This window comes from Syngnathus scovelli, unplaced genomic scaffold (genome assembly GCF_024217435.2).
Source record: "Syngnathus scovelli strain Florida unplaced genomic scaffold, RoL_Ssco_1.2 HiC_scaffold_30, whole genome shotgun sequence".
Classification (NCBI taxonomy): domain Eukaryota; kingdom Metazoa; phylum Chordata; class Actinopteri; order Syngnathiformes; family Syngnathidae; genus Syngnathus; species Syngnathus scovelli.
In genome coordinates, this window is record NW_026061392.1 from 610846 (window position 1) to 755024 (window position 144179).

General features: G+C 47.8%; 1 long non-coding RNA gene and 4 pseudogenes across 1 annotated transcript; all 5 read left to right on the forward strand.

Annotated features, from left to right (window-relative positions):
* Nucleotides 1-11070: 11070 nt before the first annotated feature.
* Nucleotides 11071-15580, forward strand: LOC125966011 (janus kinase and microtubule-interacting protein 3-like; annotated as a pseudogene).
* Nucleotides 15581-15622: 42 nt separating this feature from the next.
* Nucleotides 15623-34090, forward strand: LOC137839987 (janus kinase and microtubule-interacting protein 3-like; annotated as a pseudogene).
* Nucleotides 34091-46841: 12751 nt separating this feature from the next.
* Nucleotides 46842-50504, forward strand: LOC137839988 (janus kinase and microtubule-interacting protein 3-like; annotated as a pseudogene).
* A 23107-nt stretch (nucleotides 50505-73611) lies between these two features.
* LOC137839999 (uncharacterized) lies at nucleotides 73612-84798 on the forward strand. The gene is made up of 4 exons (XR_011086386.1): nucleotides 73612-73714; nucleotides 73892-73938; nucleotides 74062-74139; nucleotides 84482-84798. It is a non-coding gene; the product is annotated as an uncharacterized lncRNA (long non-coding RNA).
* Nucleotides 84799-104834: 20036 nt separating this feature from the next.
* On the forward strand, nucleotides 104835-112554 carry LOC125966012 (janus kinase and microtubule-interacting protein 3-like; annotated as a pseudogene).
* Nucleotides 112555-144179: the final 31625 nt, after the last annotated feature.

A 144179-nucleotide genomic window follows, 5' to 3' on the forward strand; every position in this document is an offset into this window, starting at 1 on the left:
GCCACACACTTGAAGACAGAAGCAGAAAAGCAGAGCTAAATGCAAAATGTACTCACCGGTGACTCCAATTTTTTTCCCCCCTGAAGAAACAGCTGGACGGGTGGCCCCGGCTGGCCAGTGGGACTCTTGTTATTCTGACCCTTTTTAGTGCGCGTTTGGGGCAACAACCGTTTTTTGTGGCGCTCTCTTCTGGTTCAAAAGTGCCCTGCATGTGAATTTGCTTTTCCTGCCTTCTGATTGGATGAGCGCCGGTGTGACGCGGTGCCTCTGTCACCGTGGCGGGGGGTATACGTTGGCATCGGAGCGTCTGCCAACGTCTGAGACCGGCTGGCAGTGTATCGGAGGTGTCGTGTGCGGTGCCGCTGGAGCTTAATTTATTTAAATCTATTTTGAGTGCACACCATTATGCCAATGCATAACAACTGTAAATCTACTAAACAAAACAGCGGTTGCTATATGACATCTGCCACGTCGTGGTCACGTGACATACGTGACGTCGATGGGCGTAACTTTCGCCGGAATTCAAATCCGCGGGGAGAGTTAACTTGTTTAAAAGAGAGTGGGCAGAAGAATTATTTAATTTATTTAAATCTATTTGGTGTGTGCGCCATTATGTCAATGCATAACAACTGTAAGTCTACTAAACAAAACAGCGGTTGCTATATGACGTCTGCCACGTCGTGGTCACGTGACGCGGACGTGACGTCGACGCCTACTTTACATCCCACCGATCACAGGACCCCTCGGCTGCATAACCGTGCCCCCTTCCCAACCAATCGGATTTGCTATACGCGAAAACGACGCCAATGGAAAGAGCTTCCGCCCAAATTTAAATCCGTGGGCGTGGCTCGCAGCAGGAAGTAGGAAAATGGCGGCGATGTTGACAAAGACACAGCGGATGGTAACATACGACTAACAAGAGAAATATTTTTATTTTCTGCTTGCAACTGGACCGTCCAGAGCGTACACGGTAAGTACAACTCATCGTTTTTAAAAAGAAGTACTTTTGTTGCCCTGAAAAGCGAGTGAGCGTGGCGTTTGTGGGGGACGTCGAATTTCGACGATTCTTTCTGGTCAACGGTTGTAAATGATTGTGTTGATTAAAAAAGAAAACTTGATGTAACTCTACTTTTAACTGCCGTTTCAGATAGATTTGGAATTGCATCACATCCAATTTTGCCTAGAGCGTACACGGTAAGTAACACTCGTTGTGTTTAAGGAGATTTACGTTTGTAATAGCAGAAGTGTAGCCGCGTTGCGTTGTACGTGTGAATGTTGGTCCAGGCGAAATGTTAATGTTTAATTTCATTCCTTTAGGTTCCACGGTGTTTGTTGGCTGCAAGTTTTCCACTGCAAGAAGAGGCTCATATCATTGACCAGGAGCGAGCTACAATGGTGAGTAGCCATAACATTTATGTTAAACACTTCCTATTTCATGTCTAACAGTACTTGATTTAACAAATAACCATAAATAAATACAGTGTGGGCACTGAAGTTAACATATGTGATTATACTGCCTAATCTGTCACCGAGTAGATTGTTGCAAAGTAATATAAGATCCAAAGTTGTAATTCAGAATAGTTTTCAAAAGAAGGCCATTAGAATTATATACAAGTCTGATTACCCTGAACAAGCTATTAATTAAATCACAAATTCTTCAATTCAAAGATTTGGTAGATTATCAGACAAATAATGTCTAACAGTAATTGATTTAACACATCACGATAAGTAGATTGAGTGTGGGCACTCTCAAGTTAACATATATGATTATACTGCCTAATCTGTTACAGAGTATGTTGTTGCCAAGTAATGTAGAATAGATCCAAAGTAGTAATCCAGAATAGTTTTGAAGAGGCCATTAGAATAATAAACAAATCTGATTACCTTGAACATAATAACAAGCTAAGTGTTTAATATGTCCTATGAAGTCGAAATTGGGCACCGTCATGTGGTGAAATTTGGAATTGCATCACATCCAATTTTGCCTGGGAACAAACAGATTAAATAAATCTTAGTTTTGAATAAGCCACTCCTTCTCAAACAAGTAAACTCTGCCCATTTCGCGCAGTAGATGTTCTGTTAATATCTAGTATTTATACAAAGTCATAATTTAAATTGCTTTCAACCTTCATTCATCGGTTCAACCAACATTACTCGCTCTTACTACCAACTTGTATTGATTTAACTAAGCGTTTAATACTTCCTATCAGGTCTCAAGGCAAGATTTGGCAAAATACAGTTTCAGCAAATCCAATTTTGCCAGGGAACAAAAATAGATTAAATAAACTAAATAAGTCTTCTTCCCAATAAATAAATCAGAAAAGTCTGTCTTGTAACCAGTCCTCTTCAAACAAGTAAAGTCTGCCCATTTTGTGCCGTAGATTTTGTGTCCATGCCTAGTATTTAAACAAAATCATAATTTAAACGACTTCTTGCCTTCATTCACTTTGGAAATTTGGAATTGCAGCAAATCGAATTTTGCCAGGGAACAAAAATAGATCAATTAAACTAAGTCTTCTTCCCATTAAATAAATTAAAAAAGTCTGTCTTGTAACCAGTCCTTTTCAAACAAGTAAAGTCTGCCCATTTTGTGCCGTCGATTTTGTGTTAATGCCTAGTATTTATACAAAATCATAATTTAAAGGACTTCATTCCTTCATTCACTTTGGAAATTTGGAATTGCAGCTCATCAAATTTTGCCTGGGAAGAAAAGTAGATTAAATAAATTTAATAAGTCTTACTACTTCCCATTAGATAAATTAAATACGTCTTACTTGTTCCCACTCCTTTTCAAAACAGTAGTTTAAAACGAGGGCCCTTCACTCAACCTTTAACCCTATTTATTCACCTTCTAGGCTAAGTGTTAAAGGCTAAGTGTTAAAGGCTAAGTGTTAAAGGCTAAGTGTTAAAGGCTAAGTGTTAAAGGCTAAGTGTTAAAGGCTAAGTGTTAAAGGCTAAGTGTTAGAGGCTAAGTGCCAGAGGCTAGGCGCCAGAGGCGAGTTTTTGTGGGCTGAAGTTTTAGTGGGGTTAGTGTGAATACAATCCAAAAGAATACAACAGAATACAATACAATAGAATATAATACATAGATTAAATTCAATAGCTCTCACTACTTCCCATTAAATAAATTAAATACGTCTTACTTGTTCCCAATCCTTTTCAAAAAAGTAGTTTAAAACGAGGGCCCTTCACTCAACCTTTAACCTCAACCCCGCACGTCACATTGTGTTGTATCTGTGAATGTTGGTTGTGGCCAAATGATAGTTTTCTTTCATTCGTTTAGGTTCCACGGTGTTTGTTGGCTATGTTTTCCACTGTCAGAAGGATGAAAATACAAAGTACAACGCTTGGACGTGGGCGAAGACGTCACCGGTGAGTCCTTCCTTCCTATTTATTTACCTTCTAGATGCTAGAGGCTAAGTGTTAGAGGCTAAGTGTTAGAGGCTAAGTGTTAAAGGCAACACAATACGAACAACACAACACAATACGAACAACTCAACACAATATGAACAACACAATATGAACAACACAACACAATACGAACAACACAACACAATACGAACAACACAACACAATACGAACAACACAACACATTACGAACAACACAACACAATACGAACAACACAACGATACTGCACTGAACAACACGATACCGCACTGAGAAACACGATACCGCACTGAACAACACGATACCGCACTGAACAACACCATGCCGCACTGAACACCATCCCGCACTAAACAACACCATGCCGCACTAAACAACACCATGCCGCACTGAACAACACCATGCCTCACTGAACGACACCATGCCGCACTGAAAGACACCATGCCGCACTGAACGACACCATGCCGCACTGAAAGACACCATCCCGCTCTGAACACCATGCCGCACTGAACAACACCATCCTGCACTGAACAACACCATCCCGCACTGAACAACACCATGCCGCACTGAACAACATTATGCCGCACTGAACAACATTATGCCTCACTGAACATTATGCCGCACTGAACAACACCATGCCGCACTGAACAACACCATGCCGCACTGAACAACACCATGCCGCACTGAACAACACCATGCCGCACTGAACAACACCATGCCGCACTGAACAACACCATGCCGCACTGAACAACATTATGCCGCACTGAACAACACCATGCCGCACTGAACAACACCATCCTGCACTGAACAACATCATTCCGCATTGAACACCATCCCGCACTGAACAACACCATCCCGCACTGAACAACACCATCCCGCACTGAACAACATTATGCCGCACTGAACAACATTATGCCGCACTGAACAACACCATGCCGCACTGAACAACACCATGCCGCACTGAACAACATTATAACGCACTGAACAACACCATCCCGCACTGAACAACACCATGCCGCACTAAACAACATTATGCCGCACTGAACAACATTATGCCGAAATGAACAACACCATGCCGCACTAAACAACACCATGCCGCACTGAACAACACCATGCCGCACTGAACAACACCATGCCGCACTGAACAACACGATCCCGCATTGAACACCATCCCGCACTGAACAACACCATGCCGCACTGAACAACACCATGCCGCACTGAACAACACCATGCCGCACTGAACAACACCATGCCGCACTGAACAACACCATTCCGCACTGAACAACACCATGCCGCACTGAACAACATTATGCTGCACTGAACAACACCATGCCGCACTGAACAACAACATGCCGCACTGAAAAACATTATGCCGCACTGAACAACACCATGCCGCACTGAACAACACCATCCCGAACTGAACAACACCATGCCACATTGAACAACACCATGCCGCACTGAACAACACCATCCTGCACTGAACAACACCATCCCGCACTGAACAACACCATGCCGCACTGAACAACACCATGCCGCACTGAACAACACCATGCCGCAATGAACAACACCATCCCGCACTGAACAACATTATGCCGCACTGAACAACATTATGCCGCACTGAACAACATTATGCCGCACTGAACAACATTATGCCGCACTGAACAACATTATGCCGCACTGAACAACATTATGCCGCACTGAACAACACCATGCCGCACTGAACAACACCATGCCGCACTGAACAACACCATGCCGCACTGAACAACACCATGCCGCACTGAACAACACGATCCCGCATTGAACAACACCATGCCGCACTGAACAACACCATCCTGCACTGAACAACACCATCCCGCACTGAACAACACCATGCCGCACTGAACAACATTATGGCGCACTGAACAACATTATGCCGCACTGAACAACACCATGCCACACTGAACAACACCATGCCGCACTGAACAACACCATGCCGCACTGAACAACACCATGCCGCACTGAACAACACCATCCCGCACTGAACAACACCATGCCGCACTGAGCAACACCATGCCGCACTGAACAACACCATCCCGCACTGAACAACACCATGCCGCACTGAACAACACCATTCCGCACTGAACAACACCATGCCGCACTGAACAACATTACGCTGCACTGAACAACACCATGCCGCACTGAACAACACCATGCCGCACTGAACAACACCATGCCGCATTGAACAACACCATGCCGCATTGAACAACACCATGCCGCACTGAACAACACCATCCTGCACTGAACAACACCATGCCGCATTGAACAACACCATGCCGCACTGAACAACACCATCCTGCACTGAACAACACCATCCCGCACTGAACAACACCATCCCGCATTGAACAACACCATCCTGCACTGAACAACACCATGCCGCACTGAACAACACCATGCCGCACTGAACAACACCATTCCGCACTGAACAACACCATGCCGCACTGAACAACACCATCCTGCACTGAACAACACCATCCCGCACTGAACAACACCATGCCGCATTGAACAACACCATCCTGCACTGAACAACACCATCCTGCACTGAACAACACCATGCCGCACTGAACAACACCATGCCGCACTGAACAACACCATGCCGCACTGAACAACATTATGCCGCACTGAACAACATTATGTCGCACTGAACAACACCATGCCGCACTGAACAACACCATGCTGCACTGAACAACATTATGCCGCACTGAAAAACACCATGCCGCACTGAACAACACCATCCCGCACTGAACAACACCATGCCGCATTGAACAACACCATGCCGCACTGAACAACACCATGCTGCACTGAACAACACCATGCTGCACTGAACAACACGATCCTGCATTGAACAACACCATGCCGCACTGAACAACACCATCCTGCACTGAACAACACCATCCTGCACTGAACAACACCACCCCGTACTGAACAACACGATCCCGCATTGAACAACACCATCCCACACTGAACAACACCATGCCGCACTGAACAACACCATTCCGCACTGAACAACACCATGCCGCACTGAACAACACCATGCCGCACTGAACAACACCATGCCGCACTGAACAACACCATGCCGCATTGAACAACACCATGCCGCACTGAACAACACCATCCTGCACTGAACAACACCATCCCGCACTGAACAACACCATGCCGCATTGAACAACACCATGCCGCACTGAACAACACCATCCTGCACTGAACAACACCATCCCGCACTGAACAACACCATGCCGCACTGAACAACATTATGGCTTACTGAACAACATTATGCCGCACTGAACAACACCATGCCGCACTGAACAACATTATGCCGCACTGAACAACACCATGCCGCACTGAACAACACCATGCCGCACTGAACAACACCATGCCGCACTGAACAACACCATGCCGCACTGAACAACACCATGCCGCACTGAACAACACAACGTCGCACTGAACAACACGACGCCGCACAGAACAACACGACGCCGCACAGAATAACACAATACCGCACAGAACAACACAATACCGCACAAACAGTTTTAGATAATATTACGTCGCAGTCATGTCACGCGGACATGACGTCAATAGGCGGAACTCACGGCAAAATTATAATCCGTGGGCGTGGCTTGCAACAGGAAGTAGGAAAGCGGCAATTCTGGCAAACAAGACACAGCGGTTAGTAACACGATGACTTACAAGGCAAATATTTTTGTTTTCAGCTTGCAACTTGACCGTCTAGAGCGTACAAGGTAATTACAACTGTTTTTTTTTAGCCCTGAAAAGCGAGGGAGTGTGGCGTTTGGGAGGAATGTCGAACTCGGCGTCTGCTTCCAGCCACAGACGCCAAATTTCGACGATTATTTCGACTGGTCAACGGTTGTAAATTATTGCGTTGACTAAAAACTTTATTTAACTCTACTCTTAACTTTGCCGTTTCAGATATGCGGGTATTACACCGCGAAAATGACGTCAATAGGCTGAACTCTCGCCAAAATTCAAATCTGTGGGCGCAATGGCCTTGAGCGAGACACCGGATACAAACACGACGATTATCAACAGAAATATCTTTATTTTCTGCTTGCAAGTGGACCGTCTAGAGCGTACACGGTAAGTACAACTCATTGTGTTTAAAAAGATTTACGTTTGTGTAGTTTGCGTTGCGTTGTATCTGTGAATGTTGGTTGAGGCTAAATGTTAATGTTTAATTTCATTCCTTTAGGTTCCACGGTGTTTGTTGGCTGTATGTTTTCCACTGCAAGAAGAGGCTCGTATCATTGACCAGCAGGAGCTACAATGGTGAGTACCCCTTTCGTCTTCCATTTATGTTAAACACTTCCTATTTCATGTCTAACAGTACTCGATTTAACAAATAACCATAAATAAATACAGTGTGGGCAGTCACGTTAACATATGTGATTATCCTGCCTAATATGTCTATCACAAATATGTCACTAATCACTAATATGTTTATTTGTTTATCACAACACCTTTGGACCTTCAGCAATCGATTATTTCCCTTCATCTACATAGAGACAGAACGATGGTGTCTTAAACATCTCATTCATTTCACCAAATAACTTCACGCAGGTGGATAACGGCCGTCTCGGTCACGCTATGTTGCGTGATGCAGTTTTGAAGAACCAAATGCATTTATTCAATGAATAAGTCAAGCTAGTTCTATGTTTATGATGTTGTAAGTTACGGTACCGATTGAAGTTGAGTTCGAAGCCAGTGGAAAACAGCGCTGCGTTTGTGCTCTCCAGGTACAAATGTTGTGATCTCTGACTGACGACCGGGCGAGACTCGAGTAAGAGATGTCCAAACGAGCTCCGGCAGGGCGGGCCAAGGCGGAGCGAACGGACGCCCTTCAGGCCGCCAATGACGAGCTGAGAACCAAACTGATGGACGTCCAGTTAGAACTTCAGCAGGAGAAGAACAAGGTGAAAACCTCAACAGACAGACACTGCCTGCCTCCCTGCCTGCCTCCCTCCCTCCCAGTTTTCCCGATGTAGATTAGACATGCGTGTGCCATGACTGTGTCAGCCTACATCAACAAATGCACCGAGGACGTCAGCACCACTAAGAATATCATCACCCGGGGCAACCAACGACCCTGGATGACTGAGGAGGTACGTCAAACGCTACGAGTGCGGAACTCTGCCTTCAAGTCTGGCGACAAGGAGACACTGAGGACAGCGAGAGTCAACTTGAACCGTGCCATCAGGATAGCGAAGCGAGACCGCAGTCGAAAATTTCAGGATCGTTTCCACGACGTCAAAAATATCAGGAGTATGTGGCAAGGCATACGGGCGATTACAGACGACAACTCACCCTCCCCCCCCCCGGTGGGTGTAGTTGATGCTGACTTTCTAAATGGTCTAAATAACTTCTTTGGGAGGTTCGAGGCACTAAACGGCACTCCAGCAGTTAAAACTGTCCCCCATCAGGAAGAGGAGGTACTCTGCCTTGACTCCGCCGATGTGTTGAAGACCCTGAGGAGAGTCAACCCCTGTAAGGCCCCTGGCCCGGACAACATTCCTGGGCGTGTGTTCAGGGAATGTGCAAGTCATCTGGCTGGGGTCATCACAGACATTTTTAACACCTCGCTGGGCCAAGCCACAGTGCCGGCGTGCTTTAAGACTGCCTCCATCATTCCGGTGCCGAAGAAACCTCAAATCACCTCATTTAATGATTACCGGCCTGTTGCACTGACTCCGGTTATGATGAAGTGCTTCGAAAGGCTGCTTAAAGGTCACATCGTTTCCAGACTCCCCCTATTATTTGACCCGTTCCAGTTTGCCGACCGGCAAAACCGCTCCACTCAGGAAGCCATCTCCTCCGTTCTTCACCTGAGCCTGGCTCACCTGGAGGAGAAGAACACCCATGTGCGGAGGCTGTTCCTGGACTTCAGCTCAGCGTTTAACACCATCATCCCACAGCATCTGGTAGGAAAATTGGAACACCTGGGCTTCAACACCCCCCTTCGCAACTGGCTGCTAGACTTCCTCACCAACAGACCTCAGTCAGTCCGGGTCGGACAGAACACCTCTGATGTCATCACCCTCAGCACAGGCTCCCTTCAGGGCTGCGTCCTGAGCCCCCTGCTGTGCACCCTGATGACACACGACTGCGTCCTCAGGTTCACCACCAATCACATCGTGAAGTCAGCAGACGACACAACAGTGGTGGGGCTCATCAGAGACAACAACGACCTGGACTACAGAGAGGAGGTGGAGCAGCTGGTGGGCTGGTGCAGAGAAAACAGCCTGATCCTGAATGAGGAGAAGATGAAGGAGATCATCGTCGACTTCAGGAAAAAACAGCCTCACCACGCTCCACTGATCATCAACAGCTCAGCTGTGGAGGTGGTCAGCAGCACCAAATTCCTGGGGGTCCACATCACAGAAGACCTCACCTGGACTATGAACACTACGGCACTGGTCAAGAGGGCACAGAAGCGCTTGTACTTCCTGCGGAGGATGAGGAGAGCCCACCTGCCCCCACCCATCATGAGGACGTTCTACAGGAGCACCATAGAGAGCATTCTGACAAGCTGTCTCTCTGTGTGGTGTGGAGGCTGCACCGCCTCCGATTGGAAGAACGTGAGGAGAGTGGTGAGGACAGCAGAGAGGATCATAGGGGCTCCTCTTCCCTCCATTCAGGACATTTCATCTCAGCGCTGCATGTCCCGTGCCCGTAACATCATCAATGACCCATCACACCCCCACCATGGACTGTTCTCCCTGCTGCCCTCTGGGAAGAGGTTTGCAGCATCCGCTGCAGGTCCACCAGGTTCTGCAACAGCTTTTTCCCTGCTGTCATCAGACTGTTGAACACTAGAACTGTTGAGCTCTAAACTGAACTCTGCATCACACATTCACAGAACTGTACTTTATGACACTACGGACCTCTATCTTGCACTATCTAGCACTACCAACTTTACTAAACTTGTATAAACCCTTTAAATAGAAGTTTAATACATGGTTTAGCATTCCTCTGCACACTCTTGAATACTGTTTTGCCTACTTGCACTATTGCATAATTATCACTGCTGCACTTTATACTTATTTTTAATATATATATATATATATATATATATATAGTATATGTATATATATATTTTTTCATAGGATATGTTACTTCTATTCAACTGCAATATCACTACTTTGTTGTAAGACGTATGCAACGGAATTTCGTTTTGTATGCACCATGTGCAGACAAGATGACAAAGTTTGTCTAAGTCTAAGTCATGTCAGGTCAGCTGTCTGGAGAGAGAGAGAAGTCAGGACCTGCGGGCGGAGCACCACCGTGCCACCGCCGCCATGACGGAACTCAAAAGCAAACTCCATGAGGAGAAGCAGAAAGAGTTATCCATTACCAGGGAGACATTACTGCGGCAGCATGAAATGGAGCTGATGAGAGTGATCAAAATCAAAGATGGAGAGATCCAGCGACTGAATGCCTTGGTCCTCAGCCTGAGGGACGGCTCCATGGACAAGGTGATCCGCTCTATCCGTGTCTGACTATCCGCACGCCACGTCGGGCTTCGATGCGGCCGCTACCGTATTGTGTAGCTTGTCCCCAGTAAGCGTCGCGGCGCTCCGTTGCGGTCTCAACGGCCCGGTGTGGCGCAATGTCTGCTCAGGTGAGGAGGGGGGGCGCTTTGCTGGCGGAGGTGGAGGAGACGCGGCGGTGTCGGGAGACCGAGCGGTGTCGCCTCCACCAGGAGCGCGGAAGAAGCCCTGGCAGCGGCCCAGCAGGCCTGGCAGTCCCGAGCGGCCGAGCTCCGATCGGCTCATCACCAGCATCGGGAGGAGCTGAGCCGAACCAAGAGAGACTGCGAGAGGGAGATCCGCCGACTGGTAGGACTGATCAGATGCGCGGTGCGTGGCTATGTTCCCAATTTCGTTGTATACCTGCAGTGCAATGACACCTAAGGCATTCTATTCTATTCTATTTCACAAGAAGAAAATGTCCGGTTGCTCGCTTCGCTTTTGTCACAGCAAAGGTGTTCTAGTCGATTCAAGAAAAAAATTGGCCGGTTGCTCTCTTTGTTTTTGTCACAATTCTGGCAAATGAGTTTGCCCGCCTGCCTGAGCGCTCCCCGTTTGTACATCCAGACGGATGAGATCAAGCTGAAAGACAGAGCGGTTAGTGTTTTGGATGAAGCCCTGGGGCCGGCCACGTCCACCGCCTTCAGCTGCAGACTCAGGCTGCCGAGCAGCAGATCGCTGCCCTGAGGGATTCCCAAAGGGCGGGCCTAAACTACCCTGGAAGTGGGGTCAACGCCGCTACTAGCAATCCTCTTCATTGCGTAAGCCACCTCATCACACACTTGCAGTACGCATGACTTAGTTCGTTGCTGGAGGAAGGTAGCACAAAAACAGTTTTGAACTTTGAACGAGTGCTTGTGTGTGTGTGTTGCGGGGCGTTTTCAGTCTCAGGAGGATCGGGACACGCGACGGTTTCATCTGAAAATCGCTGAGCTCAGCGCAGTCATCAGGAAACTGGAGGATCGAAACGCCCTGCTTTCTGAAGAGCGCAATGAACTGGTAATTTATTGACGGCACGCTTGAAGGTTTGCGCTACGTTTGATGCGCGCCATCCAGCGAGGCACCCATTGCGCTTGCTTATTAGTTGAGCGGCGCGGCGAGTCGGTTGCCTGGTAGATGTCTTTTATTGGGAGCCAAAGCCACGATTCCGTTCAAACCGATGCAAAAGAAATGGATACGTTCTGGCCCGCGTGTTGTGCGTCTTTCACATCCCGCACTTCATGCTTGCAGCTAAAGCGACTGAGAGAAACAGAAAGCCAGTTTCTGCCACTCCTGTACAAAAACAAACGCCTGAGCAGGAAGAATGAAGAACTCTCGCTGGTGCTGTGTCGCCTTGAAAACAAAGTGCGCTTTGTCACCCAGGAGAACGAGGAGATGGCAAGCTTGGTAAGTCGACGCGGACAATGGCGGCGTGCCAACAGAGTCCACTGCATTTGTGTTCCACAGAGAAGGCCTAGTTCGCTCAATGACCTGGACCGCGGTTGCGGCCAGCAGGACGGTGAAATGGAGTTCCTTCAAGTTGTGGAGCAGCGGCACATCATCGACGACTTGTCCAAGGTCTTCAGGCAGGCGACTCGGTGCACGTACGGCAGCGCCGCGCTCGCTCGCTGTCGCCAGGAAACCTTTTCCGTCCAAAGCTTGGCCGGCGGCCGCCATCCAAAAAATTGGCCCCTTAAATTCCGACCTTTCAAGCAGGAGCATTGTGCGCACGCGTTTGAACACGCTTTAGACTTGTTTTGCCGTTTTCAGCAGCTCAAAGCTCCCGTTTTGTCCGCGCCTTTGCCACTCGCTGTGCGCTGAAAACGACGGACTTGCCCGGCTGCTCAGCCCGTCAACCATGAGCCGCGAGCGCGACGTCATTGTCCGTAGGCAGCTAGTGGCAAAATGCACCCTGTTAGAGTTGCGCTCGCTCCAACTTATTTTGCAAGAACCACACGGGAGACAAGTAAGTTCTTTTGGACACCTGCAGGTGGAGAGTCCATCCGTTGTACGAATGAAGTCTGACTCTCGGCTCCTGCACGAGCATTTTAATTAAGAGAAACAGGGTGGGTGTAAGAGTGGATTGAATAGAGGAAGCCCTTGACCTCTAGTCAAAACATAGCAAGGGGTGTTTTACGACTTTGTGTAGGAAGGGATAAGCGATAGGGATAAATAAGGGATAAATAATATTATTTATTACAGGTCGCAGTCAAAGTCAAAGCAACACAATGATACGATAAAGATAATCTGGAAAACCCTGACACACCCTGTAGTTGTCACTTTTGGAAAAGACGAGCGTCCCTCCAATCATCGCCGGTGACGTGTTTTTCAGGCTCTGGAGACAGGAGCTCATGTCAGAAATGTCATTGTGAGTCGCGTTTGTTTCTGCGCCGGAGCCGTTCGTTCCCTTTGCATCCAAAGAATCTCAAAGGCGGATTATTTGTGTCGACAGGAGAGAGATTTGCTGCTACGATACCGACGTCGAGAATCTCTGAGGAGGAACAAAGCGTGAGGTCCTGCAAGGTGAGTCTGTTTGTTTGCGGCTGCTTGGTGTTGCGCAAGATGAAATGGCCTTTTTCTCGCTATCGTTCCTCTCGTCGATTCATCGTGAGGTGTCGCTTCAGTTTGTTCAGAGAGATGTTTGCTTCCGCGCCCGCAGGTCATCGAAACATTTTACGGCTACGACGAAGACGTGTTGGTGGACCCGGACGGATCGTCCTTGTCTTTTCACACCGACAGAACCCCCGACACGGAACCCGAAGAGGTAGCCCGCCATTTCTGCCAGCGTATTGGCACCAAACATTCCTCTTCAGCCTGGAATCGGACTCGTCTTTGCGTCGCGGGTGCTTTGTCGCCGGTCTGACTGATTCTGGTACTAGTGCTGTGTTGCATTGGTGTGTGCATGAAGAGGCGGAGCTTCGCTACCGCCAGCTGACGCAAGAATATCAAGCGCTGCAACGAGCCTACGCTCTGCTAGCCCAGACCAGCGAAGGGGACTACGACGCCGAGAAGGAGATCAAGGTGGCGCCCCTTCCCGCAACCCCCGGCCGGGTCGCAGCCTCCCCGTTCTCACCCAGCCTCGGGTGTTCTCTGGTCTGAAAGGAGGAGGAGGAGCCTCCCTCCTCCTCCTTTCAGACCAGAGAAAAGCTGATGGTAGAAATGGGTCACTATCAAAGCAGAGTAGCAGATCTGGAGTCAGCGCTGAAGCAACAAGGACAGGTAAGCTCATCAATGAGCACACCTTTTTCTCAGACAAAATAGCTACATTCTTCAGTCACTCATCCGTCTGGCATTACTGGACCAACCCCCCCCCCCCCCCCGAACGTGGCTGGGAAAATGCGGAGAAAAGCAAATGTCATTTTCCAGTCAACCAAAGAATTTGTGGATGAAAATGACACAACATTCCAAAGCTGTCCACGCGTTTGTCTCTTCTAGAATGTCAAGTGGGTGGAGGAGAAGCAGCTGCTGCGTCAGAGCAATCAGCAGTTGGCCGAAAAGGTGACGGAAAGAAAGGCGCTGGGCGGAGTCGCTTGGCGTCACACCTGTCGGGAAGCCCCGCAGATGAGGTCTGACTGTCTTTTCAGGTCAGGCGGATGGAGGCGGAAGAAGCGCGTCTGAAAGAGCACATCCAGGATATCCGAGACCAAAACGAACTGCTTGAGTTCCGCATCCTGGAGCTGGAGGTGGGAAGACTCGCACAAGCGTGTTGAGGCCAGAGATGTGACGGACGGACGGACGGACGGACGGACGGATGCATGCCTCTGCCTTTCAGGAGAGGGAGTGGCGCTCCCCCGTCTTGAAGTTTCTGCAAGTCCGTTTCCCAGACGGCCTCAGCCCTTTGCAGATCTACTGCGAGGCCGAGGGCGTGAGCGTACGTAAGGCGTCCCTTGCAACCCTAACCTTAACCCGAGGTCCCAGAACACCTTACATTGCTCCTTGCGCCTTTCCCCCGGACATCGTCATCAGTGATCTGATGAAGAAGCTGGACATCCTGGGCTATAACGCCGTAAGTGTATGTCGAACTCCTTATGTTCGCACTCCACGAGACTCGGCGGCTCAAATGTGACTTTTGGAAGGCTTTGCGCTGAAAGAAGCTTGTTGACGCTGTGCCTTTGGGCTCTTGCAGAATCTCACCAACGAGGAGCAGGTGGTCGTGATTCACGCCAGGACCCTTCTCACCCTAGCCGAGAAGGTAACGCGCACGTCCACGCACGCTCTCGCATTCTGCTTATGTGACAGCAGCCTTTCCTCAGTGGTTAGAATACATCAAAGTGACCAAGTCAGCACTTCAACAGAAGATGTTGGACATTGAAAGTGAGAAGGTAGACAGACACGCGACATCAGCTAAGGGGAACTCCGGCAATGTGCCCCAACAATTCTGACCTTGAGCTGTGCTAGGATATGTTCTGCAAGCAGAAGGGCTACCTGGATGAAGAGTTGGACTTCAGGAAGTGTTCCATGGACCAGGCTCATAAGGTAAGCCGCCCTCAAATCTCCCGCCGGACCACTGATGGACGAGGATTGCGGCCCAGAGGATCCTGGAGCTGGAGGCCATGTTGTACGAGGCGCTACCGCAGCGGGACTGCCCCGCCACGGACGGCGAAAAAGCCAGCCACGCTGGCGTGAATGACGTGCTGACGGCGGATCAGAGAGAAGAGCTTAGGAGCGCCGTGGACCAATGGAAGCGAGCCCTGATGTGCGAGTTGAGGGAGCGCGACGCTTGCAATCTCCAAGAGAGAATGGATCTGCTGCACAGCGCGCAACAGGTAAGGGCCCAAAGCCAGCCCGGCACTTACTTGCACGCTTACTGGCTTTTGAATGCCACTTTCCATTTGTCCGTCCTAGAGGAACAAAGAGCTGAAAGAATTCATCGAAGCTCAGAAGAGACAAATCAAACAATTGGAGGAGAAGTTTCTGTTTCTCTTTCTATTCTTCTCCTTGGCCTTCATTCTGTGGCCCTAACACCAGCTGGTGAGTGAGCTCCAGCGGCACCGCACTCGACACCTCCGATACACTGCCAGCCGGTCTCAGACGTTGGCAGACGCTCCGATGCCAACGTATACCCCCCGCCACGGTGACAGAGGCACCGCGTCACACCGGCGCTCATCCAATCAGAAGGCAGGAAAAGCAAATTCACATGCAGGGCACTTTTGAACCAGAAGAGAGCGCCACAAAAAACGGTTGTTGCCCCAAACGCGCACTAAAAAGGGTCAGAATAACAAGAGTCCCACTGGCCAGCCGGGGCCACCCGTCCAGCTGTTTCTTCAGGGGGGAAAAAAATTGGAGTCACCGGTGAGTACATTTTGCATTTAGCTCTGCTTTTCTGCTTCTGTCTTCAAGTGTGTGGCATCCTGCGATCAAAGATTCAGCCAACCCCAAAGCGGTTGACCTCAACGTCCCACCACCATGCCTACCAGAGCAGGTGACGTGATGCTTTGGACATCCTTCCGTCTCAGATGCCCAAAAGTACTCTTTGCCACATCTGCGGCAATACGGTGTCTTTTCAAAGGTGCAAATAAATCCAGCGTGGGCGGAACACGCACGTCTTCGTTTTTTCCCGCTTTGTTTGTGTGACAGCTGTTGTGAAAATTTTATACAAATAAAGTTGTATAGTACAGGTTTGGCCAAGCCGCAACTCCCGAACCGCATGCGGCTCTTTTATGTTCATATCAACATTTGTGTGTGTGTGTGTGGGGGGGGGGGGGGGGGTTGTGCGTGTTGGCTTCACTTGAGTTCAATTTGGTATTTTGGTCAAAAGCGCATGTGGTGAAATTCCACAAAGTAGGATGGGCAAACACATTTCTTTAAACTATGAGTGTCAATTGGGCTCTCGAAATGGCAGGGAAAAGATGCACAGCAAAACGAAAATACGTAGATGAACACAGGACGTTTTAATCAGAGTGGGAAAGTTTCTATTTTTTGTTGAACGTGATGGCAAACCATTCTGCCTGATATGTCAGACCTCAGCGCATTTCAAAGATTCAAATCTTCAGCGCCATGCACTTCAGCTCACTCCATGCTAACATTGATCAGGCGTCGAACCCGCAACATCATGCTTAAGAGGTGGCCATGCTAACCAGTGCGCCATTATGTCAACGCATAATAACTGTAAGTCTACTGATCAAAACAGCGGTTACTATATGACGTCGCTACGTCGTCGTCACGTGACGCAGACAAGACGTCAATGGACGTGGGCAGAGTTAACTTGTTTAAAAGGGAGTGGGCAGAAGAAATATTTAATTTATTTAAATCTATTTTGAGTGCACACCATTATGCCAATGCATAACAACTGTAAATCTACTAAACAAAACAGCGGTTGCTATATGACATCTGCCACGTCGTGGTCACGTGACATACGTGACGTCGATGGGCGTAACTTTCGCCGGAATTCAAATCCGCGGGGAGAGTTAACTTGTTTAAAAGAGAGTGGGCAGAAGAATTATTTAATTTATTTAAATCTATTTGGTGTGTGCGCCATTATGTCAATGCATAACAACTGTAAGTCTACTAAACAAAACAGCGGTTGCTATATGACGTCTGCCACGTCGTGGTCACGTGACGCGGACGTGACGTCGACGCCTACTTTACATCCCACCGATCACAGGACCCCTCGGCTGCATAACCGTGCCCCCTTCCCAACCAATCGGATTTGCTATACGCGAAAACGACGCCAATGGAAAGAGCTTCCGCCCAAATTTAAATCCGTGGGCGTGGCTCGCAGCAGGAAGTAGGAAAACGGCGGCGATGTTGACAAAGACACAGCGGATGGTAACATACGACTAACAAGAGAAATATTTTTATTTTCTGCTTGCAACTGGACCGTCCAGAGCGTACACGGTAAGTACAACTCATCGTTTTTAAAAAGAAGTACTTTTGTTGCCCTGAAAAGCGAGTGAGCGTGGCGTTTGTGGGGGACGTCGAATTTCGACGATTCTTTCTGGTCAACGGTTGTAAATGATTGTGTTGATTAAAAAAGAAAACTTGATGTAACTCTACTTTTAACTGCCGTTTCAGATAGATTTGGAATTGCATCACATCCAATTTTGCCTAGAGCGTACACGGTAAGTAACACTCATTGTGTTTAAGGAGATTTACGTTTGTAATAGCAGAAGTGTAGGCGCGTTGCGTTGTACGTGTGAAAATTGGTCGAGGCGAAATGTTAATGTTTAATTTCATTCCTTTAGGTTCCACGGTGTTTGTTGGCTGCAAGTTTTCCACTGCAAGAAGAGGCTCGTATCATTGACCAGGAGCGAGCTACAATGGTGAGTAGCCATAACATTTATGTTAAACACTTCCTATTTCATGTCTAACAGTACTTGATTTAACAAATAACCATAAATAAATACAGTGTGGGCACTGAAGTTAACATATGTGATTATACTGCCTAATCTGTCACCGAGTAGATTGTTGCAAAGTAATATAAGATCCAAAGTTGTAATTCAGAATAGTTTTCAAAAGAAGGCCATTAGAGTTATATACAAGTCTGATTACCCTGAACAAGCTATTAATTAAATCACAAATTCTTCAATTCAAAGATTTGGTAGATTATCAGACAAATAATGTCTAACAGTAATTGATTTAACACATCACGATAAGTAGATTGAGTGTGGGCACTCTCAAGTTAACATATGTGATTATACTGCCTAATCTGTTACAGAGTATGTTGTTGCCAAGTAATGTAGAATAGATCCAAAGTAGTAATCCAGAATAGTTTTGAAGAGGCCATTAGAATGATAAACAAATCTGATTACCTTGAACATAATAACAAGCTAAGTGTTTAATATGTCCTATGAAGTCAAAATTGGGCACCATCATGTGGTGAAATTTGGAATTGCATCACATCCAATTTTGCCTGGGAACAAACAGATTACATAAATCTTAGTTTTGAATAAACCACTCCTTCTCAAACAAGTAAACTCTGCCCATTTTGCGCAGTAGATGTTCTGTTAATATCTAGTATTTATACAAAGTCATAATTTAAATTGCTTTCAACCTTCATTCATCGGTTCAACCAACATTACTCGCTCTTATTACCAACTTGTATTGATTTAACTAAGCGTTTAATACTTCCTATCAGGTCTCAAATCGAGATTTGGCAAAATACAATTTCAGCAAATCCAATTTTGCCAGGGAACAAAAATAGATTAAATAAACTAAATAAGTCCTCTTCCCATTAAATAAATCAGAAAAGTCTGTCTTGTAACCAGTCCTCTTCAAACAAGTAAAGTCTGCCCATTTTGTGCCGTAGATTTTGTGTCTATGCCTAGTATTTAAACAAAATCATAATTTAAACGACTTCTTTCCTTCATTCACTTTGGAAATTTGGAATTGCAGCAAATCGAATTTTGCCAGGGAACAAAAATAGATCAATTAAACTAAATAAGTCTTCTTCCCATTAAATAAATTAAAAAAGTCTGTCTTGTAACCAGTCCTTTTCAAACAAGTAAAGTCTGCCCATTTTGTGCCGTCGATTTTGTGTTTATGCCTAGTATTTATACAAAATCATAATTTAAAGGACTTCATTCCTTCATTCACTTTGGAAATTTGGAATTGCAGCACATCAAATTTTGCCTGGGAAGAAAAGTAGATTAAATAAATTTAATAAGTCTTACTACTTCCCATTAAATAAATTAAATACGTCTTACTTGTTTCCACTCCTTTTCAAAACAGTAGTTTAAAACGAGGGCCCTTCACTCAATCTTTAACCTCAACCCCGCACGTTGTGTTGTATCTGTGAATGTTGGTTGTGGCCAAATGATAGTTTTCTTTCATTCGTTTAGGTTCCAAGAAAACTTGATGTAACTCTACTTTTAACTGCCGTTTCAGATAAGCGGGTATTACGTCGCAGTCATGTGCCGCGGATATGACGTAATTGCCGGAACCTCCGCCAAAATTCAAATCTGTTGGCGCGATGGCCGTGAGCCACTGAGCAGCGACGATTATCAACAGAAATATCTTTATTTTCTGCTTGCAACTGGACCGTCTAGAGCGTACACGGTAAGTAACACTCATTGTGTTTAAGGAGATTTACGTTTGTAATAGCAGAAGTGTAGCCGCGTTGCGTTGTACGTGTGAAAATTGGTCGAGGCGAAATGTTAATGTTTAATTTCATTCCTTTAGGTTCCACGGTGTTTGTTGGCTGCAAGTTTTCCACTGCAAGAAGAGGCTCGTATCATTGACCAGGAGCGAGCTACAATGGTGAGTAGCCATAACATTTATGTTAAACACTTCCTATTTCATGTCTAACAGTACTTGATTTAACAAATAACCATAAATAAATACAGTGTGGGCACTGAAGTTAACATATGTGATTATACTGCCTAATCTGTCACCGAGTAGATTGTTGCAAAGTAATATAAGATCCAAAGTTGTAATTCAGAATAGTTTTCAAAAGAAGGCCATTAGAATTATATACAAGTCTGATTACCCTGAACATAACAACAAGCTATTAATTAAATCACAAATTCTTCAATTCAAAGATTTGGTAGATTATCAGACAAATAATGTCTAACAGTAATTGATTTAACACATCACAATAAGTAGATTGAGTGTGGGCACTCTCAAGTTAACATATATGATTATACTGCCTAATCTGTTACAGAGTATGTTGTTGCCAAGTAATGTAGAATAGATCCAAAGTAGTAATCCAGAATAGTTTTGAAGAGGCCATTAGAATAATAAACAAATCTGATTACCTTGAACATAATAACAAGCTAAGTGTTTAATATGTCCTATGAAGTCGAAATTGGGCACCGTCATGTGGTGAAATTTGGAATTGCATCACATCCAATTTTGCCTGGGAACAAACAGATTAAATAAATCTTAGTTTTGAATAAGCCACTCCTTCTCAAACAAGTAAACTCTGCCCATTTCGCGCAGTAGATGTTCTGTTAATATCTAGTATTTATACAAAGTCATAATTTAAATTGCTTTCAACCTTCATTCATCGGTTCAACCAACATTACTCGCTCTTACTACCAACTTGTATTGATTTAACTAAGCGTTTAATACTTCCTATCAGGTCTCAAGGCAAGATTTGGCAAAATACAGTTTCAGCAAATCCAATTTTGCCAGGGAACAAAAATAGATTAAATAAACTAAATAAGTCTTCTTCCCAATAAATAAATCAGAAAAGTCTGTCTTGTAACCAGTCCTCTTCAAACAAGTAAAGTCTGCCCATTTTGTGCCGTAGATTTTGTGTCCATGCCTAGTATTTAAACAAAATCATAATTTAAACGACTTCTTGCCTTCATTCACTTTGGAAATTTGGAATTGCAGCAAATCGAATTTTGCCAGGGAACAAAAATAGATCAATTAAACTAAGTCTTCTTCCCATTAAATAAATTAAAAAAGTCTGTCTTGTAACCAGTCCTTTTCAAACAAGTAAAGTCTGCCCATTTTGTGCCGTCGATTTTGTGTTAATGCCTAGTATTTATACAAAATCATAATTTAAAGGACTTCATTCCTTCATTCACTTTGGAAATTTGGAATTGCAGCACATCAAATTTTGCCTGGGAAGAAAAGTAGATTAAATAAATTTAATAAGTCTTACTACTTCCCATTAAATAAATTAAATACGTCTTACTTGTTCCCACTCCTTTTCAAAACAGTAGTTTAAAACGAGGGCCCTTCACTCAACCTTTAACCCTATTTATTCACCTTCTAGGCTAAGTGTTAAAGGCTAAGTGTTAAAGGCTAAGTGTTAAAGGCTAAGTGTTAGAGGCTAAGTGCCAGAGGCTAGGCGCCAGAGGCGAGTTTTTGTGGGCTGAAGTTTTAGTGGGGTTAGTGTGAATACAATCCAAAAGAATACAACAGAATACAATACAATAGAATATAATACATAGATTAAATTCAATAGCTCTTACTACTTCCCATTAAATAAATTAAATACGTCTTACTTGTTCCCAATCCTTTTCAAAAAAGTAGTTTAAAACGAGGGCCCTTCACTCAACCTTTAACCTCAACCCCGCACGTCACATTGTGTTGTATCTGTGAATGTTGGTTGTGGCCAAATGATAGTTTTCTTTCATTCGTTTAGGTTCCACGGTGTTTGTTGGCTATGTTTTCCACTGTCAGAAGGATGAAAATACAAAGTACAACGCTTGGACGTGGGCGAAGACGTCACCGGTGAGTCCTTCCTTCCTATTTATTTACCTTCTAGATGCTAGAGGCTAAGTGTTAGAGGCTAAGTGTTAGAGGCTAAGTGTTAAAGGCAACACAATACGAACAACACAACACAATACGAACAACTCAACACAATATGAACAACACAATATGAACAACACAACACAATACGAACAACACAACACAATACGAACAACACAACACATTACGAACAACACAACACAATACGAACAACACAACGATACTGCACTGAACAACACGATACCGCACTGAGAAACACGATACCGCACTGAACAACACGATACCGCACTGAACAACACCATGCCGCACTGAACACCATGCCACACTGAACAACACCATCCCGCACTGAACAACACCATGCCGCACTAAACAACACCATGCCGCACTGAACAACACCATGCCTCACTGAACGACACCATGCCGCACTGAAAGACACCATGCCGCACTGAACGACACCATGCCGCACTGAAAGACACCATGCCGCACTGAACAACACCATCCTGCACTGAACAACACCATCCCGCACTGAACAACACCATGCCGCACTGAACAACATTATGCCGCACTGAACAACATTATGCCGCACTGAACAACATTATGCCGCACTGAACATTATGCCGCACTGAACAACACCATGCCGCACTGAACAACACCATGCCGCACTGAACAACACCATGCCGCACTGAACAACACCATGCCGCACTGAACAACACCATGCCGCACTGAACAACACCATGCCGCACTGAACAACACCATGCCGCACTGAACAACATTATGCCGCACTGAACAACACCATGCCGCACTGAACAACACCATCCTGCACTGAACAACACCATTCCGCATTGAACACCATGCCGCACTGAACAACACCATCCCGCACTGAACAACACCATCCCGCACTGAACAACATTATGCCGCACTGAACAACATTATGCCGCACTGAACAACACCATGCCGCACTGAACAACACCATGCCGCACTGAACAACACCATGCCGCACTGAACAACACCATGCCGCACTGAACAACATTATAACGCACTGAACAACACCATCCCGCACTGAACAACACCATGCCGCACTAAACAACATTATGCCGCACTGAACAACATTATGCCGAAATGAACAACACCATGCCGCACTAAACAACACCATGCCGCACTGAACAACACCATGCCGCACTGAACAACACCATGCCGCACTGAACAACACGATCCCGCATTGAACACCATCCCGCACTGAACAACACCATGCCGCACTGAACAACACCATGCCGCACTGAACAACACCATGCCGCACTGAACAACACCATGCCGCACTGAACAACACCATTCCGCACTGAACAACACCATGCCGCACTGAACATTATGCTGCACTGAACAACACCATGCCGCACTGAACAACAACATGCCGCACTGAAAAACATTATGCCGCACTGAACAACACCATGCCGCACTGAACAACACCATCCCGAACTGAACAACACCATGCCGCATTGAACAACACCATGCCGCACTGAACAACACCATCCTGCACTGAACAACACCATCCCGCACTGAACAACACCATGCCGCACTGAACAACACCATGCCGCACTGAACAACACCATGCCGCAATGAACAACACCATCCCGCACTGAACAACATTATGCCGCACTGAACAACATTATGCCGCACTGAACAACATTATGCCGCACTGAACAACATTATGCCGCACTGAACAACACCATGCCGCACTGAACAACACCATGCCGCACTGAACAACACCATGCCGCACTGAACAACACCATGCCGCACTGAACAACACGATCCCGCATTGAACAACACCATGCCGCACTGAACAACACCATCCTGCACTGAACAACACCATCCCGCACTGAACAACACCATGCCGCACTGAACAACATTATGGCGCACTGAACAACATTATGCCGCACTGAACAACACCATGCCGCACTGAACAACACCATGCCGCACTGAACAACACCATCCCGCACTGAACAACACCATGCCGCACTGAGCAACACCATGCCGCACTGAACAACACCATCCCGCACTGAACAACACCATGCCGCACTGAACAACACCATTCCGCACTGAACAACACCATGCCGCACTGAACAACATTACGCTGCACTGAACAACACCATGCCGCACTGAACAACACCATGCCGCACTGAACAACACCATGCCGCATTGAACAACACCATGCCGCATTGAACAACACCATGCCGCACTGAACAACACCATCCTGCACTGAACAACACCATGCCGCATTGAACAACACCATGCCGCACTGAACAACACCATCCTGCACTGAACAACACCATCCCGCACTGAACAACACCATCCCGCATTGAACAACACCATCCTGCACTGAACAACACCATGCCGCACTGAACAACACCATGCCGCACTGAACAACACCATGCCGCACTGAACAACACCATTCCGCACTGAACAACACCATGCCGCACTGAACAACACCATCCTGCACTGAACAACACCATCCCGCACTGAACAACACCATGCCGCATTGAACAACACCATCCTGCACTGAACAACACCATCCTGCACTGAACAACACCATGCCGCACTGAACAACACCATGCCGCACTGAACAACACCATGCCGCACTGAACAACACCATGCCGCACTGAACAACACCATGCCGCACTGAACAACATTATGCCGCACTGAACAACATTATGTCGCACTGAACAACACCATGCCGCACTGAACAACACCATGCTGCACTGAACAACATTATGCCGCACTGAAAAACACCATGCCGCACTGAACAACACCATCCCGCACCGAACAACACCATGCCGCATTGAACAACACCATGCCGCACTGAACAACACCATGCTGCACTGAACAACACCATGCTGCACTGAACAACACGATCCTGCATTGAACAACACCATGCCGCACTGAACAACACCATCCTGCACTGAACAACACCATCCTGCACTGAACAACACCACCCCGTACTGAACAACACGATCCCGCATTGAACAACACCATCCCACACTGAACAACACCATGCCGCACTGAACAACACCATTCCGCACTGAACAACACCATGCCGCACTGAACAACACCATGCCGCACTGAACAACACCATGCCGCACTGAACAACACCATGCCGCATTGAACAACACCATGCCGCACTGAACAACACCATCCTGCACTGAACAACACCATCCCGCACTGAACAACACCATGCCGCATTGAACAACACCATGCCGCACTGAACAACACCATCCTGCACTGAACAACACCATCCCGCACTGAACAACACCATGCCGCACTGAACAACATTATGGCCTACTGAACAACATTATGCCGCACTGAACAACACCATGCCGCACTGAACAACACCATGCCGCACTGAACAACACCATGCCGCACTGAACAACATTATGCCGCACTGAACAACATTATGCCGCACTGAACAACACCATGCCGCACTGAACAACACCATGCCGCACTGAACAACACCATGCCGCACTGAACAACACGACGTCGCACTGAACAACACGACGCCGCACAGAACAACACGACGCCGCACAGAATAACACAATACCGCACAGAACAACACAATACCGCACAAACAGTTTTAGATAATATTACGTCGCAGTCATGTGACGCGGACATGACGTCAATAGGCGGAACTCACGGCAAAATTATAATCCGTGGGCGTGGCTTGCAACAGGAAGTAGGAAAGCGGCAATTCTGGCAAACAAGACACAGCGGTTAGTAACACGATGACTTACAAGGCAAATATTTTTGTTTTCAGCTTGCAACTTGACCGTCTAGAGCGTACAAGGTAATTACAACTGTTTTTTTTTAGCCCTGAAAAGCAAGGGAGTGTGGCGTTTGGGAGGAATGTCGAACTCGGCGTCTGCTTCCAGCCACAGACGCCAAATTTCGACGATTATTTCGACTGGTCAACGGTTGTAAATTATTGCGTTGACTAAAAACTTTATTTAACTCTACTCTTAACTTTGCCGTTTCAGATATGCGGGTATTACACCGCGGAAATGACGTCAATAGGCTGAACCCTCGCCAAAATTCAAATCTGTGGGCGCAATGGCCTTGAGCGAGACACCGGATACAAACACGACGATTATCAACAGAAATATCTTTATTTTCTGCTTGCAAGTGGACCGTCTAGAGCGTACACGGTAAGTACAACTCATTGTGTTTAAAAAGATTTACGTTTGTGTAGTTTGCGTTGCGTTGTATCTGTGAATGTTGGTTTAGGCTAAATGTTAATGTTTAATTTCATTCCTTTAGGTTCCACGGTGTTTGTTGGCTGTATGTTTTCCACTGCAAGAAGAGGCTCGTATCATTGACCAGCAGGAGCTACAATGGTGAGTACCCCTTTCGTCTTCCATTTATGTTAAACACTTCCTATTTCATGTCTAACAGTACTCGATTTAACAAATAACCATAAATAAATACAGTGTGGGCAGTCACGTTAACATATGTGATTATCCTGCCTAATATGTTTATCACAAATATGTCACTAATCACTAATATGTTTATTTGTTTATCACAACACCTTTGGACCTTCAGCAATCGATTATTTCCCTTCATCTACATAGAGACAGAACGATGGTGTCTTAAACATCTCATTCATTTCACCAAATAACTTCACGCAGGTGGATAACGGCCGTCTCGGTCACGCTATGTTGCGTGATGCAGTTTTGAAGAACCAAATGCATTTATTCAATGAATAAGTCAAGCTAGTTCTATGTTTATGATGTTGTAAGTTACGGTACCGATTGAAGTTGAGTTCGAAGCCAGTGGAAAACAGCGCTGCGTTTGTGCTCTCCAGGTACAAATGTTGTGATCTCTGACTGACGACCGGGCGAGACTCGAGTAAGAGATGTCCAAACGAGCTCCGGCAGGGCGGGCCAAGGCGGAGCGAACGGACGCCCTTCAGGCCGCCAATGACGAGCTGAGAACCAAACTGATGGACGTCCAGTTAGAACTTCAGCAGGAGAAGAACAAGGTGAAAACCTCAACAGACAGACACTGCCTGCCTCCCTGCCTGCCTCCCTGCCTGCCTCCCTGCCTGCCTCCCTCCCTCCCAGTTTTCCCGATGTAGATTAGACATGCGTGTGCCATGACTGTGTCAGCCTACATCAACAAATGCACCGAGGACGTCAGCACCACTAAGAATATCATCACCCGGGGCAACCAACGACCCTGGATGACTGAGGAGGTACGTCAAACGCTACGAGCGCGGAACTCTGCCTTCAAGTCTGGCGACAAGGAGACACTGAGGACAGCGAGAGCCAACTTGAACCGTGCCATCAGGATAGCGAAGCGAGACCGCAGTCGAAAATTTCAGGATCGTTTCCACGACGTCAAAAACATCAGGAGTATGTGGCAAGGCATACGGGCGATTACAGACGACAACTCACCCTCCCCCCCCCCGGTGGGTGTAGTTGATGCTGACTTTCTAAATGGTCTAAATAACTTCTTTGGGAGGTTCGAGGCACTAAACGGCACTCCAGCAGTTAAAACTGTCCCCCATCAGGAAGAGGAGGTACTCTGCCTTGACTCCGCCGATGTGTCGAAGACCCTGAGGAGAGTCAACCCCTGTAAGGCACCTGGCCCGGACAACATTCCTGGGCGTGTGTTCAGGGAATGTGCAAGTCATCTGGCTGGGGTCATCACAGACATTTTTAACACCTCGCTGGGCCAAGCCACAGTGCCGGCGTGCTTTAAGACTGCCTCCATCATTCCGGTGCCGAAGAAACCTCAAATCACCTCATTTAATGATTACCGGCCTGTTGCACTGACTCCGGTTATGATGAAGTGCTTCGAAAGGCTGCTTAAAGGTCACATCGTTTCCAGACTCCCCCTATTATTTGACCCGTTCCAGTTTGCCGACCGGCAAAACCGCTCCACTCAGGAAGCCATCTCCTCCGTTCTTCACCTGAGCCTGGCTCACCTGGAGGAGAAGAACACCCATGTGCGGAGGCTGTTCCTGGACTTCAGCTCAGCGTTTAACACCATCATCCCACAGCATCTGGTAGGAAAATTGGAACACCTGGGCTTCAACACCCCCCTTCGCAACTGGCTGCTAGACTTCCTCACCAACAGACCTCAGTCAGTCCGGGTCGGACAGAACACCTCTGATGTCATCACCCTCAGCACAGGCTCCCTTCAGGGCTGCGTCCTGAGCCCCCTGCTGTGCACCCTGATGACACACGACTGCGTCCTCAGGTTCACCACCAATCACATCGTGAAGTCAGCAGACGACACAACGGTGGTGGGGCTCATCAGAGACAACAACGACCTGGACTACAGAGAGGAGGTGGAGCAGCTGGTGGGCTGGTGCAGAGAAAACAGCCTGATCCTGAATGAGGAGAAGATGAAGGAGATCATCGTCGACTTCAGGAAAAAACAGCCTCACCACGCTCCACTGATCATCAACAGCTCAGCTGTGGAGGTGGTCAGCAGCACCAAATTCCTGGGGGTCCACATCACAGAAGACCTCACCTGGACTATGAACACTACGGCACTGGTCAAGAGGGCACAGAAGCGCTTGTACTTCCTGCGGAGGATGAGGAGAGCCCACCTGCCCCCACCCATCATGAGGACGTTCTACAGGAGCACCATAGAGAGCATTCTGACAAGCTGTCTCTCTGTGTGGTGTGGAGGCTGCACCGCCTCCGATTGGAAGAACGTGAGGAGAGTGGTGAGGACAGCAGAGAGGATCATAGGGGCTCCTCTTCCCTCCATTCAGGACATTTCATCTCAGCGCTGCATGTCCCGTGCCCGTAACATCATCAATGACCCATCACACCCCCACCATGGACTGTTCTCCCTGCTGCCCTCTGGGAAGAGGTTTGCAGCATCCGCTGCAGGTCCACCAGGTTCTGCAACAGCTTTTTCCCTGCTGTCATCAGACTGTTGAACACTAGAACTGTTGAGCTCTAAACTGAACTCTGCATCACACATTCACAGAACTGTACTTTATGACACTACGGACCTCTATCTTGCACTATCTCGCACTACCAACTTTACTGAACTTGTATAAACCCTTTAAATAGAAGTTTAATACATGGTTTAGCATTCCTCTGCACACTCTTGAATACTGTTTTGCCTACTTGCACTATTGCATAATTATCACTGCTGCACTTTATACTTATTTTTAATATATATATATATATATATATATATATATAGTATATGTATATATATATATATATATATATATTTTCATAGGATATGTTACTTCTATTCAACTGCAATATCACTACTTTGTTGTAAGACGTATGCAACGGAATTTCGTTTTGTATGCACCATGTGCAGACAAGATGACAATAAAGTTTGTCTAAGTCTAAGTCTAAGTCATGTCAGGTCAGCTGTCTGGAGAGAGAGAGAAGTCAGGACCTGCGGGCGGAGCACCACCGTGCCACCGCCGCCATGACGGAACTCAAAAGCAAACTCCATGAGGAGAAGCAGAAAGAGTTAGCCATTACCAGGGAGACATTACTGCGGCAGCATGAAATGGAGCTGATGAGAGTGATCAAAATCAAAGATGGAGAGATCCAGCGACTGAATGCCTTGGTCCTCAGCCTGAGGGACGGCTCCATGGACAAGGTGATCCGCTCTATCCGTGTCTGACTATCCGCACGCCACGTCGGGCTTCGATGCGGCCGCTACCGTATTGTGTAGCTTGTCCCCAGTAAGCGTCGCGGCGCTCCGTTGCGGTCTCAACGGCCCGGTGTGGCGCAATGTCTGCTCAGGTGAGGAGGGGGGGCGCTTTGCTGGCGGAGGTGGAGGAGACGCGGCGGTGTCGGGAGACCGAGCGGTGTCGCCTCCACCAGGAGCGCGGAAGAAGCCCTGGCAGCGGCCCAGCAGGCCTGGCAGTCCCGAGCGGCCGAGCTCCGATCGGCTCATCACCAGCATCGGGAGGAGATGAGCCGAACCAAGAGAGACTGCGAGAGGGAGATCCGCCGACTGGTAGGACTGATCAGATGCGCGGTGCGTGGCTATGTTCCCAATTTCGTTGTATACCTGCAGTGCAATGACACCTAAGGCATTCTATTCTATTCTATTTCACAAGAAGAAAATGTCCGGTTGCTCGCTTCGCTTTTGTCACAGCAAAGGTGTTCTAGTCGATTCAAGAAAAAAATTGGCCGGTTGCTCTCTTTGTTTTTGTCACAATTCTGGCAAATGAGTTTGCCCGCCTGCCTGAGCGCTCCCCGTTTGTATATCCAGACGGATGAGATCAAGCTGAAAGACAGAGCGGTTAGTGTTTTGGATGAAGCCCTGGGGCCGGCCACGTCCACCGCCTTCAGCTGCAGACTCAGGCTGCCGAGCAGCAGATCGCTGCCCTGAGGGATTCCCAAAGGGCGGGCCTAAACTACCCTGGAAGTGGGGTCAACGCCGCTACTAGCAATCCTCTTCATTGCATAAGCCACCTCATCACACACTTGCAGTACGCATGACTTAGTTCGTTGCTGGAGGAAGGTAGCACAAAAACAGTTTTGAACTTTGAACGAGTGCTTGTGTGTGTGTGTTGCGGGGCGTTTTCAGTCTCAGGAGGATCGGGACACGCGACGGTTTCATCTGAAAATCGCTGAGCTCAGCGCAGTCATCAGGAAACTGGAGGATCGAAACGCCCTGCTTTCTGAAGAGCGCAATGAACTGGTAATTTATTGACGGCACGCTTGAAGGTTTGCGCTACGTTTGATGCGCGCCATCCAGCGAGGCACCCATTGCGCTTGCTTATTAGTTGAGCGGCGCGGCGAGTCGGTTGCCTGGTAGATGTCTTTTATTGGGAGCCAAAGCCACGATTCCGTTCAAACCGATGCAAAAGGAATGGATACGTTCTGGCCCGCGTGTTGTGCGTCTTTCACATCCCGCACTTCATGCTTGCAGCTAAAGCGACTGAGAGAAACAGAAAGCCAGTTTCTGCCACTCCTGTACAAAAACAAACGCCTGAGCAGGAAGAATGAAGAACTCTCGCTGGTGCTGTGTCGCCTTGAAAACAAAGTGCGCTTTGTCACCCAGGAGAACGAGGAGATGGCAAGCTTGGTAAGTCGACGCGGACAACGGCGGCGTGCCAACAGAGTCCACTGCATTTGTGTTCCACAGAGAAGGCCTAGTTCGCTCAATGACCTGGACCGCGGTTGCGGCCAGCAGGACGGTGAAATGGAGTTCCTTCAAGTTGTGGAGCAGCGGCACATCATCGACGACTTGTCCAAGGTCTTCAGGCAGGCGACTCGGTGCACGTACGGCAGCGCCGCGCTCGCTCGCTGTCGCCAGGAAACCTTTTCCGTCCAAAGCTTGGCCGGCGGCCGCCATCCAAAAAATTGGCCCCTTAAATTCCGACCTTTCAAGCAGGAGCATTGTGCGCACGCGTTTGAACACGCTTTAGACTTGTTTTGCCGTTTTCAGCAGCTCAAAGCTCCCGTTTTGTCAGCGCCTTTGCCACTCGCTGTGCGCTGAAAACGACGGACTTGCCCGGCTGCTCAGCCCGTCAACCATGAGCCGCGAGCGCGACGTCATTGTCCGTAGGCAGCTAGTGGCAAAATGCACCCTGTTAGAGTTGCGCTCGCTCCAACTTATTTTGCAAGAACCACACGGGAGACAAGTAAGTTCTTTTGGACACCTGCAGGTGGAGAGTCCATCCGTTGTACGAATGAAGTCTGACTCTCGGCTCCTGCACGAGCATTTTAATTAAGAGAAACAGGGTGGGTGTAAGAGTGGATTGAATAGAGGAAGCCCTTGACCTCTAGTCAAAACATAGCAAGGGGTGTTTTACGACTTTGTGTAGGAAGGGATAAGCGATAGGGATAAATAAGGGATAAATAATATTATTTATTACAGGTCGCAGTCAAAGTCAAAGCAACACAATGATACGATAAAGATAATCTGGAAAACCCTGACACACCCTGTAGTTGTCACTTTTGGAAAAGACGAGCGTCCCTCCAATCATCGCCGGTGACGTGTTTTTCAGGCTCTGGAGACAGGAGCTCATGTCAGAAATGTCATTGTGAGTCGCGTTTGTTTCTGCGCCGGAGCCGTTCGTTCCCTTTGCATCCAAAGAATCTCAAAGGCGGATTATTTGTGTCGACAGGAGAGAGATTTGCTGCTACGATACCGACGTCGAGAATCTCTGAGGAGGAACAAAGCGTGAGGTCCTGCAAGGTGAGTCTGTTTGTTTGCGGCTGCTTGGTGTTGCGCAAGATGAAATGGCCTTTTTCTCGCTATCGTTCCTCTCGTCGATTCATCGTGAGGTGTCGCTTCAGTTTGTTCAGAGAGATGTTTGCTTCCGCGCCCGCAGGTCATCGAAACATTTTACGGCTACGACGAAGACGTGTTGGTGGACTCGGACGGATCGTCCTTGTCTTTTCACACCGACAGAACCCCCGACACGGAACCCGAAGAGGTAGCCCGCCATTTCTGCCAGCGTATTGGCACCAAACATTCCTCTTCAGCCTGGAATCGGACTCGTCTTTGCGTCGCGGGTGCTTTGTCGCCGGTCTGACTGATTCTGGTACTAGTGCTGTGTTGCATTGGTGTGTGCATGAAGAGGCGGAGCTTCGCTACCGCCAGCTGACGCAAGAATATCAAGCGCTGCAACGAGCCTACGCTCTGCTAGCCCAGACCAGCGAAGGGGACTACGACGCCGAGAAGGAGATCAAGGTGGCGCCCCTTCCCGCAACCCCCGGCCGGGTCGCAGCCTCCCCGTTCTCACCCAGCCTCGGGTGTTCTCTGGTCTGAAAGGAGGAGGAGGAGCCTCCCTCCTCCTCCTTTCAGACCAGAGAAAAGCTGATGGTAGAAATGGGTCACTATCAAAGCAGAGTAGCAGATCTGGAGTCAGCGCTGAAGCAACAAGGACAGGTAAGCTCATCAATGAGCACACCTTTTTCTCAGACAAAATAGCTACATTCTTCAGTCACTCATCCGTCTGGCATTACTGGACCAAACCCCCCCCCCCCCCCGAACGTGGCTGGGAAAATGCGGAGAAAAGCAAATGTCATTTTCCAGTCAACCAAAGAATTTGTGGATGAAAATGACACAACATTCCAAAGCTGTCCACGCGTTTGTCTCTTCTAGAATGTCAAGTGGGTGGAGGAGAAGCAGCTGCTGCGTCAGAGCAATCAGCAGTTGGCCGAAAAGGTGACGGAAAGAAAGGCGCTGGGCGGAGTCGCTTGGCGTCACACCTGTCGGGAAGCCCCGCAGATGAGGTCTGACTGTCTTTTCAGGTCAGGCGGATGGAGGCGGAAGAAGCGCGTCTGAAAGAGCACATCCAGGATATCCGAGACCAAAACGAACTGCTTGAGTTCCGCATCCTGGAGCTGGAGGTGGGAAGACTCGCACAAGCGTGTTGAGGCCAGAGATGTGACGGACGGACGGACGGACGGACGGACGGACGGACGGACGGACGGATGCATGCCTCTGCCTTTCAGGAGAGGGAGCGGCGCTCCCCCGTCTTGAAGTTTCTGCAAGTCCGTTTCCCAGACGGCCTCAGCCCTTTGCAGATCTACTGCGAGGCCGAGGGCGTGAGCGTACGTAAGGCGTCCCTCGCAACCCTAACCTTAACCCGAGGTCCCAGAACACCTTACATTGCTCCTTGCGCCTTTCCCCCGGACATCGTCATCAGTGATCTGATGAAGAAGCTGGACATCCTGGGCTATAACGCCGTAAGTGTATGTCGAACTCCTTATGTTCGCACTCCACGAGACTCGGCGGCTCAAATGTGACTTTTGGAAGGCTTTGCGCTGAAAGAAGCTTGTTGACGCTGTGCCTTTGGGCTCTTGCAGAATCTCACCAACGAGGAGCAGGTGGTCGTGATTCACGCCAGGACCCTTCTCACCCTAGCCGAGAAGGTAACGCGCACGTCCACGCACGCTCTCGCATTCTGCTTATGTGACAGCAGCCTTTCCTCAGTGGTTAGAATACATCAAAGTGACCAAGTCAGCACTTCAACAGAAGATGTTGGACATTGAAAGTGAGAAGGTAGACAGACACGCGACATCAGCCAAGGGGAACTCCGGCAATGTGCCCCAACAATTCTGACCTTGAGCTGTGCTAGGATATGTTCTGCAAGCAGAAGGGCTACCTGGATGAAGAGTTGGACTTCAGGAAGTGTTCCATGGACCAGGCTCATAAGGTAAGCCGCCCTCAAATCTCCCGCCGGACCACTGATGGACGAGGATTGCGGCCCAGAGGATCCTGGAGCTGGAGGCCATGTTGTACGAGGCGCTACCGCAGCGGGACTGCCCCGCCACGGACGGCGAAAAAGCCAGCCACGCTGGCGTGAATCACGTGCTGACGGCGGATCAGAGAGAAGAGCTTAGGAGCGCCGTGGACCAATGGAAGCGAGCCCTGATGTGCGAGTTGAGGGAGCGCGACGCTTGCATCCTCCAAGAGAGAATGGATCTGCTGCACAGCGCGCAACAGGTAAGGGCCCAAAGCCAGCCCGGCACTTACTTGCACGCTTACTGGCTTTTGAATGCCACTTTCCATTTGTCCGTCCTAGAGGAACAAAGAGCTGAAAGAATTCATCGAAGCTCAGAAGAGACAAATCAAACAATTGGAGGAGAAGTTTCTGTTTCTCTTTCTATTCTTCTCCTTGGCCTTCATTCTGTGGCCCTAACACCAGCTGGTGAGTGAGCTCCAGCGGCACCGCACTCGACACCTCCGATACACTGCCAGCCGGTCTCAGACGTTGGCAGACGCTCCGATGCCAACGTATACCCCCCGCCACGGTGACAGAGGCACCGCGTCACACCGGCGCTCATCCAATCAGAAGGCAGGAAAAGCAAATTCACATGCAGGGCACTTTTGAACCAGAAGAGAGCGCCACAAAAAACGGTTGTTGCCCCAAACGCGCACTAAAAAGGGTCAGAATAACAAGAGTCCCACTGGCCAGCCGGGGCCACCCGTCCAGCTGTTTCTTCAGGAGGGAAAAAAATTGGAGTCACCGGTGAGTACATTTTGCATTTAGCTCTGCTTTTCTGCTTCTGTCTTCAAGTGTGTGGCATCCTGCGATCAAAGATTCAGCCAACCCCAAAGCGGTTGACCTCAACGTCCCACCACCATGCCTACCAGAGCAGGTGACGTGATGCTTTGGACATCCTTCCGTCTCAGATGCCCAAAAGTACTCTTTGCCACATCTGCGGCAATACGGTGTCTTTTCAAAGGTGCAAATAAATCCAGCGTGGGCGGAACACGCACGTCTTCGTTTTTTCCCGCTTTGTTTGTGTGACAGCTGTTGTGAAAATTTTATACAAATAAAGTTGTATAGTACAGGTTTGGCCAAGCCGCAACTCCCGAACCGCATGCGGCTCTTTTATGTTCATATCAACATTTGTGTGTGTGTGTGTGTGGGGGGGGGGGTTGTGCGTGTTGGCTTCACTTGAGTTCAATTTGGTATTTTGGTCAAAAGCGCATGTGGTGAAATTCCACAAAGTAGGATGGGCAAACACATTTCTTTAAACTATGAGTGTCAATTGGGCTCTCGAAATGGCAGGGAAAAGATGCACAGCAAAACGAAAATACGTAGATGAACACAGGACGTTTTGATCAGAGTGGGAAAGTTTCTATTTTTTGTTGAACGTGATGGCAAACCATTCTGCCTGATATGTCAGACCTCAGCGCATTTCAAAGATTCAAATCTTCAGCGCCATGCACTTCAGCTCACTCCATGCTAACATTGATCAGGCGTCGAACCCGCAACATCATGCTTAAGAGGTGGCCATGCTAACCAGTGCGCCATTATGTCAACGCATAATAACTGTAAGTCTACTGATCAAAACAGCGGTTACTATATGACGTCGCTACGTCGTGGTCACGTGACGCAGACAAGACGTCAATGGACGTGGGCAGAGTTAACTTGTTTAAAAGGGAGTGGGCAGAAGAAATATTTAATTTATTTAAATCTATTTTGAGTGCACACCATTATGCCAATGCATAACAACTGTAAATCTACTAAACAAAACAGCGGTTGCTATATGACATCTGCCACGTCGTGGTCACGTGACATACGTGACGTCGATGGGCGTAACTTTCGCCGGAATTCAAATCCGCGGGGAGAGTTAACTTGTTTAAAAGAGAGTGGGCAGAAGAATTATTTAATTTATTTAAATCTATTTGGTGTGTGCGCCATTATGTCAATGCATAACAACTGTAAGTCTACTAAACAAAACAGCGGTTGCTATATGACGTCTGCCACGTCGTGGTCACGTGACGCGGACGTGACGTCGACGCCTACTTTACATCCCACCGATCACAGGACCCCTCGGCTGCATAACCGTGCCCCCTTCCCAACCAATCGGATTTGCTATACGCGAAAACGACGCCAATGGAAAGAGCTTCCGCCCAAATTTAAATCCGTGGGCGTGGCTCGCAGCAGGAAGTAGGAAAACGGCGGCGATGTTGACAAAGACACAGCGGATGGTAACATACGACTAACAAGAGAAATATTTTTATTTTCTGCTTGCAACTGGACCGTCCAGAGCGTACACGGTAAGTACAACTCATCGTTTTTAAAAAGAAGTACTTTTGTTGCCCTGAAAAGCGAGTGAGCGTGGCGTTTGTGGGGGACGTCGAATTTCGACGATTCTTTCTGGTCAACGGTTGTAAATGATTGTGTTGATTAAAAAAGAAAACTTGATGTAACTCTACTTTTAACTGCCGTTTCAGATAGATTTGGAATTGCATCACATCCAATTTTGCCTAGAGCGTACACGGTAAGTAACACTCATTGTGTTTAAGGAGATTTACGTTTGTAATAGCAGAAGTGTAGGCGCGTTGCGTTGTACGTGTGAAAATTGGTCGAGGCGAAATGTTAATGTTTAATTTCATTCCTTTAGGTTCCACGGTGTTTGTTGGGTGCAAGTTTTCCACTGCAAGAAGAGGCTCGTATCATTGACCAGGAGCGAGCTACAATGGTGAGTAGCCATAACATTTATGTTAAACACTTCCTATTTCATGTCTAACAGTACTTGATTTAACAAATAACCATAAATAAATACAGTGTGGGCACTGAAGTTAACATATGTGATTATACTGCCTAATCTGTCACCGAGTAGATTGTTGCAAAGTAATATAAGATCCAAAGTTGTAATTCAGAATAGTTTTCAAAAGAAGGCCATTAGAATTATATACAAGTCTGATTACCCTGAACAAGCTATTAATTAAATCACAAATTCTTCAATTCAAAGATTTGGTAGATTATCAGACAAATAATGTCTAACAGTAATTGATTTAACACATCACGATAAGTAGATTGAGTGTGGGCACTCTCAAGTTAACATATGTGATTATACTGCCTAATCTGTTACAGAGTATGTTGTTGCCAAGTAATGTAGAATAGATCCAAAGTAGTAATCCAGAATAGTTTTGAAGAGGCCATTAGAATGATAAACAAATCTGATTACCTTGAACATAATAACAAGCTAAGTGTTTAATATGTCCTATGAAGTCAAAATTGGGCACCATCATGTGGTGAAATTTGGAATTGCATCACATCCAATTTTGCCTGGGAACAAACAGATTACATAAATCTTAGTTTTGAATAAACCACTCCTTCTCAAACAAGTAAACTCTGCCCATTTTGCGCAGTAGATGTTCTGTTAATATCTAGTATTTATACAAAGTCATAATTTAAATTGCTTTCAACCTTCATTCATCGATTCAACCAACATTACTCGCTCTTATTACCAACTTGTATTGATTTAACTAAGCGTTTAATACTTCCTATCAGGTCTCAAATCGAGATTTGGCAAAATACAATTTCAGCAAATCCAATTTTGCCAGGGAACAAAAATAGATTAAATAAACTAAATAAGTCCTCTTCCCATTAAATAAATCAGAAAAGTCTGTCTTGTAACCAGTCCTCTTCAAACAAGTAAAGTCTGCCCATTTTGTGCCGTAGATTTTGTGTCTATGCCTAGTATTTAAACAAAATCATAATTTAAACGACTTCTTTCCTTCATTCACTTTGGAAATTTGGAATTGCAGCAAATCGAATTTTGCCAGGGAACAAAAATAGATCAATTAAACTAAATAAGTCTTCTTCCCATTAAATAAATTAAAAAAGTCTGTCTTGTAACCAGTCCTTTTCAAACAAGTAAAGTCTGCCCATTTTGTGCCGTCGATTTTGTGTTTATGCCTAGTATTTATACAAAATCATAATTTAAAGGACTTCATTCCTTCATTCACTTTGGAAATTTGGAATTGCAGCACATCAAATTTTGCCTGGGAAGAAAAGTAGATTAAATAAATTTAATAAGTCTTACTACTTCCCATTAAATAAATTAAATACGTCTTACTTGTTCCCACTCCTTTTCAAAACAGTAGTTTAAAACGAGGGCCCTTCACTCAACCTTTAACCCTATTTATTCACCTTCTAGGCTAAGTGTTAAAGGCTAAGTGTTAAAGGCTAAGTGTTAAAGGCTAAGTGTTAGAGGCTAAGTGCCAGAGGCTAGGCGCCAGAGGCGAGTTTTTGTGGGCTGAAGTTTTAGTGGGGTTAGTGTGAATACAATCCAAAAGAATACAACAGAATACAATACAATAGAATATAATACATAGATTAAATTCAATAGCTCTTACTACTTCCCATTAAATAAATTAAATACGTCTTACTTGTTCCCAATCCTTTTCAAAAAAGTAGTTTAAAACGAGGGCCCTTCACTCAACCTTTAACCTCAACCCCGCACGTCACATTGTGTTGTATCTGTGAATGTTGGTTGTGGCCAAATGATAGTTTTCTTTCATTCGTTTAGGTTCCACGGTGTTTGTTGGCTATGTTTTCCACTGTCAGAAGGATGAAAATACAAAGTACAACGCTTGGACGTGGGCGAAGACGTCACCGGTGAGTCCTTCCTTCCTATTTATTTACCTTCTAGATGCTAGAGGCTAAGTGTTAGAGGCTAAGTGTTAGAGGCTAAGTGTTAAAGGCAACACAATACGAACAACACAACACAATACGAACAACTCAACACAATATGAACAACACAATATGAACAACACAACACAATACGAACAACACAACACAATACGAACAACACAACACAATACGAACAACACAACACATTACGAACAACACAACACAATACGAACAACACAACGATACTGCACTGAACAACACGATACCGCACTGAGAAACACGATACCGCACTGAACAACACGATACCGCACTGAACAACACCATGCCGCACTGAACACCATCCCGCACTGAACAACACCATGCCGCACTAAACAACACCATGCCGCACTGAACAACACCATGCCTCACTGAACGACACCATGCCGCACTGAAAGACACCATGCCGCACTGAACGACACCATGCCGCACTGAAGAGACACCATCCCGCACTGAACACCATGCCGCACTGAACAACACCATCCTGCACTGAACAACACCATCCTGCACTGAACAACACCATGCCGCACTGAACAACATTATGCCGCACTGAACAACATTATGCCTCACTGAACATTATGCCGCACTGAACAACACCATGCCGCACTGAACAACACCATGCCGCACTGAACAACACCATGCCGCACTGAACAACACCATGCCGCACTGAACAACACCATGCCGCACTGAACAACACCATGCCGCACTGAACAACATTATGCCGCACTGAACAACACCATGCCGCACTGAACAACACCATCCTGCACTGAACAACACCATTCCGCATTGAACACCATGCCGCACTGAACAACACCATCCCGCACTGAACAACACCATCCCGCACTGAACAACATTATGCCGCACTGAACAACATTATGCCGCACTGAACAACACCATGCCGCACTGAACAACACCATGCCGCACTGAACAACATTATAACGCACTGAACAACACCATCCCGCACTGAACAACACCATGCCGCACTAAACAACATTATGCCGCACTGAACAACATTATGCCGAAATGAACAACACCATGCCGCACTAAACAACACCATGCCGCACTGAACAACACCATGCCGCACTGAACAACACCATGCCGCACTGAACAACACGATCCCGCATTGAACACCATCCCGCACTGAACAACACCATCCCGCACTGAACAACACCATGCCGCACTGAACAACACCATGCCGCACTGAACAACACCATGCCGCACTGAACAACACCATGCCGCACTGAACAACACCATGCCGCACTGAACAACACCATGCCGCACTGAACAACACCATTCCGCACTGAACAACACCATGCCGCACTGAACAACATTATGCTGCACTGAACAACACCATGCCGCACTGAACAACAACATGCCGCACTGAAAAACATTATGCCGCACTGAACAACACCATGCCGCACTGAACAACACCATCCCGAACTGAACAACACCATGCCGCATTGAACAACACCATGCCGCACTGAACAACACCATCCTGCACTGAACAACACCATCCCGCACTGAACAACACCATGCCGCACTGAACAACACCATGCCGCACTGAACAACACCATGCCGCAATGAACAACACCATCCCGCACTGAACAACATTATGCCGCACTGAACAACATTATGCCGCACTGAACAACATTATGCCGCACTGAACAACATTATGCCGCACTGAACAACATTATGCCGCACTGAACAACATTATGCCGCACTGAACAACACCATGCCGCACTGAACAACACCATGCCGCACTGAACAACACCATGCCGCACTGAACAACACGATCCCGCATTGAACAACACCATGCCGCACTGAACAACACCATCCTGCACTGAACAACACCATCCCGCACTGAACAACACCATGCCGCACTGAACAACATTATGGCGCACTGAACAACATTATGCCGCACTGAACAACACCATGCCACACTGAACAACACCATGCCGCACTGAACAACACCATGCCGCACTGAACAACACCATGCCGCACTGAACAACACCATCCCGCACTGAACAACACCATGCCGCACTGAGCAACACCATGCCGCACTGAACAACACCATCCCGCACTGAACAACACCATGCCGCACTGAACAACACCATTCCGCACTGAACAACACCATGCCGCACTGAACAACATTACGCTGCACTGAACAACACCATGCCGCACTGAACAACACCATGCCGCACTGAACAACACCATGCCGCATTGAACAACACCATGCCGCATTGAACAACACCATGCCGCACTGAACAACACCATCCTGCACTGAACAACACCATGCCGCATTGAACAACACCATGCCGCACTGAACAACACCATCCTGCACTGAACAACACCATCCCGCACTGAACAACACCATCCCGCATTGAACAACACCATCCTGCACTGAACAACACCATGCCGCACTGAACAACACCATGCCGCACTGAACAACACCATTCCGCACTGAACAACACCATGCCGCACTGAACAACACCATCCTGCACTGAACAACACCATCCCGCACTGAACAACACCATGCCGCATTGAACAACACCATCCTGCACTGAACAACACCATCCTGCACTGAACAACACCATGCCGCACTGAACAACACCATGCCGCACTGAACAACACCATGCCGCACTGAACAACACCATGCCGCACTGAACAACATTATGCCGCACTGAACAACATTATGTCGCACTGAACAACACCATGCCGCACTGAACAACACCATGCTGCACTGAACAACATTATGCCGCACTGAAAAACACCATGCCGCACTGAACAACACCATCCCGCACTGAACAACACCATGCCGCATTGAACAACACCATGCCGCACTGAACAACACCATGCTGCACTGAACAACACCATGCTGCACTGAACAACACGATCCTGCATTGAACAACACCATGCCGCACTGAACAACACCATCCTGCACTGAACAACACCATCCTGCACTGAACAACACCACCCCGTACTGAACAACACGATCCCGCATTGAACAACACCATCCCACACTGAACAACACCATGCCGCACTGAACAACACCATTCCGCACTGAACAACACCATGCCGCACTGAACAACACCATGCCGCACTGAACAACACCATGCCGCACTGAACAACACCATGCCGCATTGAACAACACCATCCTGCACTGAACAACACCATCCCGCACTGAACAACACCATGCCGCATTGAACAACACCATGCCGCACTGAACAACACCATGCCGCACTGAACAACACCATGCCGCACTGAACAACACCATCCTGCACTGAACAACACCATCCCGCACTGAACAACACCATGCCGCATTGAACAACACCATGCCGCACTGAACAACACCATCCTGCACTGAACAACACCATCCCGCACTGAACAACACCATGCCGCACTGAACAACATTATGGCTTACTGAACAACATTATGCCGCACTGAACAACACCATGCCGCACTGAACAACACCATGCCGCACTGAACAACACCATGCCGCACTGAACAACATTATGCCGCACTGAACAACACCATGCCGCACTGAACAACACCATGCCGCACTGAACAACACCATGCCGCACTGAACAACACCATGCCGCACTGAACAACACAACGTCGCACTGAACAACACGACGCCGCACAGAACAACACGACGCCGCACAGAATAACACAATACCGCACAGAACAACACAATACCGCACAAACAGTTTTAGATAATATTACGTCGCAGTCGTGTCACGCGGACATGACGTCAATAGGCGGAACTCACGGCAAAATTATAATCCGTGGGCGTGGCTTGCAACAGGAAGTAGGAAAGCGGCAATTCTGGCAAACAAGACACAGCGGTTAGTAACACGATGACTTACAAGGCAAATATTTTTGTTTTCAGCTTGCAACTTGACCGTCTAGAGCGTACAAGGTAATTACAACTGTTTTTTTTTAGCCCTGAAAAGCGAGGGAGTGTGGCGTTTGGGAGGAATGTCGAACTCGGCGTCTGCTTCCAGCCACAGACGCCAAATTTCGACGATTATTTCGACTGGTCAACGGTTGTAAATTATTGCGTTGACTAAAAACTTTATTTAACTCTACTCTTAACTTTGCCGTTTCAGATATGCGGGTATTACACCGCGGAAATGACGTCAATAGGCTGAACTCTCGCCAAAATTCAAATCTGTGGGCGCAATGGCCTTGAGCGAGACACCGGATACAAACACGACGATTATCAACAGAAATATCTTTATTTTCTGCTTGCAAGTGGACCGTCTAGAGCGTACACGGTAAGTACAACTCATTGTGTTTAAAAAGATTTACGTTTGTGTAGTTTGCGTTGCGTTGTATCTGTGAATGTTGGTTGAGGCTAAATGTTAATGTTTAATTTCATTCCTTTAGGTTCCACGGTGTTTGTTGGCTGTATGTTTTCCACTGCAAGAAGAGGCTCGTATCATTGACCAGCAGGAGCTACAATGGTGAGTACCCCTTTCGTCTTCCATTTATGTTAAACACTTCCTATTTCATGTCTAACAGTACTCGATTTAACAAATAACCATAAATAAATACAGTGTGGGCAGTCACGTTAACATATGTGATTATCCTGCCTAATATGTCTATCACAAATATGTCACTAATCACTAATATGTTTATTTGTTTATCACAACACCTTTGGACCTTCAGCAATCGATTATTTCCCTTCATCTACATAGAGACAGAACGATGGTGTCTTAAACATCTCATTCATTTCACCAAATAACTTCACGCAGGTGGATAACGGCCGTCTCGGTCACGCTATGTTGCGTGATGCAGTTTTGAAGAACCAAATGCATTTATTCAATGAATAAGTCAAGCTAGTTCTATGTTTATGATGTTGTAAGTTACGGTACCGATTGAAGTTGAGTTCGAAGCCAGTGGAAAACAGCGCTGCGTTTGTGCTCTCCAGGTACAAATGTTGTGATCTCTGACTGACGACCGGGCGAGACTCGAGTAAGAGATGTCCAAACGAGCTCCGGCAGGGCGGGCCAAGGCGGAGCGAACGGACGCCCTTCAGGCCGCCAATGACGAGCTGAGAACCAAACTGATGGACGTCCAGTTAGAACTTCAGCAGGAGAAGAACAAGGTGAAAACCTCAACAGACAGACACTGCCTGCCTCCCTGCCTGCCTCCCTCCCTCCCAGTTTTCCCGATGTAGATTAGACATGCGTGTGCCATGACTGTGTCAGCCTACATCAACAAATGCACCGAGGACGTCAGCACCACTAAGAATATCATCACCCGGGGCAACCAACGACCCTGGATGACTGAGGAGGTACGTCAAACGCTACGAGCGCGGAACTCTGCCTTCAAGTCTGGCGACAAGGAGACACTGAGGACAGCGAGAGCCAACTTGAACCGTGCCATCAGAATAGCGAAGCGAGACCGCAGTCGAAAATTTCAGGATCGTTTCCACGACGTCAAAAACATCAGGAGTATGTGGCAAGGCATACGGGCGATTACAGACGACAACTCACCCTCCCCCCCCCCCCCCCGGTGGGTGTAGTTGATGCTGACTTTCTAAATGGTCTAAATAACTTCTTTGGGAGGTTCGAGGCACTAAACGGCACTCCAGCAGTTAAAACTGTCCCCCATCAGGAAGAGGAGGTACTCTGCCTTGACTCCGCCGATGTGTTGAAGACCCTGAGGAGAGTCAACCCCTGTAAGGCCCCTGGCCCGGACAACATTCCTGGGCGTGTGTTCAGGGAATGTGCAAGTCATCTGGCTGGGGTCATCACAGACATTTTTAACACCTCGCTGGGCCAAGCCACAGTGCCGGCGTGCTTTAAGACTGCCTCCATCATTCCGGTGCCGAAGAAACCTCAAATCACCTCATTTAATGATTACCGGCCTGTTGCACTGACTCCGGTTATGATGAAGTGCTTCGAAAGGCTGCTTAAAGGTCACATCGTTTCCAGACTCCCCCTATTATTTGACCCGTTCCAGTTTGCCGACCGGCAAAACCGCTCCACTCAGGAAGCCATCTCCTCCGTTCTTCACCTGAGCCTGGCTCACCTGGAGGAGAAGAACACGCATGTGCGGAGGCTGTTCCTGGACTTCAGCTCAGCGTTTAACACCATCATCCCACAGCATCTGGTAGGAAAATTGGAACACCTGGGCTTCAACACCCCCCTTCGCAACTGGCTGCTAGACTTCCTCACCAACAGACCTCAGTCAGTCCGGGTCGGACAGAACACCTCTGATGTCATCACCCTCAGCACAGGCTCCCTTCAGGGCTGCGTCCTGAGCCCCCTGCTGTGCACCCTGATGACACACGACTGCGTCCTCAGGTTCACCACCAATCACATCGTGAAGTCAGCAGACGACACAACGGTGGTGGGGCTCATCAGAGACAACAACGACCTGGACTACAGAGAGGAGGTGGAGCAGCTGGTGGGCTGGTGCAGAGAAAACAGCCTGATCCTGAATGAGGAGAAGATGAAGGAGATCATCGTCGACTTCAGGAAAAAACAGCCTCACCACGCTCCACTGATCATCAACAGCTCAGCTGCGGAGGTGGTCAGCAGCACCAAATTCCTGGGGGTCCACATCACAGAAGACCTCACCTGGACTATGAACACTACGGCACTGGTCAAGAGGGCACAGAAGCGCTTGTACTTCCTGCGGAGGATGAGGAGAGCCCACCTGCCCCCACCCATCATGAGGACGTTCTACAGGAGCACCATAGAGAGCATTCTGACAAGCTGTCTCTCTGTGTGGTGTGGAGGCTGCACCGCCTCCGATTGGAAGAACGTGAGGAGAGTGGTGAGGACAGCAGAGAGGATCATAGGGGCTCCTCTTCCCTCCATTCAGGACATTTCATCTCAGCGCTGCATGTCCCGTGCCCGTAACATCATCAATGACCCATCACACCCCCACCATGGACTGTTCTCCCTGCTGCCCTCTGGGAAGAGGTTTGCAGCATCCGCTGCAGGTCCACCAGGTTCTGCAACAGCTTTTTCCCTGCTGTCATCAGACTGTTGAACACTAGAACTGTTGAGCTCTAAACTGAACTCTGCATCACACATTCACAGAACTGTACTTTATGACACTACGGACCTCTATCTTGCACTATCTCGCACTACCAACTTTACTGAACTTGTATAAACCCTTTAAATAGAAGTTTAATACATGGTTTAGCATTCCTCTGCACACTCTTGAATACTGTTTTGCCTACTTGCACTATTGCATAATTATCACTGCTGCACTTTATACTTATTTTTAATATATATATATATATATATATATATATAGTATATGTATATATATATATATATTTTCATAGGATATGTTACTTCTATTCAACTGCAATATCACTACTTTGTTGTAAGACGTATGCAACGGAATTTCGTTTTGTATGCACCATGTGCAGACAAGATGACAATAAAGTTTGTCTAAGTCTAAGTCTAAGTCATGTCAGGTCAGCTGTCTGGAGAGAGAGAGAAGTCAGGACCTGCGGGCGGAGCACCACCGTGCCACCGCCGCCATGACGGAACTCAAAAGCAAACTCCATGAGGAGAAGCAGAAAGAGTTAGCCATTACCAGGGAGACATTACTGCGGCAGCATGAAATGGAGCTGATGAGAGTGATCAAAATCAAAGATGGAGAGATCCAGCGACTGAATGCCTTGGTCCTCAGCCTGAGGGACGGCTCCATGGACAAGGTGATCCGCTCTATCCGTGTCTGACTATCCGCACGCCACGTCGGGCTTCGATGCGGCCGCTACCGTATTGTGTAGCTTGTCCCCAGTAAGCGTCGCGGCGCTCCGTTGCGGTCTCAACGGCCCGGTGTGGCGCAATGTCTGCTCAGGTGAGGAGGGGGGGCGCTTTGCTGGCGGAGGTGGAGGAGATGCGGCGGTGTCGGGAGACCGAGCGGTGTCGCCTCCACCAGGAGCGCGGAAGAAGCCCTGGCAGCGGCCCAGCAGGCCTGGCAGTCCCGAGCGGCCGAGCTCCGATCGGCTCATCACCAGCATCGGGAGGAGATGAGCCGAACCAAGAGAGACTGCGAGAGGGAGATCCGCCGACTGGTAGGACTGATCAGATGCGCGGTGCGTGGCTATGTTCCCAATTTCGTTGTATACCTGCAGTGCAATGACACCTAAGGCATTCTATTCTATTCTATTTCACAAGAAGAAAATGTCCGGTTGCTCGCTTCGCTTTTGTCACAGCAAAGGTGTTCTAGTCGATTCAAGAAAAAAATTGGCCGGTTGCTCTCTTTGTTTTTGTCACAATTCTGGCAAATGAGTTTGCCCGCCTGCCTGAGCGCTCCCCGTTTGTACATCCAGACGGATGAGATCAAGCTGAAAGACAGAGCGGTTAGTGTTTTGGATGAAGCCCTGGGGCCGGCCACGTCCACCGCCTTCAGCTGCAGACTCAGGCTGCCGAGCAGCAGATCGCTGCCCTGAGGGATTCCCAAAGGGCGGGCCTAAACTACCCTGGAAGTGGGGTCAACGCCGCTACTAGCAATCCTCTTCATTGCATAAGCCACCTCATCACACACTTGCAGTACGCATGACTTAGTTCGTTGCTGGAGGAAGGTAGCACAAAAACAGTTTTGAACTTTGAACGAGTGCTTGTGTGTGTGTGTTGCGGGGCGTTTTCAGTCTCAGGAGGATCGGGACACGCGACGGTTTCATCTGAAAATCGCTGAGCTCAGCGCAGTCATCAGGAAACTGGAGGATCGAAACGCCCTGCTTTCTGAAGAGCGCAATGAACTGGTAATTTATTGACGGCACGCTTGAAGGTTTGCGCTACGTTTGATGCGCGCCATCCAGCGAGGCACCCATTGCGCTTGCTTATTAGTTAAGCGGCGCGGCGAGTCGGTTGCCTGGTAGATGTCTTTTATTGGGAGCCAAAGCCACGATTCCGTTCAAACCGATGCAAAAGGAATGGATACGTTCTGGCCCGCGTGTTGTGCGTCTTTCACATCCCGCACTTCATGCTTGCAGCTAAAGCGACTGAGAGAAACAGAAAGCCAGTTTCTGCCACTCCTGTACAAAAACAAACGCCTGAGCAGGAAGAATGAAGAACTCTTGCTGGTGCTGTGTCGCCTTGAAAACAAAGTGCGCTTTGTCACCCAGGAGAACGAGGAGATGGCAAGCTTGGTAAGTCGACGCGGACAACGGCGGCGTGCCAACAGAGTCCACTGCATTTGTGTTCCACAGAGAAGGCCTAGTTCGCTCAATGACCTGGACCGCGGTTGCGGCCAGCAGGACGGTGAAATGGAGTTCCTTCAAGTTGTGGAGCAGCGGCACATCATCGACGACTTGTCCAAGGTCTTCAGGCAGGCGACTCGGTGCACGTACGGCAGCGCCGCGCTCGCTCGCTGTCGCCAGGAAACCTTTTCCGTCCAAAGCTTGGCCGGCGGCCGCCATCCAAAAAATTGGCCCCTTAAATTCCGACCTTTCAAGCAGGAGCATTGTGCGCACGCGTTTGAACACGCTTTAGACTTGTTTTGCCGTTTTCAGCAGCTCAAAGCTCCCGTTTTGTCCGCGCCTTTGCCACTCGCTGTGCGCTGAAAACGACGGACTTGCCCGGCTGCTCAGCCCGTCAACCATGAGCCGCGAGCGCGACGTCATTGTCCGTAGGCAGCTAGTGGCAAAATGCACCCTGTTAGAGTTGCGCTCGCTCCAACTTATTTTGCAAGAACCACACGGGAGACAAGTAAGTTCTTTTGGACACCTGCAGGTGGAGAGTCCATCCGTTGTACGAATGAAGTCTGACTCTCGGCTCCTGCACGAGCATTTTAATTAAGAGAAACAGGGTGGGTGTAAGAGTGGATTGAATAGAGGAAGCCCTTGACCTCTAGTCAAAACATAGCAAGGGGTGTTTTACGACTTTGTGTAGGAAGGGATAAGCGATAGGGATAAATAAGGGATAAATAATATTATTTATTACAGGTCGCAGTCAAAGTCAAAGCAACACAATGATACGATAAAGATAATCTGGAAAACCCTGACACACCCTGTAGTTGTCACTTTTGGAAAAGACGAGCGTCCCTCCAATCATCGCCGGTGACGTGTTTTTCAGGCTCTGGAGACAGGAGCTCATGTCAGAAATGTCATTGTGAGTCGCGTTTGTTTCTGCGCCGGAGCCGTTCGTTCCCTTTGCATCCAAAGAATCTCAAAGGCGGATTATTTGTGTCGACAGGAGAGAGATTTGCTGCTACGATACCGACGTCGAGAATCTCTGAGGAGGAACAAAGCGTGAGGTCCTGCAAGGTGAGTCTGTTTGTTTGCGGCTGCTTGGTGTTGCGCAAGATGAAATGGCCTTTTTCTCGCTATCGTTCCTCTCGTCGATTCATCGTGAGGTGTCGCTTCAGTTTGTTCAGAGAGATGTTTGCTTCCGCGCCCGCAGATCATCGAAACATTTTACGGCTACGACGAAGACGTGTTGGTGGACCCGGACGGATCGTCCTTGTCTTTTCACACCGACAGAACCCCCGACACGGAACCCGAAGAGGTAGCCCGCCATTTCTGCCAGCGTATTGGCACCAAACATTCCTCTTCAGCCTGGAATCGGACTCGTCTTTGCGTCGCGGGTGCTTTGTCGCCGGTCTGACTGATTCTGGTACTAGTGCTGTGTTGCATTGGTGTGTGCATGAAGAGGCGGAGCTTCGCTACCGCCAGCTGACGCAAGAATATCAAGCGCTGCAACGAGCCTACGCTCTGCTAGCCCAGACCAGCGAAGGGGACTACGACGCCGAGAAGGAGATCAAGGTGGCGCCCCTTCCCGCAACCCCCGGCCGGGTCGCAGCCTCCCCGTTCTCACCCAGCCTCGGGTGTTCTCTGGTCTGAAAGGAGGAGGAGGAGCCTCCCTCCTCCTCCTTTCAGACCAGAGAAAAGCTGATGGTAGAAATGGGTCACTATCAAAGCAGAGTAGCAGATCTGGAGTCAGCGCTGAAGCAACAAGGACAGGTAAGCTCATCAATGAGCACACCTTTTTCTCAGACAAAATAGCTACATTCTTCAGTCACTCATCCGTCTGGCATTACTGGACCAACCCCCCCCCCCCCCGAACGTGGCTGGGAAAATGCGGAGAAAAGCAAATGTCATTTTCCAGTCAACCAAAGAATTTGTGGATGAAAATGACACAACATTCCAAAGCTGTCCACGCGTTTGTCTCTTCTAGAATGTCAAGTGGGTGGAGGAGAAGCAGCTGCTGCGTCAGAGCAATCAGCAGTTGGCCGAAAAGGTGACGGAAAGAAAGGCGCTGGGCGGAGTCGCTTGGCGTCACACCTGTCGGGAAGCCCCGCAGATGAGGTCTGACTGTCTTTTCAGGTCAGGCGGATGGAGGCGGAAGAAGCGCGTCTGAAAGAGCACATCCAGGATATCCGAGACCAAAACGAACTGCTTGAGTTCCGCATCCTGGAGCTGGAGGTGGGAAGACTCGCACAAGCGTGTTGAGGCCAGAGATGTGACGGACGGACGGACGGACGGACGGACGGATGCATGCCTCTGCCTTTCAGGAGAGGGAGTGGCGCTCCCCCGTCTTGAAGTTTCTGCAAGTCCGTTTCCCAGACGGCCTCAGCCCTTTGCAGATCTACTGCGAGGCCGAGGGCGTGAGCGTACGTAAGGCGTCCCTTGCAACCCTAACCTTAACCCGAGGTCCCAGAACACCTTACATTGCTCCTTGCGCCTTTCCCCCGGACATCGTCATCAGTGATCTGATGAAGAAGCTGGACATCCTGGGCTATAACGCCGTAAGTGTATGTCGAACTCCTTATGTTCGCACTCCACGAGACTCGGCGGCTCAAATGTGACTTTTGGAAGGCTTTGCGCTGAAAGAAGCTTGTTGACGCTGTGCCTTTGGGCTCTTGCAGAATCTCACCAACGAGGAGCAGGTGGTCGTGATTCACGCCAGGACCCTTCTCACCCTAGCCGAGAAGGTAACGCGCACGTCCACGCACGCTCTCGCATTCTGCTTATGTGACAGCAGCCTTTCCTCAGTGGTTAGAATACATCAAAGTGACCAAGTCAGCACTTCAACAGAAGATGTTGGACATTGAAAGTGAGAAGGTAGACAGACACGCGACATCAGCCAAGGGGAACTCCGGCAATGTGCCCCAACAATTCTGACCTTGAGCTGTGCTAGGATATGTTCTGCAAGCAGAAGGGCTACCTGGATGAAGAGTTGGACTTCAGGAAGTGTTCCATGGACCAGGCTCATAAGGTAAGCCGCCCTCAAATCTCCCGCCGGACCACTGATGGACGAGGATTGCGGCCCAGAGGATCCTGGAGCTGGAGGCCATGTTGTACGAGGCGCTACCGCAGCGGGACTGCCCCGCCACGGACGGCGAAAAAGCCAGCCACGCTGGCGTGAATGACGTGCTGACGGCGGATCAGAGAGAAGAGCTTAGGAGCGCCGTGGACCAATGGAAGCGAGCCCTGATGTGCGAGTTGAGGGAGCGCGACGCTTGCAATCTCCAAGAGAGAATGGATCTGCTGCACAGCGCGCAACAGGTAAGGGCCCAAAGCCAGCCCGGCACTTACTTGCACGCTTACTGGCTTTTGAATGCCACTTTCCATTTGTCCGTCCTAGAGGAACAAAGAGCTGAAAGAATTCATCGAAGCTCAGAAGAGACAAATCAAACAATTGGAGGAGAAGTTTCTGTTTCTCTTTCTATTCTTCTCCTTGGCCTTCATTCTGTGGCCCTAACACCAGCTGGTGAGTGAGCTCCAGCGGCACCGCACTCGACACCTCCGATACACTGCCAGCCGGTCTCAGACGTTGGCAGACGCTCCGATGCCAACGTATACCCCCCGCCACGGTGACAGAGGCACCGCGTCACACCGGCGCTCATCCAATCAGAAGGCAGGAAAAGCAAATTCACATGCAGGGCACTTTTGAACCAGAAGAGAGCGCCACAAAAAACGGTTGTTGCCCCAAACGCGCACTAAAAAGGGTCAGAATAACAAGAGTCCCACTGGCCAGCCGGGGCCACCCGTCCAGCTGTTTCTTCAGGGGGGAAAAAAATTGGAGTCACCGGTGAGTACATTTTGCATTTAGCTCTGCTTTTCTGCTTCTGTCTTCAAGTGTGTGGCATCCTGCGATCAAAGATTCAGCCAACCCCAAAGCGGTTGACCTCAACGTCCCACCACCATGCCTACCAGAGCAGGTGACGTGATGCTTTGGACATCCTTCCGTCTCAGATGCCCAAAAGTACTCTTTGCCACATCTGCGGCAATACGGTGTCTTTTCAAAGGTGCAAATAAATCCAGCGTGGGCGGAACACGCACGTCTTCGGTTTTTCCCGCTTTGTTTGTGTGACAGCTGTTGTGAAAATTTTATACAAATAAAGTTGTATAGTACAGGTTTGGCCAAGCCGCAACTCCCGAACCGCATGCGGCTCTTTTATGTTCATATCAACATTTGTGTGTGTGTGTGTGGGGGGGGGGGTTGTGCGTGTTGGCTTCACTTCAGTTCAATTTGGTATTTTGGTCAAAAGCGCATGTGGTGAAATTCCACAAAGTAGGATGGGCAAACACATTTCTTTAAACTATGAGTGTCAATTGGGCTCTCGAAATGGCAGGGAAAAGATGCACAGCAAAACGAAAATACGTAGATGAACACAGGACGTTTTAATCAGAGTGGGAAAGTTTCTATTTTTTGTTGAACGTGATGGCAAACCATTCTGCCTGATATGTCAGACCTCAGCGCATTTCAAAGATTCAAATCTTCAGCGCCATGCACTTCAGCTCACTCCATGCTAACATTGATCAGGCGTCGAACCCGCAACATCATGCTTAAGAGGTGGCCATGCTAACCAGTGCGCCATTATGTCAACGCATAATAACTGTAAGTCTACTGATCAAAACAGCGGTTACTATATGACGTCGCTACGTCGTGGTCACGTGACGCAGACAAGACGTCAATGGACGTGGGCAGAGTTAACTTGTTTAAAAGGGAATGGGCAGAAGAAATATTTAATTTATTTAAATCTATTTTGAGTGCACACCATTATGCCAATGCATAACAACTGTAAATCTACTAAACAAAACAGCGGTTGCTATATGACATCTGCCACGTCGTGGTCACGTGACATACGTGACGTCGATGGGCGTAACTTTCGCCGGAATTCAAATCCGCGGGGAGAGTTAACTTGTTTAAAAGAGAGTGGGCAGAAGAATTATTTAATTTATTTAAATCTATTTGGTGTGTGCGCCATTATGTCAATGCATAACAACTGTAAGTCTACTAAACAAAACAGCGGTTGCTATATGACGTCTGCCACGTCGTGGTCACGTGACGCGGACGTGACGTCGACGCCTACTTTACATCCCACCGATCACAGGACCCCTCGGCTGCATAACCGTGCCCCCTTCCCAACCAATCGGATTTGCTATACGCGAAAACGACGCCAATGGAAAGAGCTTCCGCCCAAATTTAAATCCGTGGGCGTGGCTCGCAGCAGGAAGTAGGAAAACGGCGGCGATGTTGACAAAGACACAGCGGATGGTAACATACGACTAACAAGAGAAATATTTTTATTTTCTGCTTGCAACTGGACCGTCCAGAGCGTACACGGTAAGTACAACTCATCGTTTTTAAAAAGAAGTACTTTTGTTGCCCTGAAAAGCGAGTGAGCGTGGCGTTTGTGGGGGACGTCGAATTTCGACGATTCTTTCTGGTCAACGGTTGTAAATGATTGTGTTGATTAAAAAAGAAAACTTGATGTAACTCTACTTTTAACTGCCGTTTCAGATAGATTTGGAATTGCATCACATCCAATTTTGCCTAGAGCGTACACGGTAAGTAACACTCATTGTGTTTAAGGAGATTTACGTTTGTAATAGCAGAAGTGTAGCCGCGTTGCGTTGTACGTGTGAAAATTGGTCGAGGCGAAATGTTAATGTTTAATTTCATTCCTTTAGGTTCCACGGTGTTTGTTGGCTGCAAGTTTTCCACTGCAAGAAGAGGCTCGTATCATTGACCAGGAGCGAGCTACAATGGTGAGTAGCCATAACATTTATGTTAAACACTTCCTATTTCATGTCTAACAGTACTTGATTTAACAAATAACCATAAATAAATACAGTGTGGGCACTGAAGTTAACATATGTGATTATACTGCCTAATCTGTCACCGAGTAGATTGTTGCAAAGTAATATAAGATCCAAAGTTGTAATTCAGAATAGTTTTCAAAAGAAGGCCATTAGAATTATATACAAGTCTGATTACCCTGAACAAGCTATTAATTAAATCACAAATTCTTCAATTCAAAGATTTGGTAGATTATCAGACAAATAATGTCTAACAGTAATTGATTTAACACATCACGATAAGTAGATTGAGTGTGGGCACTCTCAAGTTAACATATGTGATTATACTGCCTAATCTGTTACAGAGTATGTTGTTGCCAAGTAATGTAGAATAGATCCAAAGTAGTAATCCAGAATAGTTTTGAAGAGGCCATTAGAATGATAAACAAATCTGATTACCTTGAACATAATAACAAGCTAAGTGTTTAATATGTCCTATGAAGTCAAAATTGGGCACCATCATGTGGTGAAATTTGGAATTGCATCACATCCAATTTTGCCTGGGAACAAACAGATTACATAAATCTTAGTTTTGAATAAACCACTCCTTCTCAAACAAGTAAACTCTGCCCATTTTGCGCAGTAGATGTTCTGTTAATATCTAGTATTTATACAAAGTCATAATTTAAATTGCTTTCAACCTTCATTCATCGGTTCAACCAACATTACTCGCTCTTATTACCAACTTGTATTGATTTAACTAAGCGTTTAATACTTCCTATCAGGTCTCAAATCGAGATTTGGCAAAATACAATTTCAGCAAATCCAATTTTGCCAGGGAACAAAAATAGATTAAATAAACTAAATAAGTCCTCTTCCCATTAAATAAATCAGAAAAGTCTGTCTTGTAACCAGTCCTCTTCAAACAAGTAAAGTCTGCCCATTTTGTGCCGTAGATTTTGTGTCTATGCCTAGTATTTAAACAAAATCATAATTTAAACGACTTCTTTCCTTCATTCACTTTGGAAATTTGGAATTGCAGCAAATCGAATTTTGCCAGGGAACAAAAATAGATCAATTAAACTAAATAAGTCTTCTTCCCATTAAATAAATTAAAAAAGTCTGTCTTGTAACCAGTCCTTTTCAAACAAGTAAAGTCTGCCCATTTTGTGCCGTCGATTTTGTGTTTATGCCTAGTATTTATACAAAATCATAATTTAAAGGACTTCATTCCTTCATTCACTTTGGAAATTTGGAATTGCAGCACATCAAATTTTGCCTGGGAAGAAAAGTAGATTAAATAAATTTAATAAGTCTTACTACTTCCCATTAAATAAATTAAATACGTCTTACTTGTTCCCACTCCTTTTCAAAACAGTAGTTTAAAACGAGGGCCCTTCACTCAACCTTTAACCCTATTTATTCACCTTCTAGGCTAAGTGTTAAAGGCTAAGTGTTAAAGGCTAAGTGTTAAAGGCTAAGTGTTAAAGGCTAAGTGTTAAAGGCTAAGTGTTAAAGGCTAAGTGTTAGAGGCTAAGTGCCAGAGGCTAGGCGCCAGAGGCGAGTTTTTGTGGGCTGAAGTTTTAGTGGGGTTAGTGTGAATACAATCCAAAAGAATACAACAGAATACAATACAATAGAATATAATACATAGATTAAATTCAATAGCTCTTACTACTTCCCATTAAATAAATTAAATACGTCTTACTTGTTCCCAATCCTTTTCAAAAAAGTAGTTTAAAACGAGGGCCCTTCACTCAACCTTTAACCTCAACCCCGCACGTCACATTGTGTTGTATCTGTGAATGTTGGTTGTGGCCAAATGATAGTTTTCTTTCATTCGTTTAGGTTCCACGGTGTTTGTTGGCTATGTTTTCCACTGTCAGAAGGATGAAAATACAAAGTACAACGCTTGGACGTGGGCGAAGACGTCACCGGTGAGTCCTTCCTTCCTATTTATTTACCTTCTAGATGCTAGAGGCTAAGTGTTAGAGGCTAAGTGTTAGAGGCTAAGTGTTAAAGGCAACACAATACGAACAACACAACAGCGGGAAGCCCCGCAGATGAGGTCTGACTGTCTTTTCAGGTCAGGCGGATGGAGGCGGAAGAAGCGCGTCTGAAAGAGCACATCCAGGATATCCGAGACCAAAACGAACTGCTTGAGTTCCGCATCCTGGAGCTGGAGGTGGGAAGACTCGCACAAGCGTGTTGAGGCCAGAGATGTGACGGACGGACGGACGGACGGATGCATGCCTCTGCCTTTCAGGAGAGGGAGTGGCGCTCCCCCGTCTTGAAGTTTCTGCAAGTCCGTTTCCCAGACGGCCTCAGCCCTTTGCAGATCTACTGCGAGGCCGAGGGCGTGAGCGTACGTAAGGCGTCCCTCGCAACCCTAACCTTAACCCGAGGTCCCAGAACACCTTACATTGCTCCTTGCGCCTTTCCCCCGGACATCGTCATCAGTGATCTGATGAAGAAGCTGGACATCCTGGGCTATAACGCCGTAAGTGTATGTCGAACTCCTTATGTTCGCACTCCACGAGACTCGGCGGCTCAAATGTGACTTTTGGAAGGCTTTGCGCTGAAAGAAGCTTGTTGACGCTGTGCCTTTGGGCTCTTGCAGAATCTCACCAACGAGGAGCAGGTGGTCGTGATTCACGCCAGGACCCTTCTCACCCTAGCCGAGAAGGTAACGCGCACGTCCACGCACGCTCTCGCATTCTGCTTATGTGACAGCAGCCTTTCCTCAGTGGTTAGAATACATCAAAGTGACCAAGTCAGCACTTCAACAGAAGATGTTGGACATTGAAAGTGAGAAGATAGACAGACACGCGACATCAGCCAAGGGGAACTCCGGCAATGTGCCCCAACAATTCTGACCTTGAGCTGTGCTAGGATATGTTCTGCAAGCAGAAGGGCTACCTGGATGAAGAGTTGGACTTCAGGAAGTGTTCCATGGACCAGGCTCATAAGGTAAGCCGCCCTCAAATCTCCCGCCGGACCACTGATGGACGAGGATTGCGGCCCAGAGGATCCTGGAGCTGGAGGCCATGTTGTACGAGGCGCTACCGCAGCGGGACTGCCCCGCCACGGACGGCGAAAAAGCCAGCCACGCTGGCGTGAATGACGTGCTGACGGCGGATCAGAGAGAAGAGCTTAGGAGCGCCGTGGACCAATGGAAGCGAGCCCTGATGTGCGAGTTGAGGGAGCGCGACGCTTGCATCCTCCAAGAGAGAATGGATCTGCTGCACAGCGCGCAACAGGTAAGGGCCCAAAGCCAGCCCGGCACTTACTTGCACGCTTACTGGCTTTTGAATGCCACTTTCCATTTGTCCGTCCTAGAGGAACAAAGAGCTGAAAGAATTCATCGAAGCTCAGAAGAGACAAATCAAACAATTGGAGGAGAAGTTTCTGTTTCTCTTTCTATTCTTCTCCTTGGCCTTCATTCTGTGGCCCTAACACCAGCTGGTGAGTGAGCTCCAGCGGCACCGCACTCGACACCTCCGATACACTGCCAGCCGGTCTCAGACGTTGGCAGACGCTCCGATGCCAACGTATACCCCCCGCCACGGTGACAGAGGCACCGCGTCACACCGGCGCTCATCCAATCAGAAGGCAGGAAAAGCAAATTCACATGCAGGGCACTTTTGAACCAGAAGAGAGCGCCACAAAAAACGGTTGTTGCCCCAAACGCGCACTAAAAAGGGTCAGAATAACAAGAGTCCCACTGGCCAGCCGGGGCCACCCGTCCAGCTGTTTCTTCAGGGGGGAAAAAAATTGGAGTCACCGGTGAGTACATTTTGCATTTAGCTCTGCTTTTCTGCTTCTGTCTTCAAGTGTGTGGCATCCTGCGATCAAAGATTCAGCCAACCCCAAAGCGGTTGACCTCAACGTCCCACCACCATGCCTACCAGAGCAGGTGACGTGATGCTTTGGACATCCTTCCGTCTCAGATGCCCAAAAGTACTCTTTGCCACATCTGCGGCAATACGGTGTCTTTTCAAAGGTGCAAATAAATCCAGCGTGGGCGGAACACGCACGTCTTCGGTTTTTCCCGCTTTGTTTGTGTGACAGCTGTTGTGAAAATTTTATACAAATAAAGTTGTATAGTACAGGTTTGGCCAAGCCGCAACTCCCGAACCGCATGCGGCTCTTTTATGTTCATATCAACATTTGTGTGTGTGTGTGTGTGGGGGGGGGGGTTGTGCGTGTTGGCTTCACTTGAGTTCAATTTGGTATTTTGGTCAAAAGCGCATGTGGTGAAATTCCACAAAGTAGGATGGGCAAACACATTTCTTTAAACTATGAGTGTCAATTGGGCTCTCGAAATGGCAGGGAAAAGATGCACAGCAAAACGAAAATACGTAGATGAACACAGGACGTTTTAATCAGAGTGGGAAAGTTTCTATTTTTTGTTGAACGTGATGGCAAACCATTCTGCCTGATATGTCAGACCTCAGCGCATTTCAAAGATTCAAATCTTCAGCGCCATGCACTTCAGCTCACTCCATGCTAACATTGATCAGGCGTCGAACCCGCAACATCATGCTAACCATGTGCGCCATTATGTCAACGCATAATAACTGTAAGTCTACTGATCAAAACAGCGGTTACTATATGACGTCGCTACGTCGTGGTCACGTGACGCAGACAAGACGTCAATGGACGTGGGCAGAGTTAACTTGTTTAAAAGGGAGTGGGCAGAAGAAATATTTAATTTATTTAAATCTATTTTGAGTGCACACCATTATGCCAATGCATAACAACTGTAAATCTACTAAACAAAACAGCGGTTGCTATATGACATCTGCCACGTCGTGGTCACGTGACATACGTGACGTCGATGGGCGTAACTTTCGCCGGAATTCAAATCCGCGGGGAGAGTTAACTTGTTTAAAAGAGAGTGGGCAGAAGAATTATTTAATTTATTTAAATCTATTTGGTGTGTGCGCCATTATGTCAATGCATAACAACTGTAAGTCTACTAAACAAAACAGCGGTTGCTATATGACGTCTGCCACGTCGTGGTCACGTGACGCGGACGTGACGTCGACGCCTACTTTACATCCCACCGATCACAGGACCCCTCGGCTGCATAACCGTGCCCCCTTCCCAACCAATCGGATTTGCTATACGCGAAAACGACGCCAATGGAAAGAGCTTCCGCCCAAATTTAAATCCGTGGGCGTGGCTCGCAGCAGGAAGTAGGAAAACGGCGGCGATGTTGACAAAGACACAGCGGATGGTAACATACGACTAACAAGAGAAATATTTTTATTTTCTGCTTGCAACTGGACCGTCCAGAGCGTACACGGTAAGTACAACTCATCGTTTTTAAAAAGAAGTACTTTTGTTGCCCTGAAAAGCGAGTGAGCGTGGCGTTTGTGGGGGACGTCGAATTTCGACGATTCTTTCTGGTCAACGGTTGTAAATGATTGTGTTGATTAAAAAAGAAAACTTGATGTAACTCTACTTTTAACTGCCGTTTCAGATAGATTTGGAATTGCATCACATCCAATTTTGCCTAGAGCGTACACGGTAAGTAACACTCATTGTGTTTAAGGAGATTTACGTTTGTAATAGCAGAAGTGTAGGCGCGTTGCGTTGTACGTGTGAAAATTGGTCGAGGCGAAATGTTAATGTTTAATTTCATTCCTTTAGGTTCCACGGTGTTTGTTGGCTGCAAGTTTTCCACTGCAAGAAGAGGCTCGTATCATTGACCAGGAGCGAGCTACAATGGTGAGTAGCCATAACATTTATGTTAAACACTTCCTATTTCATGTCTAACAGTACTTGATTTAACAAATAACCATAAATAAATACAGTGTGGGCACTGAAGTTAACATATGTGATTATACTGCCTAATCTGTCACCGAGTAGATTGTTGCAAAGTAATATAAGATCCAAAGTTGTAATTCAGAATAGTTTTCAAAAGAAGGCCATTAGAATTATATACAAGTCTGATTACCCTGAACATAACAACAAGCTATTAATTAAATCACAAATTCTTCAATTCAAAGATTTGGTAGATTATCAGACAAATAATGTCTAACAGTAATTGATTTAACACATCACAATAAGTAGATTGAGTGTGGGCACTCTCAAGTTAACATATATGATTATACTGCCTAATCTGTTACAGAGTATGTTGTTGCCAAGTAATGTAGAATAGATCCAAAGTAGTAATCCAGAATAGTTTTGAAGAGGCCATTAGAATAATAAACAAATCTGATTACCTTGAACATAATAACAAGCTAAGTGTTTAATATGTCCTATGAAGTCGAAATTGGGCACCGTCATGTGGTGAAATTTGGAATTGCATCACATCCAATTTTGCCTGGGAACAAACAGATTAAATAAATCTTAGTTTTGAATAAGCCACTCCTTCTCAAACAAGTAAACTCTGCCCATTTCGCGCAGTAGATGTTCTGTTAATATCTAGTATTTATACAAAGTCATAATTTAAATTGCTTTCGACCTTCATTCATCGGTTCAACCAACATTACTCGCTCTTACGACCAACTTGTATTGATTTAACTAAGCGTTTAATACTTCCTATCAGGTCTCAAGGCAAGATTTGGCAAAATACAGTTTCAGCAAATCCAATTTTGCCAGGGAACAAAAATAGATTAAATAAACTAAATAAGTCTTCTTCCCAATAAATAAATCAGAAAAGTCTGTCTTGTAACCAGTCCTCTTCAAACAAGTAAAGTCTGCCCATTTTGTGCCGTAGATTTTGTGTCCATGCCTAGTATTTAAACAAAATCATAATTTAAACGACTTCTTGCCTTCATTCACTTTGGAAATTTGGAATTGCAGCAAATCGAATTTTGCCAGGGAACAAAAATAGATCAATTAAACTAAGTCTTCTTCCCATTAAATAAATTAAAAAAGTCTGTCTTGTAACCAGTCCTTTTCAAACAAGTAAAGTCTGCCCATTTTGTGCCGTTGATTTTGTGTTAATGCCTAGTATTTATACAAAATCATAATTTAAAGGACTTCATTCCTTCATTCACTTTGGAAATTTGGAATTGCAGCACATCAAATTTTGCCTGGGAAGAAAAGTAGATTAAATAAATTTAATAAGTCTTACTACTTCCCATTAAATAAATTAAATACGTCTTACTTGTTCCCACTCCTTTTCAAAACAGTAGTTTAAAACGAGGGCCCTTCACTCAACCTTTAACCCTATTTATTCACCTTCTAGGCTAAGTGTTAAAGGCTAAGTGTTAAAGGCTAAGTGTTAAAGGCTAAGTGTTAAAGGCTAAGTGTTAAAGGCTAAGTGTTAAAGGCTAAGTGTTAAAGGCTAAGTGTTAAAGGCTAAGTGTTAGAGGCTAAGTGCCAGAGGCTAGGCGCCAGAGGCGAGTTTTTGTGGGCTGAAGTTTTAGTGGGGTTAGTGTGAATACAATCCAAAAGAATACAACAGAATACAATACAATAGAATATAATACATAGATTAAATTCAATAGCTCTTACTACTTCCCATTAAATAAATTAAATACGTCTTACTTGTTCCCAATCCTTTTCAAAAAAGTAGTTTAAAACGAGGGCCCTTCACTCAACCTTTAACCTCAACCCCGCACGTCACATTGTGTTGTATCTGTGAATGTTGGTTGTGGCCAAATGATAGTTTTCTTTCATTCGTTTAGGTTCCACGGTGTTTGTTGGCTATGTTTTCCACTGTCAGAAGGATGAAAATACAAAGTACAACGCTTGGACGTGGGCGAAGACGTCACCGGTGAGTCCTTCCTTCCTATTTATTTACCTTCTAGATGCTAGAGGCTAAGTGTTAGAGGCTAAGTGTTAGAGGCTAAGTGTTAAAGGCAACACAATACGAACAACACAACACAATACGAACAACTCAACACAATATGAACAACACAATATGAACAACACAACACAATACGAACAACACAACACAATACGAACAACACAACACAATACGAACAACACAACACATTACGAACAACACAACACAATACGAACAACACAACGATACTGCACTGAACAACACGATACCGCACTGAGAAACACGATACCGCACTGAACAACACGATACCGCACTGAACAACACCATGCCGCACTGAACACCATGCCACACTGAACAACACCATCCCGCACTGAACAACACCATGCCGCACTAAACAACACCATGCCGCACTGAACAACACCATGCCTCACTGAACGACACCATGCCGCACTGAAAGACACCATGCCGCACTGAACGACACCATGCCGCACTGAAAGACACCATGCCGCACTGAACAACACCATCCTGCACTGAACAACACCATCCCGCACTGAACAACACCATGCCGCACTGAACAACATTATGCCGCACTGAACAACATTATGCCGCACTGAACATTATGCCGCACTGAACAACACCATGCCGCACTGAACAACACCATGCCGCACTGAACAACACCATGCCGCACTGAACAACACCATGCCGCACTGAACAACACCATGCCGCACTGAACAACACCATGCCGCACTGAACAACACCATGCCGCACTGAACATTATGCCGCACTGAACAACACCATGCCGCACTGAACAACACCATCCTGCACTGAACAACACCATTCCGCATTGAACACCATGCCGCACTGAACAACACCATCCCGCACTGAACAACACCATCCCGCACTGAACAACATTATGCCGCACTGAACAACATTATGCCGCACTGAACAACACCATGCCGCACTGAACAACACCATGCCGCACTGAACAACACCATGCCGCACTGAACAACATTATAACGCACTGAACAACACCATCCCGCACTGAACAACACCATGCCGCACTAAACAACATTATGCCGCACTGAACAACATTATGCCGAAATGAACAACACCATGCCGCACTAAACAACACCATGCCGCACTGAACAACACCATGCCGCACTGAACAACACCATGCCGCACTGAACAACACGATCCCGCATTGAACACCATCCCGCACTGAACAACACCATGCCGCACTGAACAACACCATGCCGCACTGAACAACACCATGCCGCACTGAACAACACCATGCCGCACTGAACAACACCATTCCGCACCGAACAACACCATGCCGCACTGAACATTATGCTGCACTGAACAACACCATGCCGCACTGAACAACACCATGCCGCACTGAACAACAACATGCCGCACTGAAAAACATTATGCCGCACTGAACAACACCATGCCGCACTGAACAACACCATCCCGAACTGAACAACACCATGCCGCATTGAACAACACCATGCCGCACTGAACAACACCATCCTGCACTGAACAACACCATCCCGCACTGAACAACACCATGCCGCACTGAACAACACCATGCCGCACTGAACAACACCATGCCGCAATGAACAACACCATCCCGCACTGAACAACATTATGCCGCACTGAACAACATTATGCCGCACTGAACAACATTATGCCGCACTGAACAACATTATGCCGCACTGAACAACATTATGCCGCACTGAACAACATTATGCCGCACTGAACAACACCATGCCGCACTGAACAACACCATGCCGCACTGAACAACACCATGCCGCACTGAACAACACCATGCCGCACTGAACAACACGATCCCGCATTGAACAACACCATGCCGCACTGAACAACACCATCCTGCACTGAACAACACCATCCCGCACTGAACAACACCATGCCGCACTGAACAACATTATGGCGCACTGAACAACATTATGCCGCACTGAACAACACCATGCCGCACTGAACAACACCATGCCGCACTGAACAACACCATGCCGCACTGAACAACACCATCCCGCACTGAACAACACCATGCCGCACTGAGCAACACCATGCCGCACTGAACAACACCATCCCGCACTGAACAACACCATGCCGCACTGAACAACACCATTCCGCACTGAACAACACCATGCCGCACTGAACAACATTACGCTGCACTGAACAACACCATGCCGCACTGAACAACACCATGCCGCACTGAACAACACCATGCCGCATTGAACAACACCATGCCGCATTGAACAACACCATGCCGCACTGAACAACACCATCCTGCACTGAACAACACCATGCCGCATTGAACAACACCATGCCGCACTGAACAACACCATCCTGCACTGAACAACACCATCCCGCACTGAACAACACCATCCCGCATTGAACAACACCATCCTGCACTGAACAACACCATGCCGCACTGAACAACACCATGCCGCACTGAACAACACCATGCCGCACTGAACAACACCATTCCGCACTGAACAACACCATGCCGCACTGAACAACACCATCCTGCACTGAACAACACCATCCCGCACTGAACAACACCATGCCGCATTGAACAACACCATCCTGCACTGAACAACACCATCCTGCACTGAACAACACCATGCCGCACTGAACAACACCATGCCGCACTGAACAACACCATGCCGCACTGAACAACACCATGCCGCACTGAACAACATTATGCCGCACTGAACAACATTATGTCGCACTGAACAACACCATGCCGCACTGAACAACACCATGCTGCACTGAACAACATTATGCCGCACTGAAAAACACCATGCCGCACTGAACAACACCATCCCGCACCGAACAACACCATGCCGCATTGAACAACACCATGCCGCACTGAACAACACCATGCTGCACTGAACAACACCATGCTGCACTGAACAACACGATCCTGCATTGAACAACACCATGCCGCACTGAACAACACCATCCTGCACTGAACAACACCATCCTGCACTGAACAACACCACCCCGTACTGAACAACACGATCCCGCATTGAACAACACCATCCCACACTGAACAACACCATGCCGCACTGAACAACACCATTCCGCACTGAACAACACCATGCCGCACTGAACAACACCATGCCGCACTGAACAACACCATGCCGCACTGAACAACACCATGCCGCATTGAACAACACCATGCCGCACTGAACAACACCATCCTGCACTGAACAACACCATCCCGCACTGAACAACACCATGCCGCATTGAACAACACCATGCCGCACTGAACAACACCATCCTGCACTGAACAACACCATCCCGCACTGAACAACACCATGCCGCACTGAACAACATTATGGCCTACTGAACAACATTATGCCGCACTGAACAACACCATGCCGCACTGAACAACACCATGCCGCACTGAACAACACCATGCCGCACTGAACAACATTATGCCGCACTGAACAACATTATGCCGCACTGAACAACACCATGCCGCACTGAACAACACCATGCCGCACTGAACAACACCATGCCGCACTGAACAACACGACGTCGCACTGAACAACACGACGCCGCACAGAACAACACGACGCCGCACAGAATAACACAATACCGCACAGAACAACACAATACCGCACAAACAGTTTTAGATAATATTACGTCGCAGTCATGTGACGCGGACATGACGTCAATAGGCGGAACTCACGGCAAAATTATAATCCGTGGGCGTGGCTTGCAACAGGAAGTAGGAAAGCGGCAATTCTGGCAAACAAGACACAGCGGTTAGTAACACGATGACTTACAAGGCAAATATTTTTGTTTTCAGCTTGCAACTTGACCGTCTAGAGCGTACAAGGTAATTACAACTGTTTTTTTTAGCCCTGAAAAGCAAGGGAGTGTGGCGTTTGGGAGGAATGTCGAACTCGGCGTCTGCTTCCAGCCACAGACGCCAAATTTCGACGATTATTTCGACTGGTCAACGGTTGTAAATTATTGCGTTGACTAAAAACTTTATTTAACTCTACTCTTAACTTTGCCGTTTCAGATATGCGGGTATTACACCGCGGAAATGACGTCAATAGGCTGAACTCTCGCCAAAATTCAAATCTGTGGGCGCAATGGCCTTGAGCGAGACACCGGATACAAACACGACGATTATCAACAGAAATATCTTTATTTTCTGCTTGCAAGTGGACCGTCTAGAGCGTACACGGTAAGTACAACTCATTGTGTTTAAAAAGATTTACGTTTGTGTAGTTTGCGTTGCGTTGTATCTGTGAATGTTGGTTGAGGCTAAATGTTAATGTTTAATTTCATTCCTTTAGGTTCCACGGTGTTTGTTGGCTGTATGTTTTCCACTGCAAGAAGAGGCTCGTATCATTGACCAGCAGGAGCTACAATGGTGAGTACCCCTTTCGTCTTCCATTTATGTTAAACACTTCCTATTTTATGTCTAACAGTACTCGATTTAACAAATAACCATAAATAAATACAGTGTGGGCAGTCACGTTAACATATGTGATTATCCTGCCTAATATGTTTATCACAAATATGTCACTAATCACTAATATGTTTATTTGTTTATCACAACACCTTTGGACCTTCAGCAATCGATTATTTCCCTTCATCTACATAGAGACAGAACGATGGTGTCTTAAATATCTCATTCATTTCACCAAATAACTTCACGCAGGTGGATAACGGCCGTCTCGGTCACGCTATGTTGCGTGATGCAGTTTTGAAGAACCAAATGCATTTATTCAATGAATAAGTCAAGCTAGTTCTATGTTTATGATGTTGTAAGTTACGGTACCGATTGAAGTTGAGTTCGAAGCCAGTGGAAAACAGCGCTGCGTTTGTGCTCTCCAGGTACAAATGTTGTGATCTCTGACTGACGACCGGGCGAGACTCGAGTAAGAGATGTCCAAACGAGCTCCGGCAGGGCGGGCCAAGGCGGAGCGAACGGACGCCCTTCAGGCCGCCAATGACGAGCTGAGAACCAAACTGATGGACGTCCAGTTAGAACTTCAGCAGGAGAAGAACAAGGTGAAAACCTCAACAGACAGACACTGCCTGCCTCCCTGCCTGCCTCCCTGCCTGCCTCCCTGCCTGCCTCCCTCCCTCCCAGTTTTCCCGATGTAGATTAGACATGCGTGTGCCATGACTGTGTCAGCCTACATCAACAAATGCACCGAGGACGTCAGCACCACTAAGAATATCATCACCCGGGGCAACCAACGACCCTGGATGACTGAGGAGGTACGTCAAACGCTACGAGCGCGGAACTCTGCCTTCAAGTCTGGCGACAAGGAGACACTGAGGACAGCGAGAGCCAACTTGAACCGTGCCATCAGGATAGCGAAGCGAGACCGCAGTCGAAAATTTCAGGATCGTTTCCACGACGTCAAAAACATCAGGAGTATGTGGCAAGGCATACGGGCGATTACAGACGACAACTCACCCTCCCCCCCCCCGGTGGGTGTAGTTGATGCTGACTTTCTAAATGGTCTAAATAACTTCTTTGGGAGGTTCGAGGCACTAAACGGCACTCCAGCAGTTAAAACTGTCCCCCATCAGGAAGAGGAGGTACTCTGCCTTGACTCCGCCGATGTGTTGAAGAACCTGAGGAGAGTCAACCCCTGTAAGGCCCCTGGCCCGGACAACATTCCTGGGCGTGTGTTCAGGGAATGTGCAAGTCATCTGGCTGGGGTCATCACAGACATTTTTAACACCTCGCTGGGCCAAGCCACAGTGCCGGCGTGCTTTAAGACTGCCTCCATCATTCCGGTGCCGAAGAAACCTCAAATCACCTCATTTAATGATTACCGGCCTGTTGCACTGACTCCGGTTATGATGAAGTGCTTCGAAAGGCTGCTTAAAGGTCACATCGTTTCCAGACTCCCCCTATTATTTGACCCGTTCCAGTTTGCCGACCGGCAAAACCGCTCCACTCAGGAAGCCATCTCCTCCGTTCTTCACCTGAGCCTGGCTCACCTGGAGGAGAAGAACACCCATGTGCGGAGGCTGTTCCTGGACTTCAGCTCAGCGTTTAACACCATCATCCCACAGCATCTGGTAGGAAAATTGGAACACCTGGGCTTCAACACCCCCCTTCGCAACTGGCTGCTAGACTTCCTCACCAACAGACCTCAGTCAGTCCGGGTCGGACAGAACACCTCTGATGTCATCACCCTCAGCACAGGCTCCCTTCAGGGCTGCGTCCTGAGCCCCCTGCTGTGCACCCTGATGACACACGACTGCGTCCTCAGGTTCACCACCAATCACATCGTGAAGTCAGCAGACGACACAACGGTGGTGGGGCTCATCAGAGACAACAACGACCTGGACTACAGAGAGGAGGTGGAGCAGCTGGTGGGCTGGTGCAGAGAAAACAGCCTGATCCTGAATGAGGAGAAGATGAAGGAGATCATCGTCGACTTCAGGAAAAAACAGCCTCACCACGCTCCACTGATCATCAACAGCTCAGCTGTGGAGGTGGTCAGCAGCACCAAATTCCTGGGGGTCCACATCACAGAAGACCTCACCTGGACTATGAACACTACGGCACTGTTCAAGAGGGCACAGAAGCGCTTGTACTTCCTGCGGAGGATGAGGAGAGCCCACCTGCCCCCACCCATCATGAGGACGTTCTACAGGAGCACCATAGAGAGCATTCTGACAAGCTGTCTCTCTGTGTGGTGTGGAGGCTGCACCGCCTCCGATTGGAAGAACGTGAGGAGAGTGGTGAGGACAGCAGAGAGGATCATAGGGGCTCCTCTTCCCTCCATTCAGGACATTTCATCTCAGCGCTGCATGTCCCGTGCCCGTAACATCATCAATGACCCATCACACCCCCACCATGGACTGTTCTCCCTGCTGCCCTCTGGGAAGAGGTTTGCAGCATCCGCTGCAGGTCCACCAGGTTCTGCAACAGCTTTTTCCCTGCTGTCATCAGACTGTTGAACACTAGAACTGTTGAGCTCTAAACTGAACTCTGCATCACACATTCACAGAACTGTACTTTATGACACTACGGACCTCTATCTTGCACTATCTCGCACTACCAACTTTACTGAACTTGTATAAACCCTTTAAATAGAAGTTTAATACATGGTTTAGCATTCCTCTGCACACTCTTGAATACTGTTTTGCCTACTTGCACTATTGCATAATTATCACTGCTGCACTTTATACTTATTTTTAATATATATATATATATATATATATATATATATATATATATAGTATATGTATATATATATATATATTTTCATAGGATATGTTACTTCTATTCAACTGCAATATCACTACTTTGTTGTAAGACGTATGCAACGGAATTTCGTTTTGTATGCACCATGTGCAGACAAGATGACAATAAAGTTTGTCTAAGTCTAAGTCTAAGTCATGTCAGGTCAGCTGTCTGGAGAGAGAGAGAAGTCAGGACCTGCGGGCGGAGCACCACCGTGCCACCGCCGCCATGACGGAACTCAAAAGCAAACTCCATGAGGAGAAGCAGAAAGAGTTAGCCATTACCAGGGAGACATTACTGCGGCAGCATGAAATGGAGCTGATGAGAGTGATCAAAATCAAAGATGGAGAGATCCAGCGACTGAATGCCTTGGTCCTCAGCCTGAGGGACGGCTCCATGGACAAGGTGATCCGCTCTATCCGTGTCTGACTATCCGCACGCCACGTCGGGCTTCGATGCGGCCGCTACCGTATTGTGTAGCTTGTCCCCAGTAAGCGTCGCGGCGCTCCGTTGCGGTCTCAACGGCCCGGTGTGGCGCAATGTCTGCTCAGGTGAGGAGGGGGGGCGCTTTGCTGGCGGAGGTGGAGGAGACGCGGCGGTGTCGGGAGACCGAGCGGTGTCGCCTCCACCAGGAGCGCGGAAGAAGCCCTGGCAGCGGCCCAGCAGGCCTGGCAGTCCCGAGCGGCCGAGCTCCGATCGGCTCATCACCAGCATCGGGAGGAGATGAGCCGAACCAAGAGCGACTGCGAGAGGGAGATCCGCCGACTGGTAGGACTGATCAGATGCGCGGTGCGTGGCTATGTTCCCAATTTCGTTGTATACCTGCAGTGCAATGACACCTAAGGCATTCTATTCTATTCTATTTCACAAGAAGAAAATGTCCGGTTGCTCGCTTCGCTTTTGTCACAGCAAAGGTGTTCTAGTCGATTCAAGAAAAAAATTGGCCGGTTGCTCTCTTTGTTTTTGTCACAATTCTGGCAAATGAGTTTGCCCGCCTGCCTGAGCGCTCCCCGTTTGTATATCCAGACGGATGAGATCAAGCTGAAAGACAGAGCGGTTAGTGTTTTGGATGAAGCCCTGGGGCCGGCCACGTCCACCGCCTTCAGCTGCAGACTCAGGCTGCCGAGCAGCAGATCGCTGCCCTGAGGGATTCCCAAAGGGCGGGCCTAAACTACCCTGGAAGTGGGGTCAACGCCGCTACTAGCAATCCTCTTCATTGCATAAGCCACCTCATCACACACTTGCAGTACGCATGACTTAGTTCGTTGCTGGAGGAAGGTAGCACAAAAACAGTTTTGAACTTTGAACGAGTGCTTGTGTGTGTGTGTTGCGGGGCGTTTTCAGTCTCAGGAGGATCGGGACACGCGACGGTTTCATCTGAAAATCGCTGAGCTCAGCGCAGTCATCAGGAAACTGGAGGATCGAAACGCCCTGCTTTCTGAAGAGCGCAATGAACTGGTAATTTATTGACGGCACGCTTGAAGGTTTGCGCTACGTTTGATGCGCGCCATCCAGCGAGGCACCCATTGCGCTTGCTTATTAGTTGAGCGGCGCGGCGAGTCGGTTGCCTGGTAGATGTCTTTTATTGGGAGCCAAAGCCACGATTCCGTTCAAACCGATGCAAAAGGAATGGATACGTTCTGGCCCGCGTGTTGTGCGTCTTTCACATCCCGCACTTCATGCTTGCAGCTAAAGCGACTGAGAGAAACAGAAAGCCAGTTTCTGCCACTCCTGTACAAAAACAAACGCCTGAGCAGGAAGAATGAAGAACTCTCGCTGGTGCTGTGTCGCCTTGAAAACAAAGTGCGCTTTGTCACCCAGGAGAACGAGGAGATGGCAAGCTTGGTAAGTCGACGCGGACAACGGCGGCGTGCCAACAGAGTCCACTGCATTTGTGTTCCACAGAGAAGGCCTAGTTCGCTCAATGACCTGGACCGCGGTTGCGGCCAGCAGGACGGTGAAATGGAGTTCCTTCAAGTTGTGGAGCAGCGGCACATCATCGACGACTTGTCCAAGGTCTTCAGGCAGGCGACTCGGTGCACGTACGGCAGCGCCGCGCTCGCTCGCTGTCGCCAGGAAACCTTTTCCGTCCAAAGCTTGGCCGGCGGCCGCCATCCAAAAAATTGGCCCCTTAAATTCCGACCTTTCAAGCAGGAGCATTGTGCGCACGCGTTTGAACACGCTTTAGACTTGTTTTGCCGTTTTCAGCAGCTCAAAGCTCCCGTTTTGTCAGCGCCTTTGCCACTCGCTGTGCGCTGAAAACGACGGACTTGCCCGGCTGCTCAGCCCGTCAACCATGAGCCACGAGCGCGACGTCATTGTCCGTAGGCAGCTAGTGGGAAAATGCACCCTGTTAGAGTTGCGCTCGCTCCAACTTATTTTGCAAGAACCACACGGGAGACAAGTAAGTTCTTTTGGACACTTGCAGGTGGAGAGTCCATCCGTTGTACGAATGAAGTCTGACTCTCGGCTCCTGCACGAGCATTTTAATTAAGAGAAACAGGGTGGGTGTAAGAGTGGATTGAATAGAGGAAGCCCTTGACCTCTAGTCAAAACATAGCAAGGGGTGTTTTACGACTTTGTGTAGGAAGGGATAAGCGATAGGGATAAATAAGGGATAAATAATATTATTTATTACAGGTCGCAGTCAAAGTCAAAGCAACACAATGATACGATAAAGATAATCTGGAAAACCCTGACACACCCTGTAGTTGTCACTTTTGGAAAAGACGAGCGTCCCTCCAATCATCGCCGGTGACGTGTTTTTCAGGCTCTGGAGACAGGAGCTCATGTCAGAAATGTCATTGTGAGTCGCGTTTGTTTCTGCGCCGGAGCCGTTCGTTCCCTTTGCATCCAAAGAATCTCAAAGGCGGATTATTTGTGTCGACAGGAGAGAGATTTGCTGCTACGATACCGACGTCGAGAATCTCTGAGGAGGAACAAAGCGTGAGGTCCTGCAAGGTGAGTCTGTTTGTTTGCGGCTGCTTGGTGTTGCGCAAGATGAAATGGCCTTTTTCTCGCTATCGTTCCTCTCGTCGATTCATCGTGAGGTGTCGCTTCAGTTTGTTCAGAGAGATGTTTGCTTCCGCGCCCGCAGGTCATCGAAACATTTTACGGCTACGACGAAGACGTGTTGGTGGACTCGGACGGATCGTCCTTGTCTTTTCACACCGACAGAACCCCCGACACGGAACCCGAAGAGGTAGCCCGCCATTTCTGCCAGCGTATTGGCACCAAACATTCCTCTTCAGCCTGGAATCGGACTCGTCTTTGCGTCGCGGGTGCTTTGTCGCCGGTCTGACTGATTCTGGTACTAGTGCTGTGTTGCATTGGTGTGTGCATGAAGAGGCGGAGCTTCGCTACCGCCAGCTGACGCAAGAATATCAAGCGCTGCAACGAGCCTACGCTCTGCTAGCCCAGACCAGCGAAGGGGACTACGACGCCGAGAAGGAGATCAAGGTGGCGCCCCTTCCCGCAACCCCCGGCCGGGTCGCAGCCTCCCCGTTCTCACCCAGCCTCGGGTGTTCTCTGGTCTGAAAGGAGGAGGAGGAGCCTCCCTCCTCCTCCTTTCAGACCAGAGAAAAGCTGATGGTAGAAATGGGTCACTATCAAAGCAGAGTAGCAGATCTGGAGTCAGCGCTGAAGCAACAAGGACAGGTAAGCTCATCAATGAGCACACCTTTTTCTCAGACAAAATGGCAGGGAAAAGATGCACAGCAAAACGAAAATACGTAGATGAACACAGGACGTTTTAATCAGAGTGGGAAAGTTTCTATTTTTTGTTGAACGTGATGGCAAACCATTCTGCCTGATATGTCAGACCTCGGCGCATTTCAAAGATTCAAATCTTCAGCGCCATGCACTTCAGCTCACTCCATGCTAACATTGATCAGGCGTCGAACCCGCAACATCATGCTTAAGAGGTGGCCATGCTAACCAGTGCGCCATTATGTCAACGCATAATAACTAAGTCTACTGATCAAAACAGCGGTTACTATATGACGTCACTACGTCGTGGTCACGTGACGCAGACAAGACGTCAATGGACGTGGGCAGAGTTAACTTGTTTAAAAGGGAGTGGGCAGAAGAAATATTTAATTTATTTAAATCTATTTTGAGTGCACACCATTATGCCAATGCATAACAACTGTAAATCTACTAAACAAAACAGCGGTTGCTATATGACATCTGCCACGTCGTGGTCACGTGACATACGTGACGTCGATGGGCGTAACTTTCGCCGGAATTCAAATCCGCGGGGAGAGTTAACTTGTTTAAAAGAGAGTGGGCAGAAGAATTATTTAATTTATTTAAATCTATTTGGTGTGTGCGCCATTATGTCAATGCATAACAACTGTAAGTCTACTAAACAAAACAGCGGTTGCTATATGACGTCTGCCACGTCGTGGTCACGTGACGCGGACGTGACGTCGACGCCTACTTTACATCCCACCGATCACAGGACCCCTCGGCTGCATAACCGTGCCCCCTTCCCAACCAATCGGATTTGCTATACGCGAAAACGACGCCAATGGAAAGAGCTTCCGCCCAAATTTAAATCCGTGGGCGTGGCTCGCAGCAGGAAGTAGGAAAATGGCGGCGATGTTGACAAAGACACAGCGGATGGTAACATACGACTAACAAGAGAAATATTTTTATTTTCTGCTTGCAACTGGACCGTCCAGAGCGTACACGGTAAGTACAACTCATCGTTTTTAAAAAGAAGTACTTTTGTTGCCCTGAAAAGCGAGTGAGCGTGGCGTTTGTGGGGGACGTCGAATTTCGACGATTCTTTCTGGTCAACGGTTGTAAATGATTGTGTTGATTAAAAAAGAAAACTTGATGTAACTCTACTTTTAACTGCCGTTTCAGATAGATTTGGAATTGCATCACATCCAATTTTGCCTAGAGCGTACACGGTAAGTAACACTCGTTGTGTTTAAGGAGATTTACGTTTGTAATAGCAGAAGTGTAGCCGCGTTGCGTTGTACGTGTGAATGTTGGTCCAGGCGAAATGTTAATGTTTAATTTCATTCCTTTAGGTTCCACGGTGTTTGTTGGCTGCAAGTTTTCCACTGCAAGAAGAGGCTCATATCATTGACCAGGAGCGAGCTACAATGGTGAGTAGCCATAACATTTATGTTAAACACTTCCTATTTCATGTCTAACAGTACTTGATTTAACAAATAACCATAAATAAATACAGTGTGGGCACTGAAGTTAACATATGTGATTATACTGCCTAATCTGTCACCGAGTAGATTGTTGCAAAGTAATATAAGATCCAAAGTTGTAATTCAGAATAGTTTTCAAAAGAAGGCCATTAGAATTATATACAAGTCTGATTACCCTGAACATAACAACAAGCTATTAATTAAATCACAAATTCTTCAATTCAAAGATTTGGTAGATTATCAGACAAATAATGTCTAACAGTAATTGATTTAACACATCACAATAAGTAGATTGAGTGTGGGCACTCTCAAGTTAACATATATGATTATACTGCCTAATCTGTTACAGAGTATGTTGTTGCCAAGTAATGTAGAATAGATCCAAAGTAGTAATCCAGAATAGTTTTGAAGAGGCCATTAGAATAATAAACAAATCTGATTACCTTGAACATAATAACAAGCTAAGTGTTTAATATGTCCTATGAAGTCGAAATTGGGCACCGTCATGTGGTGAAATTTGGAATTGCATCACATCCAATTTTGCCTGGGAACAAACAGATTAAATAAATCTTAGTTTTGAATAAGCCACTCCTTCTCAAACAAGTAAACTCTGCCCATTTCGCGCAGTAGATGTTCTGTTAATATCTAGTATTTATACAAAGTCATAATTTAAATTGCTTTCAACCTTCATTCATCGGTTCAACCAACATTACTCGCTCTTACTACCAACTTGTATTGATTTAACTAAGCGTTTAATACTTCCTATCAGGTCTCAAGGCAAGATTTGGCAAAATACAGTTTCAGCAAATCCAATTTTGCCAGGGAACAAAAATAGATTAAATAAACTAAATAAGTCTTCTTCCCAATAAATAAATCAGAAAAGTCTGTCTTGTAACCAGTCCTCTTCAAACAAGTAAAGTCTGCCCATTTTGTGCCGTAGATTTTGTGTCCATGCCTAGTATTTAAACAAAATCATAATTTAAACGACTTCTTGCCTTCATTCACTTTGGAAATTTGGAATTGCAGCAAATCGAATTTTGCCAGGGAACAAAAATAGATCAATTAAACTAAGTCTTCTTCCCATTAAATAAATTAAAAAAGTCTGTCTTGTAACCAGTCCTTTTCAAACAAGTAAAGTCTGCCCATTTTGTGCCGTCGATTTTGTGTTAATGCCTAGTATTTATACAAAATCATAATTTAAAGGACTTCATTCCTTCATTCACTTTGGAAATTTGGAATTGCAGCACATCAAATTTTGCCTGGGAAGAAAAGTAGATTAAATAAATTTAATAAGTCTTACTACTTCCCATTAAATAAATTAAATACGTCTTACTTGTTCCCACTCCTTTTCAAAACAGTAGTTTAAAACGAGGGCCCTTCACTCAACCTTTAACCCTATTTATTCACCTTCTAGGCTAAGTGTTAAAGGCTAAGTGTTAAAGGCTAAGTGTTAAAGGCTAAGTGTTAAAGGCTAAGTGTTAGAGGCTAAGTGCCAGAGGCTAGGCGCCAGAGGCGAGTTTTTGTGGGCTGAAGTTTTAGTGGGGTTAGTGTGAATACAATCCAAAAGAATACAACAGAATACAATACAATAGAATATAATACATAGATTAAATTCAATAGCTCTTACTACTTCCCATTAAATAAATTAAATACGTCTTACTTGTTCCCAATCCTTTTCAAAAAAGTAGTTTAAAACGAGGGCCCTTCACTCAACCTTTAACCTCAACCCCGCACATCACATTGTGTTGTATCTGTGAATGTTGGTTGTGGCCAAATGATAGTTTTCTTTCATTCGTTTAGGTTCCACGGTGTTTGTTGGCTATGTTTTCCACTGTCAGAAGGATGAAAATACAAAGTACAACGCTTGGACGTGGGCGAAGACGTCACCGGTGAGTCCTTCCTTCCTATTTATTTACCTTCTAGATGCTAGAGGCTAAGTGTTAGAGGCTAAGTGTTAGAGGCTAAGTGTTAAAGGCAACACAATACGAACAACACAACACAATACGAACAACTCAACACAATATGAACAACACAATATGAACAACACAACACAATACGAACAACACAACACAATACGAACAACACAACACAATACGAACAACACAACACATTACGAACAACACAACACAATACGAACAACACAACGATACTGCACTGAACAACACGATACCGCACTGAGAAACACGATACCGCACTGAACAACACGATACCGCACTGAACAACACCATGCCGCACTGAACACCATGCCACACTGAACAACACCATGCCTCACTGAACGACACCATGCCGCACTGAAAGACACCATGCCGCACTGAACGACACCATGCCGCACTGAAAGACACCATGCCGCACTGAACAACACCATCCTGCACTGAACAACACCATCCCGCACTGAACAACACCATGCCGCACTGAACAACATTATGCCGCACTGAACAACATTATGCCGCACTGAACATTATGCCGCACTGAACAACACCATGCCGCACTGAACAACACCATGCCGCACTGAACAACACCATGCCGCACTGAACAACACCATGCCGCACTGAACAACACCATGCCGCACTGAACAACACCATGCCGCACTGAACAACACCATGCCGCACTGAACAACATTATGCCGCACTGAACAACACCATGCCGCACTGAACAACACCATCCTGCACTGAACAACACCATTCCGCATTGAACACCATGCCGCACTGAACAACACCATCCCGCACTGAACAACACCATCCCGCACTGAACAACATTATGCCGCACTGAACAACATTATGCCGCACTGAACAACACCATGCCGCACTGAACAACACCATGCCGCACTGAACAACACCATGCCGCACTGAACAACATTATAACGCACTGAACAACACCATCCCGCACTGAACAACACCATGCCGCACTAAACAACATTATGCCGCACTGAACAACATTATGCCGAAATGAACAACACCATGCCGCACTAAACAACACCATGCCGCACTGAACAACACCATGCCGCACTGAACAACACCATGCCGCACTGAACAACACGATCCCGCATTGAACACCATCCCGCACTGAACAACACCATGCCGCACTGAACAACACCATGCCGCACTGAACAACACCATGCCGCACTGAACAACACCATGCCGCACTGAACAACACCATTCCGCACTGAACAACACCATGCCGCACTGAACAACATTATGCTGCACTGAACAACACCATGCCGCACTGAACAACAACATGCCGCACTGAAAAACATTATGCCGCACTGAACAACACCATGCCGCACTGAACAACACCATCCCGAACTGAACAACACCATGCCGCATTGAACAACACCATGCCGCACTGAACAACACCATCCTGCACTGAACAACACCATCCCGCACTGAACAACACCATGCCGCACTGAACAACACCATGCCGCACTGAACAACACCATGCCGCAATGAACAACACCATCCCGCACTGAACAACATTATGCCGCACTGAACAACATTATGCCGCACTGAACAACATTATGCCGCACTGAACAACATTATGCCGCACTGAACAACATTATGCCGCACTGAACAACATTATGCCGCACTGAACAACACCATGCCGCACTGAACAACACCATGCCGCACTGAACAACACCATGCCGCACTGAACAACACCATGCCGCACTGAACAACACGATCCCGCATTGAACAACACCATGCCGCACTGAACAACACCATCCTGCACTGAACAACACCATCCCGCACTGAACAACACCATGCCGCACTGAACAACATTATGGCGCACTGAACAACATTATGCCGCACTGAACAACACCATGCCGCACTGAACAACACCATGCCGCACTGAACAACACCATGCCGCACTGAACAACACCATCCCGCACTGAACAACACCATGCCGCACTGAGCAACACCATGCCGCACTGAACAACACCATCCCGCACTGAACAACACCATGCCGCACTGAACAACACCATTCCGCACTGAACAACACCATGCCGCACTGAACAACATTACGCTGCACTGAACAACACCATGCCGCACTGAACAACACCATGCCGCACTGAACAACACCATGCCGCATTGAACAACACCATGCCGCATTGAACAACACCATGCCGCACTGAACAACACCATCCTGCACTGAACAACACCATGCCGCATTGAACAACACCATGCCGCACTGAACAACACCATGCCGCACTGAACAACACCATCCTGCACTGAACAACACCATCCCGCACTGAACAACACCATCCCGCATTGAACAACACCATCCTGCACTGAACAACACCATGCCGCACTGAACAACACCATGCCGCACTGAACAACACCATGCCGCACTGAACAACACCATTCCGCACTGAACAACACCATGCCGCACTGAACAACACCATCCTGCACTGAACAACACCATCCCGCACTGAACAACACCATGCCGCATTGAACAACACCATCCTGCACTGAACAACACCATCCTGCACTGAACAACACCATGCCGCACTGAACAACACCATGCCGCACTGAACAACACCATGCCGCACTGAACAACACCATGCCGCACTGAACAACATTATGCCGCACTGAACAACATTATGTCGCACTGAACAACACCATGCCGCACTGAACAACACCATGCTGCACTGAACAACATTATGCCGCACTGAAAAACACCATGCCGCACTGAACAACACCATCCCGCACTGAACAACACCATGCCGCATTGAACAACACCATGCCGCACTGAACAACACCATGCCGCACTGAACAACACCATGCTGCACTGAACAACACGATCCTGCATTGAACAACACCATGCCGCACTGAACAACACCATCCTGCACTGAACAACACCATCCTGCACTGAACAACACCACCCCGTACTGAACAACACGATCCCGCATTGAACAACACCATCCCACACTGAACAACACCATGCCGCACTGAACAACACCATTCCGCACTGAACAACACCATGCCGCACTGAACAACACCATGCCGCACTGAACAACACCATGCCGCACTGAACAACACCATGCCGCATTGAACAACACCATGCCGCACTGAACAACACCATCCTGCACTGAACAACACCATCCCGCACTGAACAACACCATGCCGCATTGAACAACACCATGCCGCACTAAACAACACCATCCTGCACTGAACAACACCATCCCGCACTGAACAACACCATGCCGCACTGAACAACATTATGGCTTACTGAACAACATTATGCCGCACTGAACAACACCATGCCGCACTGAACAACACCATGCCGCACTGAACAACACCATGCCGCACTGAACAACACTATGCCGCACTGAACAACATTATGCCGCACTGAACAACACCATGCCGCACTGAACAACACCATGCCGCACTGAACAACACCATGCCGCACTGAACAACACGACGTCGCACTGAACAACACGACGCCGCACAGAACAACACGACGCCGCACAGAATAACACAATACCGCACAGAACAACACAATACCGCACAAACAGTTTTAGATAATATTACGTCGCAGTCATGTGACGCGGACATGACGTCAATAGGCGGAACTCACGGCAAAATTATAATCCGTGGGCGTGGCTTGCAACAGGAAGTAGGAAAGCGGCAATTCTGGCAAACAAGACACAGCGGTTAGTAACACGATGACTTACAAGGCAAATATTTTTGTTTTCAGCTTGCAACTTGACCGTCTAGAGCGTACAAGGTAATTACAACTGTTTTTTTTTAGCCCTGAAAAGCGAGGGAGTGTGGCGTTTGGGAGGAATGTCGAACTCGGCGTCTGCTTCCAGCCACAGACGCCAAATTTCGACGATTATTTCGACTGGTCAACGGTTGTAAATTATTGCGTTGACTAAAAACTTTATTTAACTCTACTCTTAACTTTGCCGTTTCAGATATGCGGGTATTACACCGCGGAAATGACGTCAATAGGCTGAACTCTCGCCAAAATTCAAATCTGTGGGCGCAATGGCCTTGAGCGAGACACCGGATACAAACACGACGATTATCAACAGAAATATCTTTATTTTCTACTTGCAAGTGGACCGTCTAGAGCGTACACGGTAAGTACAACTCATTGTGTTTAAAAAGATTTACGTTTGTGTAGTTTGCGTTGCGTTGTATCTGTGAATGTTGGTTTAGGCTAAATGTTAATGTTTAATTTCATTCCTTTAGGTTCCACGGTGTTTGTTGGCTGTATGTTTTCCACTGCAAGAAGAGGCTCGTATCATTGACCAGCAGGAGCTACAATGGTGAGTACCCCTTTCGTCTTCCATTTATGTTAAACACTTCCTATTTCATGTCTAACAGTACTCGATTTAACAAATAACCATAAATAAATACAGTGTGGGCAGTCACGTTAACATATGTGATTATCCTGCCTAATATGTTTATCACAAATATGTCACTAATCACTAATATGTTTATTTGTTTATCACAACACCTTTGGACCTTCAGCAATCGATTATTTCCCTTCATCTACATAGAGACAGAACGATGGTGTCTTAAACATCTCATTCATTTCACCAAATAACTTCACGCAGGTGGATAACGGCCGTCTCGGTCACGCTATGTTGCGTGATGCAGTTTTGAAGAACCAAATGCATTTATTCAATGAATAAGTCAAGCTAGTTCTATGTTTATGATGTTGTAAGTTACGGTACCGATTGAAGTTGAGTTCGAAGCCAGTGGAAAACAGCGCTGCGTTTGTGCTCTCCAGGTACAAATGTTGTGATCTCTGACTGACGACCGGGCGAGACTCGAGTAAGAGATGTCCAAACGAGCTCCGGCAGGGCGGGCCAAGGCGGAGCGAACGGACGCCCTTCAGGCCGCCAATGACGAGCTGAGAACCAAACTGATGGACGTCCAGTTAGAACTTCAGCAGGAGAAGAACAAGGTGAAAACCTCAACAGACAGACACTGCCTGCCTCCCTGCCTGCCTCCCTGCCTGCCTCCCTGCCTGCCTCCCTGCCTGCCTCCCTCCCTCCCAGTTTTCCCGATGTAGATTAGACATGCGTGTGCCATGACTGTGTCAGCCTACATCAACAAATGCACCGAGGACGTCAGCACCACTAAGAATATCATCACCCGGGGCAACCAACGACCCTGGATGACTGAGGAGGTACGTCAAACGCTACGAGCGCGGAACTCTGCCTTCAAGTCTGGCGACAAGGAGACACTGAGGACAGCGAGAGCCAACTTGAACCGTGCCATCAGAATAGCGAAGCGAGACCGCAGTCGAAAATTTCAGGATCGTTTCCACGACGTCAAAAACATCAGGAGTATGTGGCAAGGCATACGGGCGATTACAGACGACAACTCACCCTCCCCCCCCACCCGGTGGGTGTAGTTGATGCTGACTTTCTAAATGGTCTAAATAACTTCTTTGGGAGGTTCGAGGCACTAAACGGCACTCCAGCAGTTAAAACTGTCCCCCATCAGGAAGAGGAGGTACTCTGCCTTGACTCCGCCGATGTGTTAAAGACCCTGAGGAGAGTCAACCCCTGTAAGGCCCCTGGCCCGGACAACATTCCTGGGCGTGTGTTCAGGGAATGTGCAAGTCATCTGGCTGGGGTCATCACAGACATTTTTAACACCTCGCTGGGCCAAGCCACAGTGCCGGCGTGCTTTAAGACTGCCTCCATCATTCCGGTGCCGAAGAAACCTCAAATCACCTCATTTAATGATTACCGGCCTGTTGCACTGACTCCGGTTATGATGAAGTGCTTCGAAAGGCTGCTTAAAGGTCACATCGTTTCCAGACTCCCCCTATTATTTGACCCGTTCCAGTTTGCCAACCGGCAAAACCGCTCCACTCAGGAAGCCATCTCCTCCGTTCTTCACCTGAGCCTGGCTCACCTGGAGGAGAAGAACACGCATGTGCGGAGGCTGTTCCTGGACTTCAGCTCAGCGTTTAACACCATCATCCCACAGCATCTGGTAGGAAAATTGGAACACCTGGGCTTCAACACCCCCCTTCGCAACTGGCTGCTAGACTTCCTCACCAACAGACCTCAGTCAGTCCGGGTCGGACAGAACACCTCTGATGTCATCACCCTCAGCACAGGCTCCCTTCAGGGCTGCGTCCTGAGCCCCCTGCTGTGCACCCTGATGACACACGACTGCGTCCTCAGGTTCACCACCAATCACATCGTGAAGTCAGCAGACGACACAACGGTGGTGGGGCTCATCAGAGACAACAACGACCTGGACTACAGAGAGGAGGTGGAGCAGCTGGTGGGCTGGTGCAGAGAAAACAGCCTGATCCTGAATGAGGAGAAGATGAAGGAGATCATCGTCGACTTCAGGAAAAAACAGCCTCACCACGCTCCACTGATCATCAACAGCTCAGCTGCGGAGGTGGTCAGCAGCACCAAATTCCTGGGGGTCCACATCACAGAAGACCTCACCTGGACTATGAACACTACGGCACTGGTCAAGAGGGCACAGAAGCGCTTGTACTTCCTGCGGAGGATGAGGAGAGCCCACCTGCCCCCACCCATCATGAGGACGTTCTACAGGAGCACCATAGAGAGCATTCTGACAAGCTGTCTCTCTGTGTGGTGTGGAGGCTGCACCGCCTCCGATTGGAAGAACGTGAGGAGAGTGGTGAGGACAGCAGAGAGGATCATAGGGGCTCCTCTTCCCTCCATTCAGGACATTTCATCTCAGCGCTGCAGGTCCACCAGGTTCTGCAACAGCTTTTTCCCTGCTGTCATCAGACTGTTGAACACTAGAACTGTTGAGCTCTAAACTGAACTCTGCATCACACATTCACAGAACTGTACTTTATGACACTACGGACCTCTATCTTGCACTATCTCGCACTACCAACTTTACTGAACTTGTATAAACCCTTTAAATAGAAGTTTAATACATGGTTTAGCATTCCTCTGCACACTCTTGAATACTGTTTTGCCTACTTGCACTATTGCATAATTATCACTGCTGCACTTTATACTTATTTTTAATATATATATATATATATATATATATATATATATAGTATATGTATATATATATATATATATTTTCATAGGATATGTTACTTCTATTCAACTGCAATATCACTACTTTGTTGTAAGACGTATGCAACGGAATTTCGTTTTGTATGCACCATGTGCAGACAAGATGACAATAAAGTTTGTCTAAGTCTAAGTCATGTCAGGTCAGCTGTCTGGAGAGAGAGAGAAGTCAGGACCTGCGGGCGGAGCACCACCGTGCCACCGCCGCCATGACGGAACTCAAAAGCAAACTCCATGAGGAGAAGCAGAAAGAGTTAGCCATTACCAGGGAGACATTACTGCGGCAGCATGAAATGGAGCTGATGAGAGTGATCAAAATCAAAGATGGAGAGATCCAGCGACTGAATGCCTTGGTCCTCAGCCTGAGGGACGGCTCCATGGACAAGGTGATCCGCTCTATCCGTGTCTGACTATCCGCACGCCACGTCGGGCTTCGATGCGGCCGCTACCGTATTGTGTAGCTTGTCCCCAGTAAGCGTCGCGGCGCTCCGTTGCGGTCTCAACGGCCCGGTGTGGCGCAATGTCTGCTCAGGTGAGGAGGGGGGGCGCTTTGCTGGCGGAGGTGGAGGAGACGCGGCGGTGTCGGGAGACGCGGCGGTGTCGGGAGACCGAGCGGTGTCGCCTCCACCAGGAGCGTGGAAGAAGCCCTGGCAGCGGCCCAGCAGGCCTGGCAGTCCCGAGCGGCCGAGCTCCGATCGGCTCATCACCAGCATCGGGAGGAGCTGAGCCGAACTGTTGGAATAATTTTAAGTGAAGCTTTGGCCTGCCAGACCTGGAGGCCTCGCCTTTACGAGTTTATCTTTTCCTTTTATCTCTTTGTTCCTTTTATGTGATAGGGATGTCTTTTGATCCCTGTCAGCCATTTGTACCTTTCCTGTCCTTATGTTGTCTGTGTGTTTTGGTTCCCGTAAGAGTCCTTCACTAACAATGAGCAGGGCTTATTTGCATAGGTAAAATGTTCTTTGTTTGATTCACAGGAACTTCATTCCTTCTATTTAGATATAGGTTTGGTTCATAGATTGTAGTTTATCAGACCTGTTTTTCTTTGTTAAGGGATACATACAGTTAGAAGTAGTTGCATTAAAGTTATCCCATATTTACTCAATGTTTGTTTAAGGAACTGCATACCGGTTACCTCACGTTTGCTTAATGTGTGTTGAAATGTTTAGGACAAGTTACTTATTACTATTGTGTGTTAATTACCAAGTAGATAAAGTTAGCAAAGGTCTAGTTGCATTTGTTCCACAGCAAAGCGGCAATCAACGTGCGTCAGGACATTTGTTGACCTCAAGGACAGGTCAGCCAACTGTGAAGGAAGACAGCTGCGGACGGCCTCTGCGGGGGGTCAAGAGCCAACAGCGAAGTGCTAATTCACACCACACTACATTCTTTTGCTAATCAGCGTTGCTACAGACACAATCCCCCCTCCCTTTAGTGTAGCAACGCCTCTGTAACCAGGGCAACCATAACATTAAAAAGAGGGGCACGTGGAGTAAAGACTCAGAACTGATGGAGGTTGTAACTGAGATTGCTTGCTCTATCGTTCTCCTCGCGAGTAAACCTGTTCTGGTTGTCTTCTCCTCTTCATTCCAGCGAGTGATTTAATGTCTAATCGTTATTTAGACCCAACATTTAATTGGTCCTTCGAGCCGGATGCCAACACACCTGAGGATTCCAGCGGACGGCAGCAGAGATCCAGAAAGACTGCGCGCGGCAGGACCTTCCTAGGTGGGGTCCTAGAATCCTTTTCAAAGGCTGGCTGTCTGCTCGTCAGCTGGGATCCAAGGGTTGAAGGCAGTCCGAGGTGCAGAGGTGAAGAGAACCAGAGGGTGAGTTTGTTTTTTTTTATAAAAGGAATGAGCGGCCGAGGGCTCGGTGCCCTATAAAAGTCCTAGGACAGAACGGAAAGGTTCGTTCTAAAGGTACCAAAACGGAAAGGTCCGTTTAAATAAAAGTTACACAACGCCAGTGTAACAAACCGGTTAAAGGACAGAGGTGTCCGACGGAGAGGCCCGTCAAAAGTAAAAGGTCAGCGGAAGTCCACGTGATGCCGAAAATTCCGTAATACTGAGTGATTGGGAGTGTGAATGGGAAGACGTATCACTAGATACAGTATTCCATATTAAAGCAGTGGGGAACACATAACGTGGTTCTGTGGACGCAATAGGCAAGGATTCACCACCAGAACGCTGGTAGAAGTGAGAATCACCACAGGATCTTTTCGTTATCCCACTGGAAACACCCGACTTTAGAAACCCCTATGGTTTTACAGTTGGGACCAAATTGATTAAAATGGGGAACGGGAAGAGTAAAAATAATATCCGAGATAATCTTAAATGTAAAGATTGGAAAATAATTGAAAGGCAGGATCCCGACCAACTTAAAAAACTCGATAAATGGGTTAAGAAATATAAATTTGAGGGACAACTAAAAATAACCAAATTGATAGAACTTAGAGGCGCCATGAAAGAGAAAACAAAGAGAGACCCTAGAAAGATGAAAAAAGAAGGAGATGAGGATGTGGTGTTTTGGCTCAAAGTAGCAGGAGAGAGAGAGAGGGGAGAAAAAGAGAAAGTGGAAAAGGAAGGAAGATGATGAGACTGGGCCTAATGGTAGGCAGGCAAGAGATAATCAAAATTTACAGAGAGCTAGAGAAGAAGGGGGAGGTGTAGAGGAAGTAGAGAAGCGCGTAGGGAAAGCACATGCTACGACTTCAAAACATAAGGTCATAGAGAAGTTGTATCCACAAATACCCGACACTGGTGCACAAGAGGGGTCAAACCCCCCTTATGGGTTAACAGACAGAGCCACCAGACAGAAAAACCCAATAGAAATGGATTGGTCAAAGGAAATGAGAGCAAATTATACAGAAATAGGGAGAACAAAGCAAAATGATAATGAAACCTTTGATGAATATCGAGTGCGCATGACAGAAGTATTTAAATTACACAGTGGACTGGTGGAAGATAATGCGCCCCAAGGGGCTTATCAACAGCAATTAAAAAATGCCATCCACGTAGGGTCCAGGCCAGCAATACAAATTAGGGTGATCAATAATTATATAGGCATGACCACCGGAACTTTGGAGGAATACATAAATCACGCCCTCCATGCAGAAAGAGTAGTAATAGACAAACAAAAACGAAAACAAATGAAAGCTCCGAAATACACTTTTCTGGTAGACCAGGATAGTGACACTTTTTACCAAAATGCAGGCAGAGGACAGAAAGGCCAGAGAGGGCGAGGAGCAATGTCTAACAGAGAAGGCTTTAGGGGCCGAGGAAGAGGAGTTGTGCACCCTCCAATAGAATGCTGGAGTTGCGGAGAAAAAGGTCACATGGCACGTGACTGCACATATAAACAAAAACAATAATGACTAGTACAAGATCAAAATACATCAGATTCTCATGTAATAAAGTGGGGACCTGGCAGCCAAAATTAAAGAGAAATTAGCTTAAATATACAGGAGATATTTGTGTTAAAAGGATAAAGTAAGATAAAGAAACACTGAAGTTAAAATTTGCAAAATAAATGGAACTGAATTACAAATAGCTCCTGAAACTAAAATGGAGAATAAATCTAACATGTAAGATGAGCAAAAAGGGTGTTCTTAGTACGCTCTATGTGGTCTTATATGTTGTGCGTCAACCTTTTGTGCTGGTGTTTGTGTGTGCGTGTGCGCAGAGGATCCTCATGAATGTTGTGTATATGTGTGAGCGTGTGAGTGAGATGTGTGTCCTATGTGTGTTCAGGAGGCTGTTGAGCAATAATAGGGTAATTGAGAAGTAGATGATGGTGTGCTTAAGTTGGTTGGAGAACCTAAGATGAGCAGTGTGTGGCAGTAGAGAAAATAAGACGTGTGTGGCAGAAAGTGACGAGAACGGTGGCTTGATAGGAAGCGTGCCTGCGCTCGCGCGTAGTCGCGGGTCGGGGCTGTGCGCGTAGGCCTGTGCTATGCTCGTGTGGGCGGTGGGCCGGCATCATGATTGTTGCAGGAAATGGCCAGCCTGTGACCAATCAACATTGATGCCGCGTCCCCCCCTCGCACGGGGGGTGCTGTGGCTGTGAGCGAGGCAGGGAAAGTGTGAGTTTCTCAGAGAATGTTTGAAGCAGGGTGATGCTTAAGGAAGATGTGACAACATTAGCATGAACGATGAAAGGCACTGATGAAAAAAAAAAAAATAAATAAAAAAAAAAAAAAAAAAAAAAAAAAAAGTATAACCAAAACGTCAAAATAGAGGATGACGTTTGCGCAGCGTTGTTTGTTGGTATTGTTTGTGATCTGTGTCTCTGCTGTTTTTGTGTTGTTTGTGTGCTGTCAGTGTTATGTGTTAAAAGGATGAAATTGGCTAATATACGTAGGTGCACAAAATAATTTATTAGACTGTAGTCTATCTGATTTGCACCGCAAAACAAAATCAATTTTGAAAAAATAGAAAGTAAAGAAAAGCAAGCAATTTGTTTATGAGCAGAAACTGGTCCACACTGCATTAATGCCTAGCCTTGATGAAACAAAATTTGAGAGACGGAAAGAACTTGCTTTCTGGAATTGGATGAAGAAAAATTATGTAATAACGACATTTCAAAGCTAAATTTAAAATTTGAGAATAAGAGAGCGGCCGCTAGAGAGCTAGTTAAAGTTAAGAAACAACAATAATTAACTATTATATTAATTCACTGGCAGTTATTTTGTTGATTTTTTCCCGATTGGTGGATTGGTTTGTCACTTTAAGAAAGAAAAACTTCCGATGCAAATGGGCAGCAATATTAACTGCCCGTACAAATGAACCGATACATATGGGCAGCAATATTGAGCCATGAAGTTGTCACGTGATGTTGACTTGACACATGGCTCAACAGGGGGGATGGAAGGGCAGTTCAGTCGGCTTTATACGACATATGGATTTGATTCATATACAAAACATTTATAAAAAAAAAAATATTGTAAAGCTTGTTTACCATGTGCTAAACTCAATCCACAGGGTTATAATGCCTGATCATAATAGATGCATTCTCAAAATGGATTGAATTGGCTTCAAAGTAAACACTGAATGCCTTAACAGTGGCAAAAATGTTATGTAACGAAATAATACTTTGGCAACAACAGCTGTAGAAGTTAAAGAATGAAATTAATATCTCTAAAATGAATGTTTGATAATTGGTTTCAGGTAATTACCTATAAGAGTAACTGGTAAAAGAAACGATTGATTGCTGATGGCAAAACAAGCTGCAAACCAGAGAGAAAAAAGAAAAAAAAAAAAAAAAAAAAAAGAACAAATTGAATATGTCATGTGTATGGGTTTTCGACCGATTCTTTATGTTGTACCATTACCATTGACCAAAGATTGTGTGAAATCTGTCACGTCTACTGATTGTGAAATGTGCAACAGAGCGTTCTATATAATATCCGTTGAGGAAAAGAAAAGAAACCACTGCTTCTAGAGAATGTAGTCAAGCAAAATTGTATATGTATCGACACGCCAAGATCTGGGGAAAAGCTGGTAAAAACCAAAATGTTTTTAAAATTGAGAGACGACGATGATCTGACATTAATTGATGCAATTAGAGTCCCCAGAGGAGTTCCTGATTAATAAGAATTAATTGACCAAATTGCAGCAGGATGGGAGTCTTCCATTTGTTGGTGGTGTACGATAAACAAAAACGTAGACAGGATAAATTACATCCATTACAACGTGCAAAAATTGGGCAATTGGACACAAGCGGGGCTTGAGGCAGTGCATGAACAGCTAGCCACGACTTCCCTAATGGCCTTCCAGAATCGCATTGCTCTTGATATGTTGTTGTCTGAGAAAGGAGGGGTCTGCGCAATGTTCGGAGAACAGTGCTGTACCTTTATCCCCAACAACACCGCCCCTGATGGGAGCCTGACAAAGGCCATTGCAGGCCTGCGAACCCTCAACACGAGGATGAAAGAGCACTCTGGCGTGGACACATCAATGTGGGACAACTGGATGCATGCCTTTGGGAAGTATAAAGCACTTGTGTCCTCAATTATAATATAAGTTGCAGTATTTACTGCTATACTCACCTTGTGTGGATGTTGTTGTATTCCATGTCTGCGTGCTCTGTTTAACCGTCTCATCACTACAGCAATATCGCCCATGGAAGACAGGATGGCCCGGGTATGCCTAATGTCTGAACGCCAACATGTTGATGATAACGATGAAGATGAAATTTTTGCACTTGAGTTTACAGACTTTTTTCCAGATCTGGGTGTTTCCGAATGATGATGATGCAACAAGTAACCTTTTGGGTGTAAACATATTTGTGCCCATACCTGTCATCCGACAACTGAAAATCGAGTGAAGTGGGTGTTTTTGGTGATGTAAAAATTGAGCAAATATGTGATAAACAGGGGGAAATGTTGGAATAATTTTAAGTGAAGCTTTGGCCTGCCAGACCTGGAGGCCTCGCCTTTACGAGTTTATCTTTTCCTTTTATCTCTTTGTTCCTTTTATGTGATAGGGATGTCTTTTGATCCCTGTCAGCCATTTGTACCTTTCCTGTCCTTATGTTGTCTGTGTGTTTTGGTTCCCGTAAGAGTCCTTCACTAACAATGAGCAGGGCTTATTTGCATAGGTAAAATGTTCTTTGTTTGATTCACAGGAACTTCATTCCTTCTATTTAGATATAGGTTTGGTTCATAGATTGTAGTTTATCAGACCTGTTTTTCTTTGTTAAGGGATACATACAGTTAGAAGTAGTTGCATTAAAGTTATCCCATATTTACTCAATGTTTGTTTAAGGAACTGCATACCGGTTACCTCACGTTTGCTTAATGTGTGTTGAAATGTTTAGGACAAGTTACTTATTACTATTGTGTGTTAATTACCAAGTAGATAAAGTTAGCAAAGGTCTAGTTGCATTTGTTCCACAGCAAAGCGGCAATCAACGTGCGTCAGGACATTTGTTGACCTCAAGGACAGGTCAGCCAACTGTGAAGGAAGACAGCTGCGGACGGCCTCTGCGGGGGGTCAAGAGCCAACAGCGAAGTGCTAATTCACACCACACTACATTCTTTTGCTAATCAGCGTTGCTACAGACACAATCCCCCCTCCCTTTAGTGTAGCAACGCCTCTGTAACCAGGGCAACCATAACATTAAAAAGAGGGGCACGTGGAGTAAAGACTCAGAACTGATGGAGGTTGTAACTGAGATTGCTTGCTCTATCGTTCTCCTCGCGAGTAAACCTGTTCTGGTTGTCTTCTCCTCTTCATTCCAGCGAGTGATTTAATGTCTAATCGTTATTTAGACCCAACACGAACCAAGAGAGACTGCGAGAGGGAGATCCGCCGACTGGTAGGACTGATCAGATGCGCGGTGCGTGGCTATGTTCCCAATTTCGTTGTATACCTGCAGTGCAATGACACCTAAGGCATTCTATTCTATTCTATTTCACAAGAAGAAAATGTCCGGTTGCTCGCTTCGCTTTTGTCACAGCAAAGGTGTTCTAGTCGATTCAAGAAAAAAATTGGCCGGTTGCTCTCTTTGTTTTTGTCACAATTCTGGCAAATGAGTTTGCCCGCCTGCCTGAGCGCTCCCCGTTTGTACATCCAGACGGATGAGATCAAGCTGAAAGACAGAGCGGTTAGTGTTTTGGATGAAGCCCTGGGGCCGGCCACGTCCACCGCCTTCAGCTGCAGACTCAGGCTGCCGAGCAGCAGATCGCTGCCCTGAGGGATTCCCAAAGGGCGGGCCTAAACTACCCTGGAAGTGGGGTCAACGCCGCTACTAGCAATCCTCTTCATTGCGTAAGCCACCTCATCACACACTTGCAGTACGCATGACTTAGTTCGTTGCTGGAGGAAGGTAGCACAAAAACAGTTTTGAACTTTGAACGAGTGCTTGTGTGTGTGTGTTGCGGGGCGTTTTCAGTCTCAGGAGGATCGGGTCACGCGACGGTTTCATCTGAAAATCGCTGAGCTCAGCGCAGTCATCAGGAAACTGGAGGATCGAAACGCCCTGCTTTCTGAAGAGCGCAATGAACTGGTAATTTATTGACGGCACGCTTGAAGGTTTGCGCTACGTTTGATGCGCGCCATCCAGCGAGGCACCCATTGCGCTTGCTTATTAGTTGAGCGGCGCGGCGAGTCGGTTGCCTGGTAGATGTCTTTTATTGGGAGCCAAAGCCACGATTCCGTTCAAACCGATGCAAAAGGAATGGATACGTTCTGGCCCGCGTGTTGTGCGTCTTTCACATCCCGCACTTCATGCTTGCAGCTAAAGCGACTGAGAGAAACAGAAAGCCAGTTTCTGCCACTCCTGTACAAAAACAAACGCCTGAGCAGGAAGAATGAAGAACTCTCGCTGGTGCTGTGTCGCCTTGAAAACAAAGTGCGCTTTGTCACCCAGGAGAACGAGGAGATGGCAAGCTTGGTAAGTCGACGCGGACAACGGCGGCGTGCCAACAGAGTCCACTGCATTTGTGTTCCACAGAGAAGGCCTAGTTCGCTCAATGACCTGGACCGCGGTTGCGGCCAGCAGGACGGTGAAATGGAGTTCCTTCAAGTTGTGGAGCAGCGGCACATCATCGACGACTTGTCCAAGGTCTTCAGGCAGGCGACTCGGTGCACGTACGGCAGCGCCGCGCTCGCTCGCTGTCGCCAGGAAACCTTTTCCGTCCAAAGCTTGGCCGGCGGCCGCCATCCAAAAAATTGGCCCCTTAAATTCCGACCTTTCAAGCAGGAGCATTGTGCGCACGCGTTTGAACACGCTTTAGACTTGTTTTGCCGTTTTCAGCAGTTCAAAGCTCCCGTTTTGTCAGCGCCTTTGCCACTCGCTGTGCGCTGAAAACGACGGACTTGCCCGGCTGCTCAGCCCGTCAACCATGAGCCGCGAGCGCGACGTCATTGTCCGTAGGCAGCTAGTGGCAAAATGCACCCTGTTAGAGTTGCGCTCGCTCCAACTTATTTTGCAAGAACCACACGGGAGACAAGTAAGTTCTTTTGGACACCTGCAGGTGGAGAGTCCATCCGTTGTACGAATGAAGTCTGACTCTCGGCTCCTGCACGAGCATTTTAATTAAGAGAAACAGGGTGGGTGTAAGAGTGGATTGAATAGAGGAAGCCCTTGACCTCTAGTCAAAACATAGCAAGGGGTGTTTTACGACTTTGTGTAGGAAGGGATAAGCGATAGGGATAAATAAGGGATAAATAATATTATTTATTACAGGTCGCAGTCAAAGTCAAAGCAACACAATGATACGATAAAGATAATCTGGAAAACCCTGACACACCCTGTAGTTGTCACTTTTGGAAAAGACGAGCGTCCCTCCAATCATCGCCGGTGACGTGTTTTTCAGGCTCTGGAGACAGGAGCTCATGTCAGAAATGTCATTGTGAGTCGCGTTTGTTTCTGTGCCGGAGCCGTTCGTTCCCTTTGCATCCAAAGAATCTCAAAGGCGGATTATTTGTGTCGACAGGAGAGAGATTTGCTGCTACGATACCGACGTCGAGAATCTCTGAGGAGGAACAAAGCGTGAGGTCCTGCAAGGTGAGTCTGTTTGTTTGCGGCTGCTTGGTGTTGCGCAAGATGAAATGGCCTTTTTCTCGCTATCGTTCCTCTCGTCGATTCATCGTGAGGTGTCGCTTCAGTTTGTTCAGAGAGATGTTTGCTTCCGCGCCCGCAGGTCATCGAAACATTTTACGGCTACGACGAAGACGTGTTGGTGGACTCGGACGGATCGTCCTTGTCTTTTCACACCGACAGAACCCCCGACACGGAACCCGAAGAGGTAGCCCGCCATTTCTGCCAGCGTATTGGCACCAAACATTCCTCTTCAGCCTGGAATCGGACTCGTCTTTGCGTCGCGGGTGCTTTGTCGCCGGTCTGACTGATTCTGGTACTAGTGCTGTGTTGCATTGGTGTGTGCATGAAGAGGCGGAGCTTCGCTACCGCCAGCTGACGCAAGAATATCAAGCGCTGCAACGAGCCTACGCTCTGCTAGCCCAGACCAGCGAAGGGGACTACGACGCCGAGAAGGAGATCAAGGTGGCGCCCCTTCCCGCAACCCCCGGCCGGGTCGCAGCCTCCCCGTTCTCACCCAGCCTCGGGTGTTCTCTGGTCTGAAAGGAGGAGGAGGAGCCTCCCTCCTCCTCCTTTCAGACCAGAGAAAAGCTGATGGTAGAAATGGGTCACTATCAAAGCAGAGTAGCAGATCTGGAGTCAGCGCTGAAGCAACAAGGACAGGTAAGCTCATCAATGAGCACACCTTTTTCTCAGACAAAATAGCTACATTCTTCAGTCACTCATCCGTCTGGCATTACTGGACCAACCCCCGAACGTGGCTGGGAAAATGCGGAGAAAAGCAAATGTCATTTTCCAGTCAACCAAAGAATTTGTGGATGAAAATGACACAACATTCCAAAGCTGTCCACGCGTTTGTCTCTTCTAGAATGTCAAGTGGGTGGAGGAGAAGCAGCTGCTGCGTCAGAGCAATCAGCAGTTGGCCGAAAAGGTGACGGAAAGAAAGGCGCTGGGCGGAGTCGCTTGGCGTCACACCTGTCGGGAAGCCCCGCAGATGAGGTCTGACTGTCTTTTCAGGTCAGGCGGATGGAGGCGGAAGAAGCGCGTCTGAAAGAGCACATCCAGGATATCCGAGACCAAAACGAACTGCTTGAGTTCCGCATCCTGGAGCTGGAGGTGGGAAGACTCGCACAAGCGTGTTGAGGCCAGAGATGTGACGGACGGACGGACGGACGGACGGACGGACGGACGGACGGACGGACGGACGGATGCATGCCTCTGCCTTTCAGGAGAGGGAGTGGCGCTCCCCCGTCTTGAAGTTTCTGCAAGTCCGTTTCCCAGACGGCCTCAGCCCTTTGCAGATCTACTGCGAGGCCGAGGGCGTGAGCGTACGTAAGGCGTCCCTTGCAACCCTAACCTTAACCCGAGGTCCCAGAACACCTTACATTGCTCCTTGCGCCTTTCCCCCGGACATCGTCATCAGTGATCTGATGAAGAAGCTGGACATCCTGGGCTATAACGCCGTAAGTGTATGTCGAACTCCTTATGTTCGCACTCCACGAGACTCGGCGGCTCAAATGTGACTTTTGGAAGGCTTTGCGCTGAAAGAAGCTTGTTGACGCTGTGCCTTTGGGCTCTTGCAGAATCTCACCAACGAGGAGCAGGTGGTCGTGATTCACGCCAGGACCCTTCTCACCCTAGCCGAGAAGGTAACGCGCACGTCCACGCACGCTCTCGCATTCTGCTTATGTGACAGCAGCCTTTCCTCAGTGGTTAGAATACATCAAAGTGACCAAGTCAGCACTTCAACAGAAGATGTTGGACATTGAAAGTGAGAAGGTAGACAGACACGCGACATCAGCCAAGGGGAACTCCGGCAATGTGCCCCAACAATTCTGACCTTGAGCTGTGCTAGGATATGTTCTGCAAGCAGAAGGGCTACCTGGATGAAGAGTTGGACTTCAGGAAGTGTTCCATGGACCAGGCTCATAAGGTAAGCCGCCCTCAAATCTCCCGCCGGACCACTGATGGACGAGGATTGCGGCCCAGAGGATCCTGGAGCTGGAGGCCATGTTGTACGAGGCGCTACCGCAGCGGGACTGCCCCGCCACGGACGGCGAAAAAGCCAGCCACGCTGGCGTGAATGACGTGCTGACGGCGGATCAGAGAGAAGAGCTTAGGAGCGCCGTGGACCAATGGAAGCGAGCCCTGATGTGCGAGTTGAGGGAGCGCGACGCTTGCAATCTCCAAGAGAGAATGGATCTGCTGCACAGCGCGCAACAGGTAAGGGCCCAAAGCCAGCCCGGCACTTACTTGCACGCTTACTGGCTTTTGAATGCCACTTTCCATTTGTCCGTCCTAGAGGAACAAAGAGCTGAAAGAATTCATCGAAGCTCAGAAGAGACAAATCAAACAATTGGAGGAGAAGTTTCTGTTTCTCTTTCTATTCTTCTCCTTGGCCTTCATTCTGTGGCCCTAACACCAGCTGGTGAGTGAGCTCCAGCGGCACCGCACTCGACACCTCCGATACACTGCCAGCCGGTCTCAGACGTTGGCAGACGCTCCGATGCCAACGTATACCCCCCGCCACGGTGACAGAGGCACCGCCTCACACCGGCGCTCATCCAATCAGAAGGCAGGAAAAGCAAATTCACATGCAGGGCACTTTTGAACCAGAAGAGAGCGCCACAAAAAACGGTTGTTGCCCCAAACGCGCACTAAAAAGGGTCAGAATAACAAGAGTCCCACTGGCCAGCCGGGGCCACCCGTCCAGCTGTTTCTTCAGGGGGGAAAAAAATTGGAGTCACCGGTGAGTACATTTTGCATTTAGCTCTGCTTTTCTGCTTCTGTCTTCAAGTGTGTGGCATCCTGCGATCAAAGATTCAGCCAACCCCAAAGCGGTTGACCTCAACGTCCCACCACCATGCCTACCAGAGCAGGTGACGTGATGCTTTGGACATCCTTCCGTCTCAGATGCCCAAAAGTACTCTTTGCCACATCTGCGGCAATACGGTGTCTTTTCAAAGGTGCAAATAAATCCAGCGTGGGCGGAACACGCACGTCTTCGTTTTTTCCCGCTTTGTTTGTGTGACAGCTGTTGTGAAAATTTTATACAAATAAAGTTGTATAGTACAGGTTTGGCCAAGCCGCAACTCCCGAACCGCATGCGGCTCTTTTATGTTCATATCAACATTTGTGTGTGTGTGTGTGTGTGGGGGGGGGGGTGGGGGGGGGGGGGGTTGTGCGTGTTGGCTTCACTTGAGTTCAATTTGGTATTTTGGTCAACTATGAGTGTCAATTGGGCTCTCGAAATGGCAGGGAAAAGATGCACAGCAAAACGAAAATACGTAGATGAACACAGGACGTTTTAATCAGAGTGGGAAAGTTTCTATTTTTTGTTGAACATGATGGCAAACCATTCTGCCTGATATGTCAGACCTCAGCGCATTTCAAAGATTCAAATCTTCAGCGCCATGCACTTCAGCTCACTCCATGCTAACATTGATCAGGCGTCGAACCCGCAACATCATGCTTAAGAGGTGGCCATGCTAACCAGTGCGCCATTATGTCAACGCATAATAACTAAGTCTACTGATCAAAACAGCGGTTACTATATGACGTCGCTACGTCGTGGTCACGTGACGCAGACAAGACGTCAATGGACGTGGGCAGAGTTAACTTGTTTAAAAGGGAGTGGGCAGAAGAAATATTTAATTTATTTAAATCTATTTTGAGTGCACACCATTATGCCAATGCATAACAACTGTAAATCTACTAAACAAAACAGCGGTTGCTATATGACATCTGCCACGTCGTGGTCACGTGACATACGTGACGTCGATGGGCGTAACTTTCGCCGGAATTCAAATCCGCGGGGAGAGTTAACTTGTTTAAAAGAGAGTGGGCAGAAGAATTATTTAATTTATTTAAATCTATTTGGTGTGTGCGCCATTATGTCAATGCATAACAACTGTAAGTCTACTAAACAAAACAGCGGTTGCTATATGACGTCTGCCACGTCGTGGTCACGTGACGCGGACGTGACGTCGACGCCTACTTTACATCCCACCGATCACAGGACCCCTCGGCTGCATAACCGTGCCCCCTTCCCAACCAATCGGATTTGCTATACGCGAAAACGACGCCAATGGAAAGAGCTTCCGCCCAAATTTAAATCCGTGGGCGTGGCTCGCAGCAGGAAGTAGGAAAACGGCGGCGATGTTGACAAAGACACAGCGGATGGTAACATACGACTAACAAGAGAAATATTTTTATTTTCTGCTTGCAACTGGACCGTCCAGAGCGTACACGGTAAGTACAACTCATCGTTTTTAAAAAGAAGTACTTTTGTTGCCCTGAAAAGCGAGTGAGCGTGGCGTTTGTGGGGGACGTCGAATTTCGACGATTCTTTCTGGTCAACGGTTGTAAATGATTGTGTTGATTAAAAAAGAAAACTTGATGTAACTCTACTTTTAACTGCCGTTTCAGATAGATTTGGAATTGCATCACATCCAATTTTGCCTAGAGCGTACACGGTAAGTAACACTCATTGTGTTTAAGGAGATTTACGTTTGTAATAGCAGAAGTGTAGCCGCGTTGCGTTGTACGTGTGAAAATTGGTCGAGGCGAAATGTTAATGTTTAATTTCATTCCTTTAGGTTCCACGGTGTTTGTTGGCTGCAAGTTTTCCACTGCAAGAAGAGGCTCGTATCATTGACCAGGAGCGAGCTACAATGGTGAGTAGCCATAACATTTATGTTAAACACTTCCTATTTCATGTCTAACAGTACTTGATTTAACAAATAACCATAAATAAATACAGTGTGGGCACTGAAGTTAACATATGTGATTATACTGCCTAATCTGTCACCGAGTAGATTGTTGCAAAGTAATATAAGATCCAAAGTTGTAATTCAGAATAGTTTTCAAAAGAAGGCCATTAGAATTATATACAAGTCTGATTACCCTGAACATAACAACAAGCTATTAATTAAATCACAAATTCTTCAATTCAAAGATTTGGTAGATTATCAGACAAATAATGTCTAACAGTAATTGATTTAACACATCACAATAAGTAGATTGAGTGTGGGCACTCTCAAGTTAACATATATGATTATACTGCCTAATCTGTTACAGAGTATGTTGTTGCCAAGTAATGTAGAATAGATCCAAAGTAGTAATCCAGAATAGTTTTGAAGAGGCCATTAGAATAATAAACAAATCTGATTACCTTGAACATAATAACAAGCTAAGTGTTTAATATGTCCTATGAAGTCGAAATTGGGCACCGTCATGTGGTGAAATTTGGAATTGCATCACATCCAATTTTGCCTGGGAACAAACAGATTAAATAAATCTTAGTTTTGAATAAGCCACTCCTTCTCAAACAAGTAAACTCTGCCCATTTCGCGCAGTAGATGTTCTGTTAATATCTAGTATTTATACAAAGTCATAATTTAAATTGCTTTCAACCTTCATTCATCGGTTCAACCAACATTACTCGCTCTTACTACCAACTTGTATTGATTTAACTAAGCGTTTAATACTTCCTATCAGGTCTCAAGGCAAGATTTGGCAAAATACAGTTTCAGCAAATCCAATTTTGCCAGGGAACAAAAATAGATTAAATAAACTAAATAAGTCTTCTTCCCAATAAATAAATCAGAAAAGTCTGTCTTGTAACCAGTCCTCTTCAAACAAGTAAAGTCTGCCCATTTTGTGCCGTAGATTTTGTGTCCATGCCTAGTATTTAAACAAAATCATAATTTAAACGACTTCTTGCCTTCATTCACTTTGGAAATTTGGAATTGCAGCAAATCGAATTTTGCCAGGGAACAAAAATAGATCAATTAAACTAAGTCTTCTTCCCATTAAATAAATTAAAAAAGTCTGTCTTGTAACCAGTCCTTTTCAAACAAGTAAAGTCTGCCCATTTTGTGCCGTTGATTTTGTGTTAATGCCTAGTATTTATACAAAATCATAATTTAAAGGACTTCATTCCTTCATTCACTTTGGAAATTTGGAATTGCAGCACATCAAATTTTGCCTGGGAAGAAAAGTAGATTAAATAAATTTAATAAGTCTTACTACTTCCCATTAAATAAATTAAATACGTCTTACTTGTTCCCACTCCTTTTCAAAACAGTAGTTTAAAACGAGGGCCCTTCACTCAACCTTTAACCCTATTTATTCACCTTCTAGGCTAAGTGTTAAAGGCTAAGTGTTAAAGGCTAAGTGTTAAAGGCTAAGTGTTAAAGGCTAAGTGTTAAAGGCTAAGTGTTAAAGGCTAAGTGTTAAAGGCTAAGTGTTAGAGGCTAAGTGCCAGAGGCTAGGCGCCAGAGGCGAGTTTTTGTGGGCTGAAGTTTTAGTGGGGTTAGTGTGAATACAATCCAAAAGAATACAACAGAATACAATACAATAGAATATAATACATAGATTAAATTCAATAGCTCTTACTACTTCCCATTAAATAAATTAAATACGTCTTACTTGTTCCCAATCCTTTTCAAAAAAGTAGTTTAAAACGAGGGCCCTTCACTCAACCTTTAACCTCAACCCCGCACGTCACATTGTGTTGTATCTGTGAATGTTGGTTGTGGCCAAATGATAGTTTTCTTTCATTCGTTTAGGTTCCACGGTGTTTGTTGGCTATGTTTTCCACTGTCAGAAGGATGAAAATACAAAGTACAACGCTTGGACGTGGGCGAAGACGTCACCGGTGAGTCCTTCCTTCCTATTTATTTACCTTCTAGATGCTAGAGGCTAAGTGTTAGAGGCTAAGTGTTAGAGGCTAAGTGTTAAAGGCAACACAATACGAACAACACAACACAATACGAACAACTCAACACAATATGAACAACACAATATGAACAACACAACACAATACGAACAACACAACACAATACGAACAACACAACACAATACGAACAACACAACACATTACGAACAACACAACACAATACGAACAACACAACGATACTGCACTGAACAACACGATACCGCACTGAGAAACACGATACCGCACTGAACAACACGATACCGCACTGAACAACACCATGCCGCACTGAACACCATGCCACACTGAACAACACCATCCCGCACTGAACAACACCATGCCGCACTAAACAACACCATGCCGCACTGAACAACACCATGCCTCACTGAACGACACCATGCCGCACTGAAAGACACCATGCCGCACTGAACGACACCATGCCGCACTGAAAGACACCATGCCGCACTGAACAACACCATCCTGCACTGAACAACACCATCCCGCACTGAACAACACCATCCCGCACTGAACAACACCATGCCGCACTGAACAACATTATGCCGCACTGAACATTATGCCGCACTGAACATTATGCCGCACTGAACAACACCATGCCGCACTGAACAACACCATGCCGCACTGAACAACACCATGCCGCACTGAACAACACCATGCCGCACTGAACAACACCATGCCGCACTGAACAACACCATGCCGCACTGAACAACACCATGCCGCACTGAACAACACCATGCCGCACTGAACAACATTATGCCGCACTGAACAACACCATGCCGCACTGAACAACACCATCCTGCACTGAACAACACCATTCCGCATTGAACACCATGCCGCACTGAACAACACCATCCCGCACTGAACAACACCATCCCGCACTGAACAACATTATGCCGCACTGAACAACATTATGCCGCACTGAACAACACCATGCCGCACTGAACAACACCATGCCGCACTGAACAACACCATGCCGCACTGAACAACATTATAACGCACTGAACAACACCATCCCGCACTGAACAACACCATGCCGCACTAAACAACATTATGCCGCACTGAACAACATTATGCCGAAATGAACAACACCATGCCGCACTAAACAACACCATGCCGCACTGAACAACACCATGCCGCACTGAACAACACCATGCCGCACTGAACAACACGATCCCGCATTGAACACCATCCCGCACTGAACAACACCATGCCGCACTGAACAACACCATGCCGCACTGAACAACACCATGCCGCACTGAACAACACCATGCCGCACTGAACAACACCATGCCGCACTGAACAACACCATTCCGCACTGAGCAACACCATGCCGCACTGAACAACATTATGCTGCACTGAACAACACCATGCCGCACTGAACAACAACATGCCGCACTGAAAAACATTATGCCGCACTGAACAACACCATGCCGCACTGAACAACACCATCCCGAACTGAACAACACCATGCCGCATTGAACAACACCATGCCGCACTGAACAACACCATCCTGCACTGAACAACACCATCCCGCACTGAACAACACCATGCCGCACTGAACAACACCATGCCGCACTGAACAACACCATGCCGCAATGAACAAAACCATCCCGCACTGAACAACATTATGCCGCACTGAACAACATTATGCCGCACTGAACAACATTATGCCGCACTGAACAACATTATGCCGCACTGAACAACATTATGCCGCACTGAACAACATTATGCCGCACTGAACAACACCATGCCGCACTGAACAACACCATGCCGCACTGAACAACACCATGCCGCACTGAACAACACCATGCCGCACTGAACAACACGATCCCGCACTGAACAACACCATGCCGCACTGAACAACATTATGGCGCACTGAACAACATTATGCCGCACTGAACAACACCATGCCGCACTGAACAACACCATGCCGCACTGAACAACACCATCCCGCACTGAACAACACCATGCCGCACTGAGCAACACCATGCCGCACTGAACAACACCATCCCGCACTGAACAACACCATGCCGCACTGAACAACACCATTCCGCACTGAACAACACCATGCCGCACTGAACAACATTACGCTGCACTGAACAACACCATGCCGCACTGAACAACACCATGCCGCACTGAACAACACCATCCTGCACTGAACAACACCATCCCGCACTGAACAACACCATCCCGCATTGAACAACACCATCCTGCACTGAACAACACCATGCCGCACTGAACAACACCATGCCGCACTGAACAACACCATGCCGCACTGAACAACACCATTCCGCACTGAACAACACCATGCCGCACTGAACAACACCATCCTGCACTGAACAACACCATCCCGCACTGAACAACACCATGCCGCATTGAACAACACCATCCTGCACTGAACAACACCATCCTGCACTGAACAACACCATGCCGCACTGAACAACATTATGGCGCACTGAACAACATTATGCCGCACTGAACAACACCATGCCGCACTGAACAACACCATGCCGCACTGAACAACACCATCCCGCACTGAACAACACCATGCCGCACTGAGCAACACCATGCCGCACTGAACAACACCATCCCGCACTGAACAACACCATGCCGCACTGAACAACACCATTCCGCACTGAACAACACCATGCCGCACTGAACAACATTACGCTGCACTGAACAACACCATGCCGCACTGAACAACACCATGCCGCACTGAACAACACCATCCTGCACTGAACAACACCATCCCGCACTGAACAACACCATCCCGCATTGAACAACACCATCCTGCACTGAACAACACCATGCCGCACTGAACAACACCATGCCGCACTGAACAACACCATGCCGCACTGAACAACACCATTCCGCACTGAACAACACCATGCCGCACTGAACAACACCATCCTGCACTGAACAACACCATCCCGCACTGAACAACACCATGCCGCATTGAACAACACCATCCTGCACTGAACAACACCATCCTGCACTGAACAACACCATGCCGCACTGAACAACACCATGCCGCATTGAACAACACCATGCCGCACTGAACAACACCATGCCGCACTGAACAACACCATGCCGCACTGAACAACATTATGTCGCACTGAACAACACCATGCCGCACTGAACAACACCATGCTGCACTGAACAACATTATGCCGCACTGAAAAACACCATGCCGCACTGAACAACACCATCCCGCACTGAACAACACCATCCCGCACTGAACAACACCATGCCGCATTGAACAACACCATGCCGCACTGAACAACACCATGCTGCACTGAACAACACCATGCTGCACTGAACAACACGATCCTGCATTGAACAACACCATGCCGCACTGAACAACACCATCCTGCACTGAACAACACCACCCCGTACTGAACAACACGATCCCGCATTGAACAACACGATCCCACACTGAACAACACCATGCCGCACTGAACAACACCATGCCGCACTGAACAACACCATGCCGCACTGAACAACACCATGCCGCACTGAACAACACCATGCCGCATTGAACAACACCATGCCGCACTGAACAACACCATGCCGCATTGAACAACACCATGCCGCACTGAACAACACCATCCTGCACTGAACAACACCATCCCGCACTGAACAACACCATGCCGCATTGAACAACACCATGCCGCACTGAACAACACCATCCTGCACTGAACAACACCATCCCGCACTGAACAACACCATGCCGCACTGAACAACATTATGGCCTACTGAACAACATTATGCCGCACTGAACAACACCATGCCGCACTGAACAACACCATGCCGCACTGAACAACACCATGCCGCACTGAACAACATTATGCCGCACTGAACAACATTATGCCGCACTGAACAACACCATGCCGCACTGAACAACACCATGCCGCACTGAACAACACCATGCCGCACTGAACAACACGACGTCGCACTGAACAACACGACGCCGCACAGAACAACACGACGCCGCACAGAATAACACAATACCGCACAGAACAACACAATACCGCACAAACAGTTTTAGATAATATTACGTCACAGTCATGTGACGCGGACATGACGTCAATAGGCGGAACTCACGGCAAAATTATAATCCGTGGGCGTGGCTTGCAACAGGAAGTAGGAAAGCGGCAATTCTGGCAAACAAGACACAGCGGTTAGTAACACGATGACTTACAAGGCAAATATTTTTGTTTTCAGCTTGCAACTTGACCGTCTAGAGCGTACAAGGTAATTACAACTGGTTTTTTTTAGCCCTGAAAAGCAAGGGAGTGTGGCGTTTGGGAGGAATGTCGAACTCGGCGTCTGCTTCCAGCCACAGACGCCAAATTTCGACGATTATTTCGACTGGTCAACGGTTGTAAATTATTGCGTTGACTAAAAACTTTATTTAACTCTACTCTTAACTTTGCCGTTTCAGATATGCGGGTATTACACCGCGGAAATGACGTCAATAGGCTGAACTCTCGCCAAAATTCAAATCTGTGGGCGCAATGGCCTTGAGCGAGACACCGGATACAAACACGACGATTATCAACAGAAATATCTTTATTTTCTGCTTGCAAGTGGACCGTCTAGAGCGTACACGGTAAGTACAACTCATTGTGTTTAAAAAGATTTACGTTTGTGTAGTTTGCGTTGCGTTGTATCTGTGAATGTTGGTTTAGGCTAAATGTTAATGTTTAATTTCATTCCTTTAGGTTCCACGGTGTTTGTTGGCTGTATGTTTTCCACTGCAAGAAGAGGCTCGTATCATTGACCAGCAGGAGCTACAATGGTGAGTACCCCTTTCGTCTTCCATTTATGTTAAACACTTCCTATTTCATGTCTAACAGTACTCGATTTAACAAATAACCATAAATAAATACAGTGTGGGCAGTCACGTTAACATATGTGATTATCCTGCCTAATATGTTTATCACAAATATGTCACTAATCACTAATATGTTTATTTGTTTATCACAACACCTTTGGACCTTCAGCAATCGATTATTTCCCTTCATCTACATAGAGACAGAACGATGGTGTCTTAAACATCTCATTCATTTCACCAAATAACTTCACGCAGGTGGATAACGGCCGTCTCGGTCACGCTATGTTGCGTGATGCAGTTTTGAAGAACCAAATGCATTTATTCAATGAATAAGTCAAGCTAGTTCTATGTTTATGATGTTGTAAGTTACGGTACCGATTGAAGTTGAGTTTGAAGCCAGTGGAAAACAGCGCTGCGTTTGTGCTCTCCAGGTACAAATGTTGTGATCTCTGACTGACGACCGGGCGAGACTCGAGTAAGAGATGTCCAAACGAGCTCCGGCAGGGCGGGCCAAGGCGGAGCGAACGGACGCCCTTCATGCCGCCAATGACGAGCTGAGAACCAAACTGATGGACGTCCAGTTAGAACTTCAGCAGGAGAAGAACAAGGTGAAAACCTCAACAGACAGACACTGCCTGCCTCCCTGCCTGCCTCCCTGCCTGCCTCCCTGCCTGCCTCCCTCCCTCCCAGTTTTCCCGATGTAGATTAGACATGCGTGTGCCATGACTGTGTCAGCCTACATCAACAAATGCACCGAGGACGTCAGCACCACTAAGAATATCATCACCCGGGGCAACCAACGACCCTGGATGACTGAGGAGGTACGTCAAACGCTACGAGCGCGGAACTCTGCCTTCAAGTCTGGCGACAAGGAGACACTGAGGACAGCGAGAGCCAACTTGAACCGTGCCATCAGGATAGCGAAGCGAGACCGCAGTCGAAAATTTCAGGATCGTTTCCACGACGTCAAAAACATCAGGAGTATGTGGCAAGGCATACGGGCGATTACAGACGACAACTCACCCTCCCCCCCCCCGGTGGGTGTAGTTGATGCTGACTTTCTAAATGGTCTAAATAACTTCTTTGGGAGGTTCGAGGCACTAAACGGCACTCCAGCAGTTAAAACTGTCCCCCATCAGGAAGAGGAGGTACTCTGCCTTGACTCCGCCGATGTGTTGAAGACCCTGAGGAGAGTCAACCCCTGTAAGGCCCCTGGCCCGGACAACATTCCTGGGCGTGTGTTCAGGGAATGTGCAAGTCATCTGGCTGGGGTCATCACAGACATTTTTAACACCTCGCTGGGCCAAGCCACAGTGCCGGCGTGCTTTAAGACTGCCTCCATCATTCCGGTGCCGAAGAAACCTCAAATCACCTCATTTAATGATTACCGGCCTGTTGCACTGACTCCGGTTATGATGAAGTGCTTCGAAAGGCTGCTTAAAGGTCACATCGTTTCCAGACTCCCCCTATTATTTGACCCGTTCCAGTTTGCCGACCGGCAAAACCGCTCCACTCAGGAAGCCATCTCCTCCGTTCTTCACCTGAGCCTGGCTCACCTGGAGGAGAAGAACACCCATGTGCGGAGGCTGTTCCTGGACTTCAGCTCAGCGTTTAACACCATCATCCCACAGCATCTGGTAGGAAAATTGGAACACCTGGGCTTCAACACCCCCCTTCGCAACTGGCTGCTAGACTTCCTCACCAACAGACCTCAGTCAGTCCGGGTCGGACAGAACACCTCTGATGTCATCACCCTCAGCACAGGCTCCCTTCAGGGCTGCGTCCTGAGCCCCCTGCTGTGCACCCTGATGACACACGACTGCGTCCTCAGGTTCACCACCAATCACATCGTGAAGTCAGCAGACGACACAACGGTGGTGGGGCTCATCAGAGACAACAACGACCTGGACTACAGAGAGGAGGTGGAGCAGCTGGTGGGCTGGTGCAGAGAAAACAGTCTGATCCTGAATGAGGAGAAGATGAAGGAGATCATCGTCGACTTCAGGAAAAAACAGCCTCACCACGCTCCACTGATCATCAACAGCTCAGCTGTGGAGGTGGTCAGCAGCACCAAATTCCTGGGGGTCCACATCACAGAAGACCTCACCTGGACTATGAACACTACGGCACTGGTCAAGAGGGCACAGAAGCGCTTGTACTTCCTGCGGAGGATGAGGAGAGCCCACCTGCCCCCACCCATCATGAGGACGTTCTACAGGAGCACCATAGAGAGCATTCTGACAAGCTGTCTCTCTGTGTGGTGTGGAGGCTGCACCGCCTCCGATTGGAAGAACGTGAGGAGAGTGGTGAGGACAGCAGAGAGGATCATAGGGGCTCCTCTTCCCTCCATTCAGGACATTTCATCTCAGCGCTGCATGTCCCGTGCCCGTAACATCATCAATGACCCATCACACCCCCACCATGGACTGTTCTCCCTGCTGCCCTCTGGGAAGAGGTTTGCAGCATCCGCTGCAGGTCCACCAGGTTCTGCAACAGCTTTTTCCCTGCTGTCATCAGACTGTTGAACACTAGAACTGTTGAGCTCTAAACTGAACTCTGCATCACACATTCACAGAACTGTACTTTATGACACTACGGACCTCTATCTTGCACTATCTCGCACTACCAACTTTACTGAACTTGTATAAACCCTTTAAATAGAAGTTTAATACATGGTTTAGCATTCCTCTGCACACTCTTGAATACTGTTTTGCCTACTTGCACTATTGCATAATTATCACTGCTGCACTTTATACTTATTTTTAATATATATATATATATATATATATATATATATATATAGTATATGTATATATATATATATATATATATTTTCATAGGATATGTTACTTCTATTCAACTGCAATATCACTACTTTGTTGTAAGACGTATGCAACGGAATTTCGTTTTGTATGCACCATGTGCAGACAAGATGACAATAAAGTTTGTCTAAGTCTAAGTCTAAGTCATGTCAGGTCAGCTGTCTGGAGAGAGAGAGAAGTCAGGACCTGCGGGCGGAGCACCACCGTGCCACCGCCGCCATGACGGAACTCAAAAGCAAACTCCATGAGGAGAAGCAGAAAGAGTTAGCCATTACCAGGGAGACATTACTGCGGCAGCATGAAATGGAGCTGATGAGAGTGATCAAAATCAAAGATGGAGAGATCCAGCGACTGAATGCCTTGGTCCTCAGCCTGAGGGACGGCTCCATGGACAAGGTGATCCGCTCTATCCGTGTCTGACTATCCGCACGCCACGTCGGGCTTCGATGCGGCCGCTACCGTATTGTGTAGCTTGTCCCCAGTAAGCGTCGCGGCGCTCCGTTGCGGTCTCAACGGCCCGGTGTGGCGCAATGTCTGCTCAGGTGAGGTGGGGGGGCGCTTTGCTGGCGGAGGTGGAGGAGACGCGGCGGTGTCGGGAGACCGAGCGGTGTCGCCTCCACCAGGAGCGCGGAAGAAGCCCTGGCAGCGGCCCAGCAGGCCTGGCAGTCCCGAGCGGCCGAGCTCCGATCGGCTCATCACCAGCATCGGGAGGAGATGAGCCGAACCAAGAGAGACTGCGAGAGGGAGATCCGCCGACTGGTAGGACTGATCAGATGCGCGGTGCGTGGCTATGTTCCCAATTTCGTTGTATACCTGCAGTGCAATGACACCTAAGGCATTCTATTCTATTCTATTTCACAAGAAGAAAATGTCCGGTTGCTCGCTTCGCTTTTGTCACAGCAAAGGTGTTCTAGTCGATTCAAGAAAAAAATTGGCCGGTTGCTCTCTTTGTTTTTGTCACAATTCTGGCAAATGAGTTTGCCCGCCTGCCTGAGCGCTCCCCGTTTGTACATCCAGACGGATGAGATCAAGCTGAAAGACAGAGCGGTTAGTGTTTTGGATGAAGCCCTGGGGCCGGCCACGTCCACCGCCTTCAGCTGCAGACTCAGGCTGCCGAGCAGCAGATCGCTGCCCTGAGGGATTCCCAAAGGGCGGGCCTAAACTACCCTGGAAGTGGGGTCAACGCCGCTACTAGCAATCCTCTTCATTGCATAAGCCACCTCATCACACACTTGCAGTACGCATGACTTAGTTCGTTGCTGGAGGAAGGTAGCACAAAAACAGTTTTGAACTTTGAACGAGTGCTTGTGTGTGTGTGTTGCGGGGCGTTTTCAGTCTCAGGAGGCTCGGGACACGCGACGGTTTCATCTGAAAATCGCTGAGCTCAGCGCAGTCATCAGGAAACTGGAGGATCGAAACGCCCTGCTTTCTGAAGAGCGCAATGAACTGGTAATTTATTGACGGCACGCTTGAAGGTTTGCGCTACGTTTGATGCGCGCCATCCAGCGAGGCACCCATTGCGCTTGCTTATTAGTTGAGCGGCGCGGCGAGTCGGTTGCCTGGTAGATGTCTTTTATTGGGAGCCAAAGCCACGATTCCGTTCAAACCGATGCAAAAGGAATGGATACGTTCTGGCCCGCGTGTTGTGCGTCTTTCACATCCCGCACTTCATGCTTGCAGCTAAAGCGACTGAGAGAAACAGAAAGCCAGTTTCTGCCACTCCTGTACAAAAACAAACGCCTGAGCAGGAAGAATGAAGAACTCTCGCTGGTGCTGTGTCGCCTTGAAAACAAAGTGCGCTTTGTCACCCAGGAGAACGAGGAGATGGCAAGCTTGGTAAGTCGACGCGGACAACGGCGGCGTGCCAACAGAGTCCACTGCATTTGTGTTCCACAGAGAAGGCCTAGTTCGCTCAATGACCTGGACCGCGGTTGCGGCCAGCAGGACGGTGAAATGGAGTTCCTTCAAGTTGTGGAGCAGCGGCACATCATCGACGACTTGTCCAAGGTCTTCAGGCAGGCGACTCGGTGCACGTACGGCAGCGCCGCGCTCGCTCGCTGTCGCCAGGAAACCTTTTCCGTCCAAAGCTTGGCCGGCGGCCGCCATCCAAAAAATTGGCCCCTTAAATTCCGACCTTTCAAGCAGGAGCATTGTGCGCACGCGTTTGAACACGCTTTAGACTTGTTTTGCCGTTTTCAGCAGCTCAAAGCTCCCGTTTTGTCAGCGCCTTTGCCACTCGCTGTGCGCTGAAAACGACGGACTTGCCCGGCTGCTCAGCCCGTCAACCATGAGCCGCGAGCGCGACGTCATTGTCCGTAGGCAGCTAGTGGCAAAATGCACCCTGTTAGAGTTGCGCTCGCTCCAACTTATTTTGCAAGAACCACACGGGAGACAAGTAAGTTCTTTTGGACACCTGCAGGTGGAGAGTCCATCCGTTGTACGAATGAAGTCTGACTCTCGGCTCCTGCACGAGCATTTTAATTAAGAGAAACAGGGTGGGTGTAAGAGTGGATTGAATAGAGGAAGCCCTTGACCTCTAGTCAAAACATAGCAAGGGGTGTTTTACGACTTTGTGTAGGAAGGGATAAGCGATAGGGATAAATAAGGGATAAATAATATTATTTATTACAGGTCGCAGTCAAAGTCAAAGCAACACAATGATACGATAAAGATAATCTGGAAAACCCTGACACACCCTGTAGTTGTCACTTTTGGAAAAGACGAGCGTCCCTCCAATCATCGCCGGTGACGTGTTTTTCAGGCTCTGGAGACAGGAGCTCATGTCAGAAATGTCATTGTGAGTCGCGTTTGTTTCTGCGCCGGAGCCGTTCGTTCCCTTTGCATCCAAAGAATCTCAAAGGCGGATTATTTGTGTCGACAGGAGAGAGATTTGCTGCTACGATACCGACGTCGAGAATCTCTGAGGAGGAACAAAGCGTGAGGTCCTGCAAGGTGAGTCTGTTTGTTTGCGGCTGCTTGGTGTTGCGCAAGATGAAATGGCCTTTTTCTCGCTATCGTTCCTCTCGTCGATTCATCGTGAGGTGTCGCTTCAGTTTGTTCAGAGAGATGTTTGCTTCCGCGCCCGCAGGTCATCGAAACATTTTACGGCTACGACGAAGACGTGTTGGTGGACCCGGACGGATCGTCCTTGTCTTTTCACACCGACAGAACCCCCGACACGGAACCCGAAGAGGTAGCCCGCCATTTCTGCCAGCGTATTGGCACCAAACATTCCTCTTCAGCCTGGAATCGGACTCGTCTTTGCGTCGCGGGTGCTTTGTCGCCGGTCTGACTGATTCTGGTACTAGTGCTGTGTTGCATTGGTGTGTGCATGAAGAGGCGGAGCTTCGCTACCGCCAGCTGACGCAAGAATATCAAGCGCTGCAACGAGCCTACGCTCTGCTAGCCCAGACCAGCGAAGGGGACTACGACGCCGAGAAGGAGATCAAGGTGGCGCCCCTTCCCGCAACCCCCGGCCGGGTCGCAGCCTCCCCGTTCTCACCCAGCCTCGGGTGTTCTCTGGTCTGAAAGGAGGAGGAGGAGCCTCCCTCCTCCTCCTTTCAGACCAGAGAAAAGCTGATGGTAGAAATGGGTCACTATCAAAGCAGAGTAGCAGATCTGGAGTCAGCGCTGAAGCAACAAGGACAGGTAAGCTCATCAATGAGCACACCTTTTTCTCAGACAAAATAGCTACATTCTTCAGTCACTCATCCGTCTGGCATTACTGGACCAACCCCCCCCCCCCCCCCCGAACGTGGCTGGGAAAATGCGGAGAAAAGCAAATGTCATTTTCCAGTCAACCAAAGAATTTGTGGATGAAAATGACACAACATTCCAAAGCTGTCCACGCGTTTGTCTCTTCTAGAATGTCAAGTGGGTGGAGGAGAAGCAGCTGCTGCGTCAGAGCAATCAGCAGTTGGCCGAAAAGGTGACGGAAAGAAAGGCGCTGGGCGGAGTCGCTTGGCGTCACACCTGTCGGGAAGCCCCGCAGATGAGGTCTGACTGTCTTTTCAGGTCAGGCGGATGGAGGCGGAAGAAGCGCGTCTGAAAGAGCACATCCAGGATATCCGAGACCAAAACGAACTGCTTGAGTTCCGCATCCTGGAGCTGGAGGTGGGAAGACTCGCACAAGCGTGTTGAGGCCAGAGATGTGACGGACGGACGGACGGACGGACGGACGGATGCATGCCTCTGCCTTTCAGGAGAGGGAGTGGCGCTCCCCCGTCTTGAAGTTTCTGCAAGTCCGTTTCCCAGACGGCCTCAGCCCTTTGCAGATCTACTGCGAGGCCGAGGGCGTGAGCGTACGTAAGGCGTCCCTCGCAACCCTAACCTTAACCCGAGGTCCCAGAACACCTTACATTGCTCCTTGCGCCTTTCCCCCGGACATCGTCATCAGTGATCTGATGAAGAAGCTGGACATCCTGGGCTATAACGCCGTAAGTGTATGTCGAACTCCTTATGTTCGCACTCCACGAGACTCGGCGGCTCAAATGTGACTTTTGGAAGGCTTTGCGCTGAAAGAAGCTTGTTGACGCTGTGCCTTTGGGCTCTTGCAGAATCTCACCAACGAGGAGCAGGTGGTCGTGATTCACGCCAGGACCCTTCTCACCCTAGCCGAGAAGGTAACGCGCACGTCCACGCACGCTCTCGCATTCTGCTTATGTGACAGCAGCCTTTCCTCAGTGGTTAGAATACATCAAAGTGACCAAGTCAGCACTTCAACAGAAGATGTTGGACATTGAAAGTGAGAAGGTAGACAGACACGCGACATCAGCCAAGGGGAACTCCGGCAATGTGCCCCAACAATTCTGACCTTGAGCTGTGCTAGGATATGTTCTGCAAGCAGAAGGGCTACCTGGATGAAGAGTTGGACTTCAGGAAGTGTTCCATGGACCAGGCTCATAAGGTAAGCCGCCCTCAAATCTCCCGCCGGACCACTGATGGACGAGGATTGCGGCCCAGAGGATCCTGGAGCTGGAGGCCATGTTGTACGAGGCGCTACCGCAGCGGGACTGCCCCGCCACGGACGGCGAAAAAGCCAGCCACGCTGGCGTGAATGACGTGCTGACGGCGGATCAGAGAGAAGAGCTTAGGAGCGCCGTGGACCAATGGAAGCGAGCCCTGATGTGCGAGTTGAGGGAGCGCGACGCTTGCATCCTCCAAGAGAGAATGGATCTGCTGCACAGCGCGCAACAGGTAAGGGCCCAAAGCCAGCCCGGCACTTACTTGCACGCTTACTGGCTTTTGAATGCCACTTTCCATTTGTCCGTCCTAGAGGAACAAAGAGCTGAAAGAATTCATCGAAGCTCAGAAGAGACAAATCAAACAATTGGAGGAGAAGTTTCTGTTTCTCTTTCTATTCTTCTCCTTGGCCTTCATTCTGTGGCCCTAACACCAGCTGGTGAGTGAGCTCCAGCGGCACCGCACTCGACACCTCCGATACACTGCCAGCCGGTCTCAGACGTTGGCAGACGCTCCGATGCCAACGTATACCCCCCGCCACGGTGACAGAGGCACCGCGTCACACCGGCGCTCATCCAATCAGAAGGCAGGAAAAGCAAATTCACATGCAGGGCACTTTTGAACCAGAAGAGAGCGCCACAAAAAACGGTTGTTGCCCCAAACGCGCACTAAAAAGGGTCAGAATAACAAGAGTCCCACTGGCCAGCCGGGGCCACCCGTCCAGCTGTTTCTTCAGGGGGGAAAAAAATTGGAGTCACCGGTGAGTACATTTTGCATTTAGCTCTGCTTTTCTGCTTCTGTCTTCAAGTGTGTGGCATCCTGCGATCAAAGATTCAGCCAACCCCAAAGCGGTTGACCTCAACGTCCCACCACCATGCCTACCAGAGCAGGTGACGTGATGCTTTGGACATCCTTCCGTCTCAGATGCCCAAAAGTACTCTTTGCCACATCTGCGGCAATACGGTGTCTTTTCAAAGGTGCAAATAAATCCAGCGTGGGCGGAACACGCACGTCTTCGGTTTTTCCCGCTTTGTTTGTGTGACAGCTGTTGTGAAAATTTTATACAAATAAAGTTGTATAGTGCAGGTTTGGCCAAGCCGCAACTCCCGAACCGCATGCGGCTCTTTTATGTTCATATCAACATTTGTGTGTGTGTGGGGGGTTGTGCGTGTTGGCTTCACTTGAGTTCAATTTGGTATTTTGGTCAAAAGCGCATGTGGTGAAATTCCACAAAGTAGGATGGGCAAACACATTTCTTTAAACTATGAGTGTCAATTGGGCTCTCGAAATGGCAGGGAAAAGATGCACAGCAAAACGAAAATACGTAGATGAACACAGGACGTTTTAATCAGAGTGGGAAAGTTTCTATTTTTTGTTGAACGTGATGGCAAACCATTCTGCCTGATATGTCAGACCTCAGCGCATTTCAAAGATTCAAATCTTCAGCGCCATGCACTTCAGCTCACTCCATGCTAACATTGATCAGGCGTCGAACCCGCAACATCATGCTTAAGAGGTGGCCATGCTAACCAGTGCGCCATTATGGCAACGCATAATAACTAAGTCTACTGATCAAAACAGCGGTTACTATATGACGTCACTACGTCGTGGTCACGTGACGCAGACAAGACGTCAATGGACGTGGGCAGAGTTAACTTGTTTAAAAGGGAGTGGGCAGAAGAAATATTTAATTTATTTAAATCTATTTTGAGTGCACACCATTATGCCAATGCATAACAACTGTAAATCTACTAAACAAAACAGCGGTTGCTATATGACATCTGCCACGTCGTGGTCACGTGACATACGTGACGTCGATGGGCGTAACTTTCGCCGGAATTCAAATCCGCGGGGAGAGTTAACTTGTTTAAAAGAGAGTGGGCAGAAGAATTATTTAATTTATTTAAATCTATTTGGTGTGTGCGCCATTATGTCAATGCATAACAACTGTAAGTCTACTAAACAAAACAGCGGTTGCTATATGACGTCTGCCACGTCGTGGTCACGTGACGCGGACGTGACGTCGACGCCTACTTTACATCCCACCGATCACAGGACCCCTCGGCTGCATAACCGTGCCCCCTTCCCAACCAATCGGATTTGCTATACGCGAAAACGACGCCAATGGAAAGAGCTTCCGCCCAAATTTAAATCCGTGGGCGTGGCTCGCAGCAGGAAGTAGGAAAATGGCGGCGATGTTGACAAAGACACAGCGGATGGTAACATACGACTAACAAGAGAAATATTTTTATTTTCTGCTTGCAACTGGACCGTCCAGAGCGTACACGGTAAGTACAACTCATCGTTTTTAAAAAGAAGTACTTTTGTTGCCCTGAAAAGCGAGTGAGCGTGGCGTTTGTGGGGGACGTCGAATTTCGACGATTCTTTCTGGTCAACGGTTGTAAATGATTGTGTTGATTAAAAAAGAAAACTTGATGTAACTCTACTTTTAACTGCCGTTTCAGATAGATTTGGAATTGCATCACATCCAATTTTGCCTAGAGCGTACACGGTAAGTAACACTCGTTGTGTTTAAGGAGATTTACGTTTGTAATAGCAGAAGTGTAGCCGCGTTGCGTTGTACGTGTGAATGTTGGTCCAGGCGAAATGTTAATGTTTAATTTCATTCCTTTAGGTTCCACGGTGTTTGTTGGCTGCAAGTTTTCCACTGCAAGAAGAGGCTCATATCATTGACCAGGAGCGAGCTACAATGGTGAGTAGCCATAACATTTATGTTAAACACTTCCTATTTCATGTCTAACAGTACTTGATTTAACAAATAACCATAAATAAATACAGTGTGGGCACTGAAGTTAACATATGTGATTATACTGCCTAATCTGTCACCGAGTAGATTGTTGCAAAGTAATATAAGATCCAAAGTTGTAATTCAGAATAGTTTTCAAAAGAAGGCCATTAGAATTATATACAAGTCTGATTACCCTGAACAAGCTATTAATTAAATCACAAATTCTTCAATTCAAAGATTTGGTAGATTATCAGACAAATAATGTCTAACAGTAATTGATTTAACACATCACGATAAGTAGATTGAGTGTGGGCACTCTCAAGTTAACATATATGATTATACTGCCTAATCTGTTACAGAGTATGTTGTTGCCAAGTAATGTAGAATAGATCCAAAGTAGTAATCCAGAATAGTTTTGAAGAGGCCATTAGAATAATAAACAAATCTGATTACCTTGAACATAATAACAAGCTAAGTGTTTAATATGTCCTATGAAGTCGAAATTGGGCACCGTCATGTGGTGAAATTTGGAATTGCATCACATCCAATTTTGCCTGGGAACAAACAGATTAAATAAATCTTAGTTTTGAATAAGCCACTCCTTCTCAAACAAGTAAACTCTGCCCATTTCGCGCAGTAGATGTTCTGTTAATATCTAGTATTTATACAAAGTCATAATTTAAATTGCTTTCAACCTTCATTCATCGGTTCAACCAACATTACTCGCTCTTACTACCAACTTGTATTGATTTAACTAAGCGTTTAATACTTCCTATCAGGTCTCAAGGCAAGATTTGGCAAAATACAGTTTCAGCAAATCCAATTTTGCCAGGGAACAAAAATAGATTAAATAAACTAAATAAGTCTTCTTCCCAATAAATAAATCAGAAAAGTCTGTCTTGTAACCAGTCCTCTTCAAACAAGTAAAGTCTGCCCATTTTGTGCCGTAGATTTTGTGTCCATGCCTAGTATTTAAACAAAATCATAATTTAAACGACTTCTTGCCTTCATTCACTTTGGAAATTTGGAATTGCAGCAAATCGAATTTTGCCAGGGAACAAAAATAGATCAATTAAACTAAGTCTTCTTCCCATTAAATAAATTAAAAAAGTCTGTCTTGTAACCAGTCCTTTTCAAACAAGTAAAGTCTGCCCATTTTGTGCCGTCGATTTTGTGTTAATGCCTAGTATTTATACAAAATCATAATTTAAAGGACTTCATTCCTTCATTCACTTTGGAAATTTGGAATTGCAGCACATCAAATTTTGCCTGGGAAGAAAAGTAGATTAAATAAATTTAATAAGTCTTACTACTTCCCATTAAATAAATTAAATACGTCTTACTTGTTCCCACTCCTTTTCAAAACAGTAGTTTAAAACGAGGGCCCTTCACTCAACCTTTAACCCTATTTATTCACCTTCTAGGCTAAGTGTTAAAGGCTAAGTGTTAAAGGCTAAGTGTTAAAGGCTAAGTGTTAAAGGCTAAGTGTTAAAGGCTAAGTGTTAGAGGCTAAGTGCCAGAGGCTAGGCGCCAGAGGCGAGTTTTTGTGGGCTGAAGTTTTAGTGGGGTTAGTGTGAATACAATCCAAAAGAATACAACAGAATACAATACAATAGAATATAATACATAGATTAAATTCAATAGCTCTTACTACTTCCCATTAAATAAATTAAATACGTCTTACTTGTTCCCAATCCTTTTCAAAAAAGTAGTTTAAAACGAGGGCCCTTCACTCAACCTTTAACCTCAACCCCGCACGTCACATTGTGTTGTATCTGTGAATGTTGGTTGTGGCCAAATGATAGTTTTCTTTCATTCGTTTAGGTTCCACGGTGTTTGTTGGCTATGTTTTCCACTGTCAGAAGGATGAAAATACAAAGTACAACGCTTGGACGTGGGCGAAGACGTCACCGGTGAGTCCTTCCTTCCTATTTATTTACCTTCTAGATGCTAGAGGCTAAGTGTTAGAGGCTAAGTGTTAGAGGCTAAGTGTTAAAGGCAACACAATACGAACAACACAACACAATACGAACAACTCAACACAATATGAACAACACAATATGAACAACACAACACAATACGAACAACACAACACAATACGAACAACACAACACAATACGAACAACACAACACATTACGAACAACACAACACAATACGAACAACACAACGATACTGCACTGAACAACACGATACCGCACTGAGAAACACGATACCGCACTGAACAACACGATACCGCACTGAACAACACCATGCCGCACTGAACACCATCCCGCACTGAACAACACCATGCCGCACTAAACAACACCATGCCGCACTGAACAACACCATGCCTCACTGAACGACACCATGCCGCACTGAAAGACACCATGCCGCACTGAACGACACCATGCCGCACTGAAAGACACCATCCCGCACTGAACACCATGCCGCACTGAACAACACCATCCTGCACTGAACAACACCATCCCGCACTGAACAACACCATGCCGCACTGAACAACATTATGCCGCACTGAACAACATTATGCCTCACTGAACATTATGCCGCACTGAACAACACCATGCCGCACTGAACAACACCATGCCGCACTGAACAACACCATGCCGCACTGAACAACACCATGCCGCACTGAACAACACCATGCCGCACTGAACAACACCATGCCGCACTGAACAACATTATGCCGCACTGAACAACACCATGCCGCACTGAACAACACCATCCTGCACTGAACAACACCATTCCGCATTGAACACCATGCCGCACTGAACAACACCATCCCGCACTGAACAACACCATCCCGCACTGAACAACATTATGCCGCACTGAACAACATTATGCCGCACTGAACAACACCATGCCGCACTGAACAACACCATGCCGCACTGAACAACATTATAACGCACTGAACAACACCATCCCGCACTGAACAACACCATGGCGCACTAAACAACATTATGCCGCACTGAACAACATTATGCCGAAATGAACAACACCATGCCGCACTAAACAACACATGCCGCACTGAACAACACCATGCCGCACTGAACAACACCATGCCGCACTGAACAACACGATCCCGCATTGAACACCATCCCGCACTGAACAACACCATGCCGCACTGAACAACACCATGCCGCACTGAACAACACCATGCCGCACTGAACAACACCATGCCGCACTGAACAACACCATTCCGCACTGAACAACACCATGCCGCACTGAACAACATTATGCTGCACTGAACAACACCATGCCGCACTGAACAACAACATGCCGCACTGAAAAACATTATGCCGCACTGAACAACACCATGCCGCACTGAACAACACCATCCCGAACTGAACAACACCATGCCGCATTGAACAACACCATGCCGCACTGAACAACACCATCCTGCACTGAACAACACCATCCCGCACTGAACAACACCATGCCGCACTGAACAACACCATGCCGCACTGAACAACACCATGCCGCAATGAACAACACCATCCCGCACTGAACAACATTATGCCGCACTGAACAACATTATGCCGCACTGAACAACATTATGCCGCACTGAACAACATTATGCCGCACTGAACAACATTATGCCGCACTGAACAACATTATGCCGCACTGAACAACACCATGCCGCACTGAACAACACCATGCCGCACTGAACAACACCATGCCGCACTGAACAACACCATGCCGCACTGAACAACACGATCCCGCATTGAACAACACCATGCCGCACTGAACAACACCATCCTGCACTGAACAACACCATCCCGCACTGAACAACACCATGCCGCACTGAACAACATTATGGCGCACTGAACAACATTATGCCGCACTGAACAACACCATGCCACACTGAACAACACCATGCCGCACTGAACAACACCATGCCGCACTGAACAACACCATGCCGCACTGAACAACACCATCCCGCACTGAACAACACCATGGCGCACTGAGCAACACCATGCCGCACTGAACAACACCATCCCGCACTGAACAACACCATGCCGCACTGAACAACACCATGCCGCACTGAACAACACCATTCCGCACTGAACAACACCATGCCGCACTGAACAACATTACGCTGCACTGAACAACACCATGCCGCACTGAACAACACCATGCCGCACTGAACAACACCATGCCGCATTGAACAACACCATGCCGCATTGAACAACACCATGCCGCACTGAACAACACCATCCTGCACTGAACAACACCATGCCGCATTGAACAACACCATGCCGCACTGAACAACACCATCCTGCACTGAACAACACCATCCCGCACTGAACAACACCATCCCGCATTGAACAACACCATCCTGCACTGAACAACACCATGCCGCACTGAACAACACCATGCCGCACTGAACAACACCATTCCGCACTGAACAACACCATGCCGCACTGAACAACACCATCCTGCACTGAACAACACCATCCCGCACTGAACAACACCATGCCGCATTGAACAACACCATCCTGCACTGAACAACACCATCCTGCACTGAACAACACCATGCCGCACTGAACAACACCATGCCGCACTGAACAACACCATGCCGCACTGAACAACACCATGCCGCACTGAACAACACCATGCCGCACTGAACAACATTATGCCGCACTGAACAACATTATGTCGCACTGAACAACACCATGCCGCACTGAACAACACCATGCTGCACTGAACAACATTATGCCGCACTGAAAAACACCATGCCGCACTGAACAACACCATCCCGCACTGAACAACACCATGCCGCATTGAACAACACCATGCCGCACTGAACAACACCATGCTGCACTGAACAACACCATGCTGCACTGAACAACACGATCCTGCATTGAACAACACCATGCCGCACTGAACAACACCATCCTGCACTGAACAACACCATCCTGCACTGAACAACACCACCCCGTACTGAACAACACAATCCCGCATTGAACAACACCATCCCACACTGAACAACACCATGCCGCACTGAACAACACCATTCCGCACTGAACAACACCATGCCGCACTGAACAACACCATGCCGCACTGAACAACACCATGCCGCACTGAACAACACCATGCCGCATTGAACAACACCATGCCGCACTGAACAACACCATCCTGCACTGAACAACACCATCCCGCACTGAACAACACCATGCCGCATTGAACAACACCATGCCGCACTGAACAACACCATCCTGCACTGAACAACACCATCCCGCACTGAACAACACCATGCCGCACTGAACAACATTATGGCTTACTGAACAACATTATGCCGCACTGAACAACACCATGCCGCACTGAACAACACCATGCCGCACTGAACAACACCATGCCGCACTGAACAACATTATGCCGCACTGAACAACACCATGCCGCACTGAACAACACCATGCCGCACTGAACAACACCATGCCGCACTGAACAACACCATGCCGCACTGAACAACACAACGTCGCACTGAACAACACGACGCCGCACAGAACAACACGACGCCGCACAGAATAACACAATACCGCACAGAACAACACAATACCACACAAACAGTTTTAGATAATATTACGTCGCAGTCATGTCACGCGGACATGACGTCAATAGGCGGAACTCACGGCAAAATTATAATCCGTGGGCGTGGCTTGCAACAGGAAGTAGGAAAGCGGCAATTCTGGCAAACAAGACACAGCGGTTAGTAACACGATGACTTACAAGGCAAATATTTTTGTTTTCAGCTTGCAACTTGACCGTCTAGAGCGTACAAGGTAATTACAACTGTTTTTTTTTAGCCCTGAAAAGCGAGGGAGTGTGGCGTTTGGGAGGAATGTCGAACTCGGCGTCTGCTTCCAGCCACAGACGCCAAATTTCGACGATTATTTCGACTGGTCAACGGTTGTAAATTATTGCGTTGACTAAAAACTTTATTTAACTCTACTCTTAACTTTGCCGTTTCAGATATGCGGGTATTACACCGCGGAAATGACGTCAATAGGCTGAACTCTCGCCAAAATTCAAATCTGTGGGCGCAATGGCCTTGAGCGAGACACCGGATACAAACACGACGATTATCAACAGAAATATCTTTATTTTCTGCTTGCAAGTGGACCGTCTAGAGCGTACACGGTAAGTACAACTCATTGTGTTTAAAAAGATTTACGTTTGTGTAGTTTGCGTTGCGTTGTATCTGTGAATGTTGGTTGAGGCTAAATGTTAATGTTTAATTTCATTCCTTTAGGTTCCACGGTGTTTGTTGGCTGTATGTTTTCCACTGCAAGAAGAGGCTCGTATCATTGACCAGCTACCAGGAGCTACAATGGTGAGTACCCCTTTCGTCTTCCATTTATGTTAAACACTTCCTATTTCATGTCTAACAGTACTCGATTTAACAAATAACCATAAATAAATACAGTGTGGGCAGTCACGTTAACATATGTGATTATCCTGCCTAATATGTCTATCACAAATATGTCACTAATCACTAATATGTTTATTTGTTTATCACAACACCTTTGGACCTTCAGCAATCGATTATTTCCCTTCATCTACATAGAGACAGAACGATGGTGTCTTAAACATCTCATTCATTTCACCAAATAACTTCACGCAGGTGGATAACGGCCGTCTCGGTCACGCTATGTTGCGTGATGCAGTTTTGAAGAACCAAATGCATTTATTCAATGAATAAGTCAAGCTAGTTCTATGTTTATGATGTTGTAAGTTACGGTACCGATTGAAGTTGAGTTCGAAGCCAGTGGAAAACAGCGCTGCGTTTGTGCTCTCCAGGTACAAATGTTGTGATCTCTGACTGACGACCGGGCGAGACTCGAGTAAGAGATGTCCAAACGAGCTCCGGCAGGGCGGGCCAAGGCGGAGCGAACGGACGCCCTTCAGGCCGCCAATGACGAGCTGAGAACCAAACTGATGGACGTCCAGTTAGAACTTCAGCAGGAGAAGAACAAGGTGAAAACCTCAACAGACAGACACTGCCTGCCTCCCTGCCTGCCTCCCTCCCTCCCAGTTTTCCCGATGTAGATTAGACATGCGTGTGCCATGACTGTGTCAGCCTACATCAACAAATGCACCGAGGACGTCAGCACCACTAAGAATATCATCACCCGGGGCAACCAACGACCCTGGATGACTGAGGAGGTACGTCAAACGCTACGAGCGCGGAACTCTGCCTTCAAGTCTGGCGACAAGGAGACACTGAGGACAGCGAGAGCCAACTTGAACCGTGCCATCAGGATAGCGAAGCGAGACCGCAGTCGAAAATTTCAGGATCGTTTCCACGACGTCAAAAACATCAGGAGTATGTGGCAAGGCATACGGGCGATTACAGACGACAACTCACCCTCCCCCCCCCCGGTGGGTGTAGTTGATGCTGACTTTCTAAATGGTCTAAATAACTTCTTTGGGAGGTTCGAGGCACTAAACGGCACTCCAGCAGTTAAAACTGTCCCCCATCAGGAAGAGGAGGTACTCTGCCTTGACTCCGCCGATGTGTTGAAGACCCTGAGGAGAGTCAACCCCTGTAAGGCCCCTGGCCCGGACAACATTCCTGGGCGTGTGTTCAGGGAATGTGCAAGTCATCTGGCTGGGGTCATCACAGACATTTTTAACACCTCGCTGGGCCAAGCCACAGTGCCGGCGTGCTTTAAGACTGCCTCCATCATTCCGGTGCCGAAGAAACCTCAAATCACCTCATTTAATGATTACCGGCCTGTTGCACTGACTCCGGTTATGATGAAGTGCTTCGAAAGGCTGCTTAAAGGTCACATCGTTTCCAGACTCCCCCTATTATTTGACCCGTTCCAGTTTGCCGACCGGCAAAACCGCTCCACTCAGGAAGCCATCTCCTCCGTTCTTCACCTGAGCCTGGCTCACCTGGAGGAGAAGAACACCCATGTGCGGAGGCTGTTCCTGGACTTCAGCTCAGCGTTTAACACCATCATCCCACAGCATCTGGTAGGAAAATTGGAACACCTGGGCTTCAACACCCCCCTTCGCAACTGGCTGCTAGACTTCCTCACCAACAGACCTCAGTCAGTCCGGGTCGGACAGAACACCTCTGATGTCATCACCCTCAGCACAGGCTCCCTTCAGGGCTGCGTCCTGAGCCCCCTGCTGTGCACCCTGATGACACACGACTGCGTCCTCAGGTTCACCACCAATCACATCGTGAAGTCAGCAGACAACACAACGGTGGTGGGGCTCATCAGAGACAACAACGACCTGGACTACAGAGAGGAGGTGGAGCAGCTGGTGGGCTGGTGCAGAGAAAACAGCCTGATCCTGAATGAGGAGAAGATGAAGGAGATCATCGTCGACTTCAGGAAAAAACAGCCTCACCACGCTCCACTGATCATCAACAGCTCAGCTGTGGAGGTGGTCAGCAGCACCAAATTCCTGGGGGTCCACATCACAGAAGACCTCACCTGGACTATGAACACTACGGCACTGGTCAAGAGGGCACAGAAGCGCTTGTACTTCCTGCGGAGGATGAGGAGAGCCCACCTGCCCCCACCCATCATGAGGACGTTCTACAGGAGCACCATAGAGAGCATTCTGACAAGCTGTCTCTCTGTGTGGTGTGGAGGCTGCACCGCCTCCGATTGGAAGAACGTGAGGAGAGTGGTGAGGACAGCAGAGAGGATCATAGGGGCTCCTCTTCCCTCCATTCAGGACATTTCATCTCAGCGCTGCATGTCCCGTGCCCGTAACATCATCAATGACCCATCACACCCCCACCATGGACTGTTCTCCCTGCTGCCCTCTGGGAAGAGGTTTGCAGCATCCGCTGCAGGTCCACCAGGTTCTGCAACAGCTTTTTCCCTGCTGTCATCAGACTGTTGAACACTAGAACTGTTGAGCTCTAAACTGAACTCTGCATCACACATTCACAGAACTGTACTTTATGACACTACGGACCTCTATCTTGCACTATCTCGCACTACCAACTTTACTGAACTTGTATAAACCCTTTAAATAGAAGTTTAATACATGGTTTAGCATTCCTCTGCACACTCTTGAATACTGTTTTGCCTACTTGCACTATTGCATAATTATCACTGCTGCACTTTATACTTATTTTTAATATATATATATATATATATATATATATATATATAGTATATGTATATATATATATATATTTTCATAGGATATGTTACTTCTATTCAACTGCAATATCACTACTTTGTTGTAAGACGTATGCAACGGAATTTCGTTTTGTATGCACCATGTGCAGACAAGATGACAATAAAGTTTGTCTAAGTCTAAGTCTAAGTCATGTCAGGTCAGCTGTCTGGAGAGAGAGAGAAGTCAGGACCTGCGGGCGGAGCACCACCGTGCCACCGCCGCCATGACGGAACTCAAAAGCAAACTCCATGAGGAGAAGCAGAAAGAGTTAGCCATTACCAGGGAGACATTACTGCGGCAGCATGAAATGGAGCTGATGAGAGTGATCAAAATCAAAGATGGAGAGATCCAGCGACTGAATGCCTTGGTCCTCAGCCTGAGGGACGGCTCCATGGACAAGGTGATCCGCTCTATCCGTGTCTGACTATCCGCACGCCACGTCGGGCTTCGATGCGGCCGCTACCGTATTGTGTAGCTTGTCCCCAGTAAGCGTCGCGGCGCTCCGTTGCGGTCTCAACGGCCCGGTGTGGCGCAATGTCTGCTCAGGTGAGGAGGGGGGGCGCTTTGCTGGCGGAGGTGGAGGAGACGCGGCGGTGTCGGGAGACCGAGCGGTGTCGCCTCCACCAGGAGCGCGGAAGAAGCCCTGGCAGCGGCCCAGCAGGCCTGGCAGTCCCGAGCGGCCGAGCTCCGATCGGCTCATCACCAGCATCGGGAGGAGATGAGCCGAACCAAGAGAGACTGCGAGAGGGAGATCCGCCGACTGGTAGGACTGATCAGATGCGCGGTGCGTGGCTATGTTCCCAATTTCGTTGTATACCTGCAGTGCAATGACACCTAAGGCATTCTATTCTATTCTATTTCACAAGAAGAAAATGTCCGGTTGCTCGCTTCGCTTTTGTCACAGCAAAGGTGTTCTAGTCGATTCAAGAAAAAAATTGGCCGGTTGCTCTCTTTGTTTTTGTCACAATTCTGGCAAATGAGTTTGCCCGCCTGCCTGAGCGCTCCCCGTTTGTACATCCAGACGGATGAGATCAAGCTGAAAGACAGAGCGGTTAGTGTTTTGGATGAAGCCCTGGGGCCGGCCACGTCCACCGCCTTCAGCTGCAGACTCAGGCTGCCGAGCAGCAGATCGCTGCCCTGAGGGATTCCCAAAGGGCGGGCCTAAACTACCCTGGAAGTGGGGTCAACGCCGCTACTAGCAATCCTCTTCATTGCATAAGCCACCTCATCACACACTTGCAGTACGCATGACTTAGTTCGTTGCTGGAGGAAGGTAGCACAAAAACAGTTTTGAACTTTGAACGAGTGCTTGTGTGTGTGTGTTGCGGGGCGTTTTCAGTCTCAGGAGGCTCGGGACACGCGACGGTTTCATCTGAAAATCGCTGAGCTCAGCGCAGTCATCAGGAAACTGGAGGATCGAAACGCCCTGCTTTCTGAAGAGCGCAATGAACTGGTAATTTATTGACGGCACGCTTGAAGGTTTGCGCTACGTTTGATGCGCGCCATCCAGCGAGGCACCCATTGCGCTTGCTTATTAGTTGAGCGGCGCGGCGAGTCGGTTGCCTGGTAGATGTCTTTTATTGGGAGCCAAAGCCACGATTCCGTTCAAACCGATGCAAAAGGAATGGATACGTTCTGGCCCGCGTGTTGTGCGTCTTTCACATCCCGCACTTCATGCTTGCAGCTAAAGCGACAGAGAGAAACAGAAAGCCAGTTTCTGCCACTCCTGTACAAAAACAAACGCCTGAGCAGGAAGAATGAAGAACTCTCGCTGGTGCTGTGTCGCCTTGAAAACAAAGTGCGCTTTGTCACCCAGGAGAACGAGGAGATGGCAAGCTTGGTAAGTCGACGCGGACAACGGCGGCGTGCCAACAGAGTCCACTGCATTTGTGTTCCACAGAGAAGGCCTAGTTCGCTCAATGACCTGGACCGCGGTTGCGGCCAGCAGGACGGTGAAATGGAGTTCCTTCAAGTTGTGGAGCAGCGGCACATCATCGACGACTTGTCCAAGGTCTTCAGGCAGGCGACTCGGTGCACGTACGGCAGCGCCGCGCTCGCTCGCTGTCGCCAGGAAACCTTTTCCGTCCAAAGCTTGGCCGGCGGCCGCCATCCAAAAAATTGGCCCCTTAAATTCCGACCTTTCAAGCAGGAGCATTGTGCGCACGCGTTTGAACACGCTTTAGACTTGTTTTGCCGTTTTCAGCAGCTCAAAGCTCCCGTTTTGTCCGCGCCTTTGCCACTCGCTGTGCGCTGAAAACGACGGACTTGCCCGGCTGCTCAGCCCGTCAACCATGAGCCGCGAGCGCGACGTCATTGTCCGTAGGCAGCTAGTGGCAAAATGCACCCTGTTAGAGTTGCGCTCGCTCCAACTTATTTTGCAAGAACCACACGGGAGACAAGTAAGTTCTTTTGGACACCTGCAGGTGGAGAGTCCATCCGTTGTACGAATGAAGTCTGACTCTCGGCTCCTGCACGAGCATTTTAATTAAGAGAAACAGGGTGGGTGTAAGAGTGGATTGAATAGAGGAAGCCCTTGACCTCTAGTCAAAACATAGCAAGGGGTGTTTTACGACTTTGTGTAGGAAGGGATAAGCGATAGGGATAAATAAGGGATAAATAATATTATTTATTACAGGTCGCAGTCAAAGTCAAAGCAACACAATGATACGATAAAGATAATCTGGAAAACCCTGACACACCCTGTAGTTGTCACTTTTGGAAAAGACGAGCGTCCCTCCAATCATCGCCGGTGACGTGTTTTTCAGGCTCTGGAGACAGGAGCTCATGTCAGAAATGTCATTGTGAGTCGCGTTTGTTTCTGCGCCGGAGCCGTTCGTTCCCTTTGCATCCAAAGAATCTCAAAGGCGGATTATTTGTGTCGACAGGAGAGAGATTTGCTGCTACGATACCGACGTCGAGAATCTCTGAGGAGGAACAAAGCGTGAGGTCCTGCAAGGTGAGTCTGTTTGTTTGCGGCTGCTTGGTGTTGCGCAAGATGAAATGGCCTTTTTCTCGCTATCGTTCCTCTCGTCGATTCATCGTGAGGTGTCGCTTCAGTTTGTTCAGAGAGATGTTTGCTTCCGCGCCCGCAGGTCATCGAAACATTTTACGGCTACGACGAAGACGTGTTGGTGGACCCGGACGGATCGTCCTTGTCTTTTCACACCGACAGAACCCCCGACACGGAACCCGAAGAGGTAGCCCGCCATTTCTGCCAGCGTATTGGCACCAAACATTCCTCTTCAGCCTGGAATCGGACTCGTCTTTGCGTCGCGGGTGCTTTGTCGCCGGTCTGACTGATTCTGGTACTAGTGCTGTGTTGCATTGGTGTGTGCATGAAGAGGCGGAGCTTCGCTACCGCCAGCTGACGCAAGAATATCAAGCGCTGCAACGAGCCTACGCTCTGCTAGCCCAGACCAGCGAAGGGGACTACGACGCCGAGAAGGAGATCAAGGTGGCGCCCCTTCCCGCAACCCCCGGCCGGGTCGCAGCCTCCCCGTTCTCACCCAGCCTCGGGTGTTCTCTGGTCTGAAAGGAGGAGGAGGAGCCTCCCTCCTCCTCCTTTCAGACCAGAGAAAAGCTGATGGTAGAAATGGGTCACTATCAAAGCAGAGTAGCAGATCTGGAGTCAGCGCTGAAGCAACAAGGACAGGTAAGCTCATCAATGAGCACACCTTTTTCTCAGACAAAATAGCTACATTCTTCAGTCACTCATCCGTCTGGCATTACTGGACCAACCCCCCCCCCCCCCCGAACGTGGCTGGGAAAATGCGGAGAAAAGCAAATGTAATTTTCCAGTCAACCAAAGAATTTGTGGATGAAAATGACACAACATTCCAAAGCTGTCCACGCGTTTGTCTCTTCTAGAATGTCAAGTGGGTGGAGGAGAAGCAGCTGCTGCGTCAGAGCAATCAGCAGTTGGCCGAAAAGGTGACGGAAAGAAAGGCGCTGGGCGGAGTCGCTTGGCGTCACACCTGTCGGGAAGCCCCGCAGATGAGGTCTGACTGTCTTTTCAGGTCAGGCGGATGGAGGCGGAAGAAGCGCGTCTGAAAGAGCACATCCAGGATATCCGAGACCAAAACGAACTGCTTGAGTTCCGCATCCTGGAGCTGGAGGTGGGAAGACTCGCACAAGCGTGTTGAGGCCAGAGATGTGACGGACGGACGGACGGACGGACGGACGGACGGACGGACGGATGCATGCCTCTGCCTTTCAGGAGAGGGAGTGGCGCTCCCCCGTCTTGAAGTTTCTGCAAGTCCGTTTCCCAGACGGCCTCAGCCCTTTGCAGATCTACTGCGAGGCCGAGGGCGTGAGCGTACGTAAGGCGTCCCTCGCAACCCTAACCTTAACCCGAGGTCCCAGAACACCTTACATTGCTCCTTGCGCCTTTCCCCCGGACATCGTCATCAGTGATCTGATGAAGAAGCTGGACATCCTGGGCTATAACGCCGTAAGTGTATGTCGAACTCCTTATGTTCGCACTCCACGAGACTCGGCGGCTCAAATGTGACTTTTGGAAGGCTTTGCGCTGAAAGAAGCTTGTTGACGCTGTGCCTTTGGGCTCTTGCAGAATCTCACCAACGAGGAGCAGGTGGTCGTGATTCACGCCAGGACCCTTCTCACCCTAGCCGAGAAGGTAACGCGCACGTCCACGCACGCTCTCGCATTCTGCTTATGTGACAGCAGCCTTTCCTCAGTGGTTAGAATACATCAAAGTGACCAAGTCAGCACTTCAACAGAAGATGTTGGACATTGAAAGTGAGAAGGTAGACAGACACGCGACATCAGCCAAGGGGAACTCCGGCAATGTGCCCCAACAATTCTGACCTTGAGCTGTGCTAGGATATGTTCTGCAAGCAGAAGGGCTACCTGGATGAAGAGTTGGACTTCAGGAAGTGTTCCATGGACCAGGCTCATAAGGTAAGCCGCCCTCAAATCTCCCGCCGGACCACTGATGGACGAGGATTGCGGCCCAGAGGATCCTGGAGCTGGAGGCCATGTTGTACGAGGCGCTACCGCAGCGGGACTGCCCCGCCACGGACGGCGAAAAAGCCAGCCACGCTGGCGTGAATGACGTGCTGACGGCAGATCAGAGAGAAGAGCTTAGGAGCGCCGTGGACCAATGGAAGCGAGCCCTGATGTGCGAGTTGAGGGAGCGCGACGCTTGCAATCTCCAAGAGAGAATGGATCTGCTGCACAGCGCGCAACAGGTAAGGGCCCAAAGCCAGCCCGGCACTTACTTGCACGCTTACTGGCTTTTGAATGCCACTTTCCATTTGTCCGTCCTAGAGGAACAAAGAGCTGAAAGAATTCATCGAAGCTCAGAAGAGACAAATCAAACAATTGGAGGAGAAGTTTCTGTTTCTCTTTCTATTCTTCTCCTTGGCCTTCATTCTGTGGCCCTAACACCAGCTGGTGAGTGAGCTCCAGCGGCACCGCACTCGACACCTCCGATACACTGCCAGCCGGTCTCAGACGTTGGCAGACGCTCCGATGCCAACGTATACCCCCCGCCACGGTGACAGAGGCACCGCGTCACACCGGCGCTCATCCAATCAGAAGGCAGGAAAAGCAAATTCACATGCAGGGCACTTTTGAACCAGAAGAGAGCGCCACAAAAAACGGTTGTTGCCCCAAACGCGCACTAAAAAGGGTCAGAATAACAAGAGTCCCACTGGCCAGCCGGGGCCACCCGTCCAGCTGTTTCTTCAGGGGGGAAAAAAATTGGAGTCACCGGTGAGTACATTTTGCATTTAGCTCTGCTTTTCTGCTTCTGTCTTCAAGTGTGTGGCATCCTGCGATCAAAGATTCAGCCAACCCCAAAGCGGTTGACCTCAACGTCCCACCACCATGCCTACCAGAGCAGGTGACGTGATGCTTTGGACATCCTTCCGTCTCAGATGCCCAAAAGTACTCTTTGCCACATCTGCGGCAATACGGTGTCTTTTCAAAGGTGCAAATAAATCCAGCGTGGGCGGAACACGCACGTCTTCGGTTTTTCCCGCTTTGTTTGTGTGACAGCTGTTGTGAAAATTTTATACAAATAAAGTTGTATAGTACAGGTTTGGCCAAGCCGCAACTCCCGAACCGCATGCGGCTCTTTTATGTTCATATCAACATTTGTGTGTGTGTGGGGGGTTGTGCGTGTTGGCTTCACTTGAGTTCAATTTGGTATTTTGGTCAAAAGCGCATGTGGTGAAATTCCACAAAGTAGGATGGGCAAACACATTTCTTTAAACTATGAGTGTCAATTGGGCTCTCGAAATGGCAGGGAAAAGATGCACAGCAAAACGAAAATACGTAGATGAACACAGGACGTTTTAATCAGAGTGGGAAAGTTTCTATTTTTTGTTGAACGTGATGGCAAACCATTCTGCCTGATATGTCAGACCTCAGCGCATTTCAAAGATTCAAATCTTCAGCGCCATGCACTTCAGCTCACTCCATGCTAACATTGATCAGGCGTCGAACCCGCAACATCATGCTTAAGAGGTGGCCATGCTAACCAGTGCGCCATTATGTCAACGCATAATAACTGTAAGTCTACTGATCAAAACAGCGGTTACTATATGACGTCGCTACGTCGTGGTCACGTGACGCAGACAAGACGTCAATGGACGTGGGCAGAGTTAACTTGTTTAAAAGGGAGTGGGCAGAAGAAATATTTAATTTATTTAAATCTATTTTGAGTGCACACCATTATGCCAATGCATAACAACTGTAAATCTACTAAACAAAACAGCGGTTGCTATATGACATCTGCCACGTCGTGGTCACGTGACATACGTGACGTCGATGGGCGTAACTTTCGCCGGAATTCAAATCCGCGGGGAGAGTTAACTTGTTTAAAAGAGAGTGGGCAGAAGAATTATTTAATTTATTTAAATCTATTTGGTGTGTGCGCCATTATGTCAATGCATAACAACTGTAAGTCTACTAAACAAAACAGCGGTTGCTATATGACGTCTGCCACGTCGTGGTCACGTGACGCGGACGTGACGTTGACGCCTACTTTACATCCCACCGATCACAGGACCCCTCGGCTGCATAACCGTGCCCCCTTCCCAACCAATCGGATTTGCTATACGCGAAAACGACCCCAATGGAAAGAGCTTCCGCCCAAATTTAAATCCGTGGGCGTGGCTCGCAGCAGGAAGTAGGAAAACGGCGGCGATGTTGACAAAGACACAGCGGATGGTAACATACGACTAACAAGAGAAATATTTTTATTTTCTGCTTGCAACTGGACCGTCCAGAGCGTACACGGTAAGTACAACTCATCGTTTTTAAAAAGAAGTACTTTTGTTGCCCTGAAAAGCGAGTGAGCGTGGCGTTTGTGGGGGACGTCGAATTTCGACGATTCTTTCTGGTCAACGGTTGTAAATGATTGTGTTGATTAAAAAAGAAAACTTGATGTAACTCTACTTTTAACTGCCGTTTCAGATAGATTTGGAATTGCATCACATCCAATTTTGCCTAGAGCGTACACGGTAAGTAACACTCATTGTGTTTAAGGAGATTTACGTTTGTAATAGCAGAAGTGTAGCCGCGTTGCGTTGTACGTGTGAAAATTGGTCGAGGCGAAATGTTAATGTTTAATTTCATTCCTTTAGGTTCCACGGTGTTTGTTGGCTGCAAGTTTTCCACTGCAAGAAGAGGCTCGTATCATTGACCAGGAGCGAGCTACAATGGTGAGTAGCCATAACATTTATGTTAAACACTTCCTATTTCATGTCTAACAGTACTTGATTTAACAAATAACCATAAATAAATACAGTGTGGGCACTGAAGTTAACATATGTGATTATACTGCCTAATCTGTCACCGAGTAGATTGTTGCAAAGTAATATAAGATCCAAAGTTGTAATTCAGAATAGTTTTCAAAAGAAGGCCATTAGAATTATATACAAGTCTGATTACCCTGAACAAGCTATTAATTAAATCACAAATTCTTCAATTCAAAGATTTGGTAGATTATCAGACAAATAATGTCTAACAGTAATTGATTTAACACATCACGATAAGTAGATTGAGTGTGGGCACTCTCAAGTTAACATATATGATTATACTGCCTAATCTGTTACAGAGTATGTTGTTGCCAAGTAATGTAGAATAGATCCAAAGTAGTAATCCAGAATAGTTTTGAAGAGGCCATTAGAATAATAAACAAATCTGATTACCTTGAACATAATAACAAGCTAAGTGTTTAATATGTCCTATGAAGTCGAAATTGGGCACCGTCATGTGGTGAAATTTGGAATTGCATCACATCCAATTTTGCCTGGGAACAAACAGATTAAATAAATCTTAGTTTTGAATAAGCCACTCCTTCTCAAACAAGTAAACTCTGCCCATTTCGCGCAGTAGATGTTCTGTTAATATCTAGTATTTATACAAAGTCATAATTTAAATTGCTTTCAACCTTCATTCATCGGTTCAACCAACATTACTCGCTCTTACTACCAACTTGTATTGATTTAACTAAGCGTTTAATACTTCCTATCAGGTCTCAAGGCAAGATTTGGCAAAATACAGTTTCAGCAAATCCAATTTTGCCAGGGAACAAAAATAGATTAAATAAACTAAATAAGTCTTCTTCCCAATAAATAAATCAGAAAAGTCTGTCTTGTAACCAGTCCTCTTCAAACAAGTAAAGTCTGCCCATTTTGTGCCGTAGATTTTGTGTCCATGCCTAGTATTTAAACAAAATCATAATTTAAACGACTTCTTGCCTTCATTCAGTTTGGAAATTTGGAATTGCAGCAAATCGAATTTTGCCAGGGAACAAAAATAGATCAATTAAACTAAGTCTTCTTCCCATTAAATAAATTAAAAAAGTCTGTCTTGTAACCAGTCCTTTTCAAACAAGTAAAGTCTGCCCATTTTGTGCCGTCGATTTTGTGTTAATGCCTAGTATTTATACAAAATCATAATTTAAAAGACTTCATTCCTTCATTCACTTTGGAAATTTGGAATTGCAGCACATCAAATTTTGCCTGGGAAGAAAAGTAGATTAAATAAATTTAATAAGTCTTACTACTTCCCATTAAATAAATTAAATACGTCTTACTTGTTCCCACTCCTTTTCAAAACAGTAGTTTAAAACGAGGGCCCTTCACTCAACCTTTAACCCTATTTATTCACCTTCTAGGCTAAGTGTTAAAGGCTAAGTGTTAAAGGCTAAGTGTTAAAGGCTAAGTGTTAAAGGCTAAGTGTTAAAGGCTAAGTGTTAAAGGCTAAGTGTTAGAGGCTAAGTGCCAGAGGCTAGGCGCCAGAGGCGAGTTTTTGTGGGCTGAAGTTTTAGTGGGGTTAGTGTGAATACAATCCAAAAGAATACAACAGAATACAATACAATAGAATATAATACATAGATTAAATTCAATAGCTCTTACTACTTCCCATTAAATAAATTAAATACGTCTTACTTGTTCCCAATCCTTTTCAAAAAAGTAGTTTAAAACGAGGGCCCTTCACTCAACCTTTAACCTCAACCCCGCACGTCACATTGTGTTGTATCTGTGAATGTTGGTTGTGGCCAAATGATAGTTTTCTTTCATTCGTTTAGGTTCCACGGTGTTTGTTGGCTATGTTTTCCACTGTCAGAAGGATGAAAATACAAAGTACAACGCTTGGACGTGGGCGAAGACGTCACCGGTGAGTCCTTCCTTCCTATTTATTTACCTTCTAGATGCTAGAGGCTAAGTGTTAGAGGCTAAGTGTTAGAGGCTAAGTGTTAGAGGCTAAGTGTTAAAGGCAACACAATACGAACAACACAACACAATACGAACAACTCAACACAATATGAACAACACAATATGAACAACACAACACAATACGAACAACACAACACAATACGAACAACACAACACAATACGAACAACACAACACATTACGAACAACACAACACAATACGAACAACACAACGATACTGCACTGAACAACACGATACCGCACTGAGAAACACGATACCGCACTGAACAACACGATACCGCACTGAACAACACCATGCCGCACTGAACACCATGCCACACTGAACAACACCATCCCGCACTGAACAACACCATGCCGCACTAAACAACACCATGCCGCACTGAACAACACCATGCCTCACTGAACGACACCATGCCGCACTGAAAGACACCATGCCGCACTGAACGACACCATGCCGCACTGAAAGACACCATGCCGCACTGAACAACACCATCCTGCACTGAACAACACCATCCCGCACTGAACAACACCATCCCGCACTGAACAACACCATGCCGCACTGAACAACATTATGCCGCACTGAACAACATTATGCCGCACTGAACATTATGCCGCACTGAACATTATGCCGCACTGAACAACACCATGCCGCACTGAACAACACCATGCCGCACTGAACAACACCATGCCGCACTGAACAACACCATGCCGCACTGAACAACACCATGCCGCACTGAACAACACCATGCCGCACTGAACAACACCATGCCGCACTGAACAACATTATGCCGCACTGAACAACACCATGCCGCACTGAACAACACCATCCTGCACTGAACAACACCATTCCGCATTGAACACCATGCCGCACTGAACAACACCATCCCGCACTGAACAACACCATCCCGCACTGAACAACATTATGCCGCACTGAACAACATTATGCCGCACTGAACAACACCATGCCGCACTGAACAACACCATGCCGCACTGAACAACACCATGCCGCACTGAACAACATTATAACGCACTGAACAACACCATCCCGCACTGAACAACACCATGCCGCACTAAACAACATTATGCCGCACTGAACAACATTATGCCGAAATGAACAACACCATGCCGCACTAAACAACACCATGCCGCACTGAACAACACCATGCCGCACTGAACAACACCATGCCGCACTGAACAACACGATCCCGCATTGAACACCATCCCGCACTGAACAACACCATGCCGCACTGAACAACACCATGCCGCACTGAACAACACCATGCCGCACTGAACAACACCATGCCGCACTGAACAACACCATGCCGCACTGAACAACACCATGCCGCACTGAACAACACCATTCCGCACTGAGCAACACCATGCCGCACTGAACAACACCATGCCGCACTGAACAACACCATGCCGCACTGAACAACAACATGCCGCACTGAAAAACATTATGCCGCACTGAACAACACCATGCCGCACTGAACAACACCATCCCGAACTGAACAACACCATGCCGCATTGAACAACACCATGCCGCACTGAACAACACCATCCTGCACTGAACAACACCATCCCGCACTGAACAACACCATGCCGCACTGAACAACACCATGCCGCACTGAACAACACCATGCCGCAATGAACAACACCATCCCGCACTGAACAACATTATGCCGCACTGAACAACATTATGCCGCACTGAACAACATTATGCCGCACTGAACAACATTATGCCGCACTGAACAACATTATGCCGCACTGAACAACATTATGCCGCACTGAACAACATTATGCCGCACTGAACAACACCATGCCGCACTGAACAACACCATGCCGCACTGAACAACACCATGCCGCACTGAACAACACCATGCCGCACTGAACAACACGATCCCGCACTGAACAACACCATGCCGCACTGAACAACATTATGGCGCACTGAACAACATTATGCCGCACTGAACAACACCATGCCGCACTGAACAACACCATGCCGCACTGAACAACACCATCCCGCACTGAACAACACCATGCCGCACTGAGCAACACCATGCCGCACTGAACAACACCATCCCGCACTGAACAACACCATGCCGCACTGAACAACACCATTCCGCACTGAACAACACCATGCCGCACTGAACAACATTACGCTGCACTGAACAACACCATGCCGCACTGAACAACACCATGCCGCACTGAACAACACCATCCTGCACTGAACAACACCATCCCGCACTGAACAACACCATCCCGCATTGAACAACACCATCCTGCACTGAACAACACCATGCCGCACTGAACAACACCATGCCGCACTGAACAACACCATGCCGCACTGAACAACACCATTCCGCACTGAACAACACCATGCCGCACTGAACAACACCATCCTGCACTGAACAACACCATCCCGCACTGAACAACACCATGCCGCATTGAACAACACCATCCTGCACTGAACAACACCATCCTGCACTGAACAACACCATGCCGCACTGAACAACACCATGCCGCATTGAACAACACCATGCCGCACTGAACAACACCATGCCGCACTGAACAACATTATGCCGCACTGAACAACATTATGTCGCACTGAACAACACCATGCCGCACTGAACAACACCATGCTGCACTGAACAACATTATGCCGCACTGAAAAACACCATGCCGCACTGAACAACACCATCCCGCACTGAACAACACCATCCCGCACTGAACAACACCATGCCGCATTGAACAACACCATGCCGCACTGAACAACACCATGCTGCACTGAACAACACCATGCTGCACTGAACAACACGATCCTGCATTGAACAACACCATGCCGCACTGAACAACACCATCCTGCACTGAACAACACCACCCCGTACTGAACAACACGATCCCGCATTGAACAACACCATCCCACACTGAACAACACCATGCCGCACTGAACAACACCATTCCGCACTGAACAACACCATGCCGCACTGAACAACACCATGCCGCACTGAACAACACCATGCCGCACTGAACAACACCATGCCGCACTGAACAACACCATGCCGCATTGAACAACACCATGCCGCACTGAACAACACCATCCTGCACTGAACAACACCATCCCGCACTGAACAACACCATGCCGCATTGAACAACACCATGCCGCACTGAACAACACCATCCTGCACTGAACAACACCATCCCGCACTGAACAACACCATGCCGCACTGAACAACATTATGGCCTACTGAACAACATTATGCCGCACTGAACAACACCATGCCGCACTGAACAACACCATGCCGCACTGAACAACACCATGCCGCACTGAACAACATTATGCCGCACTGAACAACATTATGCCGCACTGAACAACACCATGCCGCACTGAACAACACCATGCCGCACTGAACAACACCATGCCGCACTGAACAACACGACGTCGCACTGAACAACACGACGCCGCACAGAACAACACGACGCCGCACAGAATAACACAATACCGCACAGAACAACACAATACCGCACAAACAGTTTTAGATAATATTACGTCGCAGTCATGTGACGCGGACATGACGTCAATAGGCGGAACTCACGGCAAAATTATAATCCGTGGGCGTGGCTTGCAACAGGAAGTAGGAAAGCGGCAATTCTGGCAAACAAGACACAGCGGTTAGTAACACGATGACTTACAAGGCAAATATTTTTGTTTTCAGCTTGCAACTTGACCGTCTAGAGCGTACAAGGTAATTACAACTGTTTTTTTTTAGCCCTGAAAAGCAAGGGAGTGTGGCGTTTGGGAGGAATGTCGAACTCGGCGTCTGCTTCCAGCCACAGACGCCAAATTTCGACGATTATTTCGACTGGTCAACGGTTGTAAATTATTGCGTTGACTAAAAACTTTATTTAACTCTACTCTTAACTTTGCCGTTTCAGATATGCGGGTATTACACCGCGGAAATGACGTCAATAGGCTGAACTCTCGCCAAAATTCAAATCTGTGGGCGCAATGGCCTTGAGCGAGACACCGGATACAAACACGACGATTATCAACAGAAATATCTTTATTTTCTGCTTGCAAGTGGACCGTCTAGAGCGTACACGGTAAGTACAACTCATTGTGTTTAAAAAGATTTACGTTTGTGTAGTTTGCGTTGCGTTGTATCTGTGAATGTTGGTTTAGGCTGAATGTTAATGTTTAATTTCATTCCTTTAGGTTCCACGGTGTTTGTTGGCTGTATGTTTTCCACTGCAAGAAGAGGCTCGTATCATTGACCAGCAGGAGCTACAATGGTGAGTACCCCTTTCGTCTTCCATTTATGTTAAACACTTCCTATTTCATGTCTAACAGTACTCGATTTAACAAATAACCATAAATAAATACAGTGTGGGCAGTCACGTTAACATATGTGATTATCCTGCCTAATATGTTTATCACAAATATGTCACTAATCACTAATATGTTTATTTGTTTATCACAACACCTTTGGACCTTCAGCAATCGATTATTTCCCTTCATCTACATAGAGACAGAACGATGGTGTCTTAAACATCTCATTCATTTCACCAAATAACTTCACGCAGGTGGATAACGGCCGTCTCGGTCACGCTATGTTGCGTGATGCAGTTTTGAAGAACCAAATGCATTTATTCAATGAATAAGTCAAGCTAGTTCTATGTTTATGATGTTGTAAGTTACGGTACCGATTGAAGTTGAGTTCGAAGCCAGTGGAAAACAGCGCTGCGTTTGTGCTCTCCAGGTACAAATGTTGTGATCTCTGACTGACGACCGGGCGAGACTCGAGTAAGAGATGTCCAAACGAGCTCCGGCAGGGCGGGCCAAGGCGGAGCGAACGGACGCCCTTCATGCCGCCAATGACGAGCTGAGAACCAAACTGATGGACGTCCAGTTAGAACTTCAGCAGGAGAAGAACAAGGTGAAAACCTCAACAGACAGACACTGCCTGCCTCCCTGCCTGCCTCCCTGCCTGCCTCCCTGCCTGCCTCCCTCCCTCCCAGTTTTCCCGATGTAGATTAGACATGCGTGTGCCATGACTGTGTCAGCCTACATCAACAAATGCACCGAGGACGTCAGCACCACTAAGAATATCATCACCCGGGGCAACCAACGACCCTGGATGACTGAGGAGGTACGTCAAACGCTACGAGCGCGGAACTCTGCCTTCAAGTCTGGCGACAAGGAGACACTGAGGACAGCGAGAGCCAACTTGAACCGTGCCATCAGGATAGCGAAGCGAGACCGCAGTCGAAAATTTCAGGATCGTTTCCACGACGTCAAAAACATCAGGAGTATGTGGCAAGGCATACGGGCGATTACAGACGACAACTCACCCTCCCCCCCCCGGTGGGTGTAGTTGATGCTGACTTTCTAAATGGTCTAAATAACTTCTTTGGGAGGTTCGAGGCACTAAACGGCACTCCAGCAGTTAAAACTGTCCCCCATCAGGAAGAGGAGGTACTCTGCCTTGACTCCGCCGATGTGTTGAAGACCCTGAGGAGAGTCAACCCCTGTAAGGCCCCTGGCCCGGACAACATTCCTGGGCGTGTGTTCAGGGAATGTGCAAGTCATCTGGCTGGGGTCATCACAGACATTTTTAACACCTCGCTGGGCCAAGCCACAGTGCCGGCGTGCTTTAAGACTGCCTCCATCATTCCGGTGCCGAAGAAACCTCAAATCACCTCATTTAATGATTACCGGCCTGTTGCACTGACTCCGGTTATGATGAAGTGCTTCGAAAGGCTGCTTAAAGGTCACATCGTTTCCAGACTCCCCCTATTATTTGACCCGTTCCAGTTTGCCGACCGGCAAAACCGCTCCACTCAGGAAGCCATCTCCTCCGTTCTTCACCTGAGCCTGGCTCACCTGGAGGAGAAGAACACCCATGTGCGGAGGCTGTTCCTGGACTTCAGCTCAGCGTTTAACACCATCATCCCACAGCATCTGGTAGGAAAATTGGAACACCTGGGCTTCAACACCCCCCTTCGCAACTGGCTGCTAGACTTCCTCACCAACAGACCTCAGTCAGTCCGGGTCGGACAGAACACCTCTGATGTCATCACCCTCAGCACAGGCTCCCTTCAGGGCTGCGTCCTGAGCCCCCTGCTGTGCACCCTGATGACACACGACTGCGTCCTCAGGTTCACCACCAATCACATCGTGAAGTCAGCAGACGACACAACGGTGGTGGGGCTCATCAGAGACAACAACGACCTGGACTACAGAGAGGAGGTGGAGCAGCTGGTGGGCTGGTGCAGAGAAAACAGCCTGATCCTGAATGAGGAGAAGATGAAGGAGATCATCGTCGACTTCAGGAAAAAACAGCCTCACCACGCTCCACTGATCATCAACAGCTCAGCTGTGGAGGTGGTCAGCAGCACCAAATTCCTGGGGGTCCACATCACAGAAGACCTCACCTGGACTATGAACACTACGGCACTGGTCAAGAGGGCACAGAAGCGCTTGTACTTCCTGCGGAGGATGAGGAGAGCCCACCTGCCCCCACCCATCATGAGGACGTTCTACAGGAGCACCATAGAGAGCATTCTGACAAGCTGTCTCTCTGTGTGGTGTGGAGGCTGCACCGCCTCCGATTGGAAGAACGTGAGGAGAGTGGTGAGGACAGCAGAGAGGATCATAGGGGCTCCTCTTCCCTCCATTCAGGACATTTCATCTCAGCGCTGCATGTCCCGTGCCCGTAACATCATCAATGACCCATCACACCCCCACCATGGACTGTTCTCCCTGCTGCCCTCTGGGAAGAGGTTTGCAGCATCCGCTGCAGGTCCACCAGGTTCTGCAACAGCTTTTTCCCTGCTGTCATCAGACTGTTGAACACTAGAACTGTTGAGCTCTAAAGTGAACTCTGCATCACACATTCACAGAACTGTACTTTATGACACTACGGACCTCTATCTTGCACTATCTCGCACTACCAACTTTACTGAACTTGTATAAACCCTTTAAATAGAAGTTTAATACATGGTTTAGCATTCCTCTGCACACTCTTGAATACTGTTTTGCCTACTTGCACTATTGCATAATTATCACTGCTGCACTTTATACTTATTTTTAATATATATATATATATATATATATATATATATATATATATATATATATATATATATATATATATATAGTATATGTATATATATATATATATATATTTTCATAGGATATGTTACTTCTATTCAACTGCAATATCACTACTTTGTTGTAAGACGTATGCAACGGAATTTCGTTTTGTATGCACCATGTGCAGACAAGATGACAATAAAGTTTGTCTAAGTCTAAGTCATGTCAGGTCAGCTGTCTGGAGAGAGAGAGAAGTCAGGACCTGCGGGCGGAGCACCACCGTGCCACCGCCGCCATGACGGAACTCAAAAGCAAACTCCATGAGGAGAAGCAGAAAGAGTTAGCCATTACCAGGGAGACATTACTGCGGCAGCATGAAATGGAGCTGATGAGAGTGATCAAAATCAAAGATGGAGAGATCCAGCGACTGAATGCCTTGGTCCTCAGCCTGAGGGACGGCTCCATGGACAAGGTGATCCGCTCTATCCGTGTCTGACTATCCGCACGCCACGTCGGGCTTCGATGCGGCCGCTACCGTATTGTGTAGCTTGTCCCCAGTAAGCGTCGCGGCGCTCCGTTGCGGTCTCAACGGCCCGGTGTGGCGCAATGTCTGCTCAGGTGAGGAGGGGGGGCGCTTTGCTGGCGGAGGTGGAGGAGACGCGGCGGTGTCGGGAGACCGAGCGGTGTCGCCTCCACCAGGAGCGCGGAAGAAGCCCTGGCAGCGGCCCAGCAGGCCTGGCAGTCCCGAGCGGCCGAGCTCCGATCGGCTCATCACCAGCATCGGGAGGAGATGAGCCGAACCAAGAGAGACTGCGAGAGGGAGATCCGCCGACTGGTAGGACTGATCAGATGCGCGGTGCGTGGCTATGTTCCCAATTTCGTTGTATACCTGCAGTGCAATGACACCTAAGGCATTCTATTCTATTCTATTTCACAAGAAGAAAATGTCCGGTTGCTCGCTTCGCTTTTGTCACAGCAAAGGTGTTCTAGTCGATTCAAGAAAAAAATTGGCCGGTTGCTCTCTTTGTTTTTGTCACAATTCTGGCAAATGAGTTTGCCCGCCTGCCTGAGCGCTCCCCGTTTGTACATCCAGACGGATGAGATCAAGCTGAAAGACAGAGCGGTTAGTGTTTTGGATGAAGCCCTGGGGCCGGCCACGTCCACCGCCTTCAGCTGCAGACTCAGGCTGCCGAGCAGCAGATCGCTGCCCTGAGGGATTCCCAAAGGGCGGGCCTAAACTACCCTGGAAGTGGGGTCAACGCCGCTACTAGCAATCCTCTTCATTGCATAAGCCACCTCATCACACACTTGCAGTACGCATGACTTAGTTCGTTGCTGGAGGAAGGTAGCACAAAAACAGTTTTGAACTTTGAACGAGTGCTTGTGTGTGTGTGTTGCGGGGCGTTTTCAGTCTCAGGAGGATCGGGACACGCGACGGTTTCATCTGAAAATCGCTGAGCTCAGCGCAGTCATCAGGAAACTGGAGGATCGAAACGCCCTGCTTTCTGAAGAGCGCAATGAACTGGTAATTTATTGACGGCACGCTTGAAGGTTTGCGCTACGTTTGATGCGCGCCATCCAGCGAGGCACCCATTGCGCTTGCTTATTAGTTGAGCGGCGCGGCGAGTCGGTTGCCTGGTAGATGTCTTTTATTGGGAGCCAAAGCCACGATTCCGTTCAAACCGATGCAAAAGGAATGGATACGTTCTGGCCCGCGTGTTGTGCGTCTTTCACATCCCGCACTTCATGCTTGCAGCTAAAGCGACTGAGAGAAACAGAAAGCCAGTTTCTGCCACTCCTGTACAAAAACAAACGCCTGAGCAGGAAGAATGAAGAACTCTCGCTGGTGCTGTGTCGCCTTGAAAACAAAGTGCGCTTTGTCACCCAGGAGAACGAGGAGATGGCAAGCTTGGTAAGTCGACGCGGACAACGGCGGCGTGCCAACAGAGTCCACTGCATTTGTGTTCCACAGAGAAGGCCTAGTTCGCTCAATGACCTGGACCGCGGTTGCGGCCAGCAGGACGGTGAAATGGAGTTCCTTCAAGTTGTGGAGCAGCGGCACATCATTGACGACTTGTCCAAGGTCTTCAGGCAGGCGACTCGGTGCACGTACGGCAGCGCCGCGCTCGCTCGCTGTCGCCAGGAAACCTTTTCCGTCCAAAGCTTGGCCGGCGGCCGCCATCCAAAAAATTGGCCCCTTAAATTCCGACCTTTCAAGCAGGAGCATTGTGCGCACGCGTTTGAACACGCTTTAGACTTGTTTTGCCGTTTTCAGCAGCTCAAAGCTCCCGTTTTGTCAGCGCCTTTGCCACTCGCTGTGCGCTGAAAACGACGGACTTGCCCGGCTGCTCAGCCCGTCAACCATGAGCCGCGAGCGCGACGTCATTGTCCGTAGGCAGCTAGTGGCAAAATGCACCCTGTTAGAGTTGCGCTCGCTCCAACTTATTTTGCAAGAACCACACGGGAGACAAGTAAGTTCTTTTGGACACCTGCAGGTGGAGAGTCCATCCGTTGTACGAATGAAGTCTGACTCTCGGCTCCTGCACGAGCATTTTAATTAAGAGAAACAGGGTGGGTGTAAGAGTGGATTGAATAGAGGAAGCCCTTGACCTCTAGTCAAAACATAGCAAGGGGTGTTTTACGACTTTGTGTAGGAAGGGATAAGCGATAGGGATAAATAAGGGATAAATAATATTATTTATTACAGGTCGCAGTCAAAGTCAAAGCAACACAATGATACGATAAAGATAATCTGGAAAACCCTGACACACCCTGTAGTTGTCACTTTTGGAAAAGACGAGCGTCCCTCCAATCATCGCCGGTGACGTGTTTTTCAGGCTCTGGAGACAGGAGCTCATGTCAGAAATGTCATTGTGAGTCGCGTTTGTTTCTGCGCCGGAGCCGTTCGTTCCCTTTGCATCCAAAGAATCTCAAAGGCGGATTATTTGTGTCGACAGGAGAGAGATTTGCTGCTACGATACCGACGTCGAGAATCTCTGAGGAGGAACAAAGCGTGAGGTCCTGCAAGGTGAGTCTGTTTGTTTGCGGCTGCTTGGTGTTGCGCAAGATGAAATGGCCTTTTTCTCGCTATCGTTCCTCTCGTCGATTCATCGTGAGGTGTCGCTTCAGTTTGTTCAGAGAGATGTTTGCTTCCGCGCCCGCAGGTCATCGAAACATTTTACGGCTACGACGAAGACGTGTTGGTGGACCCGGACGGATCGTCCTTGTCTTTTCACACCGACAGAACCCCCGACACGGAACCCGAAGAGGTAGCCCGCCATTTCTGCCAGCGTATTGGCACCAAACATTCCTCTTCAGCCTGGAATCGGACTC